This window comes from Trematomus bernacchii, unplaced genomic scaffold, assembly GCF_902827165.1.
Source record: "Trematomus bernacchii unplaced genomic scaffold, fTreBer1.1, whole genome shotgun sequence".
Lineage (NCBI taxonomy): Eukaryota > Metazoa > Chordata > Actinopteri > Perciformes > Nototheniidae > Trematomus > Trematomus bernacchii.
In genome coordinates, this window is record NW_022987803.1 from 9303788 (window position 1) to 9437663 (window position 133876).

A 133876-nucleotide genomic window follows, 5' to 3' on the forward strand; every position below is an offset into this window, starting at 1 on the left:
GAAGGACCAGAAGCAAAAGAGCTTGATCCAGGAGAGCTTAACCATCAGCTGGCTTGAACTGTGCAGCAGGTCTCCAACTACCATGTGTTGAAGTGATAATCTGTAATCTTTTCATTCTTATTTTGGCACAGCACGGTGCTAAATGATCACCTCTGCAGTGTTTTGCAGTGCTCTGCCCAGCAATCACTTCAGAGCAGTGTCACAGTTAATTTGACATCACTGGACTGACAGCAGCTGCCACAACCACAAGCATGGGCTCCTGCACTAAGAGACTTTAAATAACAGAGGGAGATTTATGAGGTGAGACATTTATGTCTACATAATGCAAAATCATCAAATGTGTACTTAATAGTCAGGTCAACAAATGCTTTTCATTAAGCCCATTCTCTGGTATCAGAAATGTTTAATTAATGGTGAAAGAATCTGTATAAATATCACTGGTGACCTTACGTTCTTGTACTTAGTTGATCAAATGGTATACCCTAAACCAAAAATGCACTTCTTTTTAAATATGTTTCCAGCGCTAATAGCATTTCCTACATCGGTGTTCTTCAGTGGATGAGAATTTTTGGTTAAAACAATGTTGGTGATACTAATGGATTGTCGCAATAACTGTAAAGGCAAGCTTTAACTTTGTCATTTGTCACTTCTATTTCAGTACGAAAGGGAAAACAGTTGGGAGTTGACAACATTTGTCTTTGTCAGCCCTTATGTGTGATTTTCAGGTGCCATGGTTCCAAAGGCCCATTTGTCCATCTATCCATTATTTGTAACATACACACATTGTTTTGAAGGCCAATTGCTCCACATTCTCCCTGCAGTAAACACATGGGAAATTATTATGCAAAATGACATCTTTGGAACTTTTTGTTGACGTTTTTCCCTACTACGGCAAAGGCAAGACCCCCCTACTTTGCATCTGATTGGCTTACCCTGATATTCTAACCCCAACCCTAACTAAACAATCTCATTCGTTGTGCCGTTGGGCCTAAACCTAACTGTCAAATCATCAAAGGCAACAAGTACAAGCCAATTGGGCTCATTTTGCATAGTTATTATTGGTCATGTGCTTCTGTTAATTATATGTTACTTGATTGTTTAAAGCTTGCTAATGAACAGAAACGATCACAATGTGATTCTGTCCCAAACTATCTCTTTGGATAATAAGTCATTTGGTAACTGAGCTGAACTCAACAACTTGAACAGACTGAACTTCCGAAGACCTAAGTCAGAATCTATGCTGAATGCCTTGGCAGTATTGAATACTGACAGCGACTTCAACTGCACAATAATACAACTGCAAAATAGACGACATCTTCAAAAAACCTACAGTACCAGTCCCAAGGGAAAAAAAGAAAACACTTCTCCATCACTCTTCAATCCCGTCTCATCCTTGAGCCCTTTTTATCCTCGAAAGGCACCACTTATTTTCAGTCAACATTTGGCACTGAGACACTCTTCCACTTATCAAATAGCGAATGATTTCCCTTGATTTTTTGTGTATGCTGATACACTTGGAGTTGCTGTTACTTTTACTCAAGCAGCTCGTGATTGTTCCTTTGTGTGTTTAGCTAGAGTAGTTCTTGATGCCCAGTTTTGCTATTTATTTCTCAACAAACCGCTTTAGCTGTAGCTGCTTCGAGAAAAACACCAAATTCATTACCGCCTGTGCACCCAAGGGTATTTTCTAGGAACAGAAACCCACTTATCAGCGTTAACAAGAGCAAATACAAAAGAAAAGTGAATATGACCTTTATTTATAATGAAATATTACATAGAGATGCTTGCGTTCTTGTTTTTATGCAAAACGTAGCTTGCAAACAGACAGTACATTTCCAGTAAAACATGATGGAACTAATGCACTACCTTGGGAACTCAGCAGTTGATCACAATGATCCTCTAAAGTCTATGTTTAGACACGAGAAACCCCTTAGGCTGAGGAGGTTTGTTTTGTTCAACAGGGAATACAGATAAACTACACCGTCCGTGATAAAAGAATGTCACACACACAGTATGGAGCCAGCATTGATAAAAGATCAAAACTGACTATTCAGCTTCTGAAGAAATGAAGCATGCTGACAACATTGGCAGTGTAATGTTATCAGAAAACAGAAATACAACGTTTCCTTTAATGTCATTGCCAGGTATTACGCTACAGCTCATGTATGAACATAGTCCTTTGATCCACCCAAGTGCATTCCTGTGTGACCGCCACAAAGTTTGCTATGGTACAAATGTGTTGGTAAAAAACACTCTTGTGGTACTTTGTTGACAATTCATGTAGACAGACTGAAACCCAAATCACCATGTAAAACTACTCATTGTGTTTCTGCTCTTTTCTCTGTCCGTGGTGTTCCAAAATATGCTGTAATTACTACTTACAGTAAAATAGGGTGTTTAACTAAAAGGAGCAGCACACTTTCACTACCGCAATGTGGATGTTTACTTTTATGCGGGTGTAATGTTCACAAAAATGTTAAGCCTGGTGTATACTGGGGTGTGGCTTAACTACATTGCTTAAATCAGAATGTTGCATTGGATGTATTTTGCCCTTTTTTTTATGTTAGTGTACAATGGACTAGAACTACAGTAACTGCCTTCACTAGCCTACAGGATATGCTTTGTTCCTTTCCATAGTATCTTTATCAGTTTGGTCAGCATAAACAAAACCTGCAGAGCATAATGATAGCCGATTCGAATTTGATCAGCCGATTAAAATGGCTGTTTTCAGTTGTTATCAGATTAGAGTTAATATCGCCCTACTCTACCTTCTAGTTGGCTCAGTAGGTCGTTATCGTCTATTAGTAAACTCAATTACCACAGGGAGGTTAAAAATTGTTGGGCAGCGAGCCAGCGACCCTTTGTGGCCGTAGTAATAATGATCGGAGCAAAGAACTTAGGTGACGTATAAAGTACGATAAGGTCCGAACTGAGGTTGAAAGGTGAACTTTCTTACATTTTCTGCTTGTAATGTTGTCACAGTAAAGGGTGTAAGGACTAGCATGACAGATACAAATAGACAAGATAGCGAAGTTACAAAATGACAGAGGCAGAAATAAATTGAAAAACAGGGAAATGTTTTTAGTAAAAAAGATCCAATAAAAACCCTTTTGTCTGTTTCTTCAGCATCAGTTTTAGGCTTCATTGTTGTCCGATATCTCACCATGATGGTGGTGGGTGAATAAAGTAGATCCTTAAATTGAATGACAGGTGAACTTGACAAATTGAATAGGAGGAAAAGGGCAGATCCAACAACACACTTCATATCGCAAAGAATAATGTAAATTATTTAAGCTTAGTGACCATAGGATTTTAAACGTGCAGCCGCTGTCACATCATACACCAATACAGTATGTAGGGTTATCACAGCACTCATACTTTTCTTGTTCTGTTTTCATTAGGGCACGGGGACTTCACTCCAAGGGCAACCGGGTGGAAAGGCAGTTCCATCGTTGTAATGAGGTAAAACATACAAAGCTTCTCTGACCCTATTCAGATGCCAAGGGCTTTATGGCTTTATGTGCCTATTTATGACCACTTCCTGGGTGCAGTTGAGAGGGGGGGTGGGCGAGAGCAGGGTGCCACTGTGGGTCTATCACTCTATTAACAAAGGGAGGACAAACGGCAGAGCAGCACATTCATCATCTCGCCAGCAGCCGGCCCTGTGGAAAAGACAATGCACATTGCTCTGAGCTCACATTTGCTTGTAGTGCCGCAGATGTGTGTGTCTGTGTATGTGTGTGTGTGTGTAGCTGATGGTGAGGTCCCTATGTAGTTGAGGTAAGTGATGGCGACGTCCCACAGATCCTCTTTAGACAGCTGGGAAAACTCTAATGAGCATGTGAACCTGCTGAGAAGTGTGTGTGTGTGTTTGCGTGGATGTGCGACAATGTGTGTTTGTGTGTTTACCTGAATGTGTGTACAATATACTTTAAAATCTGTAATTCTTTATCCCAAGACTCAATGAAAATAGAACGCTTTTAGAGCAATGCATCTCTCATGGTTTGAAAACACAGCTCCTCATATTCCCTAAATATAAATTCAAAATGAAATCAACTCTGTCTGAACCACAACACCAGCCGTCTCTCATGGCAACACAACAGTCCTGCCTGCTTCCTGCCAAGCAATAAAAAAAACTGATAAACATTATTCTATACGGCTGTTTATTGTTAACACAGATTGAATTTGTGTGTGTGTGTGTGAGTGTGTGTGTTGTGTGTGTGTGTGTGTGTGTGTGTGTGTGTGTGTGTGTGTGTGTGTGTGTGTGTGTGTGTGTGTGTGTGTGTGTGTGTGTGTGTGTGTGTGTGTGTGTGTGTGTGTGTGTGTGTGTGTGTGTGTGTGTGTGTGTGTGTGTGTGTGTGTGTGTGTGTGTGACTTTAGTTGTGTGTCATTCCTGACAGCCGCCCAGCAGGAGGGGAGCACACACTCCATCTTGTGACCTTCGCGGGTGCTAACGTCGTTGCCATGGCAGCACGGCTTGATGCTTTCTGACAGGTCTGATTTGCCCTTGACAGAAATGCAGCTGCAGGCCTCCCATCTCCCCCCCTGTCCTTGTCTCACATATACAGTTTATACAGTGTCATATTCAAACACACACACACACATATCCATATAGCAGCACACATGCAATGCAGTTAAATTACATTTTTACTGTATGAGCTCGTGGCGCGCCTCCCGACTGTGAGGCCCCCTGCTGGCCTGTTCAAGCTCAAGACTAAAGTGAGACGAAGCCGTTTGAAGAACAGAGACTTTACACTTTCACAGAGAGTGCAAGACACTACTCCATACTCCCCCCTTTGCTCCCTTTATTTGACTTCCCCTCGTGACTCTTTATCTTGGGCTGGTTCACAGGCTAAAGGTTCAATAAGGGTTGGATGGAATCACAGGATGGGGGCCGCCTGTTATGTGTAGTGAGTCATGAGGAGATATTTCACTATGTAATAGATGTAGTGAGATAACCTGATATATCTGATGATGGTGTAAGCATACACACACACACACACATTCACACACACACCACTTCCAGTATACTCCCTGCTCTTAATCTCTGTCTGGGCTGCATGGGGACCCTGAGTGCTCCTCCCTGACGTTGACAAAGCGCTATGGGTGTTTTTTGGCACTCGTCCTCCCCTAACCTCCCCCCTCAGCTACCTACTCAACACTTTATCAAAACCACAGGCACCAAAATGGCGAGGGATCCATCAACTTCCTACGCTGAGAGATGATGTCATCAACGAGGGACGCCTCCTGGGGGATTGTTGCTGATGGCCGACATGGATCAGAACCACAGAGAAGGTAAGTTGCCTGCAGTACTGCAGTGGAAAACTAGAGTAACACTGCATCAACAACACCCAGTGTGCAATATCATTTTTTTCAATAATAAAATAAAGTTGTTGCTTTAACTGGATGTGAAAGTAACGATTTATTTATCCTTCATGTTACCTGCCTGGTATTGTAATCTAAAAGCAAAAATGTGCATATAATCTTTATGCTGGAACTCACTTGTTTTCTTTTGTACGGTGAACTTCCTTTTTGAGAGTTTAAAGGTTTTCACAACCATTGAGATAAGACAAAAATAACCTTTAAAATAAACATTTGTCTCTTCTCTGGAACAGAAAAAAAACATATTTTCCAAGGATTACTGGAATTTACTGTGGCCACCTCAGGACAAAACAAATACAAATGGGACAGCACAAATATTAAATCTAGAACTACACTCAAAACACACATAACTAAACCACAGACAGGAAGGGAAATGTAGCACACTCCAAATCAAGAAAAAAGCAGGGGGACAAACTTTCCAAAGGCAGACAGAAATGTCCAGCAACAGGACTTTAAGGCATTAGCCCTTTATGGTCACACTTTCTACTGCAAAAAAAAGACATACCAAATAGACAAACAATTTCCAATAATTATGTGCTTAGATAGTGAAAATGTTAACTTTTGAGAAATTTGCTCAGCTGTAATTTTTTAGATACCAAACATCAGAATAATTGTGGGTTATGAGCAGTGATAGACAACTTGAAAAAAATTGCTAACAACATATCATTAAACAAAATAAGTACTTCTTGTTATTAGCCCAGCTGTTTTGCATTTCAAAGCAATGAACAAGCAGCCAAAAGTTTAACTTAGCCTTAAGTCTGACTAGCTAGCTAAGCTACGGCGTGCTATGTGTTGCAGTTTTAGCTCACCGACGTGAACAAACAACTACACAACTCTGAACACATAAACCTCGAAACACCAGGTTTATTATTGATTTTATGCCAGGGATTAGCTAGCAAGAAATAACTTGTAAATTTATAGCTACTGGAAGGCATTATCCGTAGCCTTGTGGAGGCTAGCTGTCCTGCTACACCTCATCTCTGGAACAAAGCTAACACATCCAATAGATTCAAAGAGAAGAAAACTTTATTTTCGTTCAGCTTCTTTTAAGACAACAAAAGAGCTACCCCCCTAAAATACCCTACACTATTTCTTACTGTAAGTAGTTACAACAGTGGCTCATATTAGTCATGTTAACTTACTGACACCATCAGCTAATTAGCTATGAAAATTGTGCTTTAGACTAGCTATTCTGGTCTTTTGTTTATGGATACTGCTAATTTTCTTTGTGAAGTTATATTAACTTCCTTAAGTTACCTACATTGCATAGCAGAACATGCACAGGAGTTTTGAACACTAACAATGGGTTAACACTGTACTTTTTAATAATTACAAGTTATTGATTACACCTGTGACCTTTGAAAAAAGTACTATCTTAAATATCGTATTTAGAGTTTTACCCTTTAAAACATCCTCAGTCTTGTTGTGTTTGTGTGCATTTTTCTTTAGTTGTATCAGCTTTGCTATGCTTTCTTGTTGTTTTTTTGGTGTGATTTTGCATGTGTATATCATTTGGTGTTTACATATTTTTCGTGTTACTAAATTCCAACTGTGAATCTCTTGGTATGTGCAGCTTTTCTTGGTTCTTTTGATGCTTCAGTATTGCATGGGTTTCTTTCCTTAAGGACCACCACAGAAAAAGTCATTTTATAGTCTTACATACTTTTTCAAGTGTTTCAGACCAACCCAGTCTCACGGCATTTCGTGTTATTAGTCACAAAATTAATTTAATCTATTGATTCGTGTTCACCAACACGATTTTCACATTTTTTTCGTGTCACACAGAACGATTTTAAATGCAATGTATTTCTATTGGTAGTATGTTTCGTGCCTGCAACACGTCTTTTTGTCCGGTCGGGTCTTGGAAGACCAGAAGCTGTGTGGTTCATAAAAACATGTTCTTACTCAATATCTTACCCTAAGCCTAACCCTATCCCTTTTATTTTAAATTGTATAATGTCTGAGTTTTTTTGCCATCAGTGAGGAAAAGAAATGGCTCAGAGCCTCAGAATACTGAAATCTGTATTTTATGTCATCTTTTTTTCCTTCTAATTTGTTATTATTTGGTGCAGGCACGAAACATACTACCAATATAAATACATTGCTTCTAAAATCGTTCTGTGTCAGAATACTTAAATCTGTATTTTTTTAAATGTGTTTTTCCTTCTAACTTGTTATTATTTACATTGCTTTTAAAATCGTTCTGTGTGACATGAAAAAAATGGCGAAATCGTGTTGGTGAACACGAATCAATAGATTAATTTTGTGACTATAACACGAAATGCCATGAGACTGTGTTGTTCAAACAGGGGCTCTTGTTAAGCTTCCATATCAGCTCAGCATGGTTTTCTCTTCATGTTCTTCATGTACCTTCAGTGAGTAGGGCCAACACTCAACACAGCCGCTACATCATGTACCCATGAACATTTCACCATTTTACGTTACCATCTTCCAAACAGACAGCCTGTGAAACTAGAAACAAGCAGTGGACCTCCACAGGACTTTAACATGTACATGATTAGTACATGACTATGTAGTCTGTGTTATTGTGTAATCTCTCACTATAGCTGCTGTAAATCCTATTTGAGGTAATGTACAACACTTTAAGGCTGCCTAAATCCTCTTGCCTGACACTCATCCTGAATTTGCATTTGGCTCTTTCTTTATTATTCCGGCTTTATCTGGTTTTCTTTTGGAAGTAATGCTGTCACCATGATTGAACTTGTTTAACCAGTTAATATCTCATTAGGTTTAAATAATGGGCAAAGATCCTCGTGCATGTGTGCTTTTGTCAAATAATTGTTTGTCCTTGTGTACCTATAGTCTGCACCTGTGTATATCATTTCACTTTCCCCTCTTTACAAGAGGAATTTGGATTCCCCCGCTCAATTCTTCAGCCCCTTAATTGACATAATTAGAGGATTACAGTGTAAAGCTGCTACTCTGTCACTCCTGGGCTGCAACCGGCGAGATGACAGTGCCGAGGCGGGATCCGCACACCGCCTTTCGGTTTGACACCAACATCCAGGAGGACAACAAAGATAAGAGCGGCTAGAGGGAAAGCCCTCATTCTGACAAGAGCAAATTAACCTGCTGTGCCCGACAGAGAACCGCCGCTATCTCCTCCCTATGCCCCATTCATACTCCTTCCTCCTTCGTTTCCTCCTCTCCCCTGGGCCTCTATAAGAAATGTTACTTTTTCCCCCTCCTGACTGTTTTGATTCATTACAAGAGACGCCATCCTGTCATCAGCTGTAATCGTGCATCCTTTGTCCCTGCTTATAATATAATCATCTGAAACCTCCCACACTTACTTAGTCCCATTTACCAAATGACACCTCTTATTCTTGCCTCCTTTAAAGATGAATTGAATTTCCATACGAGACCATACGAGACCACACTTTCCCGCTCGCGTTCTGTCCCTACCTGTCTCTCTCTCGCTCTCTCTCTCTCTCTTTATTGGCGTAGCAGCACAGTAGCCTCGGGCATCTCACCTGGTTGGGGTTGTTACTAATCCGGCAGTGGCTCAGTTAGTAGGGGCTTGGACTGTGAGCCGCAGGGTCGCCGGTTCAAGTCCCCGACCAGACCTAAATATGGAGTGTGGACTGCTACTTGGAGAGGTCCCAGTTCACCTCCTGCCCTGCTGTGGTGCCCTTGAGCAAGGCACCGGACACCCCCCCCCACTCCCATTGCTCCTAGTACTAGACTCCTGGTACTAGGATGGGTTAAATGCAGAGAACACATGTCACTGTGTGTGCTGTGTGCTCTGCATGTGTGACCATTAAAGAGGGCTTCATCCCTCCGATTCTATTCTATTCATATCCCGGCTAAATTTGTGAAATGCATCTTTATCAGGCCTTTGTTTACCGTAATACCCCTGCACCTCAGGTGTGGATTAAATCCTTCTATATTTGAAGTCATCTTCTACTGCCTGTGTGTGTGTGTGTGTGTGTGTGTGTGTGTGTGTGTGTGTTTGCCTATGTGACCAGGGAGGACCCGCAGTCTCGCGTCTAATTAAGAAACAGCAGATTGGTAAATAGAAAGGCCTTTTGGTCTGTGTGTCAACATGTTACGTGATCTCCCTTTACATCCTTTCTAAGCCACTGAACACCTTTACTTTGCCCCCCCCCCCTTCCCTGTGCTGAAGCTACAGGTTAGACTCAATCTCTCAACATGACCTCAACTGTCGATACAGAGTAAACCTGAGTGAGGCGTCGTTCATTTGTCTCTCCCACCCTCCGCCTCAGCAACGTCCGCCCTCCCTTTGTTGTCATTTTCTATAGCTAAAGCTCTCACTCAGCTCCTGCTAATCACACATGTACACATGAGCTGTGTGTGTGTGTGTGTGTGTGTGTGTGTGTGTGTGTGTGTGTGTGTGTGTGTGTGTGTGTGTGTGTGTGTGTGTGTGTGTGTGTGTGTGTGTGTGTGTGTGTGTGTGTGTGTGTGTGTGTGTGTGTGTAGACATATAGTTTACACAGCTACACGTAGTGTGGTGAGGGCGGACTCATGTACGCTGATCCCACACGTTAATTAGAGATTGATGAAAATCCACAGGTGAACTTGATTAGGCCTTGTTTAACTAAACAAGGCCTGTGTTTCTGAGTGTGTGTGTGTGTGTGTGTGTGTGTGTGTGTGTGTGTGTGTGTGTGTGTGTGTGTGTGTGTGTGTGTGTGTGTGTGCGTGTGCGCGTGTGCGTGTGTGTGTGCGTGTGTGTGTGTGTGTGCTGTTGAAATAGGGATGTTAAGGCTGGACAAGAAACAGTGAGCCCATCAGGCGGTGCCGACATCTCTCACAATCGGCCTCTTGTGAGCACATCAATCGCACCGTCAATCTAAAGGCAGTTTAACGCTGGCTTCCATTGCTGTTGCATGAATAATAATAATAGGCGGCATCTTTTATTTATATAGAAGGAGAATTACCGCTTTTCTGTTGTATGCCCTTGCCATCAAGTCATGTTGAAGTTCACTTCAATATCTGTCAGAAATGTCATCACTTCATAACTTTTTCCTATCAGACCTTCGTGCAAAATTGTCATAATTTATTATATCTGGTGAATTTTCAGATATTTCTAAAAATGTCTCAGTGACCTTCATCGGGGAAATTTAAAGCGGTCGATCCTTGAGTCTAAGTGTGCCAAAATATGGAGCCAAGAAATTCCATCAAGGTCTTAATGAGAAATCGTGCTCATGAAAATTGGGCGAAAAGTGAGGCCTTGAACTTTGACAATCAAATTCCAATCAGTTCATCGTTCAGAATCATTGAACGTTTGTGCCAAATTTGAAGAATATCCCTGCAGGCGTTGCTGAGCTTACAATAATTAGACTTTATATGTCCATATTTACCTGATCTACCACGCATAAGCCAGGAGGGGCATCATGTACAGTATAAAGATAATTGGAAACAGAATTCGAGGCTAGAGCTCATTCATTCCTATAAGAGTTTCTCAGTGACGCAGGTAGCCAAAATGTCTCAAAATGACCTGGATATTGTCTTGTTTAGGGCTCATTCACATGAACGGCCGCATGAAAATGACTGGTTTATCATTGGGCACTTTGCTCGCATTTAAAGGTGTATTGGTGAAAGAATAGACTCAAAGCTTAAAGTGGACCTATTATGCTATATTGGAAAAATATATTGTAGGGCCATACCTATACAAAACATGTCTGTGAAGTTTTTTGCTTAAAATACCAAACAGTTCATCCATTGTAGCCATGCCTCATACTGCTCATACCCCTCTTTTGCAGCCCTGTTAGAGCAACACACTCTCACTCCATAAACGTCCAGGAGCGACGCTTGGTCAGGGTCCCGAGGCGTGCAGTTGGGACGCTCCTAGGCTCCTTCAGCTTCATAAACAGACGCAAATAGCTTTCAACTGATTGCAATGTATGCAATTATAAAATGCAATAACGTGCTTTAACCAGTAGGTGTCCCTTTCTATCAGCTGTGCACCGTTATGGCGTAAATACAGCCTATCTACCAATTGGATCAAATATAAAAGTCAGCCGAATTAGTGTTGATGCTGCAAGGAGACGTATTGTGTGAAAAGAAATGTAAGATGTTGTTTAATTGCTTATATATTTAAGATCCACGTCAAGTTTTCAGTTTTGGCGGCAGTTCCTGTTTGTCTAGAAGTCTTGTCATCAGGGCTCTATAAATAGACAACTACGGCAGATATGTAATATTTAATGCAGCCGAAACGTGTATTACAATGCCGTTATGTGATGACTTTCAAAGAGAAAAGCAAGCACACTCGGAATAATGTATTATTTAATTTTTTTATACAGTCTATGGTTGCTACAGAGGATTGTGGGTAATGTAATGTATTCGGCCATCCAAAACTCATAGAAAACTACTTGTTTCTCAGAATTGAAGGGGAAAACGTGACAAAAGCATTGTACACTAAAACCTATCAATGTCGTTTAATTAACAAGGATAATCTGGTGTTTTTGAGTTGATGAGTAGTGGAGATATCACTGTCAAATCAATCGACAGTAAGGGGAATACTTACTTCCGGGTGTACAATTCTCCGTTATCCAATGGGAATGGACGCTCACATTGCCTTTAACAGCCTCCGACACAAACGAATGCCGTGCTTCCATGAGCGTCAAATCCCGCCGCAGATGGGAATGCATTGCAATCAGTTGAAAGCTATTTGCGTCTGTTTATGAAGCTGAAGGAGCCTAGGAGCGTCCCAACTGCACGCCTCGGGACCCTGACCAAGCGTCGCTCCTGGACGTTTATGGAGTGAGAGTGTGTTGGTTAGAGAAACGCGGATTTTGGGTCCTTAGCTTGAAAAAAAAAAAAAAAGAGGAGGCGGAGCTAATGCCTGATCAGAATTATAACGGAGATAAAGTTAAATTCTGCTGTGATAAAATGCCATCCTGTTCTAAACCACATCAAGGATTATTTCTGAAACAGTATGGAGCTCAAATGCCTTTTCTCTTGCGGGTTTATCACAAGGTGAGTTCCTTTTTTTATTTCCTGCTTTTTAAACACATGTGCTCTACAGTCCTGCATAATAAATATATGCAGGACGGGTCGGGTCGGTTTGCGGAACTAATTGGCAATATGTGCGGGTGGCGGGGCGGGTTCGGTATTGCACGTCGCGGGTGCGGGGCGGGAGCGGGTCTTGAAAATCAGACCCGTGCAGGACTCTGCTCTACAGTACAGGTTAGCTCTGAGTGTTAGCGAGGCTTGCTAATGTAAACAAAGACGAGATTACGTCCAAAACACGTGAGGCATTGTTTCTGATAGCAACTTTCTGTGGGTCCACTGTCCGAAATTACGTAATATCGGCAGCAAATGTGTATCCGCTCGTTGTACCCCCGTTTTTAAAAGATTTGGGTATGGAGGAAAAGAGAAAGGGTTTTATTTTCTGACGCTGCGTGAGTTCCCCCGACACACCGGGGACACATATTTATGTATAAAAGACATCAAAAAGTGCATTTTGCATGATAGGTCCCCTTTAAATGAACACTTGAGGGCGCGGTTGAGATGGAGTTTAGCATAGAGCTAGTCTGGACGTGATTTACTTTCAATCAAACATTACAGCAATAGTCGTTGCACACATGACTGGAGATATTTTCTAGTTCTATTATGAGTTCTTTAGAGTGCAAACCTTGCCTTGATTTGAGACCTGTTTGTAGCCAAGACTTGAGACTTGTTTTTGACTTTCAAGTAAAAATGTTGTCATCCCTCTGATTAAAACCTTGGGGATTAAGTTAGTTCTGTAACTGATGATCAAAATGTATTGAGTTATAATGCAACACATGCAGGTTCCCCTCCCTTCTTAGAGTACAGGGAAAATTAGTTCTTCTTTCTGCACATCTAATGTGTAGATATAGCTGTCTCTCATCTTTATTCTGCTACTCAATATCCCAGTGCCTGTCCACAATGATAAAACAACTGAATCCACCAGGTTTACTTCTTATTGGAACACATAGTGGACAATATTAGATGAATTAGAAAAAACAAATTGATGAGAAGCATATGAAGACACAATTAGTCACCAAAATGCTCTGATTGTTTGAGAGCTTTGCTGGCTTCCACATGTAACAATAAAAGTTGGTTTGTGGCCACTGGCGACTTGGCAAAAACAGGTTGTGTGTTTATCCACTCCTCTGTTTTTCTCTCAGTGTTGGTTCTCATCCAGTTCTGGTAACACACTGGGAATTGTAAAAAAAATGTCTAAGCAACCAAATGCTTCTTCACACGAGACGCACACGTCGTATACTTTACCGTGCTTAACAAGGGGGTGCTACTCTCCTTGACACAGCAACTTGAGGCTCGTAGTTTGGGAGCAGGCCTTCTATAGTTTGTCAGCAAGAAATCTGCCTCTCCTACAAAACCTGCCTCTCCCTTTTGTAATTTGGATTCTTATCCTTACTCTCCCTCATTGTACTTGCTTACTTCATCCAACTTTCTCTCTGTTCGCTCGACTCTTATTGACCCTGCAGTCCCAGATACCACAGCCTACTATTCGTGGTCTGAGTCATCCATTACAGTCCAGAACATCCAGTGCAGTCTGCTTTTTTTCGACCTACATCTATAATTGACTGGCATCTGTGAACCCAAACCGGAGTTAGATATGTATGAGTTTGTGTATATGCTTGTCACGTGTTTTTTTTACATTTATCCTTACATTCGCGGCCAGGAATAACTCTCATGACCTGGTTATGCTTACATGTGGAAGCTGCCATGACAAGTTAATATGTATCGTTGCAGCATGCTCTACATGGGCATCTAACGAGAGATGCTACAGATGGTCACTTTATCTGTCTGGAATCGTCCAATTTTCCTTTTCTTTGTCTGCTTTTATCTTGTCTCATTTGATCAGGCGCCCTTGTATCTTGCTGACTTTCAACCCCTGTGCTAAATGATCATCATTATTCCTCCATTGTCTCTCTTTCCCTGTGTCCTCCGTCTGTCTGCGCGAGTCATCCCAACAGAGCAACGGCGAAGGTTCAAAGTGGCACAGCGCACTGGAGGTCACAGCGTATAGTGTCAACAATGACAAATTGTCATGTTTGATGACGAAAATAAAGTCAAACAAAAGCACAAGGGAGGCACAGGAAGAGAAGGGACCAAAAAAGGCAGAATAAAATTAAAAGAGACAGGAAGAATGAACTAGAGAGAGTGGCTGACAGAAACAGGCAGATCGACATTATCAGGATGCATGCAGGGACTTGTTTTGTACCCGGGCAGAAGCTGGCACTGTTAGTGGGTCCGTCCTGCTAAGAGAATGAAATTATCTGTATCAGCCCACAGGCATCTGGTTGACATTGCGAAAAAGCTGCATGACCACTAGGGACCTGTCTTTACAGCGTTGGCCTCTTTTCCTGGATGTTTTCAATGCTAAGAACATGTTTTTGCGCATTCCCAGCAGTATGGGGGAGACATATTTTTAGTGTTCAATATGGCAGGTGCTCAAAGTTAAAAAACATTTTGGCTTGCCACAAACCACACCACTTAAAAACATGTTTACAGCAGTCTACACCAGCACAGTCAACTGCTGAATATATAGCCAAAACAAGCTGAATCCTGAAGTCATAAAAGCTAAGGTCTCAGGTGACTTACCATAGTGGTTTGATAATTATCAAATGATTGTTTGATTTATTTAGCTCAAATTGCAACCACTAAGGACAGTTCCTTGTTTTCCCTCAGCTGGCCAGTTAAGCAGCACAAAAATAATGCTTGACATGTTGATGGATGGTGATAATAAAAGGTTTGTGTAGGGCACTGCTGCATTCAAATGATCCCCAGTAGCCTACATACAGTAGCGTGCCATATGAATATATGTCTCATGGCTTTGCTTTGTCAGCATAGTTGCACAAAAGTGTTTATATGGGTAGCGGGATTCTGGTTGCACATTTCTGTTGACTTTAAAGGTCCCATGTCATGGCCATTTCTACTGATCATAATTCCATTGTTGAGGTCTACTAAAATAGATTTATACTGTGCAATTTTCCAAACTCACATTGGTTTCTCATACAGCATCTGTGTATAGTATGTGTATTCACCGGTATTCACTCTCTGTCCTAAACGGCTTGTTGGAGCTCCTGCCCCCCCCTCCCTGTGAGTCCATTGTGCTCTGATTGGTCGGGACGTTGAGAGGCTCGTTGCTGCGATCTGCTGCGAGGAGCGGACAGGCTTCCGCGTCGGCGATACAGCGAGAACAAGCGAAACTCATCCTGAGCACACACAAACACTCACAGCTGAAGTAAAAACAATAAGTGTGGCTTGATATTGAGTAAGAAAAAGGTTTATAACGCTGTGAGCATGGGTCTGCGGAGAGAATTTCTCCGCGATCCCAACATAGCAGCCCGAAAAACGTTTACCCATTTAAACAGTCGTGGTAGATACCTTGTTTTTTTTAAACATCATAAATACACAAACAACAATGAATACTTACAGGTTGTGTACCCGAATCTCCCGCTGGCCCAAACAAAGTAGGAACAGCATCGTTCTTCAGTGCCCTATGCTGTACATATCCGCCATGAATCGCTGAAAGGTTTGGGAAGCTTTGTTTCGTGAAATGCTGGCAGAGGGTGTGGCCTCTGGGTATCCCCACGTCAGAGTACCCAGGAAGAAAATGAGAAATCTCCAACGAGGCGTTTTGGGGCAGCATAGACTGTGTTAGAGTTTTACTCGCTACAGGGTGTACTTTGAGGGTTTTTGACTCTGCAGACCGTTTACATGCATAAAAACCTTCATAACACACAAGGGGAATAACCGGAAAAGCATGACATGGGACCTTTAAATAAAATGTGTATTTCTTCAAGGCAAGGCAAGGCAAGTTTATTTATATAGCACCTTTTCAACACAAGGCAATTCAAAGTGCTTTACAAAAATGAAAGACATTAAGAAAATGGCATTTAAAAACAGTCATTAAAAAGAAAAGATAAATTGATAAAAGTTACAGTGCAGTTTAAGATATGAATAGTTCAATTAAAAGCAGCGGCAAAAAGAAAGGTCTTCAGCCTGGATTTAAAAGTAGTAAGAGTTGCAGCGGACCTGCAGGTTTCTGGGAGTTTGTTCCAGATATTTGGAGCATAATAACTGAATGCTGCTTCTGCATGTTTAGTTCTGACTCTGGGGACAGAAAGCTGACCAGTCCCTGAAGACCTGAGAGTTCTGGATGGTTCATAATTTAGCAGGAGGTCAGAAATGTATTTTGGGCCTAAACCATTCAAAGCTTTATAAACCAGCAGCAGTATTTTGAAATATATTCTTTGACACACAGGAAGCCAGTGTAAAGACTTCAGAACAGGAATGATGTGATCCACTTTCTTAGTGTTAGTGAGGACTCGAGCAGCGGCGTTCTGAATCAGCTGCAGCTTTCTAATAGATGTTTTAGTGAGACCTGTAAAGACACCATTACAGTAGTCCAGTCTACTGAAGATAAAAGCATGGACAAGTTTGTCCAAATCCTGCTGTGACATTAGTCTTTTAATCCTAGATATGTTCTTTAGGTGATAGTAGGCTGATTTAGTAACTGTTTTAATGTGACTGTTGAAACTCAGGTCAGAGTCCATGACTACACCTAGATTTCTGGTTTTATCTGTTGTTTTGAACATTGCAGACTGAAGCTCAGCGCTAACTTTTATACGTTCTGCCTTGGCTCCAAAAACCATTACCTCAGTTTTATCTTGGTTTAATTGGAGAAAGTTCTGACACATCCATTAATTGATGTGTTCAATGCACTTACTCAGTGTTTGAATTGGAGCATAGTCTCCTGGTGAAATGGTTATGTAAATGTGTGTCATCTGCATAGCTATGGTAACTTATTTAGTTGTTTTATCTGAGCCACTGTTAGCGTAGATCAGTGACCACCGACTGGCGGCCCGCGGGCCACATCCGGCCCGCCAGACATTCTCATCCGGCCCGCACGACGGGGGTGACTGTGGCGGAGTGGTTAGTGCGTTCGCCCCCCACTCATAATTTTTTTTACAACCTCTCGTGAGTAATGTGCAGTACCGGAGTCCAACAGAGAGGCAGCAGCTGCGGGACAGTAGACTGCGTACTGCGTAGCCTTCCCTGCCTTGAAGAAAAAGTGATCCGTCATTGTGAAGAGTCTGCTTTATGCTCTCCGCAGCAGTAGCCCCGCTGCGACAGAGTCCAACAGAGAGGCAGGAGCTGCGGGACAGTAGCCTAGAAGTGATCCTTCATTAGCGTGAGGAGTCTGCTGAGCTTTATGCGCTCCGCAGTACCTGAGCGTGCTCCACTAGCACCCCCAACCCCCCCCGGTCAACAACTCCTTCTTTTCTGGGCTATATAAAAATCGCTGGCCCGCGAAAGTGTCTATTGGATACATTTTGGCCCTTGGACAAATGTAGTTGGTGATCCCTGGCATAGATGTTAAAGAGAAGAGCTTTGAGGTACCCCACATGTTATATTTGTCAACTCAGATGTGTATTTACCTATAGAAACAACGTTTTTTCTGTCCTTTACAGTAAGTAGGATTCAAACCAATTTAGAACTGTTGCCGAAAGTCCAACCCAGTTCTCTAGTCGGTCTCGTAATATGTTGTGGTCAACAGTGTCAAACGCACTGAGATCTAATAATACTAACACTGAAGTTCTGCCACTGTCTGTGTGTAAGTGGATGTCATTGAAGACCTTTACAAGAGCAGTCTCAGTGCACATGCTGCAGTTTTTGCGTGGCTGTCTTTAGTTGTAAGCCCAGTGGTGATCTGTTCATCTGTCATACTGATCATACAGTCAATAACTTTGTTGTTATTTACATCTGGTTAGCTAGCTATGCTAACGAATATAAGAAGCTTTTTCTCCAACCAGTGAGGTAAAGGCACATCTTTATATGATCATTATAGTTATAAAAAAATAAGAGAATAATGTAAACAGGTATAAAATAAAATAAATTGTTATTAATAAACAAGAATACAGTTTAAAAGGGGAGTGATTTGTAAAATATCCATAAAGAAAAAGAAATCTGCTTCCAGTTCTGTTTCATATGGGTGTTGAGAGATGTATCCATAGATCTCTTAATGTTGCTCTCAAAGTGCACCAGATTGATGCTTTTAACTTCAACATTTAAAAAAGATCTTCGCGGAGGAGCAGGCCCCCGGACCCCCCTAGAGGAGGTTGGGTCCCCCCCCCACTTACATCATCTTCACATGGATAGGAAACTAAATACATTTGCACACATCTTGTGTCCATATCTTTCTGTTTGGGTGGTCATGCCACAACTGTGCACGTGCATGCATGCGCGAGTCATGGTAAGATATCTGGATTAAGAGGTTGCTTTTTCTTTGCACACATGAAAGAAAGGCGAAATGAATGGGCTGTGATTTTAGTATTTTTAAGCAGAGGTCAATAATTTGTACGGCCCTCGGAGGATGTTGAAAAAATTGAAATGGCCCTTGAGAGGAAAAAGGTTCCCCACCCCTGATCTAGATTATTATTTTTTAAGAGCGGTTTAATGACTGCAGTTTTCAGGGCCTGTGGAAAAACACCTGAGTGAAGAGACTTGTTTACTATGTGAAGTAGATCTGAGGCCATGCAATGAAAAACATTTTTGAAAAATCCTGTTGGATTAATATCAAGGCAGCAGGAGGAGGAGGAGGATGTTGTATAATGTCCTCTAGGTCTTTATCATTAATCAGATGGAATAGTGTTATGGTGTTTGAATTAATTTTAGGTGGACACAGGGACAAAACATTTGCAGAGGCACTGACTGCTTGTCTGATTTTCTGAATGTTGTCAGTGAAGAAGGAGGCAAATTCATTGCAGGCCCTGGTGGATAGAAATTCAGAGGCTACTGACACTGGGGGGTTAGTTAGTCTGTCGACGGTAGCAAACAAGGCACGTGCGTTGTTTTTGTTTTTGGTAATGATGTCAGAGAAGAAAGACTGTCGGGCATTTTTCAATTCCAAATTATAAAAACCAAGTCTCTCTTTATAGATTTCAAAGTGAACCTGGAGATTTGTTTTTCGCCACCTACGTTCAGCTTTTCGACACTCTTTTTTTTCAGTTTTCACGGTCATGGCCTTTCTCCATGGAGATATTTTCTTGCCAGACACTTGTGTTTATACACTAGAATATTATGGAATTGATCAAAATTACATATTTATTCTCTAGCATAGTGCTTTTTATCAGTCTACTTAGTTTTTTGGATCAGTTACTAACTGTTTTTTCGATATCGGACATAGCAATGTCTTCCTTCTCTCCAATATAATGGGACTAAATGACAATCGGCTGGGAGCTTAAATCGCCAAAGAATGCATTTGTACAACTAGACAGCAATGTTTTTTTTAAAGAAGTTGTGGCCTGGTTACTTATGGCGCATTTCCACTACACGGTCGGCCTCGGCCACACTCGGTACGGCTCGGTACGGCTTGGCCGCGTTGGGCCTTAACAGGGCCGACTCACTTCATGCTGCGCTTCCATTACAGTTTAGGAACTGGGGTAGTTACTATAGTAACGCAGTGTAGGCGGAGCCGTGACGTCATCTTCAATGAGAAATCCAGAAACACAACACAGCCGTTAGCTGTGAGCACTCAGAGCTCACAGCTCCTTATATATGATCAGAAACTCGACAAAAGTTAAACAAGTACACACCACAGACTGCCTGTGTCATGGTGAATACAGTCGCTGCTTTATTTATGTCTGTATAGGCCGTTGTTGTGAGTGTGGACGGTCGGGGCATATACTGCGTTAGCTTAGCCAATCTCCATCTAGAAAAACACGAATTTTAAAAGGTTTTTCGCCTGCCGTCTGTCTGCAGACTTGACAAAGCATTAATTCATGGTTTTTACTAACCGGTATCAGTATGTTGTTACTTCGGCATCATTTTGAAACGTGTATTACAATTAAATCACGGTCAAATATGTCCATCTTGTTGTAGTTCTAGCCCTCTTGCCAGCGCTCCTCTCTCTAGTTTAGCATACTCAGCCCGACTCAGCCCTGTTTGTTGGCCCCGATAGAACCACAATTTTCTAGGGCCAGAAAAGAGGGGAAAAAGTGGCCCCGCGCCGTGCCGCGCCGGAACGAGGCCTAGTGGAAGCACAACCAAAAAAGGGGACGGCACGACACGGCACGCTTAAAGCGAGCTACGCGCTGCAATGGAAATGCGCCATTAAAGGTCCCATGTCATGCTTTTCCGGTTATTATGCATGTAAACGGTCTGCAAAGTCACAAACCCTTAAAGTACACCCTTTAGCGAGTAAAACTCTAACACAGAAAATACATGTCTGTGCTGCCCCAGAATGCCTTGTTGGAGATTTCTCTTTTTCTTCCTGGGTACAGTGACGTGCCCATACCCAAATGGACCAATGCGTGGAGCCGTTACGTTACGTCCGCGGAGCCGTTACGCAGACTTCCTCACACACACACACACACACTCAATCTTTTCTCAGCTGCAGCTCCGCCGATTTCTCCTCCCTGAGACGGTGGGACGCGGCGAGGCTGTGAGTCGGTGTGTGAGCACACACAAAAACTCCCAGCCAGGCTGAGGGTGTTCGGGCTGGGATGTAGTATCCTTGAAATAGTGGCTCTGGAGCAGCTTTCCTCGACATTGAGAAACACCCACAGTTTCTGCAGAGTGGTTATACATGATGACTCTGTCATTACTAATTTTTAGTATGTGTATTCACTCTATGTCCTAAACTTGTTGGAATTCCTGCCCCCCCCCCCCCTCCCTATGAGCCCAGTGGCCGTCTGCCCGAACACACACACACACCCTCAGCCTGGCTGAAGGGTTTGTGTGTGTGTTCGGGCTGGGTTTCGCTGTGTCTCGCTGTCTCGCAGACGGCCACTGGGCTCATAGGGAGGGGGGGGGCAGGAGTTCCAACAAGTTTAGGACATAGAGTGAATACACATACTATACAGAGATGCTGTATGAGAAACCAATGAGATTTTGGAAAATTGCACAATATAAATCTATTTTAGTATACCTCAACAATGGAATTATGATCAGTAGAAATGGCCATGACATGGGACCTTTAACATAATCCAAAGAACCTGTTGTGAGCAGTTTCATGTAGGCACTATTTTATTTCTACCTAACTAAACAATCCAGCCATTTTACCATGCAAAAGAAAGCTAGCTGAAACTCGTAGCGCACCTTGCAACACAGAGCTAGTTAATGGTCTGTTTAACCAAACAGTATGCCATTCGTGTTCACTTTTAGCTGTGTCACAAGCCACCTCCAATCCATACAAATATGTGTTTCCATCTGCACGGTGAATCAAACGGTAGGTGTAGTTTGGTAGAAAGAAAATAGTTCCTGTTGACAGCGCTGTTGAGTTCTTAAAATCTGTACAAGCTATGTGCCATGTACAGCAGTGACGTGCGGTGAGGTTCATGGCTGGTGAACCTCACCGCACGTCAAATCTGACTCTTTCAGAGTCAGATTTACAAATATTATATTTTGACCTTAATCGAAATATTCGGTTATTTTCAAAAGCTTTTTTAGTCTGATGCTTCAATTCATTTTAAACAGACCGTTCAACAAAAGGATACCCAAAATCTAAATATTGGATTGTTATTTCTTAGTAAGATCCCATTTTCATTACAAATGTGGTCTTACCTTGACTTGAAGATGAAGTCCATGCTATCCTTCTGGACAACAATCTCTATTACTTTTTTGTAAAAGTCCTCCTTATCTTCCTGTAGTTTCAAAAGTCTAGTTTGTTGTTTGCGTCTACCGTCTCTGCGTAGAATTACAGTAGCAACAAGAACCTGTGGGCTCACGTGCGCCCCCTTCAGTGCGGCAGAGGTTATGGCTGCCTCCCCTGGTGCTTTTTTCATTGCCGTTGTATGATAAGACCAGCAAGCCTAAATATCATATATACGTAAAATAAGTTATTTAGAGACTATGGATGGCGAGGATAAATGTAATAAAGGGATCTACAAACATTACATTGGTGACCTACAGTGAGATGGTAACAGGCATGCGCTTAGGGCCCGCTTTCCAGCCAGTTTCTGTGGGGTGACGCATTCTGAGGTGAGGCAGATCTCATCTGTGCCTCACCTCACCCCACAGTAACTGGCTTGAGCGCGCTCACAAAATAAGTGCCCGCACTAAATTAGTGCCCGTGCTCCAACAAGTTACTGTGGGCTTACGAGAGGCAGAGCACGTGCACGTCCCTGCCTCACTTCTCATCGCTCCCGTAGCGGAGCTCGGCAAATTTGCTGATTTTGACTATAAAAAGCGATTGGAATCATACAGAAATCACACTTACAACACAGATCAGTGGAGACATTTTATTATTATTACTATTTAGTTTTTCTTTAGTTGTTTTTCCGTTACATTGGAGTATGACAGGTGAGGCTCTGCCTCCCCTGACTGCACGTCGCTGATGTACAGTACAGTATATATATAATATCTCCAACACTCGCATCAACACATCTAAAATAACAAAACACATAATAATTCAGACGAAAACAAATGTATTGTTTCTCAATGTCGAGGAGGCTTGCTTGGTAGGACATGTACCTCCGAGTGAGTTCCTTAAGAAGTGAGGCAAGAATCCCTCCTAGCCTCGGAAAACGAAGAATGGAACAGGCTAGCAAGTGTGCAGGTGTGCGTCATATGAGAGGCCCCGCCTTACATTTTCCGCCAAAGATTTGGGAAATTGGTCTGTGCGCAAAGCATTGTGGGGATTTTAAGACCGCGGAGTCTACACATGTGCGGCCTCGAAATATCCCACAACGAAGTATGCCGGCCTCGGTAGAGTTCCAAGTATCCTGGACATTGGAACAGTCCTTCAGCAGCACTCGATGATGTAGTATCCTTGAAATAGTGGCTCTGGAGCAGCTTTCCTCGACATTGAGAAACACACACAGTTTCTGCAGAGTGGTTATACATGATGACTCTGTAATTACTAATTCTTCCTGCTGCATTAATCAGTTCCATTACTTCATGGACGTTGACCTTAGACATTTTTCTGTCCATCACCCTTTAGGTACAGTTTTTCTCCTATGGAAAGATTTCACATCTATAAGTCTAGTAATGGGAAATGTCTTGCTAATTAGGCATGCTATATGTTCCTGCTTTGAACTGACTGTAACATCTGTCAGAAACAAGGACCTGTGATGTCACATATTAGCATGGTCAGGATGTTTCCGTAATCAGTTGTCTTGCTATATATAGCGATGACCCAATTTCCTTTAGCAACCTTATTGATTGCTGCTGGAAATTGGGTTCATCTTAGACATTGCCTTTTGTTCCTTGAGGTACTTGTTATCCGGTCAGTGTGATTTACACGTTTTTTTATCTAGAAACTGTAACTCATTGCAGTTAGCAAGTTCTTTGGCAATCCAATTACTATATTCTTTTCAGTCGCGGAGCGTTTCTTTCCAAGCCCGGATCTTGGCTGTACAAGTAAGGAAATCTGTGCATGCAGAGAGTGCTAAAACCTGAGTGTGGTGATGAAGGCCATTGGAAAAGGGATAAGTGATTCAGCAGGCAGATCAATAGAGAAAGATCCATGCCTCCCAGCCGGCTCAATCAGACCCCCTGGGGGCAGAGAGAAACATTAGGAGACGGAAAGATGGACAGAGAGAGTATTTTTTTGTAGAATGTGAGAATGCTTTCTTGTAAGACCTGATTAGAACGGCAGAGAGAGAAAAAGTGGATCTTTTGTCTTGGTTCTTTGGCATTTCATTCCCAACCGCCATGCCAATAAAGCTCATTGTGCCGAAATGAATTATGATAAATTGAACTGAGCTTGAAGATAATTGGGAAATAGACATTAAGTGCATTCTATTTACCACCATTTGATTCTGAATTTCATTTCCCCCAGCTATTTCCAAATCAGATGTTTGACTCGTTGGAGCAATGACACCGTGCCCTTGACACGGTGCTGAACTTTAATGCCGGCATGCACTCAGCCTGGTCCTAATGCCAAAAATTACTCCATTTCCTCCACAGGATGATTCACTTTCCACAGCAGCTCATCCTCCAGCCGTTTGATGTGTGATTGATTGGAGTAGGAGCCGGTGCAGCGCTGGTTAGGAAGCCTTATCACACCGCTGCATTGATGTTAACATCTCTGCTGCTGGTGTGGATTTCACAATTGACCTCTGCTGAGACGTGTAAGTCAACCCAGCAGCTCTCCATTGTCCTTGTATGACCGTCACACTCATGCCCCCCCACCCCCCCAAGACAGTTCAGTTCAGCCCTGACAAGCCAGCACCTCACCTCCCATCCGCCAGCACTCTGAGATGTTTTCCTTACTTGAATAATGTATCAATTGCTACAGAAATGGCAATGTTTGCATTTCTCTCAGCCTCCCTTCACTTCCTCTCTCTGGATGGTTCTCCCTTTTTTTCAGTCTGAAAATAGAGTGCAGAAGAAGGCTGTTGCTATGGTGATACATCCACTGGCGTTGCCCGGGACATTTTTAGCCACGCGATGCGCGGGGGGATTTAGCTCGCCTGTAACTTTCTGTAATTTCCATTCTAATTATATCACTCCTGCCTGCCACCACATGGGGTAAAACAGCAGAGCACGGCCGGGCGAGGATCTCAGCCGCTGCTCTCAGCCGTTGCTCTCTCCGCTGCCCTCGCACCACATTATGCGATGCTATCGTATAATGTCACCGCTCAAAGATAGAGAAAAGACAGGGACAGGGAGAGGGGAAAGTGAATTTGTGCGTGAAGGCTGGTTGCACCGGTATGTGAATGAGAAACTGAGCCGAGGAGAGAAGCGGCAGAGCAGAGTGATGCTGCTGCTGAACTGTACATGACAGAAAGGCTGGTTTTACAATGTGATTTAAGACAGAACTCTGTTACCACTCAGTGAACAAATCAAATGAGAGACAAGCTGAGATTAGTTTGGAGCGTAGTAGATGTTCGCTAGAGTTGGCATTGAAGACCAGTAGGGGGTCTCAGCTATCACTAATCACCAGGCGTATTAACTGTGCACATTATATCACATCTTTCTAACACAGTAGATGAGTGCACAAATGAGAATACATTTGAAAGTGTTATTTTTCAAGAATAAATCTTATTGTATTGACACTATACAAGCATTTGTTTTAACCAATAAGAACAGATGCTTCAAAAACTTTAACCCCCTAACCCTAACCTAACCCTAACCCTAACCCTATTTAATTAAATTCAGATGTATTCTCATGACACTTTACAATAGTAAAACACAGTTTTACTGAAGGTAGAGAAAAAGCATTATGGTTTTAATACTGTGAAGCTGTGCAATATTATTTGAAAAGGCACGATAACTATTGTGTACCCTGTACACATAATATAGGCTAAATTCAAATCGATTAACTAATCATTCTTTATCTGTTATCAGGGCTATACAATATATTTTATCAGCATCAACTTTGAGAAACATGCATGTGCGATTGTCACATTGCAGGATGTGCAACAGCAATTTTAATGTTACAACGTTTTTGATGCTTAATAAAAAAAACTTGGACAATTCGCTTTTTCACATTAATATCTAGAAGACAAATGTTGGTGATAGATCAGAATTTAGTCCAATTCATAGGTTATTTGGTAGACAGTACACAAAGTTGATTTCTATTCAGCGAACCTAGATCAATTCATCAAACAATAAAAGAAGACCTCTAGTTACTGTACCAACCCCAACCTGAAAATGAAGAGGAACGGTAGAAAAGTTATATGCAAATATTGCTGCCTAAATACTTGTAACTTTCATATCACAATATACAGTATATTAAAGAAAAACTATTGCACTGTCACTTTTTTCCATTACTTGTGACACTGACTGACTTGAGATAAAGAAACATCTGTATATGTATTGTTTGACCAGATATACCAAAACCCATCTTGTACCTTTTGGGTGAGACGCAACTGAATCTTAAACCAATCAGTCTGCTTCTAACAAAACTCCTTCAGATTATCTAACAGCTTTCGAAACCTTGTCTCCCTACACTTTTCCAACGTCAAAATTGGCAAAAGATTGCTTCCAGCAGTGTTCAAACTTTCTGAGACCGACAATTATATATTTACACCCATTTCGCACAGTGATTGGCCAGCTGTGTGGAGAAACTGCAGCTCAACCTTTCTCTTTCATTTTTCACAGAATCTATTTTGTCAAATATTGTGAGTGCAAACAAGTGCAACATCACACATTTCTTCAAGGACAGATTTGACGAAAGTGTACCATTATCTTCGGCAGTTTTTCCTAGACACAACAGGGACTCTGGTATTTTTGCCATCAGGGCAAAAGTAGTGGTAACAACCAAAGAAAAACTAGATTCTGTGACCACCTTGGGACACCATTTGTCTGAGCATATGTCATCATACCACGAAACACCACGGTGAAAAAGACTCCGTGGATCAGCACAAGGACGTATTTTCCGAAAGTGAGAGATTATTCCCCAAAAGAAAGTGTTGCCTTTAAATAATTAATGGACATCAAAGGCCTCCCTCATTGAACCTCATGAATAAACCAAAGCTTCGGTCAAGCTTGGTGTTCCACAGCTCGAGTTCACAACAGCGAAAAAACCTGGGGAAAATATTTGAAGTTATTAAAATAAAAGAGAAGTAGAAAGAGGGTGGGGAATAAGAGGAGCGGAATAAATAGGACATCTGAGAACTCAGCAGTTCTCATTGAAGTAGACAGATCAAGAAGCTGTTTAAGAGTCCAGAAAAGTTAAATGAAGCATGTTTTGATGTTTAAATGTAGAGAAGAAAAACGTCCTTATCATTCTGTCTGTCTAAAGAAGAGTGTATCTAGGGTAAGGAAGGAAGGGCCTGACTGATGTAGCTGTTGACCGCACAGCATCGTGTGTTTCCTAGCGTCATTTTATGCTCCATTAGGGCTACTGATGTTCATTAGAGATGACTGCCCTTCAGCAGATGTGACATTACAAACTAATTACAAGTTTCACCAGCCGACGCTCCCAACCTTCACTCGCTATCGTGGTGCATTGAAAGAGAAAGTGGCCGAGGATATCAACTAGGATTATCTTGCATGGGTAGATGTATTGTTTTGGAAGTTTACTAAGCACTCTAGAAAAGTGCTTGTGTTTAGACGTTCAACAAGTGCTGAGTGCAGGAAACACTTCAGTTAAGCAACCATAAGTCATGCTGCGTATTGTCTTCTCACATATCATCCAGCAGGTAAAAGGTCCTATTTTTAATTATTCATTATCACTTGCAGTAGGGCTGTAGGTTTTCATGGAAGAGTTCCTGCTCTTCCTCTCCCAACGATCCATTATCCAATTTCCTGCATTATCTCAATCCCTGTCCTGGATACTCATTTACACACTTGGGAGGAAAAAACATTATTGGAAACTTAACTACTTGTTTGTTCTTGTCTTATTTGTTTGGTTCGTATCGAAAATGTGGCAATATTTTGCCTTTACTTGGTAGTCTTAAAATTAGATATGACAGGAAATAAGGGAAAGATGGGAATAATGTGAATAAGAGTAATTTATTTAAAAGGTTTAAATGGAGAATGGAGTTTGTTGAACAGCAAGTGCATGGATGTATGGGTGACAACCAAAATAAAGTGATGCATTGGACCCCTTTTATAGCGTGGTAAACTAAATTAACAGCCACCCTCCTATGTCAGCTGATTTGTTACTGAAGTTGGCCACAAAAGATGTGTGGCTAGATGCAGACTGGGGACGATGCAGGTCAGTGCCTTGACCCCAAGCATGCCAGGGCATCCCCTTACTCAATTTTCTGTCCCTATAACCACTTTGTTTACAAGGGAAATGTCTTATGGTGGCACTAGAGGAAAAGTCAGTGTATGATTCATCCTCTGGGAACCATGAATATCTATTAAAAGTTACAGTAAATCCACCATTTTTAGAGATGTCACTGAAAAAGTTAACCTTTTATCTTCTGGAGGCACTAAAGGAAAATGCAGGATATAACCCAAATTCATTAGAATCCATCCTCTGGGGACCATGAAAGTTTACTATCAATGAATCCATCTAGTTGATTATATTGTTCTTTCAAGGGGTGCTTTAACACCTGTCCAGTTCATGGGGTCTTCACCAAAGGAATATCATTATACATTGTTTCATTTAACATGAAGTTCATTTGACTTCATTTGATTTGGTGCCATTGTCCCATTTTGACAGTGTGGGACTTGCTTCCTAACTACAACATACCACGAGTAGCTTCCTGCTTCCACTGTACAGTCTTATTTCAGCTATTTTTAGCTGTAGTCACAATTTCTGACATGGAAAACTGTTGTTCCAGAAAGCATGTTGCTTTCATTAGTTGTCAACACCAGTCTTATGCCTCATTTCCACTGCATGTTTCAGCTGGACTTCAATTACTTTAGCTACCTTTTCTCTTATTCATTTTCCAAAAGGAAGGATACAGTATAACGCAAATTCCTTAGCATCCATCCTCTGGGGACCATGGAAGTTTAATATCAATTCATCTATCCAGTTGATTTTTTTTTGAGGAACACATGTCCAGTTCATGTGGTCCTGACAAAGGTAATAGAATGATACATTGTTGCATTTAACATGCAGTTATACAGACAGATTACATGATTATTGGACAGTTTTGGCGATTTCATCATCAGAAGAATGACAGAAGTTTATTCAGCACTTCAATGCATCTGACATATTTAATTTCTTTGGAGTTACAAAAAGCTGACAAGGACATAACTAATTATAAACATTATTAGTGTTATCAGACTGCAAATGGACCACGTGTTATGAATATTGACTAACACTTAGAAACAGTAATGATCTGGGCTTATCACTTTGGGATCGCTGACACACACTGTTTAATGGATTAAATAAACTGAGTGCACAGACCATAATAGGTTGTATAGATAGATATAGATAGAGATATTTTTTTATCTGAGTCCACGTTCAGCAGAAGGATATAGTTTAGACTTTTGAAATCATTCTAAAATCACATACTACTCTCGTCAAATCCTGTGGTTGGTGTGTTTGCTTTCGCACTACAAGCAAACCGCACCAGAACTTTCCCAGCTATCACAGTTTGGGTTGCTCTGAAACAGGGTTTGATTGAAAGCTTTTACACCAGTCCAACCTGACTAGAGTTTGTTTTCACTGAACTAACAGGTAAGGAGTACACTAAGTTCAACAGCCATGCCTCTCAAGCATAGAAAGAAAAAGACAGAATAACATGTTTATACCAAATTCTGGCTGTGTCCAATCTTTTTCTTTGTCCAAAAGACGATTTTGTATTTTCAGATGCACACATGCTGCATCACTTTCGCTCTAATGATATGCTGTAACCACACTCTACATGCCATTTCCTACAAAAAGGGAAAACGTTCCTGTTTGGGTCAGCGTTTCATGAATCCTCCTCCCTCTGTCTCGCTCTCTGTTGTTAGCCCTGTACACATTCGCTGCGTCTGACCCACTTTTTCCAGCCAGTACAAAAGATGGTTAACATGTGTCAGCTCGTGCAAACAAGTTCCCTCTCCCTTTAAATACCCCTCTATTCATTTGTAGCATGAATGACCTTTTAGCATGTTGTTATTTTGCTGTTGGCAACGTCTCATTTTGAATTGGCCTCTGACAAACACGCAATTTTAATTCAATTAGTTAGCCTACTTCTGTATAGTAGCCACTTTAGTGTTTTATTTCACAACTTCAGCAGAAAGCCAAAGTTGATTTTATTCTTTGATTTTCTCTATTTGTGTCTTTGGCAAAAAGCCTCATGTCTCTCTCCGAGTTAACATTAGAGGTGCTAAAAATAACAAGCCAGGTCTTATTATAAGTGGCTAAAATTATTACTAGTATATCAGTACAGTGATGCATTTAGCTTGTTTTATCAGCAGAGAAAATGTTTAGAATTTCACACCTATGATCTAAATAGTCTTCTCCATATATAGCATGGTGGATAAGCATGTTTAGCACTGATGATCATCCTCACTTGGCCTCTTGCAGTGTGAAAGGGGATATTGCATATACAAATGTCCTTTGTAAGAGGCTGCACACACTAGCAAATATAGAACACTGCAGTATTTGGATTTAGCACACGAGTGAAATCAATAGGATTCTGGACCCCCTACCCCCTCTCTCTCCTAGTCTTTGTGTGTGCGTGCGTGTGTGTGTGTGTGTGTGTGTGTGTGTGTGTGTGTGTGTGTGTGTGTGTGTGTGTGTGTGTGTGTGTGTGTGTGTGTGTGTGTGTGTGTGTGTGTGTGTGTGTGTGTGTGTGTGTGTGTGTGAGAGAGAGAGAGAGGAGACACACACACTCTTTCTCTCTCTCCATCCTTCTCAATCCCCTCTTCACCCCCCCCCCCCCCCCCTGATTGGAAGCAAAGCAGGCAGGCTCAGTTCCACGGGAGGGCCTCTCCACAGCAGATAATGGTCCATTCCACTCATTTTGGCTTCCTTTTATTTGTTCACATCAACATCAAAGCCTGTCCATTTCCTCCGTCGGGGAGCAGGGCTTTAAGTCTTTGACTGATCTGCCTCGTTCACTCGCTGCGCTGCCCTGGTGATGTCCATCCCTCAACGCTTGAGCAGCAAACACACACATACAAAAGCGTTCACATAAACATGCATGTTGGTACACACGCAAAACACGCAGGGGACCAGGAGCTGCATACACAGAACATGTAGAGAAAGCCTCTCATTAAAAACTCCTATCTGTCTTAAGAGTTGTTTTGACTCATAATGTTTCTTTATTGACTTCATTCGATTTGGTACCATTGTCCTATTTTGACAGTGTGGGACTTGCTTCTTAACCACAAAATACCATAAGTAGCTTCCACTGTACTGTATAGTCTTATATCAGCTATTTTTAGCTATAGTCACAATTTCTGACAGATGTGCAGATGGAAAACTGTTGTTCCGGAAAGCATGTCGCTTTCATTAGTTGTCGACACCAGTCTTATGCCTCATTTCCACTGCATGTTTCAGTTGGACTTAAATAACTTTTGCTACCTTTTCTCTAATTAATTTTCCACAGCAGATAGTACCCCCTCAGTGTAGTAAGTTGGTAGTGAAACTGCTGTAACATCATCTTTAATGACACACTCAGTGATTACTTTTATTGGCAACCACACACAATTTGGGCAGGTTTGGAGCCAAAGACCAAAGTATGGGGCTGCTCCTAAGTGAGCAGCAACAGTTCCTGGTGGTAAGATTAGAAAGTTGTTGAAGAAGAGAAGAAAGTCTTTGGAGAAGTCGGGTTGCAATTTAATCTGGCTTTGTAAATATAAGAGCAACACAACACAGCACTGTAAGTGGTCTCGTCATGACATAGAGCCTATTGGGTTCTAATCGTTGGAGAGCAAACGGGCTCTCAGAAGGTCCGCAAGTTGAAACATTTCTAACAAACAATAGCCCCAGCACGGAACTCGAACAGAACATTCTTTGTGGAAAAGTGGGAACACTTTGTCAATTGTACTGCAAGTCTAGTGTACAGTATAGCGTAGTTTAACAGGCTTCCATTCTATGGCCCGCCATTGACGGTAGCTTAGCTATTTAAATCTCTTCTCCCTGATTAGTGGTCTTCAAACGTTTTAAGTCCACCTTCTAGTATTGGCTCTGCTCACTTGGTGGTATAAAAAAAGGTATTATCAAAAAAAAGTGTCAGGTACTATTCACATTTTTGCTAGTAGAGTTGAGAAGACCCATGCCGAAAGATGCAGTGGAAATGCGGCATTAGCATTGTAAAGTAGCAAAGTGGACTATTCCCATAGGATAGGATCCCATAGTTCTAACAGTCCCTTTCATCTTTCAGCTGCAGCTCGAAACTCTCAATGAATCATCAATGCAAAAGGTAAAGAACAGCGTCAGAAAGTATTGAGTTCTTTAATAAGAAGTCAGAAGTAAAAGCTTTTGTACATAAGAACCTCAGGGGAGAAGTAAACTACAACTCTAAAAATGCTTTTCAACTAAAAACATCCAATCACAACTTTAGTTAGGTGCCAAGCTAGCGGTATGTACGATCTGCAGCTTAAATCCTTTCACTTTTAAATTTTGGGTCATGGTGCAGTGTTTTGTACTCAACCGCTTTGACAAAGCGTTCTGATTCGCACCGTTGAGTGTCTTCTTCTCCATGGCAACGGTGGCAAAGGCTCAAGGGTATTGTGTTTAAAAGACCTTTCCGCTATGCTAAAGTGACATCACAAAACGGATTTCCTTTAAACAAAGTTGAAATAATTCAAACCGGCACCCATAAACCTATAGGATTGTTGAAATGTCGGAGTCTGGGAAGTATATTCCCGATAGAAACTTTTTTATTGGAATGCAAAAAAGGGTAAATATTCCTGTGAACAGCAGCCCCTGTCCTAAATACTATTCATCTCATATCTATAAGGAACACAGTATCTGTCACTGTAATAAACAAATTGGAATAAGAAATCCAACCTCTTATAACCTCTTGAGTTTTAAGCAAATGTCTCGACTAGGGGTATTTTATCATGAAACAAGTGAATTTCCTGGAGACTGTCAGCATAGCAAAATAATTTGACTTGAATTACAAAGTAAGCCTGATAAGCATTAAAACCAGATAAAAACATGAGCTCCGCTTATCATCGTTGTCCGTGTAGTTGTTCAGTTCGCCTCCAGAAAGTGCCGTCCAAGGGCTTAATACTGCGGCCCGTTCTTAAAGTGCAACTCAGTGCACGTCCCCTTTACGCACACACTCACACGTTACTCATATGGATGCAGGAGGCACAGTGGCACGAGATCAATTACTGATCAGACGTTGAAAGCTCCTTCTTCTGGCTTTCTTTAGAAGTCAACCTCTCCAGTTCGCTCTTAATTGGCCCCTAATCTCTTCTTCTCTGTATTCTCTTTCTTCCTCTCTCTTCCACTGGCTTTATTCTGTCTGTCTGAATATCTGTCCTCTCTCCGTCTTCCTTTCTCTCTTTTGGCCTGTTTCTCTTTGCCCCTCGTCTGACCACCCCCATTTCTTCCAACGCGTCTCTTGACACTCCTCCTAATTACAAAACAGACAGGGGCCATTAGCGTGGACCTCCAGCTGACGCCTGTCCCTTTATCCATTCAACCCCTCCCCTCTGTCGCTATCTCTCCATCTCTGCCCTCCTTCTTCCTCTGTTGTTGGTCAAAAGTCGCTTTGTGTGGGACCCGTTAGGCGAACAAAGGCAGCGGTGCTCAGAAAGGTCACAGGGATGTACGGCCCCTGGGCTCTGCCGCCGGGGTCAGGCCTGTCTCAATGGGGATGCACTTAACGCTCACATAGCGAAACGCATTACAGCATTTTGAAAGAAATGCGTGTTGTCTTCGCTCTGCTAAATCAGGATAAACCACTCAATAGAAAAAAGAGCTTTTGTTATTGTCCAGTAAACTTCATTGGTTAAAAAAAACCTTCTGATTTAGCGTGCATTTATTCTTAATTAAAGTGAATTTATTTTATTTCAGTCAGTCATTTGTGTGTATGCAGGTGTGGGACATTCCAAATGTTCAAAAAGTGAGCACTCCAAGAATGGACAACAGTTTGGCAGGGTAAAATAAAACATTGTCAACATATTATTTTGTGCCACAAGAAGCAGAGTGTTTTAACAGTACAGTAGTTTGAATATATTTTTTGTTTACCTTTATCAGACCTCTCAGGCACCCACAACCAGCGTCTGATCGGATAAGACTAATTCAAAATGTAATTATGATCCTTACATTTATTATAGCGCTTTTTCAAAGACTCTCAAAGCGCTCCTTACAAATACACATTACACATATTATCATACATACATGTAATGGTCATGTACTGTGGACAATACCCACAGGAGCAAATTCAGGTGAAGTGTCTTGCCCAAGGACACAACGGCTTTACAGACGCAGCAGCGGCGGGTTTCGCCCCCTTGATCTGATAATCAATGCACAGCGCACTGTGCCACACCGCCCATCTTCACACCTCGAAGTCATCAAGGCGCTTTACAAGTACACATTGATATCATACATGTACTGTGGACAATACCCACAGGAGCAAATTCGGGTGAAGTGTCTTGCCCAAGGACACAATGGCCTGACGCAGTGGCGGGTTTCGAACTGGAGTTCCCTCAACTGTCTTCTCACTGCAGCAACTACACAAATGTGTATGCACCTATCATTATTGATAGCCAGTCTGAGCCAGAAGACAAAATGGAGCAAACTGCAGAGGAAAGGTATTAATTGTTACTATTACCACTTAATTTTTCTATTCTATACTGTAAATCTTATTACTAGCTTCATCATTTAATATTACAATACATCAGTGTGTCTTTCCCAGCACACAATACCTGACTGTGGAGGCATTGTTGCAGAACTCTCTGCAAAAATAACAAATACATCTTGCAGCAGGTTCAATATTAATAGAGCCAATGTATGGGATGGAGCAATCCACGCCTTCGAAGGTGCCTCATCCGACCCCTCTCATGAGATGTCAGTAAAAGGGGACCTATCATGCAAAATGCACTTTTGTACGTCTTTTATACATGAATATGTGTCCCCGGTGTTCCAGGGAACTCACCAAGTGTCGTTTGCTCCTGCTGCTTTAATTCAATGCAATCCCTCCCCGTCGAGGCAAGCACTGTAATTCTCTCCGGTTAGTCCACCAGCAGATGACAAACACCCACCTCTCCGCCTCTTCCAAGGAATGAGGGGATCGTGCGGCAGAGTTTCAGTTAGGTTTTCTTTCGCCGGTCAAGATGTCCGTTAAAGTTTAAATCTTCCGGACAAAATTAGAAAAGTGCCGGTCAAATGTCTTCTTTGTTATTTATTGAGCTTTAAAACAAATGAATAACGACTATATATAATAATAGGCTATAATAAAACACGGAGGACGGAGATCTATTTTTCTCCCCCTCGTCTGACTTGATCAGAGCGGCTCCCCTCTCCTGCAGGGGGGCGTGGTCAGCTGCAGCTCACAGAATCAGCCCCCTGCAAAAACAGGGCTGGAGAACAGCAAATAGAGCGAAATGAGGCATGGCTAAAATGCATGATCTGTTTGGTATTTTGAAAACAGAAACGTATAAATATACCTTATATGGGTATGGCCCTACAATATATCATTTAAATATAGCATGATAGGTCCACTTTAAGTTCACTGATGATGAGGGACAAACTGAGGATGGAGTGGACACTGGTGGTCCCAAGCGTGAGTTCCTGACCCTCCTTATGGAAGGCCTGAGAATGCGAAGAAAACATCATGTCATAGCAACTGTTTGTGCCCCATGGCGGTGTGACTTTCCCAGCCGCTCACTGTCTCAAAATCTGATTCTAAATGTATAATTTTCTCAATAAAGATAGAACTAATACACAATTATTAATGTATAATATAAGCTGTTTTGTGTATTTAATCATGCATTGGTCTACAATTTAATGATGGCTTCTACATATTTCACATAAACAGACAATGAAAACATGTGTCCTTCATGCTGATAACTAGTGTATGCATCTGCCAATTAGTATTCTAAAGTGAGTACACAGAGTAGTGTGTTGAATCCTTATTTCTTGCATTTGAAACAGATACAATAAAAAAAAGTGAACTTACTGTTCTGTTCAACTTCTGCCAAAAACTGTAAATGTTTGCCACAGGAGCCACAGAACACTTGAACTGTCCCCAGATGTTGGCCACAGAAAGGACAAAACATGGCAGCCTGAAAAGACATACATTGATGTAGTAAATCCATTTAATCAAGTCAATCAAAAACACATAGTCTAAATAGTGGTTAGCTAAATAAATAGAAAGATACATCATGTTTACCGTTGAATCTGTGTGTTTTGTCTCTCTCCTTGAATGTCTTCACTATATTTGTTCTTGAGCATGTTTAATGCACACTACTATCCTGTCATTACTTTGTCCCTCTTCACATTTTATCACTTCTCCACCGACCATAGTTACATATAGTATTGCTAAAGCTCTGTATAGTTGCAACATCTATACACAAATGCATACATATAAACAAACTGCTAAGAATGTCTCTCTCTCTCTCTCTTCAAATGTTTCCGCGGTACTCACTATGGCCCGTGTTATTTACCTGCACTCCATTTGTCATCTCTTTTAACAATGTTCTTCGCTCACTTTATCTTCTCTTCACGTGAAGCTCTCCTCTCCTCAGCTGGTGTAGTAGTTACTGTAGGGACGTGAACGCTAGCTGCGTAAATATGACGCTCTTTGTATAACAACAAAACAAAACTTACCTTCTTATATCGACTTTGTCCACTTCAATCAACTTTCTTTCCTCCAGCTTCAATTTCCATCACTCTCGTTCGTTCTCTCTATGTATGGTCAGACATCAATCTGTTCCACGTAACGCGCCCCCTAGAGGCCTGGAGCACTGTGTGTTTTTGGGTTTGTATGTGTTTTGGGGTTTGTATGTGTTTTTGACTTTGCAGCGTTTTTCTGTTGCGTTTGTTTTTGGGGTGTGTGTGTTGTATTTAGTTTGCATCATTTCTGTAAATGCAGCGTTTTTTTGTTGTATTTGTTTTCAGGGTTTGTTTTCTTTTAATTATTTGCAGCTGTTTCCTGCTTATGTATGCGTTTTTGGCAAGCGGCAAACTCTGGGGCAGAGCCGGGACACCAATAAGGAAGTGCCACAAACTGCAGTTCATCTATTGGCCGATAGGCGATGACTGCAGAAAGGAGGAATTTCCATAGACCCCCATGTTAAAATGCCCAACTTTACAGCAGAAATAAACATGTTTATACCTCTGGATGCAATACAAATTATTCAGGATATAGTTAGATTCCACCTTAATGATTATTAATTGTTGAGTGAATTGTTTTATAACATGACCCTTTTATTTATATTAGGTCTTAAAGTTTTTGCATAAATTAGGGCGTGGTCACTTTGATGGACAGGTACGTGCCTCACTGTCAGCTAACAGCAACTTGTCCACTCTGCTAGGCTACAACGTTAGCTAGTTGTAGTTACTGTACTTGACCCTTTAGCCGTGTTCGTGGTGATTGTGCCTTTTAGGGAATATTGTTACAATTACCAGACAATTAAAATGTCGTGCTGTGCGCTTGAATGTACTAACAGAACTTCCAAGAAGTCTACTCTCAGCTTTTTTCGTTGAGTAAAATGATAATATTATACATGTTAGCAGGTGTTTGTGTGCTTGTTAGCTTAGCTTGTTATATAGGTTATTAGCCAGCTAAGGACGTAACCCTTTATACATATATATATATATATATATATATATATATATATATATATATATATATATATATATATATATATATATATATATATACAGTTTAGTTTATGATTCAGCCTTGGGTAAGACTTTTATAGTCTATGGCTATGATGCCCATAATGCTAAACGGGAGCAGATGTTAAAAGGGGACCCAATTATCCCAGTGGTGGCTGCCGGAGTCCGCCGGCCGGAGCTAACAGAGCCGCAGGGAGCTAGCTAGCCCCCTGCGGCTCCGTTAGCTCCGGCGTCCTGGCGGCGGCGTCCGGCGTTCTAACTGGAGATCAAGGAATGCAGCGAAACGCGGACTTGGTTCGCCTGCAGCCCGCTGTAGTATTTGCTAAAGAAATGATGTTGAACAAAGCTTATTAAGTGAGCATGAGCATGTGAGCATGTTAGCCTAGCTTGGTAGCTTAAGCTAGATCGGGAGCTTGGAGCCCCGCCTTGTGCTTCAGCAGCAGGTCCCGCCTCGGCTCCGCCTCTTTGCCCTTATTTGGATCAGGCTGGAGCAGGCGGGAGTTAGACTCTGACGTCACTGTCGAGTCGTTAGTGGCCGACTCCGCCTACTAAGTGCTTCTCTGCAACTCTGCAGAATCCTATGGGTGACGTCACAGACCCTACGTCCATTTATATATACAGTCTATGGTTTTTGGCCGTTGTTCCACGTTTGCACCTTGTAAATTTGGCATACTTTAAATTCCTCTTGTAGACTTATAACAGTTGCAGAGAAAAACTAATGAGGCAGTGCAATTTTGAAATATTCTAAACACAGAAAAAGTCATCAAAGAGATGTAATTGTCCTATTATTTGTCCAGGACTGCATTTATAAAGTTCCCACATAGAACGCGTTTCAATTGTTTCAGAACTCTGTCTTCAACCAAATACAATAAAACTCTAGAGATCTTTCAATGCATCACAGCAGCTGCAACCCCTTTTTTGGACTATGCCTTAATTCTACCTCAACTACACATCTGTGAAGTTTTGTGAATCCCAATCAGGCCATCAGTCTTCCCAAAAAAATGTTATGAGTTGTATTAAATTGAGTGTATTTTTAATTGAGTGGCTTAAAAAGACATAAAAAAAAAATAAACAACCACTGCATTCGATTCCAACGCTCTAACCCACTTACTGAAACATCTCCAATCCCCAAGAGACAATCATCCCATCCCATTCACCCACATGACAATAAATGGTGGTTCAACAGGTTGATAAAATATGATAATTATACAATCATCCCCAAAAAATTAAAGCCCTAATGGAGTGTTGGCATCTATTACAGTGGCTTCTGTATCTGACACCACTCAATTATAACTGCACGTTTCCAAATTCCTTGAAATTTTGACTTTCAGTGGTACACGCTTTCTCTGGTGCCTAACAGAGCGAGTGTTTCTATGAAACTGTACAGCGTGTAGGAAGTGGAGCTGTTCAAAGTGCCTGCATTCATTGTCCTTCCTCTAGTGAATGGCTCTCTGTGTTTTGCCCTGTGAGTGATATTTGTGTTAGGCTGTACGCCTCGTAGCGGAGCTCTGGAGGACCAAGAAAATTGAATCCCATTAGTGTTCTATTCAGCCTGTGTCTCTCAGTGTGTGTACAGCGCGTTCTGAGCCGGGGAGATTCGCCCCTCTGTGCCGTGTCTTGTACTCCGTGCATGAGTAGCATGTCAAACTAGCCAGCTCTGTTGCATTGCTGTTAATTGTGTCCGTGGCACAGAGGCAGCCTTGACCCGGTCTGTTGCGGGAGTCGTATCCCCGTCTCCTGTTGCCGATCGCTGGCCATTACAGCAATCACATGTTAGATTTAAACCCCCGCCTGATGTTTAATGGCTTTATAAAAGGAGATGAAAGTGGATCTGAATGGCTGGAAAGAGAGAGAGAATGAGTGATAGAGGAAAAGAACAAGAGGATAAAAAAGAGGGAGAGGGAGTTCTGTGATTTTCCTCCCATGATGCCTTGTCGTTAAAGGAGAAATTGTCATGAGCCGGCAATGAAAATGAACTATTACTTTCTGCAGGGAAGAGATTTTTGTGTACAAAAAAAAAGGGGAGCAAATACATTAAAAATATTGGCATGGGTCACATCAGGAGCTAAACCAAGATTGACCCCCCCCCCTACACAACACACCAACACACAAACACACACACACACACACACACACACACACACACACACACACACACACACACACACACACACACACACACACACACACACACACACACACACACACACACACATAGACAAACACAGGCATACACAATCTCAATCCCAGCCCCACTCCACTTTACTTGGCTCTGAACGGCAGATGGAAGGCTTCATTACTGCTGTAGCTCTGGGAATGACACACACATACACACATACACACACACACCGGGAGATGCTGCTAAAAATACCTAAAATAAAACTGCTGGTCGTGCCCTCTCCGCTGCATTCCCACCATTAAACATACCTGTGGATGGTGATAAAAAAAAGCTGTGACTCATAAAATGTAGAGCATAATTCTCCTCTGAATACACACACACACACACACACGCACACACACACACACACACACACACACAGAGACACACCCTCACACACACACACACACACACACACACACACACACACACACACACACACACACACACACACACACACACACACACACACACTCACACACACGTAACTCTTGCAAGACAGCCATCAAGCCATGTCTCTGCAAAACCATAAGCTCGTTGGTTTTGTTTATTGTTTGTCTCCCGGCACTGGGAGGCCTTTTTACACACACACCAGCAGCACACACACATTTGCAGGCGCTCCAAATTGTTCGATTAAGTGGGTCATCCTCTCCTACAGTCTCTTGAAAGAGAAAAGAGCTTTTTTGTAGCGTTTCTAGCCGAGAGGCAATCGCACCCTTCCATGGTTTTGGCTGCACCTTTTAAGAGTATTTATGGAAATGACAGTACAGCACTCTGGAGGGCTGCACACTGCTCGGTTGCTTAATGTGTGTGAGTGTGTGTGAGTGTGTGTTTGTTGTATGTGTATCCACGTGTGTGTATGCACAAGGAAGGATTTAAAAGCTCAGTTGTGTGAATATCAGCCGGCGTCTGTGGTCGTGCACGACTAATGATGTGTATGTCCAAGTCTAAGGTCTGTGGTTGTTTATTTTTCTGTGTCACTGGAACTGGACTGGGACGCAACACTGCCGCACATTTGACGTGAGGGTTTTTCCAAATTAAAATCAGATTTAAAGGAACCTTTTTGTAATTTGTGCATCGGTGTTGTTATATCATAATTATTTTGTGAGCCCTAGTTGGCTTTTGTGTAAAGTTTTTACTAGTGCTGTCAATCAATTAATCGCATAAAACAATGATCTAAAATACATTTGATAAAACAAATGCACGTGTGGTGTTGTACTTAAATGAAAGACAAACTGGGAATTAAAATCATAGGGTCTCTAACTTTATCATAATATGATTTCTGAATTGTTGGTCAAACTCAGTCATTTGATTCATTTGCGTTATTTTCTTTTTTTGCGTTATCGTTAACAGCCATAGTTTTTACACAAATGTTTCGCTTTTTCCTATAGCTTCTTCAATTTGTATTGTTAGTTGCATTGTGAACCAAACTTGCCCTTCAAAGAGTCATTATTCTGACTCAAAAGTACCCTTTATTTGGTGATTTTCTTCTTCTACATACGCAAAAACTTGCTAAAACATCGTTCCCAGGAAATGTTATTATAGTTATATTATCACCAATTCATGCACCTTTTGCATTTTGAGAATATCTTTTATTGAAGGCAGACAGAAACTCATTTACGCTTTTAGTTTTTTTACAATTTACATACAATTTCTAAACGTTGACGGCTCCTTCAATATTTTTACATGATCACTTACTATTTAAATACTGCTGCTTATTTTGTACCATTGTGTACTTATTTGCTGATGTGTGCTGGCCTTTTGCTGCTGTAACCCCGTAAATGTCCTCATTGCGAGACGCATAAAAGATTTCTGATTTTCTAATAACAAATATCTTACAGCATATCGACTTTGGCTGTCTGAGAGAAACACATTGAGAGAAGAGATGAAAGAGTTAAATTGTCAATCTCTCCCTCTAACCGACCATCCCTCCGTCTGTGTCTCTTTGGACAGCTCCGCGGCGGTCCACTCACATCAGACTCCCTCTCATTGAGTATTTGGACTCATTCGCCTCCAACAGCCACAGCTGCACAGGAAACGTTGATGCTGTGCGAAATAAACAGGCTTCAAATGAAATGAGGGTTGATGATGGATGGTATATTTCTCGTGTTTGGCCAGTGGTGGAGAAATAACTGTTTATGGAGGTATCATCTGGAAGGATAAATGCTGGGCCAAATGACAATTAAATAAAAGCATGAATTTCAAAACTTCAGATGAAGGCACAACGTCATTAGTTCACAATGGGACTGGGCTCGAGAATAAAAAACTTGATGTAATTACAATGTAATGTAGTTTAAATAGCCTTATACGTGTCACAAAAGCACGTGTTACTACATTTTCAGGGTGATTTTGACATTCATTACATTCTTATCAGTGGCATTTAATATCATCATAATTACTTTATTGTTTTTTTCTTGCCTTGTGAGCTTTTGTGCAAAGTTGGTACACGGGAATTTTTTGGATTCTTTCCCTTAGCTCCTTCATGTTTTTTTCTTAGTGAATTTTGAGCCAATAGGGTCCTTCGTTGAGTCATCATACACAGCTAACCTTTTTCTTCTAAGAGTGTTCTACATACGCACAAACTATTTTATCATAGTTATATTATCAGAGTTTCATTAACCTTTTGTCATTTTGAAAACAATCTATCCTAATCCATCACCTGCAACGATGACAGAACAGATCAATTTCATCTTGGCCAGTTTATCAAAAGTGGACACCAGTACAGGTGGTAAAGTGACAGAGATGTATTGTCTCTCCGAGAAGACTGATGCATATTTTAGGTGTTCATGCCCTTGTCTGCTCTATAGGTGCCAACTAATCTACTATTAGATTGTTGTTGTCACACTGCATCATCAACAGTCTGAAACAGTTTCATTGCTATTTATTTTCTAATCCACTTTGTGTCGAATTTCCAAAGTTGGCTCCAGAAGGTAATGCATGAGGCTTAAAGGAACAGTTCCCCCTAACTGAATAATTAAAAAAAAGGGTTAGTTAGGGTTAAGGTTAGGCCTAGATGCTAAACGTTGGGGATATCAGGGTTAGGATTAGGGTTAGGGTTAGGTTCTACTTTCCAATATAATGGAAGTAGATGGCACTTGGCTTGTGGTGCTCAAACTGCAAAATATATACATTAAAACATCTCAACGGCAATAACAGAAATCATGACCTGGTTACTGAAGATAACAAACATAACTTGTTTTAACCAGTTTAGTCTGAACTACTTTATTTCAACCAAACACCTGCTCATGGTTCACGGATAGTTCAGTAGAGAGAAAATAGTCCCACAAATGGTCCACAGATTATTTTAAGTAACTGGTTCATGATTTCTAAAAACAGATATTGCAGTTAAGTTTTTCAAATTTCATTTTTGGCGCTTTAAAGCACCGCAAGTTCCAATTAGTGCCATTGCCATTATATTTGAGAGAAGGCAGAGTTTACGGCTAGTATCTCCAACACTCTGCAACACACACCAAGATAACCTTAATTGATCAATGGAACTACTTTCAAGAGAAACTATTCGATTTTTGAGTGAACTGTCCCTTTAACTGTCCCGTGTTTAGTTATTGGCCAGTTAAAGTGCTACAATTCAACATACAATAGGCCTATAGTGGCTTGGACATAAAGTAAGTGACCTTTAAATATTAAGCTACTCTATGACATGATCTCACTTTATTTAAACATTTTTAATGTGAAAATTAGGTTCAAAAGTTGTTAAAGTAAGTACTTATATTGCACCGTGTCTGTTTGTTAAGGATAGCAACTGTTAAACCCTGGTGGGTGACTTCATTGTCTACAAGGAACTAATGTAGGTGGTCACAATGTAGGTGGTTTCATCCTTAAAACTGTAAGAGAATATGTATTTTTGAAGTTTTTACCCCAGAAAATCGAACGTGACTTTAATGTATATCATGGCATCTGAGTAGAGTTGTGTGTTTACGTGTGTGTACCTTTGCTGCATATGTGCACTCTAGCAGCAAGGTTGACATGAAGCTGTGAAGGAGTGTGAAGGGCAAAGCACCTCAGGAGGAATGACACAACACATGCGCACACACACACATATACAGTACACACAAATACACCTCCTCTCCTTTCCTTTCTTCTCTCTATTCGATGACTCATCCCACCCAGGGACAGCGAGTGAGGGAGGAGGAAGACAGAGGAGAGTGTGAGGGACGAAAAAGCTGCTTTACAGATTCACAGAGGAGACATATGGCTTTAAGCATTTTCTTATTGACCTTTTTATTTCAATGCTATGCTAATCCGATTGGGGGCAAAGTTATTTGCAGTCGTTTATTCCCGGCAAACACTCGATATGATCCTCCCCAGTCCCATGTGAAGTCTCGTCGATGATTCCCTCGCCCGTTTCTTTTGGTTTCAAAACGCTTTTCCTTTTTTGCATCACGGTGGAACAACAGCAATCCTCTTTAGCAGCTCAGCAACACGCTGAGCTTTGCTCCAGCCTGCTCCGCTGTACTCATCTGATGGTATCTGTTAGAGAGAGATCCCAAACTGCCACGCGCTGGTATCACTGTGCATCACAGACTGTTAGACCCAATTCTTAACTCTCTCCAAATCCCACGGTCTCTAATGTCTTTATCTTATGGTGTGAGGGTATTTGAGGAGGGGAGATCGACTCCTGAGGAGCCAGGGATGTTGTCACAAGATGTGATTATACTGCACTGAAGGAGGTACACATACTGCGCTGGCTGTATTGCTGAGGATGTGTCTGGATTGCTGACTACTGCAAAGCCCAGGGATAGTTGAGTGGTCAGGTCCCATGTGCCTGTAGAGCAACATCCAGCAGATGCCCTGACTGCACCATTATTCTCCCCTTACTCAACTTTTTAAAGGAACTAGGGTTGCTCAATTATTCAATATATCATGTGATAAAAGAAACTTGAAAGCAGATTATCAGCCACATAGTGTTGCATTGGCAGACGGTTGGAAACCAGCATGCGGTCCATTTACGCTTGTCATCCCGTCTATCTCTACCATCAAATCTGCCCACTGGGGGTTGAATTATGGCCACCTTTTGGTTAAAACTGCCATTTTGGATCCTGAAAATGTCAGGAAGGGATTCAGCATCTTCAATAATCCTCAAAATCACTCCAATATTGATCAAATCGGCCAAGCAATTTAACCATTGTACTTATAGGGCATAATGCTAACCCAACAATTCCGGGTTCACAATGCTGGCAAGTAGACTAAAAGGTTAAACATAAAAAAAATGTAATACAATATACACCTTACCATTACGTTCCTTGCCTTAGAAATACAATGATAATTTATTCAGTACGGCGTTAAATTAGCCTGAAACAATATCCAAAATGGACCTCAATTTGAACTGTGAAATACTCATTCAGGGTAAAAGCCTTTCCTAAATGGATCAGAGTTTCCGCTTTTGGTCATTTTTACTGCTCTCACTTTGCCCCGCAGCGGGATTCGTGGTGCTGCTAGATTGCCTCAGATAATGCAACGCTCTCAGGCGTAGCACAGGTGTGTGTGTGTGTGTGTGTGTGTGTGTGTGTGTGTGTGTGTGTGTGTGTGTGTGTGTGTGTGTGTGTGTGTGTGTGTGTGTGTGTGTGTGTGTGTGTGTGTGTGTGTGTGTGTGTGTGTGTGTGTGTGTGTGTGTGTGTGTGTGTGTGTTGGCCTGCCTGGCTGCCTCTGAGGGAAACGTTTCTGCCCAGAGATCCAAACTGATCCCCCAAAAAGTCCAACAGCAAGCCCTGACAAGCCCTCACAGCATGCTGCCAAACAAACCCTCCGGAGGGTCTGCTGTGATTATTGGACCCCAATACAAATCATACGCTGCATCCTCTCTGAAAATGTAAAAGCCATTTGCAGTGATTTCTTATATTATGTTCAGGAAATGGGTGTTAATTGGTAAAAGACCCAATGGAGTTACACGGTTTTCAGCTCAATAGTGACCATTAGTTGCATAAGCATATGTCTTTTTACACTACATACATTTGCCTGAGGACTAGCAGACTTTTCCTGACTCACTGCTCTTCTACTCTTAAATAGCCCTCGTCACTGCATCTTCAGATAGAAATAACACAATTAAGTTTCAGGCTTCAGCTGCTTTCTCATAATCAGCGGTTAAACGGCTCTGCACTGACATTGTCGTTGTATTCCTATGAATAGGGCAGTGCCACCAGACTAGGCGCTACCACAAACTGTCGCAGAGTTGCGCTCGAAGTTCAAATATTTTTGTTTTGACCTTGTTTACTGCTGACCTTTCGACACGCAGCCAATCAGAAGACAGCTGTATGAAGCAGCACAAGTTAGCAAGTTAGAAACAACATTTAATAAGCCGTTTTTACTCTGCGCCCAAGCTAGCGGTGAGCAAAGAGCGAAACGTGTATTATGTGAAGGCAGCTTTACATTGTTGAAACAAAGAAGCTTCATTTGGTGTTTCGGTATTGGCTTTTTAAGTTTTAGGGTTGTCAGTTTGCCATATTTGTCACAAACGTCTACTTGGACACATGCATTAAAGCAGGGGTGTCCAAACTTTTTTCACCAAGGGCGACATACAGGAAAATATACGAAGGGCTGGGCCACTCACTAGAGGTTAGGTATATTGCCTCATAAGTTAAGATATTTGTTAGCAAAATCCACATTTTGCTTGATACATGAATATTAAGAAAGTGTTTGCAAATCCCTTAAAACAGAAGCCTCAGATTGCATATATTAAGAAAAGGAAGCTTTTTTATAAATTCAGATATATATTTTTTACTTTAATTGACTGAATGTATTGAAAATTGGGCATACAGTATTATCACATGAATACTGTGTAATATATTTCTACATATATATTTGAGAGGTACAATATAAGACAAGCACACGTTTCATGTGTGGGCCATATTCCATTATACTTTTTTAATTTTCTGCGGGCCGATTCAAAATGGACCACGAGCCGCAGTTGGCCCCCAGCCGTAGTTTGGACACCCCTGCATTAAATAATTGGGTATTGGTGGCTCAAGTTCACATCTGTTCCATTATTGTGAACCCTATATGGAAGGGAATATACAAATTCATGTTTTTGTTAAATGTACTTCACCCTTACAAACACTCACATCCACTGAAATAACTTAATTACTCCATGACGCCATTGTAAATGTTGGTGTAGCTGGATCTTTTATTACAGAGCTCCATCTAAATTATTAAAAATGTAATCCCTGCTTATATCGGTCAGGGAGGCGGGAAAAAAAGTTCCTCTGTGATTGTAGAATTATAAATTCCTGGCAGGACAAGACAGCCAGTGGCTTGGAGTGAGCGTACAGAGAGCTCCAGCCCAGCCAGCTGCTGAGATCTGCCATCCCCAGAAACAGAGACCTTGGCAGGGGACGTTGTTGAGACACACTGGGTCCTCTCCTCCAGCCTGGAGCCGTGTGAGTCCTGCTCAGTGGAGGAGAGAAGCGAGCCCAACAGGAGGCTTCGCTCTTCAGGCCCTGAGCGAGTTTGAGTGTGTTCTTGTCGTTGTGAATTAACTTTTAGTGTCAGTTTGTCTCTGCCGTGTTGCGCTTATGTGTGCGAGCGCAACTCCAGCTGCAGCGAGATTTATAATGTTGCACGCATGTGTGAGTGTGAACGTGGATACTGTCACCCACTGGGCCTCACACACATTCCAAAATAAACGGCTCCCATCGAGGATTACTATCGATCCGCGTGGAGCACTCAGCTGCATTCGGAAGGAGAGACTATACAACTTCCCCTCTCTCTCTCCTGAGTCTTCTGAGAAATGTTATGTGTCTGCCTGTCTGCAGAAAAAGTGTAAGGGATGATCTAAAAACATAGTCCACTAAAGTGTTACAATGACAAACCCCTGCGAGCTGTCTTTCATACATATGAGACAAAGAGAGTATGTGTGTATGTGTGTGTGTGAGGAAGAGAGGGAATGGTAAAAGGAGACAGGAAGACGCTAACACCCGGCTCTCACTTATTTTCCCTCTCTGAAGTAAGTGAAAATCTTTTTTGCTTGTCAGACTTGAGGGAGATCCGGGGTGAGAAAAAAAGAGACAGTGAGATGCCGGAGAAACGCACATGGAGGATAGGAAATAAAGAGGCTGTTTGATTGACAGCCAATACGCCTGCCTGTTTCCTGTCACACACATGATTGCTGACCCACCCCTCTGCCCGGCTGAGGCCTCCGGGTAGACAGGCCAAGATGGCAGCCCCATTTAAAGAATGAAGGATCATGAATGGGTGGACGCCTCCCAGGCCGCTCACTTTCTCTGAGCTGTATGCGTGTCTGCGTCAGAGTACTTACAGTAAGTGCATATTACATGTGAATGTGAATGTTAGATTCAGCATTTTACCCAGTTTCACCCTGTTACCATTAGCGTTAATCTCTAACTGTTAATCCCACCAGAATGACCACTGCAATTTGTTTGTTTAAGCATGTGTTGTCCAGCTGGATCCTGGTAACATAACCAACAAATAAAACTGTGGTCATGTAAGTGTTATTTGAATGCAGGGGAAAAGCTATTTGTCATACAAACCCCATGACTGATAGAGTTAATATTGTTCAGAAAATACATTACGTGCTTTTCCATCCATCTGTTTTTATCTGCATTTTCTATATGCGAATAAAAAAACCTGCGTGGAAAACCCAGAAGTTCAGTCAAACTTTTAAGCTTTCCTAAGGTGAAATATTTTTTATATTGATAAAAGCAAAACACAATGGAAGCAGTTTAAGTGATCAAAATGATTAAACACATCAAGCATGTGACTCGAACGTCCAATGACGCTTCAGCTCAACTAAAGAGAGTGAAAACATATATGAACAGTCTCCTCAACGCTCCATACATCTCTGATGTTCCGCACTTATAATATATGAATGCATGGAACAAACAGAAATGTCATGTTTCAATACAGTTTTTTAGCATTGCTTTTCAATATTTTATTTGACTGGTGCTCTTTTAGGTACGTATTCTTGTTGTGCTGTCTTCTTCCAAAATAGAGTGGTGCAGGAATGAGTTCCAAATCCCGTTAAAGAGTCAGCATTTACTGCTGCTGGTTCCCTCGTCTTGAAGTCAATGGTTATTTTAACTTGTTTTGATTGGATGTCTGAAATAAAGTCTGAGGTTAACACAAGCATAAAATAATTGTACGTTTTGTTCTACGACATAATATACGTCAGTAAATACCCCACTACTTGAAAGTGTTATGCTTCTATGTGTCATAGGACAGCAGTTGCTAAATGAGACAACTAAACTTCATCCCGCCAAACACGAGTCTGCATTTAGCTTAGCGGTGGTGAAATGAAGTCATTTACTTCTGGTGATTGCATTCACGCTTCAAAAATCATAGAGTGGTGTTAATATGTGGAGATTATCCTGATTAACAAAATGTGTGATATCATAAACATTTGCCAAATATCTTGTTTTCTGCAATATTCCAAAATCCACATTGCTTTTGTCAGGGGAGCACTTTGCTATGCTAACTTCCTAGCCCCATTAACAATAAGTCATCACTGCACAGCTCTAGGATCTAATGGTTTTCCAACTAGGTATCAAATGTTCCTGGTCACACCTCAGCTAAAAACTCTGCACATTAATGTGAAACCATAGGATGGCGTTCATTCTAACCTTGCGTAACATTTCCCAAATATTAGCCAAAATCGTTTGGTTAAAATCAGGCAAGTTCAGGTTCATGTCCAAACTCATGTCAGAGTCCTGATGAAATGCTATAATTTTTGTCAGACATCTGGATGTGTCTGAATGTGTTCTTGGTCTGGTCTGGTTTAAATACACTTTAACACATGTGGCCACTTCCCTAAAGCTTTAAAAAAGTTGATACAAAGTCGTTTTTAGGGCCTTTCTAAAACAAATCTGCCCGACAACCCATTGTGTTTGTCAACTAGTACGACGGCCCCACCTAACTAATGTACTTACTGTAAGTTGCACTATTTAATGTCTTGGATTTCCATACTGCTTTACTTGTGTGATTTTCATTTTAATACATATTTAATGAGCATTGTTGGAGGGAGCCATGATTTTCATTGCCAACGACTGCTTCACTGAAACTGTTGTGCATATGATAATGAGTTCCCAATCAAAATGTGTGCATGATGGCATTAACAAGAACATTACCATACTTTTTAATAGCAGACGTACATGCAACGACCCATGATCAGATTTTGTTATTAAGATAACTAAGATACAGATTGCATGTTTATACCAGATGTAAATGGGTATCGCTCATTCTGTTCGCCTGGATTTGATTCCCAACTCTTCACTCGAACAAACCCAGACAAATTTGCAACATCTTGGAAAACTTTACCTTGATTCTCTGCAGATAAACAGCTAAGCCAATTCCATTGTACTTTTGTACCGTAAAGAGCATCACATATATCGGGGCTTAATCTTACCTTGCTACCTGGACACTTCCTTGCTTGCTAACCCCGTTTTTCTGTTGTCTTTCATCTCTCCTCTCCTATCATATCTTGTCATATCTTCCTCTCCTCTCCTCTTCTTGGCAGTTTTTTGGGGCTCAGAGATAAGATCTCTTTGGGAGTCATCTTAAAGATCCCCACTGTCACTTCAGCTTAATGCAGCCCTCTAGGCTCTCAGTGCAAACACACACACACACACACACACACACACACACACACACACACACACACACACACACACACACACACACACACACACACACACACACACACACACACACACACACACACACACACACACACACACACACACACACACACACACACACACACACAGCCCCAGATGTGTCCCATGCTCAGGTCTGTTTCCCCCAGAACAGAGAAACAGACCAAACTAAACGAACAGAAAGGTGGGGAAAGGCCTCCCACTAATAATAGGGGCAGGGAGAGGCAGACTGGATTCGAGGACTCGTAAACACACTTCTTTCTCCCAACAATTCTCTTTGATCTTTATCAAACAAAACACTTTCCTTGGTGTATTTTATGCTTCCATCTCTCAACTTGAACATGCTGCAATGCACTTTTCCCACTTCGATTTCCCCACCCATAAATAAAATGAGAGCACATTTGGATTTCCTGACTGTGGGCTTTCAGTAGGCCGATCACTGCCACGTCTGTCAGATCCATTAATTCAGAAGTGTGCGAGCAAGTTCTGGTTAACCGTTTCTTGGGGCAACATGTTTACATCTTGAAACACTTCATTTGCATATCTAATTAAATGTGGTTTATTTTTAGCAACGTGCCGGGATTCTAGACAGGCATTACTTGTATTTTTGAAGGGTTTAAATGGATTACCAGAGCTCATTTTTCACCCCAAACAGCACCCAGCAAAACTTCCCTCTGCAAAGCCATGCAGTGCTACTCTGGGTGTTTAACTAAGAATGAGTTCAAGCTTCCCTGTTAAGGGTTCCCACTTCCTGTGTTTGCAGAAAAATAAATAAAAATCATGTCCTTCAGTTTCTGGATCCCATGGTCCATAATGATCTGATCTCTGTCTCCCATAGGCGGGCCGTTGCTATAGCAACCTGATGACGCTTGGAGGGAGAAAAGAGAGGGAGGTGCAGGGAGATGAGGAAGAAGGTAGCTGCACCAAAGATCAGGTACGTTTGAGAAGATGACTCACTCGATTCAAAATACAAGAGCTGTATGCCATTGCTCACATTTGCAGTCTTATTTTTTTCACACATAAATGCTTAATGTTTGGAAACATTTTTGAAAGTGGAAGAGGAGGGACAATATGTGTGTGTATGAGTGGAGGGACCTGAGATGGATTTGCACACACAATATAAAGGAAGAGGTTTGACTAGGCCCTGACATACGCAGACAACGTGAAAATAGTGCTTTATTATCTGAACAAATCAGGTCTTACAGGCGTGATCATATGCAGAGGGCATGTCCCCTCCATCCTCCGTCCTGTAATGGCTCCTGCACCCTTGCAGGGCTCTCTGTCTCAGCTACTGCCCTGCTGTTGCCATAGCGACCACTCTGGTATAGACTCAAAACAACTTACTGATGAAAACCTACATTTTACCTTTTGGATGTTAACTGCTCTAAATGAGCCGTAGATGGGGTTGAACAGCAGTTATCCATGGCACTGCTCATTTATCTATCTGTTTCTGCAGATGGCCTGCAAATATGTGCCTGTATGCATTTTGCTAATTATGTTTGTGGTGTCTGGAAAGTTATATGCTTCTGATGTTTATTTTTCCTGCACTGACACAACAATTATTACACATAAGGCCAACGCTTTTTGTGTGATTTTATTCATTTATTCTCTTAATTGCCTATATTGTATTGTATGATGTTGGTGTGTTTTTGTGTGTGTGTGTGTGTGTGTGTGTGTATACTCCAAAACAGACTTTGTTGAAGACAAGTCTCTTCTTCAAATATTTTGTAGTCTATTATTTCTAAATATGAAATGAACAGGCCCTTTTTTTCAATTCAATTCAATTCTAAATTGTATAGCCATGTTAACAGTATTGTGTAATGTATTTATTCTAATTATAATATATGTAAAGCTTTTTGGTAAAATAAGATTATAGGAAAAAAATCAAAGATGCAAAATAAGCCAAAAAAATGTGTGCATCGTGTTGTCAAAACTATAGACGATCTTTGTTTATACCTTCCGTACACAATGGCATTCTTTCAGTGAACGTGACCGGCGCTAGGACCCGGGGCGGGCTCCGGGGGAAGTCCTCTCTCTGCTGCTGGCGGGGCAAGGCAGAGCACAGAAACACACACATCCCCGCACACAAGCATACACAAACACGCATTCACACACACTCTGCGAGCTCTTCTCCGACAGAGGGGAGAGAGGGGATAAACAGAGGGAGAGACTATAGGAACGCAGCGGCTCGTGTGTGTGTGCGCGTGTGTGTTTGTGTGTGAAGGTACGCTCGCTCGGTGGTAGAAACGACTGGCGGGGCGGATATGGAGGGGCTCGGGAGAAACGCTGGGAACTGACCGAGAACCGAGACGAAAAATAGGGAAAGAAAGAAGAGAGAAAAGAGGACGGACGGACGGACAGTACGGAAAGAAGGAAGGAAGGACGGAAGGAGAGGAGGAGAGAAGTCTGACAGAGGAGAGGAAGACTGTGAAGAAGGGGCTCGTCTGGCTGTTCTGGAACACAGAAAGATCCTAAGGTGACTTTATGGGTCTTTCTTGGCTGTATCGTATGCAGGGTCTGGAGAAGGTGTGTGTGCGGGGTGTTGACATGTGCTGCTTGGCTCTGCACTTAAAGGGGAGCGTGGAGGTGTGTGTCTGTGTGAGGGGTGGGCAAAAATGTGTGTGGCTAAGTGTCTGTTTAGCCTAAATATACATTTGTGAGAGTTTTTCGGGTTGTTTTTCCACCAGCTATAAAGGGGACCAAAGTGTGTAAGCGAGCCGAGCTGACCGCTGGGAACTGGAGTGAAGGGATCTAAAGGAGTAGATACTTTTTAAGGAACACACTGATCCCATTCCAGCACACACTTCTTAGGTAGGCTACTTGAAGTTAAGTCCCATTTTTCCTCCACTGTGTGTGTGTGAGCAGAGTTTTCTGACACACAGTTTCTGGTTGGAGGTTGCTTCAGCAGCACAGAGTGGATTTTCTGTGTTCCTGGTTGACACTGAATGAGGCTTGATACGTAGTAGCAGCTTCTTGTGTGTGTGATATATGTGTGTAAGGGTGCGCGTGCATGTGTGCCATATACGGCAAACAGGTTGAGGGGAGGCAGATCTGATCAGACGCACAGCAACAGAGGAGAGAGCGTGGCACAGGCTGAGCAGCAGCACATTGGATTACACACAGACGACTACACACACACACACACACACACACACACACACACACACACACACACACTCACACACACAAACTCTGTGGCCAGCATAACAGCTGGGAGAAATGTGTGTGTCAGTGCCTGAGAGCCTTTCACTTAATGCATGCGGCGGCCTTTGCACGTGCAGGACTGTTTGCTTCTATATTATCTTTTGCTCCTGTGTGTGTGTGTGTGTGTGTGTGTCTAAAAAATGTGTGTGTAGCCATCTGAGGCTGTGTAAATATGTATGTATGTGCAGGAAAATGTTCTGTCGTCTCTTCAGACAGACGGCGTGTGTGTCTACCTCTGCCCTCCCCCCTTTCCTCTCCCCTTCCTCCTGGTCTGGAGATGAAGAAGGGTTAATAAAGGGGGGAGGCTGTAGGGAGGAAGAGCGATCAGATGACGGAGAATAAGGCAGATGAGGAGATTAATCCAGTAGCGAGGGATGAAACCGATACGGAAGAGAGGAAGATGGAGGTTTTTAGGACAGGAAGGAGGAGGAGAGATGGGAGGAAAGTGGAGGAGACGGGGGGCTGACATGCTCTCTCCAGGAGCGCTCAGAGTGCTGCTCATTCATAATTCACCTCCATGCCAAACGTTCATTCACATATTGACCCCCCATGGCTGCACTCAATGGAGTTCTCGCCCCTCCACCTCTCCCTGTCTCTCAATGGACACCCCTGTGGTGTGGCGTTCAGTTAGCCCGCTTCTTTTTCACTTTGGAGACAGTTGTGATTCTCCGAAGACCCCGCTCTGTTTTTGTCCGGCCCTTTTAGACGCCACTTCTTATCCCAGCTTTGAGGCTCTGATGTGAGATTGAATTGTGTAAATTGAATATTGAATTCAGACTCCACCCTGGACACAGATAATTGGTATGGATGGCTCAGTGGGTTAGTGCGCTCAGAACAACTGTTGTTAGTCGGATTCCCTGAACACAACCCAAACAGTCCATAATGGATCTATAATTCATGTGTGAATGCATTGAACAGTCTGTGTTTTGAATAAAAGCACAGACGCCAGCGCATGATTTATTCAGCGTAAATACTCTAAAGCGGCTCTTTTTAAATTGTTCTGATTGTATTAGCCGTGCCTGGAGCTACACGATGACCCACTGCTGTGCTTTGGTCAGCTGTGGCCCCAGGAGCCATATGGCAGAAAATGCACAGTCAGGAAAAAAAACCTCCAGGCTTCATGTAGTTCTAAGAAGTAAACACTACAGAAGTGCACCTTATCGGCAAAAGAGATACAAATATCTTGACTTTTTTTCCTTTTATAGGCAAACACCTACGCTTTGTCCTTTATGGATTGTTTACTCACTGAAAAGAGGACAAAGAGTTTTGACATTGTATCTTGGCATGTCACTGCTAAAAGCTTCATCGTGTTGTTCATTTTGTATATATGGTCAAATAGTTCAATAAGTTGTTTACCAAAGCTGCAGCAATGTCAAGATGCATCCACTGATGTCATTCATAGTACCTCATGGTGCTGCCGATAATGTTGCCATGGGTTTATTTCCCATGTTGAAGGCCACTAAATATAGATAACTCATTTGAAAGTCTTGTCTAACTTTTCATTTTTTCCCTCCATCACATTTCTAATTGGTATTACAGTTAGTGCTGCTGGTAGCTGTGACAAATATAGCAATTTGTTTGGACTTATTTAGACTATCTACTTTTATTTTTTTAAGTAGTGTACAAAACGGCACAGGGGATGACCGTTTGTTTTACATCTAACCATATCCACTACTGGGGATTTGGTAACTGGTCAATGCTACCAATTGCTACAAGGAAAAACAATAATATAACCTCTTCCTGTTTAGCTTGAGCAATGGTTGGCGCACTTCCTTCGTACCGTAAATCAAGCCTTAATTTTCCCGAGATATCGTACATTATGTCCGACAGAATTGCGAAGATAGGTCATGTCTTAAAGAAAAACGCTAATGGTGTCATTACTCTACAGCGCTGAACATTTACTTCATAATGATAAGTTAAATAAAGACTACAAAGCTCTGATAGGTGGACCGAACAACAACAGACCTTTTTGAATTTATGAACCAATCAGGAGGTCCGGAACCAGTCTACCAATAATAGTGATTCAGCAATAAACATGCTATCTGGTTAGCTCGTTAGCGGTAGTTTGCGCATGGTTACCCCATGTGACCCTTACTTTGTAGGTCATGCTTTGTAAGTCAGGGGTTTAGGAGATGCAACAACTGCTGCAATTGAACCAATGCCGTTGCGGTTCTATGCATCTTACCCACTAAGGTCGCATTCACACCTAATAGTCCGCTTCACTGGTGCGCACCAGACGACAGTTTGTTACATTGTTTAATTTTTCAGATGGTTCGGTTTGCGTTCACAGGCAAAATTCAAACGGACTATAAACTTTAAACACAAGTCATGTGCTCGGAAATGCTGTTCAACAATTGGTCAGACATTAAGGGGTAAGAACGTAAATCCCGGCAATTTCTGCCGGAGCCTCCGCCATGGAGCATCGGCAGGTTATTTTCATGCTGTTGTTAATCTGGAGAGCATATCAACAGATTCTAGCAACGGCGCATATGATTATATAATCAGACAACGTGCGATACAAAACATTATAACACATATAATGAGAGACGTTCTGCAGTAAGGAGGGGGTTTCACCGACGGCAGGTGGCTCTGACTTTTATGTATAGTTTTTAGTTTGATAGTTGTTTTTACTTTACACGACACTGTTCAACACTTCATTCTGCTTCACTCTTTCGCTAACGATTCTGAAGACACCCGCGTTCTTGTGACACGTAAATACTACGCTTCCTATGTTTTGGTGCGGACTGCGTTCACACCAGCGATGAACCGCTCCAGAGTTCACAAGCAAGCGGTCCGAGACCACCTCTTTTAGGCAGACGAGAGTCCGGTTGTTTAGTTCACTTCAGAGGTCTCGGACTGCGTTCACACCGACCCAAACTAACCGCACCAAGCGGCTAAACGCACCAGGGTTTGATTCAACCGGACTATAAAAGGCTGGTGTGAATGCGACCTAAGACTCCAGGAGGCTTTTTTTTATTTGTGACATTTCTTTTAACAGCTAATGCATCTCAACCAAATTATCCCGAATCAAATTGTTTTAACTATGGCTCTAAAATGTGCAATATGTAACGCCTTCGTGAGCTGCATTAAGGGACCATCAACGCCCTAACATACCCATTTGCTCACTTTTTAAATTAAGTGTGACCTGTGTTGACTTTCTAAACATTTACAGTAAGCTGAACTGACATTTGAAGAATAGGCAACACCAATAGACTATGATGTCTTTAGGGTTAGGGTTACTTACTAGCTGTAACAGAGAGTGACTTTTGGACCCACTTTGTTTCACTATAAAACAGATCATGCTGTTTTATACATTTTGTGCCACTTTCTGTTTCGTTTCCCAAAGTTAGACAAGTGGATTACTGAGTTTGCAGTAGTTAATTATTTATTTTCCATCTTTTCTTAGATGACCTTTGCCTTTCATGTGCTGGTTCATATGTTAAAACAACCGAAGAATTAAAAGCGAGGTTTTAAATAGCAGTGAAAACACAGCCAGCCTGAGTGGCCAAAATGGCTTAGAAGAATAATGCTCTTCTGAATCCCCCAGGTTATAATTGTCTTCAATAGGCCTCCTGCTGATTCAGAATGGATTCATTGTCCACAGTGATGGGCACCTCAGCTCAATTAGCCTCTCTGTACTGATTCATGCTGAGCTATTGCTGCGCGCATTCTCACACGTGCACACAAATACACATACAGAGTAGCAATATGGAAAGACGTCAGCCTGTGTAAAAATAGACTTCATAAACGGAGGGGAAAAGGGTTTTTTATTTACAAGGAGTGATGTCATGTTTGGTTTAGGTCCATAGCTGACGAATGGGAGGGCAGCTGTGTTGAGTATTAGCCTTTTTTTTTTTTTACTTTGGCGTGGCTATCTGTACATTTCAAAGGAGTTCAAGGAGTTGCTGTTTCTGCGCGTCTCCGTCTTTGTGTGTTGTCTTCAGCGGTGGAGGCATGCACACGGTGACGCCGCTCTGGTTGCCGAGCAACACAGGAACGTGGGTGGAAGGATTTCCTGTCCTTAGGAAGCTTTGTTTATAAGTAGAGGGGTGGAGAGAGGCTGTATGTATATGCATGTGTGTGTGTGTAGATTTCAGTGCAGTGTGCTTGAGTGCTTGTGTGTTTTTAATGCACTCCTCGCCTCAAGTAAAAGTGCGAGCGGAAAGTCACTTAACACACACACTGTGTATACACTGTACACACACGGAGAAAAGGCAAAAAAAAGGCCCTTTCTAGTCTGTTGAGTTTGATTTGTGTTGCATAACTCCTCTGTTTGCAGCGCTCCGTCTCCTCCTCTTCTCCCCAAACACTCTCGCCATGTCACCGCCTCCCGCTAATGATGTCATCAGCATGCCTCATTTTATGTCTCCTCTCACACATGAGATTGCAATTATGTGTTCTTGCCCCGCATGCTATCACACACAAAAAAAGAACACACAAAGCATGCCCGTCCTGCAGCCGTTGGACCCCTTGATTACGTAATTGACATTGAGCGAATGGGGTGACGTCAGCTTGGCTCTCTCTGACTCTGCTGTCTTTCTGGCTAGCTACAGTGATGTCATACAGTGGATGCAGCCATACACTGTGTGTGTGTGTGGAGACAAAAAGGACCTCAGGATCTATCTGATTTATATAATGTGTTTGCTCCTCCCCCTTCTTTCTTTCCCTTAAAGTGGAAAGACTTCACAGCAGATATTTATTGTGCTGTTTGTGTTTTTTTTTTAGCAACATGAGACATTTTAAAGATTCACAGAGACATTGTTGCAGCCTGTTGCGGCCCCCCGAGAGAGGGTTATATTTGAAACGAATATCCCACCGTCGCGCAATTGGAAACTCCATCGCCCTTCTGCCCTCCGTCTGCGAATGTCTGACCTTTGTTGATTCTCAATCCCGATGCTCGCCAACAATCGCAGGCAGTGAATGAAAGAAGAACGAGATGATTCTGGGTCGTCTCCACAGATACTGTACGTGCCAGTTCTTATTTTAGCAAGAGAAAACACAGCGTCATGGAGAATGAGGAATGATTTGCTGGTTTGCCTTCTTCGGCTCTCAACAGAAAATATCTGTTTTTAGCACGCAGTTTGAGCGAAGCACTGAGGAAGAGTGCTCTATTTGCATCTTGGGTTGAATAGGCCGCCTGTTGTGTTCTCCAAGTGTTGTGGCTGAACATCAGCTACCTAATGTTGGGTGGGAGCTTTTAACACACTCAAAGACGTACAAACACTCTTTGTCTCTCTGCCAGCCCTTTTTTCTTCCCATCTCTAACCTCAAACCCCAAACTGTAAGGAAATCACACCAAACAGTGACTAAGCAGTTTATGAATGGAGCAACACACAAACAAATCATATAAACACACATTACACACACTATATGCGTATTCCTTCGAATAAACTGATTAGCATTAGCTCGTCCGCTTACACCAAACCACAAACGGTCCTCGGTACATTCCAGTAACCACACAGGATGATTTGATACCACTGCACAACAAACACACACATGCATAAATAATAACAAAAAACAAACCACACATACGACAACAACGCAAATAAATCATAGTTGCTGTACAGAAGTACACTCGGTACAGTGCAGATCTCAGCCAGGTGTGTTTCAGCTGCACTGTCAAAGTAAAAATAATTTCATTTTAATTGTCCCCCCAGGCTCACTTTCTCTTAAAATGGCTGCGAAGATAACATAAAGGGGAGTTATTCATTTCTTGTCATGCCTAACTTTATTGGATAATAACATATTGGGTATGGAAACCATCTACAATATTCTGGTTTGAAAGGAGATAAAATGTTCAATGAATGTCAATTTCAGGCTCTTTACCGGCCCTTTTTTAAGAGGAGCCGTCAGTGACAGTTTGAAACAGTCTATACATTTATTTTTATTTTCTGGGCAATATTGGAAAAATCAAGCATTGCAATATTACTGATCAGATACCCAGTTATTGATATTACCATGTTATTGTAGAGTTGCCTACTGGTGCTTTTACAATGGCTAAGTGGGTAAAAGTATTGTGTTTCGCAAATAACACAACAGCTAGATGTAATGTAATGAGGCCTTTAATACCCGGAAAAGACAGCTATGTAATATTATCAATAAAGAGTGGTGCAGGAATGAGTCCTAAAACCCAGAAACATTTGGTTCCCTCGTATTGAAGTCAACCGTGTTTTAAACCTGTTTTTGTTTAAATGGCTGAAATAAGATCTGTGGTTAACACAAGGATTTTCACGCTGTGTCATACGACAGCAATGCGACAGTGATGTAGATTGTTTATAGACCAACGTTAGCTTTTACATCTGGCAAATGCATTAATGCAAAAAAAAAAGTCTAAAAGTGGTGTTAACATGTGGAAATTATCCTGCTGAAAAAAGCTTGTAAGTATCATAAATGTGGGATGGAATATTCTTAAACCTTTGGAAAAATCCCATTGCTTTTTGTCGAGCGACTCCTTGTGATGCTAGCCGGGTTGGCTAACAAAAATGCACTGTGCCACTCTATAATATCAATATATTTGCCAGCCCTATAGACAGACAAATACACTCACACATGCAAACACACAGTCGAACACATCACCCCTCCCCCCCAAAAAAAACCTTGCCTGGCAGCGATAACAAAGTCCGAGCTTGACTTCAACAAGTAGGAGTTGGACGTAGATCAACTGCAGTAATTCTATACAAATGCACACAAACACATGCACAAGCCCCTGCACCCCACCCCACCCCCCAGGAGTCCTAGGGCCTTAGTCAGCCTCTGTGTGTCCATGCGTGGGCCTGTTCCCTGGCAGTGCGAGGGGAAAAAATACCTTCCCATATGATGTAAACACCAAAGTCCTGGTGTGTGTGTGTGTGTGTGTGTGTGCGTGCATGTGCTCGTAAGCTTGTGTGTGCAAGTGTGTTTTAGTGTGTGTGTGTGAGTGGCATTCTCCGAGATAGGATTCGCTCTCTGTGACAGTTTACCAAATGATTCCACAACACTGTGCAGTTTCTTTTTAAAGATAAGTTTCTCTGCCATCGCTGCTTTGTTCCACGGCACACAGTGGAAAGAGACGGCAAAGATGGAGGAGGCACAGGGGCTGACATGTGACATCAATAAGTAAAGGAGGCAGTAAGGTAAAAACGGAGGCCACTGTTTTTAACTCGATTTGTAAAAATGTATTTTATTGATTTTATGATGGTTTTTAGTGCGCACAGCACTTTGTTGCGAGTAATGCCGAAACAGGGAACTTCATTATTTTTACTGTTTTATAGGAAATACAGTTATTGTGGAGGAAGACAGTGTGTGTGTGCAGGTACTGTGTATTCTCACAGACAACAGTAGAAGTAAACCAATAGACCAGGGAAACTACGCTTGTATATAAAAGCAACTTATTACAGCTATGATTTGAGCATATTGACGGCTGCAAAAGTGAACTAACGAAACACTTCTAATAATAACAGATCTGTTGCCATTGGATCTCGGCAAATCTGTGTTTTTGCCAACCTGGGTGTCAGAGTCAACCACTGGTGCGACCAAATCTTTTTTTGGCATTAACACATTCTAATTCCTCTCATATCGGAGAAACACTTCCAGAGCCTGGTTGTCATTAGGGCTTTGCAGCACTAGCAAGCTGAGGTGGACAAAACTCAGTAAAGTTCGATAAGGAAAGGTAGGATCGGATTTGGACCAGCTTTAATTTGCCCATTAAAATATGCCTGGATCAGACTTGATACCAATCCTCAAGATCGACTTGAAACGTCCCCAGTTTTCACAGGATGAGTGCTACTTGTTGAGGCTAATTGTCCTCAGAAAAACACTCAAAATGAAACTGCTACCAAGTAGCAAATCTTAGGCAGGGATATAATCCAGGGCGGTTTATTGTCTTAAGTTTTGACAACACAATACAATACAAAGAACAATGGCTTTTTTTACGTCTCCCTTTTCCCCTGGCTTGCCCCGTTATAAAAACAAATGCCTTTCCTCCACCTGTCTACCATTAAATACCATTTCACCTTCTGTCTGAAACTGCCTTCAACATTAAAGCAACAAAACAATAAAAAGAAAACCTTAAATAATGATCAAGTTACTAAATACAAAGTCAGAGAATAAATGTTTGTCCATTAAATAATACAAATCTCTAGCAGGACTCCCCATGACTATATAAATTGGTATATTGTCCCCTCCAGCAGACAATAAACTGCTGCAAGTTCTGCATTTTTATTTCTTACCAAACCCAAAGACTTAATTACTTTTGGCAAATGATTAAAAAGAGTGCAGTATGGTGGTGTCAGGGCGCAAATCAGTCTCAGGCGGAATTTACAACTTAGCATGGATTTGGAATAAAAGCACGCCTGCTGTGTAAAACGCGCAGGGGGCTGCGTTGGTGTGTTTTTTAATGCACCACTGAGAAATCAGCTGGAGTTAAAGATGAATGCATGTAAAGGTTTATCAGATCCCAGCACAGCGGTTTGTAGTACTCACAGATATGATTTAACAACTGTGGAAAGTCGTCATGGCAGCAATTATTTTATCTTTAGTTGCAGAAATTGGAAGGTGAACCATAGAAAGCCTCGCGATACAAAGTCAACCACCAGGATTTTGTGCTTCCATGCGTCGGCTTGGCCACCGCAGGGCCTTGCTGGATGACGTTACGTTGCACCAAAGGTTGAGTCTAGTTAAACTTTATAGCTCAAACCCCCTGCGTTAGCCCCCTGCTGAGGTGAAAAACTGGCTTTATTTAAATAAATGTCAGTCTGAACGCAGCCTTGGACAAGTGCTCTTTTACCAAAAAACGATTGTGATTCAGCTTTCGCAGAACCCCCAATTTTCTTCCCAGCTCACTGTTTGTGCTTTTGAACACCACCGTACTCTGTGGGATGGAGGTAGGGAGGACAGGAGCCTTGTTCCTGTGATAACCTATAAAGAATTTAGCACACAGATGCGCTGCGCTGACTGCAGTCCTGAGGAAACACACTTTAGTAAGTTGCATTCAATGTCACTTTCCTGTTACTGTATTAATGTTGTCCGCAGGGGTGTGCTGTACAGGGTTACAGTAGAGCAAGGGGTATGGTAAGCCTCAAGGGACAAAATAATACACAGTTAACGACATTACCGGTTGCAACCAAACTGAACTTGCTTAAAAGTGAGAATGTGGCCTAAAACACTGACTATATGTTGATGTTTTTAGATGCAACTGACCATGCTAACCTCCTAAGTGCGGAGTGCTAACAATAGCTGAAGATGGATTGCGGTCTATAATGATACCAGCACATTCAAACACATTTCTGTGCTAACGTTAAGAGCCGGGTGCGAAATAATCATGGTCTGTCACCGCATCCATCATAACCACATTCAGATCTGGTCAGGGGTTCACACGGGAGATCACCCTGGGAACTATATGTGCCCTGTGTTTGTTGCTAGGCAACTTTGTCACAATACCCCTGTGACCTTCCGACCCTGCCAAGTGTGGTGTTACTGTCCCCGTCTCGCACCCGTGTGCGTGTGTGTTATCTGAGACGATGGCGCGACTTGCCGCATAGCAACTGAGAACAGCTGTGATTTCACTGTGGTTTGGACCTGTGTGTGTGTGTGTGTGTGTGTGTGGCTGTGCAGTTTTGTTTGTGTGCGTTTAGGTCTGCGTGAAGCCGCCTTCACTGTTCATCTATGCACACACCCACAACAACATAATATGGCACGCTGTCAGTTCCACAGCGTGATAGCAGCATTGACTCAATCAGCCAAAATGCAACTCCCCCTACACACACACACACACACACACACACACACACACACACACACACACACACACACACACACACTTGCCTGTTGTCAAATCGCAGCAGAAAATAGAGAGCAGAGGGAGCGACTGAAGCAGTCATTTCCCTGAAGATCCATTCATGTAAAATACTGTTATTCAAACCTCCCTCCCCCTTATTCAATAGTCTTATTCATCTCTCTCTTGACTGCAAAAACCAAACACGCCTTGTCTTCTGCCTCCCCGCAAGAGCCTTTGTGCCTGCGCTCGTGTGTGTGTGTGTGTGTATGTGTGTGTATGTATGTATGTGTGTGTTTTCTCCTCTCCTCTCCATTAGAGGAATGTCCTTGGCCTGTCCGACCTGCATGCTCCCCACTGAGCCCTCCGTCAAACACCTGGGGCGGGCTCTCCTGCGCAGCTCCAGCCAATCAGCAGCTTGAGCAGTTAATGACATCAGTTAGCGGAGGATCTTTTAGGACCGGCCCCTCGAGGTGATTCGTCGGAGGGAGAGTGCTCTTATTGTTATGATGATTAAGTGTTATATGAAGGGCTATCAGAGGAGAGCCCCTTAATGAAAGTGGAGCACAGAGAGCAGAGGCGGTGGCGGCGGCAGAGCTGTGGAGAGCTTCACAGGGAGGCAGTCAGAAATTGAGTAGATTGGAACAGGAGAGAAGGGGAAAAATAAGGAGAGTATAAGGTGGGAGAAGACAGCGATGGTGAGAGCAAGCAAGAGCGCGGGGCTGAATATTCAGCAGCTGTGTCCAGACTTGCTGACTCTGGGTGTTCATGCTCTGAATGTGCCATGAGAGGTAGACAGCGTGCGCATGAAACCGCTGTAAAAGAGCAATAAAGGGGGAGAAGAGGAGACGGGGAGAACAAGTGCATGTGTGCGTAAATGCCTACAAATGTGTGTGGTTTTCTCTGCTGTTTTCATGCGTGCATCTGGGCAGGAATGCATGTGTGTGTCACTGGAGTTTCCCTTGCTGTTTGGTAAAAGAGTGGAACGCCCTGCCTCAGAGGAAAATTCCTTCCTTCGCTTTTGTAAATCATCAGGCTGGGATCTCGGACACATTCTGTTATCCTGTTGTCATTTGCCTTTTCGGTTGTGTCCACTTTCCCTCAGCTTTTCTTCAGTTTGATTACATTTCCCAGAATTCCTCTTGATGCCCCAGCCCAGCTCCCCCCCCCCACCTGAGACTGGCTTTAACTTGTTGATTTTTAGCAGCTGCTGAAACACGTCTGTTATGAGAGTTATAGTAGGATTTATTTCCCCGGAAAAAGTTAGTTGCTCCCTTTCAACACAGCATGTCTCGCGATTGCATTGCATTATGGTCTACCATGAGTGCTGTCAGTGGCAAAGTATGTGAATATGTCTTCTACGTGATGTGTCGCTCCGAGTGTCAATGCGTGTCGTATTGCTCTTTGATCTTACAAAGCAGAGCCCCAAACCTTCGCTAAACGACAAAATGGGACCAGACTCCCTCCAGGTTTTTATGTATTTAAAGTTGGAATTTTTCATTTGAGTAGCTTCCAGCACACTTTAAACTATTTCATTAGTACGCGTTCCACTGGAGAGCTGAAGTGTCTGATCTTGTTTCCTAGGCTTTTCCATCCTGACAAGAACATAATTATGGAGGAAACCGTGGAGAACTTGGTTTTATTTCCCTGTCTAGTTGATGGTTTGTCTCAGTGCTATGGCTCACTTTTTCTTGGAGACTGAAATCAACTTTTTGGCTAAAGGGCTGATGAACTGGAAAAAATGAACCTGCGAGTATTCCTTGTACGCAGCCTCACTAAAGCTATGACTCGTACAGTACATAAGTAATATACATTTTACATGTAGTTCGTTACCGTGCTTATTTTCTGTGCCATTTTGTGTATAGAATAAACTATGTTTTCATCTCAAACCTTGCTTGAACAAACAGTGGATTAAGTGAGTAGCAGAACTGAGGTATAGTTTTGAAGTTTGAGAGAAGCAACAACAGGAATAAATGTTGTTATTAATAGAGTTCACTTAAAGAGGAGATGCACACTTAATCCTTTTTTGCGCTATCCACATCAGCACATAGATAATGTGGTGATTCTTCCAACAATACGAACATTGTGTGCACAAGATGAGCTTGCTTCGGCCTGATTTGAAAGTTCAGCTCAGCCCAAATCTCATAAATGTGCTTCTAGGGACTGTTTCAGTTCCAATAGACTCACTAGTGAGCAGTGTTCAGTCAGTGTCCCCATGTCCCCTGACTCTTCACATCTCCTATAGTCCCTCACTCCTCTGTTTAGATATTCTGGGAGGGAGGGTTCTAGCAGAATGTGAGGCTGTAGTTGCCCTTTAAGGCTGTCTGCACATTATAAGCGACCTGATCTGCACTGACTCAGTACTTAGAGTTCAGCCAAAGCTGACTCATCATAAATTCTGAACAAGAACTACAGCTGCAACAATTAGTACATCCACAGAAAATGAATCCCACACTATTTCTGGAATCTTTTAATCTTAATTGAAAATATTATTTCTTGCAAATAAGAAAATAAATGCCTTTGTCAGTCTCTCAAATCCTGCCTTTTCTCATTTTTGTTATTATATTGAACTGAATACCTTTGGGTTTTATGCTGATATAACAAGACGTTAAGAATTCACCTTGGACCTTGCCTACCACAAACCCCCTATGGTTACGCAGAACTGTTTTTGGTCTGACAAACAACCTTTTTTTCTCTCTGGATATCATAATGCTTATGCTTCTGTCAATCAGCTGTAATGAGATTGTCTTTGACAGATCAGCAACGCCTAGGGTTAAAAGTCTCTCTAGAAGACATTCAGTTTCATCCTCATTCTTGAACATAGACCAATGCGTTGATGCCTAGAAAACTTTGGCAAAAATTCAAGAGACATCCTGCAAAAAAGTCTATCTTGGCCTAATTTCTTGCACATCATCTTGCCTCTCCTTACATTGGTGAAGACATTTCTGAAAGCGCACAATCCCGATGGATACGTTCACAGTCTGAACTATCTACAGTTCTTCAGTTTACCTCATATTTGATGTTGTGACTTAAGGATTACAGCCAATACAATTCGGTTCATCTCCCTATTGAGGTACCACTGGGAAGTTTTGGCATCTGATGAGGTGCCAATTCATGGTTCTACTTCTCCTACATGGTATTTCCTCGTCTCAGCAGTAACATCGTCTTTGTGTAGGCGTTTTGCTTGTGTGTAGGGTTAATCTTAGAGTGGGTGTGTCTTTGAGTAAGTCTGCTGCCAACAGATGGACCCTTCTTAGTTTATCCAACAAACACTACTATCACTGGAATGTATTTAGCACCGGGCAGATGGAAACTTCAGACTTTTCTCCAGAGTGGAAGTCAGGAATCAAGATGTAAGATGAACTGCAATGTAGTAAAGCAGAGAAATCTACAAGAACTGTTCCATTGGAGCTTGTGTTATGCTCGCATAAAAGGCTGAACAAGTGGCAGATAAAGCATCAGTTGCCTTCCACTTTACTATGGAAGCTTCACCACATATGTTGCACTGACAGAGAAGATGCCAGCCCCCTCCCCCCTTTCCCCTCTTTTCTTCTCCCACACATCACCCCTGGCTAAAGGAATGTAGCGGAAAACGAGGGACTCGAGATAGAAGATCAGAGGCCTTAATACGAAACAGATTGTGTGTTGTTCTCCTTGTTTCCCATCTCCTGTGTTCTCCGCATCAGGAGTGAAGCGGCCTTTGATGAATATCTACAAAGAGATTTGAGCCTCATAAAGAGCGGCAATTTAGCCAGGTATGTTATCTTAAGCCTGGTAATTTGGGAATTCAATTCTCTCCTAGGGGGAGCCTGTGGTGTTTATCAGTTAGTCTAGCAGGAGGACCATGGATTGGAATATAAAGACTTTCAGGGCCATCTTATCAATGAGTGACCATCTCTTAAGACTGGGGTTATCATATCTCTTACCCTACTTCTTGGTGCTGTATGGTATGTGTGCTGTAACCATGGATCAGGCTCCGTCTTTCCCCTGAGTTACGCGTCTAATCACGCCACCATCATACCTCATCCCTAATTCTGTTGGCAGGTCCTGTCAAACAGCATACGCTGGAAAGCTGGGTGACTTTGAAATGCTGCTAATGACCCTAGGATATAACTACCCTCTGTGTTTTACTCCCACTCACTCTTCCTTTCTTGTCCACTCCTGTCATATACACTCGCGGTCATCCTCTTTCTTGTTCAAGAACTCTCTGGATCTGCTAATAAGAAATTGCAACGCATCAGACCATTTTTTCTGTGCTTCATTAAAGGTTAATATATGGACGTGTTTCTGTCCAAATGTCATTGACTTCATCTGGGCAGCCCCACGGATTAAAAATCTCTTCTTCAAAGGACCAAGACGCAGCAACATGACAAACAAAAGTCTTAGGAGGAAAAACACACAAGCAAAAAAACAATCAAAGCAACGTAGCCGAGAGACCACTTTATAAGCGATCCAATAGGCAACACTTCAGCGTCAAAGCAGCAGGCTCATTGCCAAACTTATTTAAATCTCGACTAAACAAAGCAAAGACAGCTCCTTATTGAGTCTGCCACAAGAACCTTCATTAACCACGTAAACTCACTGAGAAGGCTTTCGGCTTTAAATAATTTTGCAACCGTTTCCACGTACAGGGAGCAGAGTACATAAAAGTAGCGGGGCTATAAAAGCAATAATTCTGTCTCAGCAAAATGAAAAAACCATGACTTGTGTGTAAAGAACCTGATTGGCCAAACCTTTTTATACATCAGAGCCCACTTACTACTTTGCAAAAGCTTTTCCTACTTACCAGGCAGACATTTTTTTTCCATTCATCTTCAACGGCAACAAAATGAAATTGCAAAGATTTGAAACTTGCTTAAGATAGGCAATCCATCACAGTGAGTGTTTCTTTTTTCCAAAGTGGCTTTATCTTCTATAGTCGTTTTAGTGGGGTTCACACATCTTCTAGTGACTGTTCAAGTCGACTCCCAAACATTCAGAAAACTACAGAAAATACAATCAAATTGTCCGGGTGTGAAACCTTGTAATCAAAATATTTCCGGTTCAATTTCGACAGTTACTTTTGTTTGAATGTCCGCTCCCCCTTCTCTTTCTGTGCTGTCATTTTTAGGGCAATTATTGTATGTGTCAAGTTCAGAGTCTACAGTCACGCTTGTGGCTCTGTGAGGCTGTAGTTTGGATCAGTGGTCCGTTGAGCTAAGCGCTAATGCCAGCATGCTAACATGTGTACAGAGAAGATGTGAAAGGTTAGCTGGTACAAAGTTAAACAAGTCTAGTTTTGAATGCTCACTTGAAATATCAACCTATTGATGCCTAACAAATTGTTCTACTAGCAATAATACTTTTAATAAAATCTTAGATAAAAATTTGAAATATTAACACAATACTTTTTTTAAGCTTAAATTGAACACTTAAAAAAAAATATAATTAGTGATATTAAAATAAAAACATCTCTTCAAGAACAGATATGACTATGAATCTAAACCCAGTATTTGATACCTGTTTTTTTGTGGTACTTAATGTATGCCTAACTTTTAATTTGACAAAGTATTGCAATGTTGATACCCAGCACCACACAAACATTGAGGAAAGAGTTTGGCTTCTTCTTATAAAAAATAAAAAATAAAGTTACCGTACCTAACTTTAATTAGTGAATTTGCATGCACCGTTGATCTTTGGGGACTGTGCAAATATTCAGATAAAAAATAAGACGGATATCCTTTGAAAGTTGTCCGTAGTAAATAAATTCTGCATGCAAATTATTATTTAATTGGATAAGACATGCATATTAACTTCCCAACAAGGTGCTGAAATATGTGAAGAGAAGCATTTGATACTCCCATACTAGTGTGACTCCTCATATCACATCTTTCTCCTTTTTTGGCCCGTTTGTGAGTTTCCAAATTTGGGGTTGTCAGCATTTGGGACACGTTTGAGTTGACATAAGGTATCTTGTGCAGTGTTAAAAACAGCTTGTGGGAGGGTGGAGTGAAGGATGTTTGCAGAGTTGTATCATCAGCAGAAGCGGTGTAAGTGTCGTCAGCAAAGGCAGGCCGGATAGGTGTGTGTAGGTTCCTGACAAACTGCTGCCTCTCTCCCTTTGTCCTTCTGCTTTCACTTTTTCAAATTCCACTTTCTCCACTCAACCACAACACATTCTTTGTGCTCCAATCGCCTTTCTTTGCCAAGGGCGATCTAATAACTCTTCAAGCTTTTTAGAGCGGTGCAGTGTTGAGGTATTTTGTAGGCCGACCTGGAAGTTGGCATCGCAAGGGGTCCCATGTCAAAAAGCAATGCATTTTTTGTTATAATATTGCAGAAATTAAGCTCTGTGGCAAACAAACATTTTGAATACTTACACAGCAGGATAGTCTCCATATATTGACAACACTTTTATGATTTTTGAAACTTAAATGGAACCCCTTGAAGTAAAAAAGCTAACGATAGGCTATGAACAAACTACATCATGGTGGCTTGACTTGACACCATTCGCTAAGCTAAAGGCGGTCTCACTTAGCCACTTAACCGCCGTTTCTGACACATAAAAGCTTCAGACAATCATGAGTGGTATATATTTACTGATGTAGTGTGAGTTGTTGAACGTAACGTGAAAGTCTTGTGACCTTGGGTTAACCACAAAATGTATTTCAGGCACCATCCGAAAAAATCCCCAAGACAAGCAAACCGAAAATGCTAACATTCTAACTCATTCCAAGGGTTTTAGGACTCATTCCAGCACCACTCCCAGTCTCCCACCCATCTGAACCAAACAACCGGCAGTGCAGTTTATCAACGACAAACTTCTCTCACTTTTCCTCATTTGCTTATTGATTCCAATCTACCGTTTCAGCCAAATTTGCACAAGGCTCAAAGCGCAGGGCGAGTTGGAGAAGCCAGAGAGGGCGGACCTTTGGAACCGGACAGGCTCTTGCAGCGGTTGTTGCCATGGTTTTTTGTTGTTGGGACAAACTGTCGGCCAGTGGCTGAGAGCCTGAGCTGCTGTTTGTTAAAGATAAGTGGGAAAGCCAGAGGGGGGAAAGAGAAAGAGGCAGACACAGAGAGGGAGCGCTGCTTAATTTGTTCCCCTTTTTGACTGCAGGACATCCAGCTGAAAAACTCTCACCACCTCAAAGCTTTACCCCCCCCCCCGCTCTCCCCCCTCTAGTGTGGGGATCCCGATAGATCACGCTCCCCTCTTTAAGTATTTCACCGAGCCTTTCTCCCTGACGTTTGTCTGACCCACACCCCTCCCTGCCCGCTATCAAAGCTCTGTTGGCTGTGCACTGGGCAGCTTTGATATGCTATAGTGTTTCTGGCAGTCTCCTTGTCTCTCTTTCTTTTACTCACTCTCACTCTCTCTCTCCTTTCCCACAATATTGTAAAAGAGCACAGAGCGCCAACAGGGACCTGCTCACTGTCAAAGAGAAAAGACAGGGAGGCCTTAGAGGGAGTGAGGGAGGCGAAGGTTGCAACAGGGAGAGAGCGAGTATTACCTTTGTATCTTGTTGGCATCTAGGTTTGTTTAGGCTTAGCTTTAACCTTTGTAAGTAGAATAACAAATATTAAACAACAGGTTTGTACTTCTGGCTTTTTCACAGCTTGTCTTGCAACTACATCAAGTGCTGGTGGTCCACATTTAGGACTACTTATTTGTGGACCTAATTGGACAATTGTTATGCTGTGGAACATGAATGTTTTAACAGGAAGACTCAAACTACTAAAATAGACCATACCAAACAGCAATAGCTGATCATTCCACAAGATTTGTTAAAGAGTACTTATACTTCAGAAAAATGGCCATCTCATTTTCTCAATATCTAAGGTTGTGTCTTTTCTTATTAGTCAAAAACCCAAAATACATTTAGTTTAATATGATATCAAACCAAAAAAGCCGAAAGTCTCCATACCGCATTTGATGCCATTATTGAATACACAAATTAACTAATTATTCGATTTAGAAAATATTTGGTGATTATCTTTCTTATCATCAACTATGCTGTTGGTCAACTTGTTGAGTACATTATGTGAATCGTTTTTAGGTTTTTGGTAATATTACTTTTTCAGAGTGAAATAACACGTTTTCTGTTAAAATATGAAACTAGAGCCATGAAGGTTAGCCTAGCTTGGCATTAATACTAGAAAAAGGAGGACAGCTAGCCTGGCTATTGGACACTATTAAAGCTCATGTATGTTGGGGAAATATTTTCCCAGGCCCATAACTTTGACCCAGTTTATCAGTTCATACTGTCCTGACTGAGCACAGGCACCTGTAGCCTTGGCTGTGCTCTCAGTGTTTTGTCTCCCTGTTCCTGCCTGTTGGCGTCAGCTGATAGAGGTGTTATGATTCTATCTTGTTATGCACAATGTTGATTATTCTCTCAGAACTAGCTAAATACATGAGTCTGGGGTAGAGTTCTTCAGAATTGACGTGGCAACTCTACCGTGAAGTCAGAACCTCTGACTCTTTGACTTGTTTTGTGAATTCTCCGGCCGAAGCTCCAAATAAACCCATCAGTGTTTGACATCAAAGCTCCAGCTCTCCCCGTGTCTCCTTTGAGTTGGTGACTCCTCCTGCATTGCTACACAGAAGTTTCCCCCACAATGTATATAAACAGTCACGCCAATACGATTGTCTTTGGTGTACAGTGGAATGATGTGGAAAAAGGATGTAACATTTCTGATATATTTGGAATACAAGATACAATTTAGCTAATGCTACGCTAATCTTATACCCACCCTCCTCCAGCTCTACTCCAAAATAAAATAATTTACTCTTTCCCAAAGTATCTCAATATTTAGAAATCAGCTCGTAGGTTCACATAAGGAGACTCCCCGCTCTGTTGGTCTTGTTGAACTGCAAATAAACAGCCCATAATAATAAAGTGGTTCCACAGAGTTCTGCTTCTTCTTCTAACAAATGATCTCTGGCGCAGTACACCCTGCTGCTTGCAGGAGCACATTAACTAGACAACAGCCGGGAGTTTCAGTTGGGCCTTTTGGCTACATTTGTCATTTAAAGCGGCAACAGCAATGATCAGTGCTCGGTACAATGAGAGGTCTGGGACTTGCATGTGTTGCACATTAATTGTTCTTTGCTGAAGGAGAGACAAACGACTCAATAATAGATTTGTTAGCCTCTTAGTTTATCAGATGGGTATTTTAGCAGTTTAGAATACCTTAATCTTGCATTAGTAGGGGTAATGTTATTTTCTTTTCTATTTTGTGATTCAGTCTTTATTGGTTTACCCCCCCCCCCCCCCCCCCCCCCCCCCCATTGTTATTCAGTATTCAGAAATTCCATAAGAAATATCTACTTACTGAAATATTGTATTGACAATTCATAACACATTTACTTCTATTCTCTAAGGTAATCAAAAATGCATTAGAAAATGTACATACATTTACATAGCAACATGGCGGGAAATGACAAATTTATAATTGGATCTTTTATAGTTTCGATCATTTTGCCTCTTTTTGTGTTTATTTCCCCACTCTTTGATACACATAGAGGAGAATGAAAAATAACCAACGTAGGTAACGGTACAGCCCCATTTTAACATATTGATTAAATACAATGAAAAAAAGTGTTGAAATCGGCATGAGGAAAGCTAGTAACATTAGCTGTTAGCAGACAGATATAGCGGCGCTAAAAGCTAACGTTTACCTAGGTTGCATTGAGCTAAACTAAAATGCGTCGACACATCTGTATCTACCACACATTAGCATTGGGTGGAGGAAAATGATAATGTTATCATGAACTATTAAATGTTATCTTGACAAATGTTGTTTTTGGTAAGAATTGAGAGTTGAATTAAAAAACCTACAGTTGTTCACAGCGATACAAAATAGATATTAGGAAAGGAATTATGATCTGTTTAACAGCAAGCTCTAAGCAGCTTATAATACATCATTAAAACTACTGATGCCAAGATTTATTGTTAATCAGTTAAAATATTTAAATCAAAGTCAAATATTTTACTTCCTAATCATTTGTAAAAAGTTATTTTAGGCAAAAGAAACATTTTAGATTAAAGTAAACGGAAAACATTACTAACAGACTTCAGTACACTTCAGGGACAGTTGGGAAAAAATGTAGTCTTTAGCTGAAGGGCCCAATTTTGTACATCTGGCCTGTTTGAATACACAAGTTAAACAGGCCCTATAATGATTTGGGGATGTTCCCTTTCCTGTAGTGTGGTGTATAGGTTTTTGTGCATGTAAATGGTCTCCAAAGGCTAACATCCCAAAGTTCCCTCCAGCACTGGTGAGAAAAATAAAGAGCTTCTTGAACATTGAAGCATGTAAACATGTCACAGTAGAGACACACAATACAATTATTCAACCTGAAAATGAGCATAATATGTCCTCTTTAACAAGACAGCTGGTGTTAATGTTTCTTTCTAACACAAACAACACATGTTGTACGCCACACCGGTAGAACACACTGACCTGACCTAAATCGAATGACTGAGAAAATAAAAGGCTCGCTGAATGAGCATTGGAGCGAGCTAGTAACTGAGCGAGCGTGCACAAACGTGTCATTGCATGTGGTGTGTCACCGCCATTATCATGGAAGTCTAGAGCCTTGAGCCTGGGCTTTTTTTTTTAAGCTTGACCTAACCATCCGAGTCAGTCCACCGCACACACACATACACACTATCCCTGTACTCTACCACCTCCAGGCTAGCACACAAACAAGTCACCTTCAAGCGTCCGTATCCTAACATCAGCCTGTGTGTCTGCACGTGTGTGTGTGTGTACGTCTGATTGTTCGCCATCCTCAAAGAGCGAGGATGAGCGTGACTTCATGATCGCTTGCTGCTGATGTATTATACCAAACTTACTCTGTGTTTGCCTGATGCAAATGTCTGTTTGCTTTCTTGGTTAGCCTACTTTGGAGGCTGTGTTTGTGTGTGTGTGTATGCGTGTCATCTTGAATTATTCACTGGCAATATTTGATTTCCTTGCACCATACTTTACACATGTTTTCCCAGAGCTTTTGCCTCTTAGTTACTGTGTGCACATCCGTTTTTCTTTAGTAAAACAGTGCAGCGCTGTGCTTACAGCAGGAGCAGCGGCCCCATTGATGCGTTTTGTGCAATCATTTTTCAATTTGAAAGTTCTGGGACTCAGCTCCCCTAAATATATTGTACACTATATGCTTATTATCTGCTTAGTTGCTTGCCAATAGACACAGAGGCAATGTTTAATCCTCTAGCAGAACAGGCTCTGTACTGTAACTTATAATGTTTAGGGCGCAAAGCAATGACCTTGACCCATTTTAACATAAGCCCTAGTAATTGTGTTTTTTTTTATACACTATACATGACAGCTATGGCTCATTTTGTACTTCGGACAATTTGTAACATTTTAATAAAACAATTGGTATTTAACAAACCGTGTTTAATATGCTAAAAAATTGTAGGATTACTCAAATCAATAACAAAACGTCACATCACAGAGAATAATGTGTTTCGCCTCCATTAGCTAACGTTCCTACGGATAGATCGGAATGACAAGATAGATCTTTCTCAGAAACAAAAAAAATGCCGTGGGAGACAACCCTGCCCCTGATAAAGCTCCTTATCAAACAGTGAGGAAATATGATCATACATTTGGATTTATAATAGCAGGCAGTGATGGGTGAGGACGAGCCGATTATACAGCTGACATTGACATCACACATATTTACAGCCTTGTACATATTTCCTTTTTTTTGTGATAGACCCTGATTTGTTTTTTACTAAAGTGTGTCTTAAGTTACAAAAAAACTGAAACTGTATATTTTTCTATTAATATGAACAATACAAATTAAGAAAATGTACTTGTTTTGTCTGAACAGTAAGACAAAATAGCCAAAAACGACAATATTGTATTTCCTAACATAGCATTTAACCACTTTATATGAAAAAAGTCAAATTACAACTTTAAATATTTGTGACGGTTTACACAGACTTCATGACATTGAAATACATTTTTTTGGCTGGTTCTTCGAATAAGTTTGGAGTCTTTAGCCTTAAAAGAGTGGCCTGGATTTTTACATGTTGTGCCCCTGTCCATAATTCCTAGCAACTGAACTTATTTTTGCTATAAAAGAGAAAGAAAATGTCTGACTGTTTTTGTCAGATCAACAGTCCAATCTTTTCAATTTACAATGATGTCAAATATAGTTGAGCAAATATTAGCTTTTCAAGTATAACCAGCCCAGTGGTGAATGACCCTCCTCTGCACCGACTCAAATCAACCTTGGGAAGGAAAAGCAAAGAAACCCTGTGCTTCTCTGTTTGTCTGCATGTTCATAAGTGTGTGCATGTGTGTGACAGTGTGAGCTGGGAGCAGCAGCCAGGGCCGGGGGGTTATGAGCAGTCCTCTGGGACACCCTGACCCCCGACCTCTATCCCATAACTCTTTGCCACTGCGGATGATATAAAAAGGAAGACACATCCAGACCTCATAGGATGTGATTGGCTCTGCTTCCTTAAAGCCCCCTGGAATCCTGACATTTGTCGTTAGGGAAAAGCAGGACATACAGAAGGGGGTGGGGGGTGGGGGGGGGGGGGGGGGTGTAGACGATTTCCCGGGCTGAAAATGGAGAACATCACAAGGCCTCATGCAGCTGGTGTTGACATATAGCAGAAGTTATTATTTCCCCGTCTATCAGAGAGTTCTCATTTTCTCCTTCCCTCTGTTGGTCTTCCTCTCCCTTTCCATCCATCCCGCGAATGTGTAGGAGGGATAAAGGTCGTCCTTTTGTCATCAAAACTCCAGATTAGTTTTGCCTCGGTGCATCTGACTCTGTGCTTTATCACTGTGGCCAGAGGAGCCACAAGGTTCAGCTCACCCCTCTGCAAAGTAATAACTCCTACCAGCTACTATTGCATTCTTCGCCCGCTATCTCCTACACTACTATTACTACTCCATTCTGGGGTAGGGGGGGATTATTTTCATGGCACCGGCTTTATTGGGCTGTATATGGAAGACTGACAGGAAAGCGACGAGTGGGAGGATGAGACACGCAACGTATGTCACGAGTCGCGATCAAACTGACAAAGTTGTAATAGTCGTTTGAGTCCGCCGAGGCCCAGAGCCGAACATAAACGCATCGCTGACAGCGTGTCACGGGCATATCTGGGTTTTATTTTAATATTTCTGCATTGATGTGGTTTTTGGCGGTGATGACTTGGGGATTTCTCTGGAAAATCAGTTTGACTAACATTATAGCAGGCACCAGACAGTTCAATTTAAGTATTGACATTTTTTTTTCTGGCTCCGGCAAACACAAAGCGACCCCAAGTCAGACAGAAAAAGCCACCGACGGGGAATAAAGATTCTGAGGATTACGTAAATGTGGCATGTGATTTAGACACGTATCTGCGAGAGCATGAATGCAATGTAAGATGATTACGCTGTTAATTAGAGCACATGAATTAGCCTACAACATATCCGCCCTCAGAGGGGTTTGCTAACCTTCTCTCCTCTGTGTAAACACCAGTGGCCCCCGCTTTCACTGGTAAAGCCTTTGGAGGGTTTCCAGCTGACCAGAGGTCAACAGGGTTACCTGGAAGTCGATGATATTCTGTAACATTAACTCATTTTCTGGGTTAAGTGTCATCCAATTTACTAATCTTTCAAACCAAAAAACAATCCAATAACGCATCCCAGTTCATTGACATGTCAATGATTGCCAAAAGACAGTAATTTCTGTCTCCCATTTATGTTTCTTACTGGTTCATTTAGTGATAATGTATTTCTATAATTGTAAAAAAACAGAGCTCATTCTTGACCTTGGAAATGGTAGTTTCATATAATGTTCAAAATGTTAGGTTCATTTCTAGCATTTTCTAGACTAATTTATTTAATTCCTTGTTAAGAGATTAATACCACTCTTATGTCTATACGATAAAGATTAAGCTAGTAGACAGTTAGCTCTGCTTAGCATAGAGACTTGAAACGGGGAAACAGCCTTGCTGTCTTATCCCAGCACCAATATGCTCATTCATTATTTATACTATATTTTGTTTACTTAACTTGTACTTAACAAAAGGTAAAAAAATGGAAAGTTGTGCTTTCGTAGGGTTGTTGTAGCAGACTATTTCTTGGACAGGTGCAGTCACTCCCTGCTTGTGAGGTTGCTAGGCAACCAGTGGAGACTATAGTAAGCCAACTGGCTGCTTGTGGTGGCTTGAGACACACACACACACACACACACACACACACACACACACACACACACACACACACACACACACACACACACACACACACACACACACACACACACACACACACACACACACACACACACACACACACACACACACACACACACACACACACACACACACACACACACACACACACACACACACACACACACACACACACACACACACACACACACACACACACACACACACACACACACACACACACACACACACACACACACACACACACACACACACACACACACACACACACAGAGAGAGAGAGAAACAACAGAGTGTAAGGTTAGAAAAAAAAGTCACCGTCACCATCATTCCTGATGAGGTGGTAGGTACCACAAAAGAAGAAGTTACAAACGCATAGGGAAGTGCACCGTGGTATCGATCATCTCATCTTACTCTGAAAGAAAGCGACTACCGTATTTCCCAAAACGTTGAAATTGTCCTTTAACATCTAAGCCAACATTATGTGCTATGGATAGATCATAATTGGTTAAGACCATGTGATTATGGTAGAAAGGTCTGGAAAAAAATTAATAAGTCTTTTGAGTCAGAATTGTTTGGTGGAAGTCAAACAAAATGTATAAAAAAAAAAGGCCTAACACAGGTTCCCAGAGCCCAAGCATACTTCCTTAAATTGATTGATTGACAGTATAATAATACAACAATATAAAACAGCGCAAATTGAAACGTTGAAGCATATTTGTTGTAGGTTATCATTTTCCGCTGTCAGTTATAATAATGTCTCTGAGTAGAGGATATTTTTACTTGCGGAGTCTGAGGAAGTTTAAGTGTTCAACACAGTTGCCACGGTAATTTCCAGCCTTTGTTACCTGTCAGAGAAACCTATATTCATGGAAGGCATAATAACAGAAACAATCTGACGTTAGTGTACCACCTACCTCGACACCAGGGTTTTCCGAGTTAGAGAAATTGCTCTCTAGTAAAGGTCAGGAGTGTTATAATGTATAACTTGCTTTATGATTCAGTGACTCAGTATATACTGTATTAGCCAGGAGTTATGTCAATAACTGACAGTTAAATTAAATCAATTACAATGCAATAAAATGTCAGCAATATTCATTGTCAGTTTTCAATTTGAACTGATGGGATTATAATTATCCTTCTGTAATGATAACTCCTTTCAAGTTAAAATAACAGCTGCATTTAAAAATGAAATACATAACAGGGAGCTTTTAAAATCCTTGGTTTAAGAAAATGAAATACATAATTAATAATAACAATTTAATTAATTAAAAATGTTAACTGAATTTCAATATTAAATACTCAAACTTTTTTTTATAAATAATCTCAAAACATTGTAAACATTTGACAGATTTTCTCCTTTTCTTTTTCTTTCACTTTTATAAATACCATTCCTCCACTTTCTCTTATTTACTGAGAGCAGTAAGTTTGTCCTGTGAGGATTTTAAATCTATTACTTGAATGAAGTTAGTCTGTCCATACCTAATTTAAATTTCCATTTTCACTGTCTACTTGTCCCATTTTAGAGCGCCAAATGAAAAAAAATATCCTTTGTTTTTTTTCATTTCACTCATCTCATCTCTCCCCTCCTGTATGTATCTTGCCTGATTTGCTTATCGAAAGCATTGATTTGATTGGCTGAGATGATTTTCTACGAATCCATTGGTCTCTGGGAAAGTAAAAAACGTTGGCTATAGGTCAGGGTCTAGATAAGATCTGGTCTGGACTTAGATCCCAGTACGCCTATTAGTGACCTCATCTCAGCGTGTTAAAGAATAGCGTTTCAAACCGAGAAAGCAATTTACTCTAATTGAGTGTTGTCTTTTTATGCCTGTGTTATCAGGGTGCAGAGAGCAAACAGAGCCGGCATGGTGCCCGGGTCACAGAGGGAGCGAGAGCAACACCGTGCAGATTCCAGCTGCTTTAAATCGCATTGGTATGCACAGGCACTACGATGGGAGAATGTACTTATAGACAGAGAGTGTACTTACAGTCCGATGCAAACACATACTGAAACACCGGGAAAAATACACTTAGCCAAATGTGGACATGCCAAACAGAGAGGAAAACAAATCAAAACAAAGCATGCAAACACAAAAGAGATCCAGGGAATGAAGAAGACAGAGAGAATAGCACAGTCCCATCTGTCAAACAAATGTGAGTATGCTTCTCACACACACACACACACACACACACACACGCACACACACGCACACATGCACACACGCACACATGCACACATACGCACACATACGCACACATACACACACACACGCACACACTCAAACACATGCACACACACGCAGCAGGCATCATTTAGTCTGAACTTGAGCGATATCTGCCTTTGTCCTTTAGCAGTTGGCCCTGAGGGGCCGCTGTAGAAGTTGCATGAAAGTTTGTTTAGGGCTGAGCAAGTGTGTTAAGCTTTATGAGTGCCCATGGGAGACATGCTGGCACACACACACACACATACACACATACACACATGAATCTACTTGCACCACACTCCGGCACGAGGCTTGGGCGGCAGTTCGCGCTGGCCCCAACCAACAGTGAGGAGTTTGTTGTCATAGCAACAGTAAAATGAGATGACTTTACTGTCAGCCGTAATGTTTCATGGCCCCCTTGCCGCTATGGCAACATAACAAGGAGGAGGAAGAGGAGATGGAGAGAAAGAGAGCATCTCTGCATTCCAGCGGACTCCTACCAGGAACAATGTCACTGCGATGCCCTTACTTCCTGCCTGAGAGAAACACACACACATACACACACGGCGTGACAAGCCTGTCAAACACACGCATGAATACGCTCATACAAAGACACACACACCTTGAAAAGCCTGTCAAACACCCTCGCCCATCCCTTTGATTATGCGCTCACTATTTTCAGCTATCGTCGCCGGGGCAATTTGAATTCATTACGCTCAATGTCAATATTGGTGCAACAACGGCATACCTCAGACAGGTACAGCTTGTTGAATGAGCGCGCCTGCTGTCAGAAAGTGTGAGGAGTAGAAAGGGAGGAAGTGGAGGGGGGGGGGATCAAAGACACGCTGCTGAGCGTTTCCCATCGCGGCGGAGAGAGTCGGATGGAGCAGCAGCACAGCAGCTATATATCACATTTCTATATTTAGCCCAGTCCTTCTCCAGCCTATCAGGCACTGTTAGGCAGAGTTATCGGCTGTGGTAGGGAAAAAGTGAAAAGACGGGGGAGGATAGGTAGACACAGAGAAGAGAGACATAACCAGAGTTGTTTTGCTCTGTTGCCATGGTGACACTTCGAGCGGAGATGCTGCGAACTGACAGTTGTCACGGCACAGCGGGTTGCCAGGGGTGACATCTGTCAGTCAATCGCGTAGAGTGAGGGGACAGATCGGCCGATGATCACCTTGGATTAGAGGAAGATCGCACAACACGGCAGTGTGTGTGTGTGTGTGTGTGTGTGTGTGTGTGTGTGTGTGTGTGTGTGTGTGTGTGTGTGTGTGTGTGTGTGTGTGTGTGTGTGTGTGTGTGTGTGTGTGTGTGTGTGTGTGTGTGTGTGTGTGTGTGTGTGTGTGTGTGTGTGTGTGTGTGTGTGTGTGTGTGTGTGTGTGTGTGTGTGTGTGTGTGTGTGTGTGTGTGTGTGTGTGTGTGTGTGTGTGTGTGTGTGTGTGTGTGTGTGTGTGTGTGTGTGTGTGTGTGTGTGTGTGTGTGTGTGTGTGTGTGTGTTGTGTGTGTGTGTGTGTGTGTGTGTGTGTGTGTGTGTGTGTGTGTGTGTGTGTGTGTGTGTGTGTGTGTGTGTGTTCCTTCATGCTTTTACACTTGAAACCTTTTTGTACCCCTGTCAGGACCTTTTTGTCCGAATTTGTGTGCATGCAAATTTAGGATATTCTTTCTGCGTGTCGGCGTGGTACATCCTATCGAGGGTGTGTATTTGTGTCCAGATTCTTAAACGTGTGCACACAGGGCGAGGGTCCTTCTTCCCACAGCTGTCCCTGCTGCTAGAGGACAATCAAAGTTCTTGCTGTGAGCCTTCTGAGCGTGGTGTGTGTTACTCGGACCCTGTCCCCGTCAATAACCGCTCTTCCTCTGCTAACGAGAACACCATTGCTCTTATCTTGGGAGAATATTGATGATTAGGAATTTAAAAGTTGTTCTTTCCTTTTTTTCTGGCAGATGTCTTAATTGTGAGGATGTGGTCATGGACAGGTTAAAGTTTATTCAGCACGCCTACCTTGGATATTTTCCTGTTATAGAGATGTCAAAGCGCTATTAGACCTTTACCAGGGTTCACATGTTATGACTGCAACCTTCGTGTAATGTCAATACGTTCCTGGTACGCTTGTAATTAGAGGGTAGTCGTACAAGGCAAGGTTTCCTCAACCAATGAAGCACTAAATGTGCCGTTCCAGCCGGAACTGGGTATAGAGCCCCAGAGAAAAACGATGATGTATAGTTTTCCCCTCAGATCTGCCTAATTGGGAATGTGGTCAAAATCTTGTTGCGTGTCTCCACCATTTGGCCTTTAAGAAAAAGTCTTTATGTGAGAAAGCTAAATGAATTTCACAAGCTGACCTTGTTTCTTTTTTCCTCTTTTTCTCTTTCCCTCTGTCCTACCCTTTTTCCTCTCTCCAGGAGTGAGCCTTGGGCTGGATGGGACCCACCATGCCCCCCAGTAAGAAGGCCCAAAGCCCCAGTAGTGGCGCCAGTGCCTCGCAGGGTATGAGCCCGCCATACCGACAAGGGGACGCCGCCACGGCAGCATCCGAGGCCGAGGCAGCCGACCTCTCGCTGTCCCTGTCCGCCTCCTTCTCCAAGGCTGAGGACGAGGAGCTCACCAGCCTCTCCTGGCTCCACGAGAGCACCGACCTCCTCAACAGCTTCAGCCACTCGGGGCTTCGTAGCGTCTCCCCCCTGCAGGACCCCGACGGTCAGCACTCGCGCTCGCCCTCCTCCTCGTCTCCTTCCCTGGAAGACGCTTTGCTCGGCGACGCACATTCGGCGTACGACTTGGCGGCGGGAGCCAACAGAAAACCGCCGTACTCCTTCAGCTGCCTGATCTTCATGGCCATCGAGGACGCGCCAAACAAGCGGCTGCCGGTGAAGGATATCTACGGCTGGATCCTGGAGCACTTCCCTTACTTTGCAAGCGCCCCCACAGGCTGGAAGAACTCAGTGCGCCACAATCTGTCGCTCAACAAGTGCTTCAAGAAGGTGGACAAAGACCGGAGCCAGGTAAACACATCTGCAGTTGTGTGGAGAAATGTTGGATAATTTCCGCTCAAATGTAGGCTTTCACATGATACGCAACTTGTTCTTTTGTCACTGCAAGGTTGGGCGCAGAGCCTTGTTGTGAAAACAGTTGGTAAATGTTTGTTTCTATTGTTACGTACATAGTTTGTGATGCTTTAAACATCTGTCAAAAGGTCAGAGGACATTGAGGTCAAGGTTCAAATGATAAGGTTCAAGGTTCTTTATTGTCAAACTAACATACTAACAAGTAATTATGTCGTTGAAAATCTTAGGTCACAGGCTTCTCCAACAATGCAACACAATAATACAGATAAGCAGACAATATTAAAACAATATTAAAATATGCTTTATTAAAAGTAATACAAAAAGAAAAATAGTTTTAAAAAAAGTGAGGAAAAAAACCCGCCGTACCGATAAGGGTTGGCATTAGTGTTGGGTCACGGCAATGGCAGCGCAGAGCCGTTTTATGCTGATCAAGTGAAGTCGCCTTTAGGTATGGGTATTAACTTGTACTTTTTGATTACCAAACAAAGTACTCGAGGTCCTAAAATGTATACATCGAAAATATGATCCCGTAGAAGATTTGAGAAAATAGATGGTAACAATTTCTATCTTTGTCTACACAAGGTGTGTATCTTTTATTTACACAGCAAAATAAATCAAGAAACAACCATTGGAAAATGTTTCTCTCAACACTTATGTAACCTGTTTCTGTGTTAGTGTGAAGGTAAAACAAAATGGAAAAGGCACGTATTGCTTGTGTTTAACCACGAATAATGGTCAATTATGTTCTGAAAGTCCTGTACAATTGCTTTTTTTAAATATATTTTCTGACCTTATCAGAAAAAATTGCCAATTTGCAAAAGCTTTTGTATGACAGCCTTATACAAGAATCGATTGATTATTAAAGCTTGTTTGGTTAAATTGATAATGCGTTTGTAGCAACAGCAAAACAAGCTGTTGTTTCGGGATCAAGGGTTGATCCCGAAACAGCCACGGTGACATAATAACCGTCTTAAAAACATAGAAATAAAACCTGTGACCTAAATGCGTCCCCTTAAGGTAAAGGGCAGAATTAATGCTCCTCATTTTTACATCTTATCTGCTGGAGTCGATGTTAATTTTGTGATTCAGTCACACTTGAATTCCAAAATGTTCTTTGCCAAATGTGCATCATAATTTCTGAGCGCTTGGCCAAAGATTGTCAAAGCAGTTCTGTATTGTGTAAACATTTCAAAAGATAGCGAGTACAGGACTGAGCAGCAGCTAAGCTAACGCTAACTGAGCAGCAAATGTAGAACACTTCTCACTAAACAAGGCCACTTTTGATGTGAAATTATTTAATTATTACCCAGTTCCAAGTATCCAGGTAATTAAGTTATTACAGTATATGAGCTATTTGATCTGTCTTCTAAATGGACTCTTTGAAGATGACTTCCAAGTAAAATATGAAATTAAATACCGATAGCATATTTGTCAGTGGCACAATTAGGCCATCTTGGAACAAAGGATGTAATCAACAACATGATTCTAAAATCTTAGGTATTAAAGGTCCCCTATTATACTGTTTTTCATCAATATATTACAGGTCTCAGATATATACAAAACATGTTTCTGAAGTGTTTGGCTCGAAATACCAAACAGATCATTGCAGCATCTAGGGCTGTGCGATTATGGCAAAAATCATAATCACGATTATTTTTGGTCAATAATTGATATCACGATTATTAAAAACGATTATCCATTTACTTTGAAAACATCCATATATTGAAAAAAAAAAAGTGAACAGTATGTTTTTAACAGTTGATTACCCTGAACTTTAAGTATAATTCAACAGAAAAAAAAAAAAATTAAATTTTTTTTTTTTTTTTAATAAAAATAATAATCGTTTTATTTCGATTACATTGTTTTCGTAATCGTTGCAAGCCAAAATCGTAATCGAGGTTAAAAAAAAAAAACGATTAATTGCACAGCCCTAGCAGCATCCCATAATCCCCTCTGTTTCAGCCCTGTTTCAAAAGTGCTGATTCTCTGTCTGTTACTTTAGATGAAAATAAGGAGCCACTCCCCACGCCCCTCTCAGAGATATTTGGTTAAAAAGAACACAATGGTGCTCGAGGAGGAGATTCAGGTGATAAATTGGGCGGGGGTTACCTTGGTTGGTTATTGGCTAATGGTTAGACAAGCCAATAAATCGTTATGACATCATAAAGTGGCCAAAATCTGAAACATTCAGAATCTCTTTCACAGAGGGGACATATTTTTATGTATAAAAGACATGAAAAAGTGGATTTTGCATAATAGGTGATCTTTTTAAAGAGTTGCTTTTTAGGGTTTTCCCTTACCTGTACTGTGTCATATACGTTTTTGTGCATGTAAATGGTCTGCAAAGGCTAAAATCCCCAGCCGGCCAGCTACTGTAACCAATCAGAGCAGACTGGGCCCTGGTTTCAGACAGAGGGTGAAAAGAGGTGCTGCAGCACAGGCAGTATGAGAAAAATAAAGAGCTTTTTGAACATTAAAGCATCTTAACACGTCACAGTAGAGGCACAGAATACAACTATGAATCTGAAATTAGCATAAAATTCCCTTTTAATTTCATTAAATGTAATCAAAACATCAATATAAATTATGTCTGATTTAAATATGCCTAATATTGATTCATTTGTTATTTAATTGTTATTGTGTAGGGTTTTTTTTTGTATTGTGAAAGGTCATTTTTGATAGTCCGTCCTCAAATATAGAACATTTCAAACATTGCCCCAATTCAAACCAAAGCAGGGATATTTTTGAAAAATTGCTTTTCATTATCATATTTTCAACATTATTGAAATATGCTTCAGCCATATGGTAAATACCTCCCATTAGTCACTCTATCATGTGTGCTTATAAGTTGTTTCACAGCCAGACAGTTATCAGCGGTTTGCAGGCATATCCAACTTGAAGTCAAACATATTCTGTATTTTGTCTACAGCTGTACCAGATTCGGCCTTATCAATAGTTGATGATCTCTGCTTTCATAGTTCTCTTTCACTCAGACGTTGTGCGCTCCCCCAGTGGGAACAGCGTTTCGCTTTTGATTTAAGTCTTGATACAGTCTTTTATACCGGCTCCCCTATCCAGATTTGCCCTCCATTAAATACTCCCGGTAAACGGGGAATGAATCTCTCACTCAATTAGTGCAAAATTAATACTGGAGGATTTAATAACACAGATGCCAGCAGACTTTAGATTTCCTCTTGCCCGGGGGTGTTGGGGGTTTGTGGGGGGGGGGGGGGGGGGACACAAACAGCGAGGATCAATGCTGGCTTTGCGAGTTTAGCTGATTGAGATTATACCGGAGGATATGAGAGCTCTTTATGCTTTCCTTGACCAGCGTGTGAACCGTGTGTGTGTGTGTGTGTGTGTGTGTGTGTGTGTGTGTGTGTGTGTGTGTGTGTGTGTGTGTGTGTGTGTGTGTGTGTGTGTGTGTGTGTGTGTGTGTGTGTGTGTGTGTGTGTGTGTGTGTGTGTGTGTGTGTGTGTGTGTGTGTGTGTGTGTGTGTGTGTGTGTGTGTGTGTGTGTGTGTGTGTGTCAAAATAGTTGTGTGAACACACCCTCACGCTATGCTGTCATCTGGCCCTTGACTACAACGCTGCAGAGTTTCTCTTGTATACATATCGCCATAGTAACTAGGTTGCAGTTGACATAAAAGTATGCTGTTGCTGTAGCAACGGGAAAACTGATTTGGCTTTACTGACTTAGGTGTGTGTGTGTGCAAGTGTATATGAGCTTTAGATGGGCACTGAGGTGCTGAGTGGGGGAGAATTAGTGCATGTCCTCATTCTGTGTTATATGCATTTATGTACGTGTGTGTGTGTGTGTGTGCAGCAGCTTGTGTAGAGGTGATTTTGGCAAGGACAGCCTGTCTTGTCTTCCTGTCGCTGCACACCGTTTAAGACAGCACGCTAATTAACCCTTCAAACCTATTCCCCTTTTTCTCTCTTGCACACACACACACACGCACACACACACACACACACACTCTCAAGCATGCATGAATGCTCAAAAAGGACTCACACACACATGCACGGTGTGGAAATGAGGGCACATCTCTGCAGACTCCTACTCTACCTGCCAAGCGCCGTGCTTTATCTGAAGCTGCAATTACAGAATCTCTGTAATTTCAGTCAGACTCTGCCATTCAAAGCTTTTTACTTAGAATATCATGTGCATGCTTCTTCTTCTCCACCCAACCCCCCCCCGGCTCTGGCTTTTTCCTTTACCTGTTTGTGTCTATTTGATTTGAGCGTGCAATTACGGCGTCTGAGATTTTTTTTTTTTAATGTTGGATTATGCGTAGCTCAAGTTATCGTAGTGAGTGATAGATATACACACATAGAAAGAGGTGGAAGCAGGGAGACGGTAAACGCACCAAATCATATTTCCATCAATTTACAGAGGTGGAGATTAATATGACAGTGGCCTATTTGTTCCAGTCACTGTATTTCTGGGTCATATCCAGGCAGATGACAAGATGGGGGACTAGTTTAGAATAGGCTCACTGCTCAGTTCATGTGAGTGTGTGTGTGAGTGTGTGTGTGTGTGTGAGGGCAAAGTTGCGGGAGAGAGCGTGAGAGAGTGTGCGTTCCACGGTTGCCATGGCTTTGTTTACTAACAGGATTCTTCCCCTGTGCAGAATGACATGCCTTTAATGACAAGTGTTGTTGCCCTCAGACTTCTGGATCAGTGCTGAAGATCAGTGTCGTAACCACACACACACACACACACACACACACACACACACACACACACACACACACACACACACACACACACACACACACACACACACACACACACACACACACACACACACACACACATACACACACACTCGCGCAGTGATATATTTCTCAAAGCCTCTTATGAAATCAGAGGAGAGACAACAGGCGGTTTTGTAATCTAAGACTCGCTATGAAGTCTCTCGGTGCTACACTTAAGTGTGTCACCTCTAACTTAACCTTGCCCCGCTCACATGAGAGGCGCCCTTGATACTTTTTCGCGTTTTAACTCGCAGTGTTATGAACTGTAGCGTCTAGAGTGAGCTTTGATTTGTCTTTGCCTCAGGTGTTGTTGTTTTTTAACGCTCATTCATCAGCAGGTCGCTGCAGCTGATGTATCTGCAAAAATGAATATCATTTACTGTGTTTGCTCAAAATACACATGGTACATCTTAAGGTTAACTTTTTGGTTTGTTTTGAGTTGTAGAATGCATGCGGAAGAATACTTGCATACAATTAACAAAGACTCTAATGACAGGATCACAAAAAATAAATATTAATGAATGAGAAATTAGGCAAATGCTTGTGGGCTTTTCCGCCAGGGGTCGCTGTATACCTAAAACCGCCAACGGGTCAAATGTACCCGCTATTAGAATGCATTGATATTCAAGGTACAATGTTCTTTTATTTGTCATACTAGAACACAGGGTTATCAATGAGTTTTGATCGCACATTGATGAAACTTATACCAATAGAATCTGTGGAATCTCAGCTTTCATATGATATCTAGTGTGCAGATAGCATGAAGTATAACATTTCGCTAAAAGTGTCTCTCTATCTCTCTCTCTCTATCTCTATCTATCTATCTATCTATCTATCTATCTATCTATCTATCTATCTATCTATATATCTATCTATCTATCTATCTATCTATCTACATAACACACTTTCAGGAAAAGTCACTGACAAAACAAAGTTACATACAATCAAGAAACAGCTGGGGGTAAAATGTACCCGTTGGCGGTTCGAGTGTTAAAATAAATCTTTGTCAGCCATTTTCCATAAATCAAAACTGTTTCAATTAAAACTTGCATCTAGGGCAGGCATGAAATTAAATATCATAATATTTTTGCTGTGATCGTGTTCACAAAATGTTTACACAATGAGATTTTTATAAATAATCATTATTAGTGTGGACATAATGGGTGTCGACAGTCTAGTCAGTTCAGAAAATGACATCCTTTCACTGTTATGCGGTCTTTCAAAAAAGAGAAAGAAAACACATTATCTTAGTATTTTACATATTACAATTTGCTAAATCTAAGACGATATCCAGTTGTATAACATTATGCTGAAATAATATTGTTATATTCGCTCAACCCACCATTTTTTAGGGATGAAATTAATAAAAACGTAAGAGATATCCAGCTATAATGCTGCAGCACTTTGGTTAGCTAGAAGCTACCATTTTTTGTAGGCACACTTTTTTTAAGCTGCATTAATCAATATTTTGACAATAAAAAAAGTAATTTACTATTTGCAATATGAAAGGGAACACCCATGGGGACAAAATCACAGAGAGTCCACCTGATCTGGCATTTCTATCAAACTTTTTAGCACCTTTCAGCTTGTTGTTTTGGTTCAGTTTTAACATTTTCAGCTGCAGCAGGGAAGTTTAGTTTAGAGAAAGAGCTATGATTAACCCAGAATACGCTACCTGCCGTGCTCCAAACTGCAAACAGAGAATGATTTGGAACATTTAGAAGCTAAAATGCCTTATTTCCCTTTTGGAGGAGGTGGGAACCAAAACGGAGATAAAAGGAAAAACTAAATAAATGCTAATGTTGCATTGTGTGCTGGATTGGTACAGCCAATCGTTTGCTTACATGTTTGCCATATCAAATGTATGAAGAGTTTATATGTCAGACCTGTGTTCTTGTTCTGCCTTTTTAAGTAGCCAGAAAATCAGTTAATACTGTTTTTGGAAGCTATCAATATTTACTGCCAGTTAGATTTACGATCTTCAACTATTGTCATTTAAATCATGAGACGACAATATTTGTTGTCAAATACCATTTGTTCAGTGTAGCCAAAGGGAAACTATTTAAAAATCTATAAGACTGGTTGTTTCGACAGAAGTGTTTCATGGACGTGTAAACTATGCCACCATGACACGCTCGGGAGGCTCAGAAACCCAGAGGAGTTGACTGAAATTAATTGCTAAGTGACAGCTTATCGTAGATGCTTTGGGAGTTAAATACATTGGATTTGGTCCAGTTTGTGCCTCTCATGTAATCAGTGTTTTTACATTTGAGACTTTTACATTTCTGATTATATTCCAGTTTTGGATTGAAGTTTATTTGACAAACATTGTGAGATCGGAACCGGACTAAATGTTTTTGAGTGTCTTGGGAATTGTTACATACCGTCAGTGTTGGCAAATTACCCGAAACATTTTTGGAAGTTTGCCTTGTGCTTTACTTTGAGGAAGACCTATATGTGTGACTGGATGGTCAAATCCAATGTAAAAGACGGTAATGTATAAATACATACAGGAGAAGCACAAACTAGGGCAAATATAGCTTAAATTAGAACCACCTGGGTTTTGGTACATTGTGGAAGGAAAGTCGATCCGTAACACCTGTAGGAGAAATGTCCACACATAACCCGCCCCGTTTTTCTATAAATATATAATTTTGTCCAACCATCGTGTAACTTTCCCACTCAACTTTCCCGTTCTCTCTTTGTTGTCAAATGGCCTTCGACGAGAACAGAAATGGCCTGTATTAAGCAACTTTATCAGAAGAAATATCCCGCCCCCCCTTATTCTTCTTCTTCAAATAGATCTCTCAGAACATTTGCTGTAATTCTCATCTCTCTCACGCTTAATTTCCCAACAGACCTCATATTGTTTTTGTTCAAATGTACTGAATATCCTAATTGGTGTTCAGACATGTATCTGGTCCACGCCATGTTATTAATCCTCTGTTTATCTGTTTCTGTTCCGTAAGTAAAGATGGATCCCAGTATCACAGTGGGTTAATATGGATTAAACACAACCCAGGTTTGATGCTTTTACTCCGACTGTGGATGTCCATCATAGAAATTATAGGCAGCTGTAATACTTTAGATTGGTAGGGTAGGTTAAGTTATATTGCACATGATGAAATGCACTGGACAACAAAGCCTCTTACGCTGATGCCTGGCGTGTTCCTCTGCACAGAGAGTGGCAGCTCCGAGCGCTCTGTGCATCATACATCTTTTTTAATCTCATTTCAGTGCGGAGTGGAAAACAAAATTTACTTTCTCCTCTCGTAATGGCCAATATGAACCGTTTAAATGGGTCTCTACAGTATATGGATGCCAGTGCTGATTATGATGAAACTATTTTAAGCTGTAGTTTTGCTGGTGGGAGGTAAAGCGGTTGATTGAGGAGATGTGTTTTCATATTATCATCAAATAGGACAAAACCAACAATGAATCTATCTCTCGATACTGACTTTCATATTATGTCTATGGCACTGAGCCTGAAGCCCATTAGTTCCAGGTGGAAAATACAAAGTAACATTTTACAAAAAGTGTTGTTGCTAGCAAACATTTGGGACTTTGTTTGGATCTATTTTCAGCTGTGGATTAATACAGCTTTGGTGCTTATTGATTATATACAGCACAATAGCAGTGTTTGTGGGATTGACAAAACTAGACTACAATACTGTGGTCATTGTAATAAAGCAACACACCAATCTGTGCAACAGTGTGGCTTATTGATAGCACAGCAAAATAGGAAAAGCAGGCTTTAGGCTCACAAGCAAAACCTGTAAGTAGCATTCATTTTTAAAGTTTTACTCAAGAACAATATGGATTCTTTAAAGGAGTTCAACATGTTGGGAAATGTGCTTATTAGTTTTTTTGCTGAGAGGTGGATGATAATGCCATTGTTACCATTACAAATAAAAATGAACAACTGCTGTTACACAGTTAGCATTGCCTAGCCTAAAGCCTGGAATCTCCGGAAAGCTGCTAGCAAGACTCTTAAATGTGTAAACACTAATTCAGTTCAGTAATGTGTTTTGTTTTTGTTGTCTTAATATTAATTTAAAAACCCAAAAGTCTAGTTATTGTTTTTGTATGCATTAAAAAAATATATATAATGTGTTAATTGATAAGCTTTAGTTTACCCCGTTTCAATCTTTATGCTAAGTTAAGCTAACTAGCATTAGCTTCATACTGTATGTAGCGTACAGTAGTATCAATCTTCTCATATAACTCGGCAAGAAAGTGTATTTTCAAAAATGGCAAACCAGTCCTTCAGCTCATTAAACTATACAATAAAGTATTTGCTAAATTCACAAAATATAGTTAGTGATAATATGAACATTTTATTAGTTTAAGTACAGCTTTTTTATATATTTCTGTGAATTGTGTTTTCTGAAATGAACCGACCTTACACATTTCAAGAAATGAAATACATTTTGATGTGTGGTAAATGTATATGTGAGAAGATAATGGTGCAGATAGGAATGCAGTAGCAGTAGTGTAGTGTTACTAGCGGGGTCAGTGGCAGCAGGACTTTTTAATATCTCCCATTTCCATTGGAGACCAGCCCCCACAGCTTATATAACACAGGAAACAGATGTTGGCAACACACACTCACTCTCTCTCTCTCTCCACCTCTCCCCCTCCGCCTTTGTCTCCTCTTTCTTCCCCTTTTGTCTTTTACTCACACTATGACGTGTCCAGGGCAGTATGTGTTTTCTCCATCATGAAAATATCTGTGCATTTGCTCAGGATTGTGCAGTTTTATAACACCAACTCGTTTCAGAATGTGCTGCTTTCTTGATCGCAACTACTACTTACTTGTGTAGTGACACAGATGCATATAATTACGTTGAGTTTAAGTTTAATATCGCTTAAAATTATGATTTGAAGATTAATGCTGTACTGGTTTCACACTGTGAGATATTTCTTGAAGTAGGGGTTTCGACTTGTGGATTATTTGTTGTGTAATCCTGCTCTTTATCTGCAAATGGTAGAGAGATGTGACTATTTTCCAGCATGCACAAAAAAACCTATCATCCAGAAAATAGTGCTCGTAGCTGAGGAGTGAAAGCAGCTGGGATCAGAGGATGGAGGGAGGAAATAAACACAGTTTCAGGTCAAAGTGAAAACCAGGGTCCTCTATCACCTGCTGCAAGATACAAGAATAAAAAAACTGTGTATCAAAGTTGAACCCCTCCGAAAACTTGAAACCAATCTCTGACCTGAAATACTTTTCGTGATAATCGATTTCGAGACATGCTGCCTTTTCCCAACTTTGCGAATTTGCGAGAAAATGAAATTTCCCCTCCTCTCGTTTCCAAGCCCAGATGATGCCTGTTGCCAAGGCGACCACTATAACCCAGGTGACAGACCCTTCCTGTGAGCCGTACCCTATGATTGGCCTATCGACATGAGGGGGGTCTACACATCTCGCTTTATGATTGGCTGTCTGGTTGGGAGGAATGGGCCCCGGCAGACAGAGATTTTGCAGAAAGCATTGATTTAATCTGGCTGGCATGCTGCCACACACACACACACACACACACACACACATATATAAATATATATACACAAACGGCTGTCGGGCTGGAGGTGTGAGGGGAAATTTGGCCCAGTGGGGGTCACCTCTGTGGGAGCGAGTGTATGTGTGTGTAATATCATGCTCTCCAGGAGAGGCGTTGCTGGCAGTAATAGAAGCACTCCCAGGAGCACACCACGCTGGGTAATATCACACTCCCTAGGGAACTTGCCATACACACACTCACCCCTCTTCACACACACATACACACCAGGCAAAACACGGCACATATGGCCCGTGTTCAACACCGCTCACATACTAATGCAAAGATCTCAGCGGGGGGGAAACAAATCAACAGTGCGCACACATGCCATTAGCTCCTCGCGTTCTTACAAGGTCACATGGTGTAGTAAGAGGGAGCACAGGTCTGACTGATTCACTGGACATCCTGGGATCAGGGGACACGCCGAGAGACACTGACCACAGAGGCTCTGCATGCCATTAGAGAAAGGACAGTGTGTATTGTCCTATAGTATGTAGAGGAATGTATTAAACAAAAAATAAATAATATTAATATTTCTTTAGTGAAGAAAACATTTCTTATTTGGAAATTAAAGTTTAAATGTCCAAAAATGATTCAGAGGAGAATTTATTTTATATCAAGAATAAAGTCAGAATGTGCTGAGTAAAGTCAAACTTTCATTTCTGCCAGACGTAAGAAGAAAAGAGTCAAAGAAAGGAACTTTTCCTTTGCTTTTTATATTTTGAAAATAAAGTCTGAAAGTTTGAGAATTCAAAAAAGTTCGAGATAGCAGAAAGATATATTTTTTTTTAATTAAATTCTAAATGTCAAAAATGTAACTTGACATTTAAAGATTAAAATCAAGTGTTTTGAGGATTATCAAAACACTAGTGTTTGTAAATACTAAAGTTCAAAATGTGTATTTTACATTTTATTTTTGACACGCACGTTTTTTTGTCCTTTGCAGTTAAACTGTCAGTTTTGTACTTTGTTTAATAAACAATATTTCAGGTTCTTTCGATTTAGAAGAACAGGTTGTGAGCACTTCCTGTCAAAAGTTGAATACAATACTTTAATAGAAGTCATTGTAACACATTAGTGCAGTTTACCTGGGGGTCGTGGCCTGTTATCGTATCAAATTGAGGACTTACAATTGGACATTTCTAAACAAAACGTTTCACTATTAGCCCTGCTTACAAGAATAAAAGCAAATGTGTTTAATCTCTTCTGACTAAAAAATGTATTTAAGCTTACATCTCTGACATTTGTTTTTCTGGGGTCTTTGGGGCTGCAGTATAGAAACTAATTAATGCAAACACCTTCTGAAACATTAGCCTCTATTTGAAGCTGCTTCTTTCTCAAGTTGTTATCGTCAAAACACATTTGATATAATGTTACAGAGGCTTTTTCTTATGTTCCTTCAGGGTGCAAACATTCCTTTCATCCCTGTTTAGACATCCGAGATGTATAGATTGTTGTTTATGGTGTGTTTAACTCGCTGCTGGGCATATTAAAGATTTCACACATTATGAACTTGAAAAATGTAAATAATAACAACATTAATAGAAAAAGATAAGGTCTGAGAAAATGTAAGGTTTGTTTTAAAATAGGTGAAATACATCTCTGATTGGTTGTCTCTCCTCAAACATGTGATCACTTGAAAGTTGCTCCTAAATAATGTTGATATGAATAAACTTGAATTGTCACAAGATGATTAACATGATATTGAGGGAAAGCCTAAAAAACAACATCTGCTAATGTTTATTTTCTTTAAATATTGTTCTAATTTGGCAAATTTTTTCATGATTTACTAAAGAATTTACCAGAGAAACAGTAACATTTCTTCACAGAAATGGTGTCCCCCAATAGTCTAATGTAGGAGCTATGCTTTGAAGTGGTTCCAAAGAAAACAGCTTACGATGAGGTCAGTGAATTATCCTGACTAAAACCCTTTCACACTTGTTAACAAGCGACCTCATGTGTTTTAGGAATTACTCATCCACATTCACACAGGACAACATAACACGACCTATGCAATTATTAATAGAAGCACTAGGGGTGTCACAAGAAGCAATACTTTTGGTACGTAGTCGATCCATGGAACTCACACTATTTTTCCCCTGATTATGCTCTCTGAACATTATATCAGTGTTGAAAACGGCAGTAGGTGAGCTGTTGGCTGTTATCAGCCGCTAATTTAAAAATGTTCCTGTTGAATAAAATTTGAATGGAAAACTGTAGAGTTTCACTGGTATTGGTAACAATTACATAATTTCTATCCCTAATCCTGTGCAAATAGGGCTTAACAATATTAATTATGAGCTTTTAAAATGTGGCAAAAACATCTAAAAACTCTTAGGGCTTAGTAAACTGAAATGAGCTGCATGGCAAGACACTACTAGAGATAAGTGAGTGTTTTTTATAATTTTGGTGACTGATCCTCTGATGTGGATAGCATTAAAGGTGTGTATCTGGCACATCTGACGTTTCCCTCTTCAAATATTTCTTGCAGTATTTGTGGAAATCAGAAGCCTGCCATCATGACACCTCCCCACCCTGTAGCCTGTACCCGTATCATATCACAGAGCACTACAAAGTGAGCTGAACATGAGCCAATTTCATTTTATATTTAATTCCCCCCCCCCCCCCTGCAATTCTCAGCGTCTGCCGTACACAAACTCCAGATTTCGCCACGTTCAGATGACAAGGCAGATGAAAGTGCAGTGAGAGATGGAGACAGGGGATGTATTTTCATCCAGATCCCTCCCTCCGCTGTAATCTATAGGCTGGTTTCACTCAGATTGCGAGCCGACAGCTTCATTAGGTGAGGGGGAAAGCTGCTTTGATCTAAAAATACGCATCATCATCGCCTCTGGAGTGAAAAAAAGTTAAAGAGTTTCCCTGTGTCTTAACCAGAAAAAAGCCTCCAGATTTATTTTCCGAGGAGAGGCAGAGGATTGGAAAATATTGAGCACGGTGGCATTGAGGATGTGTTCATTTTCATTCCTCCGAGTGTTATGTTCCTTTGGGAATATGGGAATAACTGCTGTGTGTGTACAGGTGGTTTGGTAAATAAGGCTCCGGACTTTGAGCTTGTGTTTGGGCTTTGGACTTGTTGGCTGACATCCGTGTGCCGCGCTGTGTTTGTGTTTGTGCTTTGAGGGGCCCACCGGCACTTCCAATAACGTCTCTCTCATCTCTCTCTTTCTTTCAGAGCATAGGCAAAGGCTCTCTGTGGTCCATAGATCCCGAGTACAGACACAACCTGATCCAGGCGCTGAAGAAGACGCCGTATCATCCTTACTCACCCGGCCTGGCCACCCCCTCCACCTCCCCACCCACCCTGCCTCAGACATTTCACCACAGGTAAGACAGATAAGCTGATTGGCTAATGAATTATTATGAAATATCTCTCTCCTCGTGAGTTTTGATTGGGTTAATTTGCGATATTTATAGAGTTTTGGAACTAAATGCAATGGGAGTTTTTCATTGGGTTTTGGAATATTGCAGAAGTGGCAAACGCACGTGTACGATTACTTTTCATTTTTTGTTCAGTTTGATAATCTCATTCAGAAAACCATTGACTTTGAGATGATGAAACCCAGAGGTGCTAAAATGCTAACTCATTCTAAGTTTATGAGTCATAAACTCATAAGGCACATTCAATTACGATGATGAAAAAGAAAACTGTATCAACTTTTTTCTTTTCTTTTTCTTTTATGCCATGCACAGGCATGTCGACTTAATCCACCACTGGAAAAAAAATATTTGTTTGACTTTAGAATCATAATGCCCTAATATAAATGAATTAGTAGGTCAAATATACAATTGAAATCAACTATAATAATTGATAAAGCTACAATTAACGTAAATAGAAGGGCACTCTAGTAAAGTACGATTACGTGAATGACTGCCCTGCCCTATTCAAAGTTTAAAGAAGTGAAAAATAAGTGTATCTGCCTGGGATTAAGTAATTTGCTCCCACATGTTATGGTTTCTTCCATGGCCCATGCAACTCCTTCTTCTAACTTGCATAAATATCGAGCCAGTACTTTTTCCATAATCCTGCTGACATACAGAGGATCAAATGGAACCCAAACGGAACCTTTGAAAAGAAACAGAATAAATGTCATCACCCTGGTGGCTCGCCAATTTCCTGTAAAGTTTGAAAGTTTTTCTAAGATTGTATCTTTCTTTTTGGCATATTTTGGCACAGCAGCAAAGAGTTCAATAATGTAGTTAGTAGAAAAGTTCAGACAGCTATATATGGGTCTTTTTATGCATGTTTCTGTCCAGCATCATGCTCTATGGCGCCCAATGGTTCACTGTTTCCATTCTATTCTCTCGTCTAGTATTTTTCACGTTGCCTGGCCCCAATCCATCTTATTCATGGCCTCCTCTAACTCCATCTCAACCATCCCCTCTTTATTTCTGTCACAGTACGCCACTGCAGCTGTGCTAGTATAACATTTTATGATGTGTTTTTAATTGTTTTAGGTCCCCTTATAGCAACTACAGACACTGCTAAATTTGTTATGCTTTCTTTTACTGACAGCAGGAGTTTTTTTTACTCATGGGCGACATTTTTGTTTTGAGGAAACCGTTTAACAAACAGGGAGCTTTATATGGTCTATTAGGGGGGGTTGTTATGCCAGTGATCAATCCCACAAACATAGACCCACTTGTGAACAGGTCGCAGGTTGAAAAAAGGGATTTATGACTTTTTGAATTAAATAGAATGTAGTGAATCCGATTTGGATTATCGAGTCAAGCCTCTAAGAAAAAAGTAAAATAAGTTATAAGAATTGAAAGAATAAATATCCCATTATTCATTGACTCAATCAATCTCGATCAAAAGACTTAAACAAATGTAATAATCAGATATAAATTATTTTAAGTGTTAAAGGTCCCATGTCATGCTTTTCTGGTTATTACCCGTCCCCTTGTGTGTTATGTAGCTTTTTATGCATGTAAACGGTCTGCAGAGTCACAAACCCTCAAAATACACCCTGTAGCGAGTAAAACTCTAACACAGAAAATACCTGTCTATGCTGCCCCAGAACGCCTCGTTGGAGATTTCTCTTTTTCCATAGTGACGTATTTGGGTATAGTGACGTAACGTAACCAAATGAACCAATCCGCGGAGCCGTTACGTTACGTCCGCGGAGCCGTTTCGTCACACACACACTCGGCGGGACGTTGCGAGGCTCGCTGCTGCGAGGAGTGGGACACTGTGAGCTGGCTCACTGGTGTGGGGTCGGCGAGACAGCGAGACACCACGGAACTCAGCCTGAGCACACACACAAACTCCCAGCCAGGCTGCGGGTGTGTGTGTGTTTTGGGCTGGGTTTCGCTGTGTCTCGCTGTCTCGCAGACGGCCACTGGGCTCACAGGGAGGGGAGGGGGGGGCAGGAGCTCCAACAAGCCGTTTAGGACAGAGAGTGAATACACATACTATACAGAGATGCTGTATGAGAAACCAATGTGAGTTTGGAAAATTGCGCAATGTAAATCTATTCTAGTATACCTCAACAATGGAATTATGATCAGTAGAAATGGCCATGACATGGGACCTTTAAACTTTTTTTTTTAACTATGGTTATTTGTTATAAATGGTATAGTTGTGCTTATTTGGTTTTAATTCTTTATTTGTGTTTTTTTTATTTAAATGCTCGGAGAACAGTTTTTTTTTACTTTACTTCCTTTTAACTTTTTTTTTGCTTTTATTGTGTGTCAATACATTATAGCTATTTATTTAATATAAGTGGATCTGCAGAATCAAATCACTTCACGTCAGGCCTTTCTGAATCATCATTTAATCAAATGGAGAGAGCAGTGCTAAAATCCAGTCACATATATCATATTAGATTAAATATTTTTGAGATTTCAATAGTTTTTTCTGACAAAACAAGCAGCTATTCATCACTATTTAATCATATATTTTCCCTGATTTATTTGCTTTAAAAGACTGAACGACGGATAAATAAACATTCTATGCATAAATCAAGAATATAAAAATAATCGGTGTTTGCAGCTGTACTGCATAGAGAACATAAAACACGCACTCCTCCACCTCTCTCCTTCTCTCTCCACCCACCTGCCCCAGGCATTATACATCTGACCCGCCCCATCCTTTCCTTAAATCTTTTTGCACGCTGTTTTCATGCAGCTACACTTCCATCCCTCCTCCTATCTCCTTCCCCCTCAGGCTCTTCACAGGTAAAAAACGCTGCTTGCCTTTTCCTCTCTCCGCATGTTCACTAGTTCCCTCCCTCGCCCTCTCCCCGGCATATCCTGTCCATCCCTCCTTTCCTCCGGCTCCTCGCACTCCTCCGTTCCGCTGCTCTCACTCTCTTGTCTCCCTTTCTTTTAATGTCCCACACACACCCTCCCGCTCATCCTCAGGCATACATTACAGCTGGTGGGGAACCCGGCGCTCCGTCTTCTTTATTTATCCCTGCTGTGATTTATCCCTTCTCTCCCTCCGCTCTTTTCACTCTATCTGCACCACTTTATCATTCAATTAAATCCTCCTTTGTCTACATCCACTTCACTCTCACGCCCCGCACACCTCTCCGCAGCATCAGCATCCACCTGTGTTGTTTCCCTCTCCTGACCTCTCCTCCAGCCTCCACCCTCTCCCTTCGCTAACTTCTCAGTTTCCAGCTCCCCTGCCCATCCCCGTGGATATGTCAGCAAGAGGTACTATTAGTTGTCTTTTTTCCCTTTCTTCCGCTTTCTCTCTTTTCTCTCTCTCCGCATACCCGACCACCTCCTCCCCCCCCACCACCACCACCACCACCCCGCTCCCCAGTTGATCCGGGCAGGTTGGATTGCAGAGCCAGCGGACTGTGTAAGACAGAATAATTGGTTCACCATAAAATGTAAAAGTGTCATTTTGAACAATGAGGTATGGGGAAGTGGAACAAATTGGAGGCCGGATTCGGAACATGAGGAGGAAGGGGGGGCGGGGGGTGTGGAGTGAGGAGAGGTTGGGAGTATGGAGGGGGAGAGAGGGGAGCTTGTTCATTTGCATTGTGACACAGTGGGGAATGAGAGAGCAAGTGAGGAGAGTCCATTTCTTGGATAGAGGCTCCTTGTGATGCAGCACCTGAGCGATCAATTAATCTGACAAATATATTCCTGATTAATCGAGTGGTGCAATGAAGACGGATTTGGTGGGCCGATGCGAAGTAGGCCTTGCAAGGGTTTCCTTCAACAAGAAACTATGGGATTGAGTTGAAGCGTAAATGCGATTGCTAGAATTATAGAGCTAACATAATGCTTTAAACGAACTACGTCAACAGCCACTTGTTAGCAACCGCCGATTTTAAGTCACGTACACGCTTCCGACGTTTAACAGTGAGTATTTACAGACATATTTTATGGAGTACAACAAAATGTAAAAAATCTCATAAACATGAATTAACCTGAGACCTTATTTTGAGAATCCAACTAACATTTCTTACAAAAAACATTGATTTGGAGACAAGGGGGCCATCAAGTGATAAAATGCTAACTCATTTCCCGGGTTTAAGACTTGTTCCCGGACCACTCAATTGTTTGGTCTGTAAAATGCCATAAAACAAGGGGACATTTACATCAGTTTCACTAGCCTAAGGTAACATCTCATGCTGTTAGCAATGGGTTTTTTAAGTCAGGGAGAAGTTCCTGGCATTTATCAGTGAATATTTACAGACGTTTTTCTTTTTGGCGAAACGTGAAGATCTTGTGTTAACCACTGACCTTATTTTGATAATCCAATGAACAACTATTTAAAAAATACATTGACTGTGTGCTACAATGCTAACTCATTCCTGGGATGAGGACTAATTCCTGCACCACTCTATCTCTTTAAAATACCATAAAAAAAGGCCACCATATACATCCGTTTTGCTAATCAAAGGTCATATACCCACCATTTTCTTCTCCGACAAAAGTCCCACTACAATTGGAGTAATCATTTGACTGAATCAAATGTAACTAAATATTTACTTTGAAGGCTTCTAAATGTCACCTATTATTGAATAACAGGCAGCTTTCAAGTCTCTGCAGGCCTCATATCATCCTTAAATGAATGGAAACCAGCGGCTGCCTGGAAAGTCAAATGGAAATCAATCTAGGAATTTATGGCGTGCTGTTGAAATTGGCCAACAGCGACTTAAAGCAGGCGCACAGCATGTACAGTATGCACAATTTGTTGCTAATGGGCTAAAACATGAACACCACTTGTATGCTCCTTTAACCTCTCCATCGTCAGTAAAGCTGCTGGATCCACAGCGCCGGGTCCCAAACATATTAAACACGTCGGGCTGTATTAGGAAAACGTGTGTAAGAGTAGGCCCCAGACATCTGTAATCATTCCATTTGATGTAATGGCACAACAATGAAAAAGTTATTTATTCATCATAAGAACGACAAGCATGAAGAAGTGGTCGTTGGAAATCAAAATCTTAAGGCTGCCTCAAACCAGGCTGATTAAATATGTATAAAAATGATAATTTAAACACATAAATATAAAAAAGTGCAAGTTAAATAAGGGATAAGATATAAAACAATGCAATAAAATTAGACAGGAACTGCAAATTAATAAAATTTAATGAAAACAGAAATATAGTCAATTAATTTGCACATGTCTATATATAAAGTATATTCAGAGGTATTAAACAATAACTAAATAAAAGGTACAGCAGCTTATATAATGCTATCTTTGGTTTGTACGGCGTTCAAATACCGCACTTAATATAAATAATTTACAGTATTTTCTTACTTTAAAGCCACTTAAAGTAATACATTAAAGGGGAAATCAAGGTTTTATGGGCTAGGGATAATGAATATTACTCTTTAAAGTTATATTTAATAACTCGCAACAATAGGGGCAATGTCGACAACTGCTTATGCACTTTTGTTGACTTGAGACAACAAAGAAGTGCGTATTGCCTGGAGCCCGGAGATCACAGCTGTGGAAAATGCGCATGCAAAGTAGGGATTTGACCAAAAAATAACATCAACGATAGATATAATGAAGACAGGATGAAGGCCATGGGATACGACTGAACACTTTGAAAAGAAAAGCTATGGGGTCTTCTTTTTTTTTTTAAATCATTAACAAACTTCACTTTTAACTTGATCCCATATACTGTTCAGTGTGCCATACATTAAAATAGACAATTCAGTTAACATTCATACTCATGGTAAATCATTTAACAACCACAATGTTCAAATATTTAACGTAACAATTTACTTTAAAAGGTCATCACATAAAACTTTGAGGTAAAAACGAATTATTTGTATAAAATTAGGCATGTATTATTGAGTCTTACAGTTTGAATTTTAAGTAAAGTAGGGTATAAATGTAACAAATCACTAAATCAAATGTACTGTCTATGAAAGATAAAAAATGTTAACTCTTTATTTATTGTTATATGTACTTTGCTCCAAAAACTAAACTTGTTTCTTTAAAAGTAATGCGAAACAAAGAAACACGCCTCATTATATACCTTCAATACAAAAGCATTTTCTTTCTTTACTGTCTGTGGAAGATGAACCGTTTCCCTTTTTTACGTATCTTTGACCGCAGAAGGTACAATCAGTCTATCACAATATCTCTGAAGAGCTCTCACTCTGAAGAATATTATGTTATGAAGTGTAATGACGGTGTGGTTGCACCGTGTCAAGGACCGTCTCAAGCAGTTCTACGCTCTGAGAGAGAGAGAGAGAGAGAGAGAGAGAAAGAGAGAGAGAGACTATATATACTACAATACTCTTCGTCGTCGCTCACATCTCTTGCTTTTTCATGGACCATAATAACTCACAGGTCCATCTCGTGTGTGTGGTTATTGTATCCTATGCATGCATTTACAAATGGGTGTAGTGGATGACACATGCAAGGCTGTTTGTGTGGAAGGGAGGAAGAGAGCATGCTGGGTAGGAGGTCAGCTCCATGGTGCATTCCTTCACACCCCATCAGCATCTGGATGAGAAGGAGGCTGGGGGGGGGAGGAGGGGATGGATGGAAGGAGGGAAGGGTGTCTCAAGGGGGTTGGGAAGGAGCTTTCTCCCCCCCCCCCTCTGTTTCTTTATTTCTTTCTCTCACCCCCCTCATTGGAGAAATAAAATAAAAAAAGACGTTATGGGTGGATGAGGGGGGGGGTTGCAGAACGAGCCACGAGTTTAGCCCCTCGCCCACTACATTAAATGCACAGGGTTGCCTTGGGAACGGGAACGCCGCCATGGCAACACATGTAGTGTAAGGCAGGTGCTGTCGCGCCGTGGAGCCATTTGTCGGGTGAGAGGAAAAGGGGGGGGTAGACGGCGCAAGTAGGAAGAGTGAGAAAAGGGAGAGGGGGGGGGTGGGGTGGTAGGGAAAACAGACAGGCTGTTAGCGCAGGAAAAATATGTTATCGCCGTGGCAACCCAATGTGGCAACTCTCCATGGCAACAGCAGGTGGCTCAGGGCTGAAATTTGCGTTCGCTGCTTTTTGCGTATTGCCATGTCTGTGTGTGCGTGTAGAGTTAGTGCGTGAGTCTGAGTGTGAGAGTGTGTGTGTGTGTGTGAGTGAGTGACAGAGTGTGTGTGTCCATCTCTCCCCTTGCATCTGGTGAGGTGAGAGCCACATCACAAGTGCAGACGTCCAAATCCTCTCATTCAGCAGCTTAGCCCAACATAAAACAGGACTCGCATTACAAAGGGAACTCTCCTGATGAGTGGGAACGAGTGGGCTGCTTTTTCTTTTTTTCTCAGAGTTCACAGCGTCCCCAGGTGTTCCCTCTCCTGTTTGTCTGCTTTGCACGTGTTTGTGTGTGTGTACATACGACCAAGAGTTGTCAGACACACGATGATTTGAGAACAGCCTGTGAGAAAAAGAGAGGAGCAGTCAGACGTGTTGTCTAATGTGGAGCTAAAGACCACTCAACCTGGAAAAGCTCTTACACCCCCCCCATTTCTCTCTTCCTCCTTTCCTCTATCCCTCCATCTTCCTCCTTTTAAAATAATGGATCCACCAGCAGAACTGTATCCATTGTCTTCTCGCGTGTGTGTGCGCTCGTATGAGTGAAGATGCCTCCGTGAGAAATGCCATCATTACCTCCCTCATTAGTGGTGCAATGATCACCTAAAGTGAGTGCGTGTTCCTCGGCGCGTGTGTCTGTCTTAAACTCGCGACACGAGTGTTAAATGTGTGTGCGTTTTACAAGAGTTTTTTTTTCCTTCTGTGTTCATGTGTGTGAATGGACTAGTGGCAGGCGGTGGGGGTTTGTCATGAGAAATTACCCCCATGGACTACAGCGGCGAGGCTGTAATTCTCCGAGGTAATCACAGGGAATAATGGCAACAGTGGGACACCCGGGAATCTAATCACTATAATCAGAAGCACTGGCTTATGGGCTCAAATTCCTGCCTTGCTATCTGCCTCGTGATGAAGCCCGCCGGGCTGCTTTGACTGCTGCAACATGATCAAATGGTTGACCAGTTTTATCTTTTTCTCTCCCCTCCCTGCCCTCCTTATCCCTTCTTCTTCTTTTCTAGTCCTCCATTGTGGTCGGGAAGTCCCCTCTTCAGAAAGAACGGAGGAGTTCTCCTACAAGGTACGGTTTCACCTCAAGTCTTGTACTCTACATATGTGTGTGTGTGATCACCCGCCTCTTCTGTTTTCTTTCTTTCTCTCTCCGTCTGTCTCACCCTCTTCCTCCCTCCCTTCCCTTCCACTCTCTACGGATATGCCAACTCCAATCATCTCAATTCCAAATCCCTCTTTTTAGAAGCGCACCTTGAGAATACCGAGTGCTGAGTTCTGACACTTGGCTCGGCGCCAGAGGAGGAGAGCTTTTTTTTCGACTGAGGCGTGTTTGAAAGTTAAAAAGGAGTGATGGAGACACAGCAAGTGAGGGAAAGAAAAGAAAGGGGGAGAAAACTCTGATTCAAATCAGGCAATCCCCTTGCCTCCTTTCCTCATTCAACACTTTTACTCCTGAACGCCTCCTTCTCCCTGTATTTCCCATTATTCCTCTCCTCCCCCACCCCCCCTGCCTCCTCCCTGGTGGCTGGACGGCAGTTTAAATGGACATTCAATCCCAATCAGGGAGCACTCCAGGAGCTCACTGGGCTGCCGAGTTCTAAATGGAGGGGGAAATGGATACATTAGGCGTCTGCGGCGCGCCCTCCATCGCCGCTGATAATGGAGTAGTAATGGTCAAGGAGCCGAGGATAGTGAGGAGTGTCTGGAAACCTGGACTCCCTCTAGACTATGTGAGAGTGATGCGTCTGAGCGGGACAGAGAGAAAGATAGACGGAGGGAGAGCACGGGGAAAACTTTTTTAAACGTGTTTTTGAAAGGGTGCGGAATGGCCGGGCGTGACATTCATAGGCAGCGAGGGGAAAGAAAGAAAGAAAGAAAGTTGTGTCAGACAGCCAGAGGCAAAGACAAGGAAAAAGATGAGGGAGGGGGGGGGCTGTCAGGAAGAGTTCGGGGCTGTTAGTGCCTCCGTTATTACTTCCATCTCCCGTTCCCAGAGCTCTCAGAGCCGGGGTGGGTGAGATGTGCCTCTCCCTGTGGCCTGGCAGCTGTGTCCTTAATCCTTACCATCCGCCCAGAGTTCATCATTCAGGAGCTCTAAATTATACAGGATCTCTCCCAAGTGTTTCTCTTTTATTTAAGTACCTGCTGTAATTTAAAAGAGAAGCCCTATGCGTTCATTTAGAAACTTTATTAACCTGTCAACTGCAGAGGTGGGCTGTTTCCAAGTTAATAGAAACATCTTTCTAAATGTTTGATTGCAGCATATCAGCACAGCACAACCGCTTTGAGTTCCTGCTTCTCTTGAGTCACATTTGAAAATGATACTCCTTTTAAAACTAACAGAACAGGAAAGTCTGAATATTTTACTCGGACTGCAGACAAGGTTGGGCTGTTGTGCTTTTTTATTTTGTAGCTAGATAGCAGTAGTTAATGTATTGTTAATGTATTGTTAATACAAATCAGACCTTATAACAACAAAGGTTTTTAACGGGCAGTATTGAGAAATACATTTTAAGGTACTTACTAGAGTATTTCATTATATGCTCCTTTATGCATTTTACCCATCATCTATTCTACTACACTGTTATGAATTGATCTTGTAAGGATCATATTACTATACAATGCCTCAACGAGAGCAAGACAGAGGTCATCTTTTTTGGACCCCAACCTCCAGCCTCTCCGGTTGATATTCTGGGCTCTCTCAATAAAAACATCCTCCCCTCTGTCATGAACCTTGGAGTGACCTTCACTAGCACTTTTAAATTCGACAAGCAGGTCAGCACCGTAGTCAAATCCTGCTTTTTTAAAATAAGACTATTGGTCAAAACCAAGTCGTATTCATCTTTTAAAGACTTAGAAAGGGTTATTAATGCCTTTGTGACCTCGAGACTGGACTATTGTAACGCTCTGTATGTGGGTATGGACCAGGCCTCAATTAGACGCCTGCAGCTAGTCCAAAACGCAGCTGCACGTCTTCTGACTGGCCACAAAAAGCGTGACCACATCACCCCAATTCTGGCCTCACCACACTGGCTTCCAATTCGGTTCCGAATTGATTTTAAAATCCTTTTATTTGTTTTCAAAGCCCTAAATGGGCTGGCTCCGGCCTATATAGCCGAACTCCTCCATCGCTACACCCCAGCCAGAGCCTTAAGGTCGGCTGACCAGCTGCTGCTGATAGTGCCCAAGACCAGGCTCAAAACCCGAGGACACCGAGCCTTCGCAGCAGCTGGCCCCAGGCTCTGGAATAGTCTGCCCCTCCATGTGAGGAGGCCCAGACCCTAGGGGTTTTTAAATCTACACTTAAAACACACTTCTTCTCCCTGGCCTTTTAGTCAGAGCGGAGCATGACACCTGACTATTCCCTGTGTTTTTGTTTTTTATATTTCTGTTGTAAATTATTGTCTTTTATTTTGATTGTAGTAAAGTGTTTTTATTACATGTACAGCACTTTGGCTCGACCAAAAATCGCTTTTAAATGTGCTATATAAATAAAACTTGATTTGATTTGATTTGATACAATCCATTTTTCTACAAAAAGTCAAACTTCCCACAAGTTTTAAAATGTTACCTAGCTACAGTAGAATACTGCTTGGATGTTAATGCATCAGTAACAACAATCCAGTATTATACCTATGGCACAATTCATTTCACAATCAATCAAAGTTTTATCGCATTATGGATTAGTGCAAAATGCAGTTTGCACACTACACTGAAATAACTATTACATTGACTTTAATTAAATGTCAACATATTCCACTTGCTTGTATTAGGTTAGTTGAAAGCAAAATATGAAGTTGAACCTTATATTGTTTTATTTAAACTTAATAGTATTGCTTTCAACGGACCTAATACAAGTATGTGGAATCTGTTGGCATAATACAGTTAATTAAAGTTAACGTTTCGGTTCAGGCAAAATATGTGAAAATATTTGAATCACGTATTGAGGTGCTTTCGGCCCACAGTTTCGGCCTACAAACGATCCTCTTAGAAAATTAACTTTTTATCAATCACTTTTTAAATGATAATGTCAATTATGTTTCAAATAGATGATTCCCTATATTATGCAAATCATATCGCAAATATAGTCAATATCAATAAAAATAATCACAGTTAGTCATTTTCCCAAGCCGTGCAACCCCCATTTAAACCATAAAATGTAGGAAAGTACAGAGTCTAAATGAACTGAAATACCTACAAGAACCTTATATCTGTATTCAAGTACAGTGCTACAGTTACTGGCAGATGAAAACACATCGTGACGAGAAAACTCAACTTCACGGGTAAAATCATTCTCTTTTAGATTTTCCAGGCACATTTGAGATTTCAGAGGAGCCCAAATCAACTCAGCTCAAACAGGAGGTCAAAGATTTGATTTTTTTAAATAAGTTTAGGGAATAGACTCAGAAATCATATGAAAGTGTTCCATAAATACTGGAAAATGGCATCAATAGAAAAAAAGAAGTTAACCAGTTGTGATGTAGTAGCAGGTTTCCTGCTGGCAGTGGTGGTCAGTAACTACGTACATTTAAATAACATTTTCAGCTACTGAGCATATTAATTTCCTGTTTCTTTATACGTCTAGTCCACTTTAATTTACACTACTAAGATTTAGAATAATGATACAAAATATAATCAACAACTAGTGTTTCTCTGTTTGCAAAACACTTCACTCTGGTCAATGCAACATGAAGTGAGGAAAAGAGACATCAGCGTATATATATCTTTTTAGCTAAATCTAAACGGAGCAGATTAGAGGCGGGGATTCGTTGTAGATCCCTGACAGATTGAAAAAGAAATCATACTCGGATTCAGTCCATTTTGGCTTCATGTGCCACTGAGCAACTTCATTTGAATGAACGAGGCCCCCCCTCCAATTAGTCCCTATATACAATACATCCATAGTGCAGCCTTATATGACCCATGTTTGTAATCCTGTTAAAAAGGTTTATTACCTTAGCTTAATTAAGTGTTGCTTAATTAAGTGTTGATTTTATTAATCAACACTTGATTCCATTCCCATAAATCATTGCACATGTCAGTCAGCCTGCCTCTTAGACACTCAGCTGGAGTGTCAAAATTGATGAGCCAGTTAGCCCTCCAGCTAATCTGCAGCCAGTCAGTCGGTCACCATAAGTATGCATCCTGCCCTCAGACTGTACTCTGTTCAACACGGCAGATAAACAGGTGGGTGGGGGGGATGAGGGGGGTGTTTCACTGAGAGAGAGGCCACTTGTGTCTCTCTGCTGGGAGTGACCTTTGAACTTTTGGACCGAGTGTGTTTGTGTGCCTGTCTGCTCCGCTCCTCTGCCGGCCTGAGAGGAGACTGCAGCCTGCAGGGCCATGTGGAACTCATTTAACAGGAGAGCCGAGAGGAGGGGGGGTTCTGAGGAAAACAGGCAGACGAAGACGTAGGAAGCAGACAGAAAGGCAGAGCAGCTGACCAGACATGGGAAAACAACCTAGAGGATATTTTCTCTCCAGGAAACAAAAAGACGGAGAACCGGACAGACACCGCTCCTCTTCTGTATTTAAATTCCCTTCCCTAAGTGCGCCCCGCTTTCCCGCTTTCAGAGCCGAATGTTGTTGTTCTTCCTTGCTTTCAGCTTGTAAAATGTATAGCTCAATCTCAGTGAGTGAGGACGGTCTTTGGCAGCGCTGCCATGCTACCCCCCCACGCCCCCCACATTTAGTTTGTCACCTCATCTCCTTAGCATATGTCCCGGGCTTTTCACCTGCGGGGCCCGGCGTGCATGGCTCAGTGGGAAAGATGAGTCACCACTGTACATGGGATGGAAGCGAGATGGATGGAGGAAGGGGAGGAAATCAACAGGAGGGGACGGAATTAGAAAGACAAAGAGAAGGGCTTTGCTGAGAAAAATCCAACGTGAGGAGGTGGAGATATAAAACACGCACATAAGAGGAGAGTTGCTTGCGCTAGGTGTGTGTGTCTATCTAGGGTAAACAGTGGCGGTCAGGAGTGTGTCGCTGAGCTATGAGAGGCCATGTCAAACAGAGCTCGGTATTTCCTTTCCCCCTTTTCTTTTCTCTCTGCTTCTCTCTATCACTTTCTCTGCTGATGCATGATCTACTACTCTGTGGCATGTGGAAGGGGAGCCGTTGCTATGGCAACCCAAAGCCTGACTGGAGCGAGGTGGGGAAGGAGGGGCGGGAGGCAAATCAACCCGGGGAGACCTAATGCACTGCCCACACACATACACACACACACGGCCATGCAGCGAGTTATCAAGATTACAAAAGAGACTCTGTGCAGGGACCTACTTATAAGGTTATGGAGAGCAGAGCTGGAGATATCAGGGGCCGGGCCGCACTAACTGGAGTCAATAAGATTACTGTGGACACAGCCGGCCAGGGGAAAGGCTACAGCAACACACCGACTATAACAAACGACAAACACAACCGTCATAACTCATCTGCTCCGTTGAAAGAAATACACGTTGTGGGAGTGTTTTCCGGGGGACCTCGCCGGGACAACTTGTATGTTTTAATGAGCTTGCGGTTCCTGGGGTGAATTACATGTATCCTCGTATCATCAATCATGAATAGAGTGGTGCAGGAATGACTTCCCTCATCTCAAAGTGAATGTTTTTTTTCAACAGGTTTTTGGTTTATATACCTGTAAAAAATGTCCGTGGGTAATATACAGTAGGCATTTTTTTTAAGATGAAATATGTCAGTAAACAGACTTTTTTCTTAATCTCTGAAGCTTCTATGTGTCACAAAAAGGTGGTTGCAAACAAGTGACTAAATAAGACTACTAAATATCATCATGTCAAACGTTAGCCGCCGTTAGCTTAGCAGTGTTGCAAAGTTATGCGACTGATGTATATTGTTTATAGCCAAACGTTCACTTTTTACTTCCGGCATTTACGTTTCAACTGTTATAAAAATATTTTAATATGCGGCGATTATCCTTCTGGACAAATGTGTCAATATCATCAACTTGTGTTTGCCACATATCTTATTTTATGCTATATTCCAAAATCCAAGGGAAAAATCCCCTTGGTTTTTGTCAAAGGAGCCCTTGCGATGCCAACTTCCGGGGCCACCTAAAAAATACATCATCACTGCACCACTTTTTTTACTGAGATTTATAAAACTAGAATTCAAGCTACAGTTTATTCAGCTATAGTTAAATATTGCTTCTGCTGCAGAATAAGCAAACAGCAGGTCGTCATGTGCAAAATGCAAACTGACCCCCGAGATGAAAATGACAGCTGTTTTACTGAGCTGCATGGGATGGCGGTGGTGGTGATTCGTCGACCCTGAGTAATGAGAGCTTTTGGCTCAGATGAACACACGCACTCTCCTTTTCACCTCTCTTCTCCTCTGCAACACAGACAATAAAGATATAGATATAGATTTACAGCTGTTGCAGAGTTGAAAGCATCCACATAGATCTCCCTTCTGGAGCTTAACAGTCCATTCAGTATTTTTTTAAATGGTCAGGGAGTAGGAAACCATAATCATGACTTTGACCTTGATGGAAAATATAAAGCTGAATAAGAAAAAGCTATTATCTGATGGTGCTTAAAAGGGTTATTCTTTTTTTAATACTGAGACAGTTCTGAACCAGAAAGATGTTCCACTGTCATCAGAAATCCCCCTGGACACAATGGAAGGTTAAATTAATTCCATGTCAAGTTGATTTTAAATCTTTATGGCATCACAAGTTGAATTCTTAAAATGTTCTTTATTCACACTGGTCTACTCACAATCCTTATTCATTATGAAATAGTGAAAACATACAAATGTTAAAAAAAATGTATGACATTTTGGAAAATAAGTGTATTCACTAGCTTGCTGAGAGTTTGATGAGAAGATTGACACCACTCATGCCATGACTGTAAAGCACATATGAGGCTTCAGCTAGCAGCCTGTTAGCTTAGCTTAGCATAAAGATGGGAGTCTGTGGAAACTATCCTGGCTTTGTCCAAATATATCAAAATTATGTATCCAGGCACACTAAGAGCTTACTAATAAACACATTATATCTTGTTTGTTTAATCTGTGAAAAAGGTGTAGAAGTGACACATACCACCTTTTCCTGTCTTATGCTAAGCTAAGCTAACTGGCTGCTACCTCTAGCTTGTTGTTTAGCATACACACACAAGAGTGGTATCTATCTTCTCGCCATAGCCAGTAAGTCGATCTATTCCTTAGGTGCAGATGTATTAAAAATCCAAACTGAAATGTCACTACAGTATGCAGAATACATTGACAGGGACTACAGCTGTAAATCCTGCGTCTACCAGCTGTCAGATTGGATTAGGAGTGTTGCTGCACTGCGATCCTCAGGTCTCCCCACAGATTTTCAAATGGCTTCAAGTCCAGGCTTTGGGTGGGGATACTCGAGGACATTCAGGGATTTGTTCCAAAGCCAGTCCATTATCCTGGATGTGTGCTTCGGGGTGTTGTGTTGCTGGAAGGCAAATCCCAGTTCGCTGCATTTTTCTTCGAGGGCCTGTCTGTACTCGGCTGTGTTTTATATGATGGAGCCAAAGTCGTGCTATGCAGCGTAGTGACACCAGGTGATAAGCAGTATGTGTTTTTTCCCGGTTGAAATCTCAGACCCGAGGACTCAATTTCTGTCTCATTAGATCAGAGAAAGCACTATTTGGTAAACTCCAGGTGGGTTGCCATATGCTTGTTCATTCAGCAGAGTGAAATGGCTCTTAGATGGAGTACTGGAGAGTTGTCCTTCTGGTAGATTCTCCAGTTTCCTTGACAATTTGTTACCAAGGCCATTGGACCATTTATTCTCCTTTTTGCTCCCTGACCAAGGCCCTTTCTGCCTGGTAAGTGTTGACCAGATGGACAATTTCTGGAAACGTCTTAATGATGGAGCCCACTGTGCTCCTGGGAAATGTTTCTGTCACAAATCTATGTCTCAACGAAGCAGTCCGGGCATTACTTTTTTCTGTCATTCTTAGTAAGCTGTCGGACTGATTTATACAGATGCATTTCTAATTCATATCTTGTTCACCTTCAAGTCAGAGTGTCATTGATAGAGGTAAAAGGAAATGGTGTACCTAATTAGGGCTAAAACAATTATTTGACTGGAAATTAATAGCCGGCAAGAATTGTAATAATTGATTGCCCCCATTTCTCTGGCCTCTCAATGTTATTAAACTAAACATTTTGGGGTTTTGATTGATGATTTTGGGCTCCTTAGACTTTACTTTGTTCTGACAATCTTAATCTCAGGTTTAATTTAGGTTAACAATTCTTAAACATATTGTCCTCATTGATTGCAATGTTGTGTTAGAAGTAAGTTTCCTTGTTTTTTGCCTATTCAAATCACATCGTATTGAAATAGAGAAAATAATAAACAGGTTAAAAGTGGAAAGAATCTTACTCAAATACTACTAATAAAAGGTATACATTTTGAATTTGGAGTATGGCTCACTAAAAAAATGTCATTGTATGAGTTTTATCCAAGTTTCAAAGACAAATGTGTAATTTCTTGCACATTTTCAAAGGTGCGGTATTGCCCTTTAACTTCTCGCTGCCTGCTGCTCAGTCCACAGCCTCAGACAGGCCGGATTCAGCCGAGCCCAGCGGTCGTTCGTAATTGAATGATTCGCAGCGGCCTTAACTCATTTATGACGCTTTCCCGCTCAATTTAACCTTGCCTTGCTCATCAATATTGCCCTGTTGGCCTCCTCAGACAGCCAGTGAAGTCTCATTGAGCTGCTCCCGGGGTCTAGTCTAGGTCCGATCGGGTCTTGAAGAATCTTTCCTTCCTACTTTGAAACTGATGTTTGTGTTGCATGTGATTTGTGGTTTGTATCTGTGTGTATAACTTCTAACAAGTGCTTTTTTCTCTCTCTTTTAGTTCCCCGTGGTGTGATCCAAAATGGCGCCCGTATCCGTAGCCAGGCACTCTTCCCTGTGATAAGACCCCTACCTGTAAGCCCTGTGGGGAGCAGAACCTCAGCCATAAGGTGGGTTTACTTTTCTCCTGTTTACTGTATTATCAGAGGCCGAAAAAGTACTCAGATCCTCTACTTGATTAAACATACTGCAGCACCTCCTTTCACCCTCTGTCTGAAACCAGAGCCCAGCAGTCTGCTTGGTTAGCTAGCCGGCTGTGTTGTGATTTGTCAAACGCTTAGAGCTGTCCCGCCCCTTAGCCTACCACTTAAAGTGCTTTCGAGTGCTAACCATTAGAAGCAAAGGTGTTACGTAGTGATGTCCTTATGTTACGGAAGTAAACAAAGGAGTCAAATGGAGGCTTCTCAGGCAGGGGGGGGGGGGAAGTGTGTGGGTGAGAAACTCCCTCTGGGAGGATTTACAATATACAACTACACAAACCTATATAACACACTACAGGAGAAAAGTATAATAGGGCCCCTTTAAAGTGTTCTGTCAAATACAGACACACCCACAAGCTCACACACAGTAGCTCTCAAATAAACACAAATATGCACGCGTACACAAAACAGACCTTGCACCAAAAACTTTCCACTGATAGTTTACATAATTACATCTTTATTATGTCCAAAAGTCAGAGGCATTCACATGCTCCTGGCTGTTCCAGACAATTCATCCAGGTGTGTTTATATAACGGTCTCACACATACACACAAAAACACACACAAACAGGTTTATTAGAGGGAGAGGACTCATGATTCAAAGAACATCCGGAGCATGCTTGGACATGCACATTCATCATAGCAGCACAAGAGTGTGATGGCCTGCACCGCACAATGAATTAAACATAGCCAAAGTCTCACTAAAGGTATGCAGTGAATATTTGATCACTGTAAGGGGTGCATGTTTTTCTTATAAGATATTAATATGCTAACTCTTATTCTGAGGGTGGGGGGAAATGTCCAGGGGTACAGGGCAGGCTGCAGAAGCTCCTTTTAGATGTATCGCTTGTCAGAGAACACCCCTGTCCTTTAACTCCGTACAGAGAAAAGTGTCTCCTGACTAAAAGAGCAACAACATGTGTTGCACTGTAATGCGGCGGCTGATGCAAAGCGCATAGCGGTTAAACGGCTGCAGAATCCTCATCCTCACTTCAAAAGCTTCTTTATGTGCTCAGCATGTTTCAGCACCTCAGGGAGCGTGCTCAAAATGCACAGTGTCATGAGGAAAATGCATAGGTGGCAATCTGAGAATGAGTCATTTCACCAAAAAGAAAAAAAAGGGAAGGCTGACTCTCTTTTTCGTAGGTTTGAATCTGACCTGAGAAATATGCACATTAGGCCCTAGGGGGCTATTTGAGTTTGATAGATTATCACATGGATTCTTTTTGCTTTGCAGCCAAATGCAGAGCCTCGGTGGAGTGGGGGGGTGCAGCGGGCCACCTGGCTGGCAGTAACACTTTCTCCTGTCCTTGCCTCATACAGATCATCCCTGGGAGATTATCTAAGCCGAGGACAGGACAGCCCGTCCCGCTACTCCCCGCCGCTCTGCAGCGAGGACCTCCAGGACGACCACACTTACAGCACCGCCAAATCCCCCAGCAGGCTTTGCTCCCCTTCCTCCGGGATGGACGACGACGACGACGACATCATCGCAGTGGAGATCCAATCGGACGTCAAACCCGAGCCCCGGGAGATCCCGCTAGATTCTCACATCACCTCCGCCGCCGCCGCTGCTAACTACATTTCCCAGCAGTCCCTGCGCGGACAGAGACGTAGCTCGGGGCCGGGCGCTGGGACTCTGGCAGGGAGCAGTTTGTGGACCAAAAACCGAGCGAGGGGCATTAGCGACACGCTGCCCCTGAAGAAGCGGCGCGCGGCGGCGGTGGAGAAGCCGCCGGAGAGCGACGACGAGGAGATGAAGGAGGCGGCAGGGTCACTGCTCCACCTGGCGGGGGTCCGAGCCTGCCTCAACAACATCACAAACCGCACCGCCAAGGGCCAGAAGGAGCAGAAAGAGGCCCTGAGAAACTAACACACACGTAGTCACGCAAAACGGACGCCACACACACACACACACACACACACACACACACACACACACACACACACACACATGAACACACATACACAAATAGGTCAACAGGTAACTACAGCATTAGTCTCTACGGACAAGTCTCATCTCCCTCTTTCTATCTGCAGGGCATTAGGTGAATCCTACTTATTTGTGGCAATATCAAAAATCTATGTTTTCCTACATGTTCAGCAACACTAACATCGATGGGTATTTCTCATGTGTCTCTGTTGTTTTCGTTGTTTAAAAAGGGGATGAAAGCCATAAAAAAAACCACAACAACGCATGTTTTGTCACTAATTTGGACGACGCGACAAAACCAAATCACATTGAGGAGCGCGCAGTGCACGAACACAAAGGATGGCTGTTTGTCTTACCTGTTTGTTTCTATGTGAATCTGTAGCAATTTCGCAGTGATGCCAGCAAAAAAAGACGACGGCAGCGGAGCCTTTTTCAAAATCGAGACTTGGCGCTCTTCCCCGGGACGCTCGCTCGCATCACTTCTCCGACATCCACGAGCACAAATGTGAGACTGTGCCAAAGATAAAGCGACCAGGTTGCTTCATGTAGCCGATTACGACAGCTGACAAAAAATGAAAAAATATAAAGAAGGCATAGCGGTAAAGAAGAGCTAAGGGAGGACGACCTAAAGCGTCAAAAATAATTGTAAAACCCAATGTGATATATATTCATGCACTTAAGATTATTTAACACCACTTATAATAGAAGCATCATGGGGTTTATTTCAAGAGCACTCATAGTATTTAAGAATAGATATTTTAAAATGAAAAAAAAATGGTCATGTTTATCACCATAGAGATGGATAGTGTGCCGGGTCTGAGGCAATATCTCCTTCATTTTGTTGTTGTTGTTGCATAATGTAAAACGTCCCTGAATCTTCCCCAGTACTTCTGTCCATAGACGTAGACACTTGGTATAGATATGGTAGCTACCAGTTAGCTACAACCACCTTCCTATTCATTTGACAATGTCAAAGAAACTATATACATGAACTGTGGGTTTTTAGATTTCTGTTTGTGTCTGTTTACCCTCACTCTTCCCTCATAAAGATATAAGCAATTTGTCCCACGCGGGCAACTCTGTAAAAAGGTTAGAAAATATTTTATTTTTTTCCTTTCTTAATTGAAGCAATTTGACCTGCAGGACTTTCTCAGTTATATTGCATGGGTGCTTGTAAATAAGATAAAAAGCAAATCTTTTTTATTCAAAGATCATGTAAGATAAACAATGTATTTAGCATGAAGCATGACTTATTTTCATATAAACCTTGATCCTAGAGGAAAGAAAAAAAGTTTTGCCGCCAATTCTTATACCCGTGATTATAATGGATTTATTTTCTTTGTTTTTTTGTTTAGTTTGAATCTTTTTGGGTTCTATTTTTCCTCTGAGCGGGCTTTCAAAGACACGTCTTCAGGGAGGAGCGGGGGGGATCACTCTGCACCTCTCGGGCTTCGGGTTCAGGCTCTGTAGGCCAGCTGGATCACCTCTTAGGGGTGGGCTTCCGTCTTCTTCTGCCTGTACAGTGATTTTTAGGTGTTCAATGTTAACCCCAGTGTTATTTCAGAACACATCTGTAGAGTGTGTGAGTTTGTTTGTGTGCCCAGGAACACACACCCTTTAACATTGTGCCTGCCTGCCTGCCTGCCCTCAGTACCTCTGTCGTCATGTCCCCCCCGACATGTCAGAACGTTTCACGTCTTTATTTATAACAGTATTGTTTACTTTTTCTCTCCTGTGTGTAAATGTACATGTGTCCTTATTTTCCCATCGGCATAGTCAGTGTAAATGTTTGGATCGGACGGGCATGGGAAACTTTGAAAGAACCTCATATCTCCAAACGTAGGTGTTGAAAAGAAAGAGGAATGTAGGAGATGGCATCGTTTTTTTTAATTTACAAACAGTATTGTACCCTTTGATTAAAGGACTCACTTGTGGATGTCAAGCTTGTATACATATCTATCTCAAGAGCTCTGTCTGGAGGTGTTTATTTAAATATATGTTGCCAATCTACAAGACAATATCATGGAAATCCACAAGGGTCAGTTGGGGGCTTTGACATTTTTGCATCAGAAGTGATATAAATACCACACTGCCATAGAGTGGTGCGGTGATGACGTATTTCTGTAGGCCGACCGGGAAGTCATAGCAAGGGCTCCCTCGACAAAAAACAATAGGATGTTTCCATTGGATTGTGGAATATTGCAGAAAATAAGATCTTTGGCAAACACACATTTATGAAATGTATAATTTTTGTTGAGCAGTATTATCTCTACAAATTAACACCCCTTTGATGATTTTTAGAGCGTAAATTAAGTAAAATGCCAACGTTATGCTATAAAGAAAACTACATCACGCTCGCATGACTTTACTTCACTACCGCTAAGCTAACGGCGGCTAACGTTCGACCTGATGACGATTTGTAGTTTTTTGTTTTAAAGAAATCGCAATTTTTACGACACCAGTCGGGTTTTTTCTGACTTATTTTATGTCGTAAAACACAACCTGAACATCTCTTAAGCTTGTGTTTACCACAGATCTTATTTTAGGCATCCAAAAACACGTTCAAAAAGACGTTGACTTCCAGACGAGGGAATCAAAAATGCGAACTCAATCCTGGGTTTAAGGACTCATTCCTGCACCACTCTATTATTCCGCAAACAGTAATGCATAAAGTATTAAATCCCCTCCACTTGCAGCTTTTCAGGATAAAATCAGGCTGGGTTTGGTTGTAGCAGCAGTCACAAGTTTTATTTTGTTTTCTTTGTCGAGTGATAGTCAGCGAGCCAAGCAGGCAAACAAATGCATGTCCCATCCTCCGGTACAGTCTTTTGCCACCTGTAGCATGCATCACTGGCTTCGCATTTTGTATGGTATCCATGCCGACATATTAAAAAAAGGCTAAAAGGAGACACTGTCTTGTTGTGTGTTCTGATATCTGTCATTGAGTGCTCCCGCGGCCCAGGTCAAGCACTCTGCTGTATTTGTGGCAACAATCCACTGTTGTGGTGACTAATAACGTGTTCAGCTGGCAAGAGGCATGTCGAGGGGGAACAAAATCCACCTTTTTTCCCTCTGACTCACTCGGTGACATGCAGGAGGGATGAACTCCTGACCTTTGAGTCTTGCAAAAACACACAAATATACTATTAAAGCAAAGGAAATATACTTCACTGCCTAAAAAGCCCCTTAAAACAAGTGTTAGTTTCAAACCTGCCAAACATACAAATGAAACGCTCTTAAAATATACAGTTGCCATTTTTCTTTCGTTATGCGCGTTTTCATGTTCTGTTTTGTTTTTCTCTCTCTGACAAAATTATCTACAATACTGCCATTTTTTTTTTAGTGACTGTCTGAGTATTGGAAAGCCATAGGTTAGAGATGTCAAAATGCAAAACTGTTATTGATCTGTGAGATGTGATGCAGAGTGCTCCCGGGTGTAGTTGTTTTTTTTTGTTTTTTGTTCAGTTAATGTTCAATTCTCTCCTTATTGTGCAATCATATTGCCAAAGAATGATTTCAAGACCTATTTCATCACTACATGTAAATATCAACGTTGTCCAATACCGTGGCAAAAAATATATAAATGTTGTTTTATTTTGTTTTCCATTTTCTGAAAAACTGCAATGATGTTTATGTGATGTATTGTCTTCCAGTTGGTTGCAATAATAAAAAATACAAGTTGCAGAAGATTAGTTTGGCTATTCATTTAAAAAAGACACGGATTAAACCATAATCAGATAAATAAAACCCATGTCGACTACTGTGACGCATTTAAAGGAATACTTTACCAACAAAATGACCATATGTATATGAATGACTTACCTTAAAAACATAAAAAACGTTTTCTCGCAAACCTTCGCTATGAACAAGCAATTTCATTAAAATCTTATTAAGATTTTAGCTGTGTTTATGTATGGGCCATATACATCAAGGGAACTTCCTACTTCCTACTTGGCCATAAAGCTGTTTCTGAATCTGATTGCATGGACATGTAGTGCGCCTTTCTAAGCTTGAGACTTTATCATTAGAAATGTTATTGTAAGGGTTTATTGGGATTGCATATGTTGGGAGCGTATGGCTGAATAATCCAGATGTATACTGCACGAGTTGTGTGAGAATCTATGAAAGGGATTATTCATATAGTTTTTCTGTTGTTAAGTGTCCTTCATTTATTTTAATTCATCACACATTTTGAGTCGTTTTTCTTCGTAAGTGGAAGCATGCGAGAAGAATAAAGTTTCCTTCAATAATTCAAGGTGAGTTATTGAAGTGCAAACGTTCATTTCATGCGTGTAGTTTTCTTTAATCACTGCAGCACTGGTAGTCACTTCATGTGGGCAAACAAGCAGCAATTTAACCGTTTTCCTCTCAAAGTTCAGAGTTAAATATAGTCAAGGATTACAAGAGAGCATATCACTCTTTCTAACCCCCTCCCTCCCTTTCACCACTCCAACATGCAACACACAATAAACCCCATTTACTGGCTTTGTGAGACTGGAGACTCTTTAATTTGCTCTCAAGACTGACCCCAATCATTAACCTCACATATTCCCATCAACAAGGGTCTTATCATAACCATGCCTCTTCCGCCAGTTAATTATTCATTTACTTCCTCTAATCATTGAAGTTCAATACTTCTGATTAAAGTCAAACTCCGCTTCCCCCCCCCCCCCCTTAAGGGAAAGGTGTAAAAGAGTTAAGTGTACCAAAGAGTTCCTCAATGTCTTATCAGCCTGAGTGGTGCCATTTTAAGGGCTGTGTGGCAGTGGAAGCCCATTCATAATTGAAGCCGAGACAGGCTTAATCTGGAGCCAGTGCCTCCCTGTGCAGTGCGCTCCCACCACCAACACAACTGGAGCTAGCAGCTCCTCTGTTGCTATGCAACTACTGCAAAGAAAGAGGGGGGAGAAAAGTGTGCATTCTGTAGATCTTTAGAGGGCATCACACCACTCAGTTACCAAGAGTGAGACTCAAAGAAAGGTATGGCGACATAAAGCTGCTTTATGTCTGATCACATGTCACAGTTTGAGAAAAACACTCTTTTCCCCAAAGATTTATTTTACAAGTGAATCCAAAAGCATATTGTCATCAGTGCGAGAGACCTTTAATTTCCCTTCAGTGAAATACATTTAAATCAGTTGTGTGACATTCAATCTTGGAGCAGGAAGTGCTGAGTGGATGGATGCACACAGAGCGCTGCTCCCCCCTGGTCTATAGCATCCATATCCACAGAATGACCAGTGAGGCAAGTTTCCATGGAGACAGAAGTGGAGGTAACGTTCTCTTGTCAGCTCTCATTTACTGCAAAGCTTTATTGTTTTGGGGTATGCTCCCCTGCTAGTCAGCACATGTGTGTTTTTGATTAAAACACAAAGAAGCTGTACACATGGCTTATCCCAAACATCACTTCCATCCTCCCTTTTATTGAATTCAAATAGTTGCATGCTACACAAAGTGAATGGATTGTGTGTGAGTGTGTGTCTTGTGTGTGTGTCATGGAATCAGAAGACGAGCTTGTTTTCTTGGAGTTCTGCAACGTGGTGTGATCACGCTCTTGTGGCTACAAGATGTTACTACAAGAGAAGAGCTCTAGAAAAGAAACAGAAACAAAGGATTTACATATTCCCACTTCGAAGCACTGCTGTAGGCTACTACTGAGATCTCATTTCAAATCTAACAAACTTAATTGTATAAAAAATAGAATTTATTTTATGGACTAATCCATTTTAAGTGGATCGCAGTATAGTAAAAAGTATACAATATTCCAATATAGTGGAGTGTAAAAATGTGTACCTTTAAAGAGGTTTTCAGGTTTTATCATTCATTATGAATAATAGGCTTCAAAAGGGTTAACATTTGAAAAATGTTTTCTTAAAGGTTTTCACTATGAATTAGTAAGCACAAAAATATTGATTAATTTGTAACTTAATGTAAAACAAAAAAAAGAAGGCAATAAGGTAAGAGATAGGGTAAGATTAACCTTTAATAAATTAGCTAACATCCCTTTTTCCCTATCAATATTATATCATCTACAAATTACAATGATCCAGTGCCTGGCCTGCTGGCCTGGCGATTTTTTGTTGTTGTAATGTATTGTGAACGCGGCGTCGCTTACGTCTCTCTTACGTCGAGGCGTGCAGGAAACTAAACCCACCTACCCTGAACATGGGTCGACTGAAGAGTCTCGTCATGCCTGCCTACAAGCAGTAGCGCTGAGCAAAGTGACTAGAAGGCAACCACACACTTATAAAAAAAAAACACTTTATAAAGTCAGGCAACACTAACCAGGCTTCGTGTGATTCTGTTTATTTGTACCTTACTTTGACCATCCGTTCGCTGTTATTGATCATTGTGGAGAGCAGGCAGACGTTTTGTTTTGTATTATAGCAGCTATCGGATGGAATCAATACATGGGCTGCACAGGTTGTCATGTCCGACTATCACAAGTAGAATCATAATGAAAAATACGCCGGTAAAATGTGCCTGTAGAACACGGCTTAGCAAGTAGTCAGTTTAGCTTCGGTTGCTATGCTAACATCACCCATGTTATACCAGAGAAACTTTCATAACAGCGTTGTGATGCCAAACAGCGTCAATTCAGACTGACACACATTCACTTAAGGGGAACTGGGGATATGTATCAGCTGCTTGTGTGACAGTCAGACAGTGAATACTTTAGAGCCGTGTGAGCTAACCCGGAGCTAACGGGAGAATAAACTCCCGTGGAAGAGCAGGCAGCACTGCAGCGGTCGGTAAATGCCGCTGAAACACATTAATAAACAATGAACCACGGCACTCTGGAGAAAAGTATAAGGTATCAGTGTCATTCAAGCTCGGGAGGGTGTGTGTATTGGCGCGTTTCCACTACAGCGCGGAGCACGGTTTAAGAGGGCTGTGACGTCAGCGGCCCGTTTTTGGTTGCGTTTCCACTTGGCCTAGTACCGGCCGGCGGGTCCTAATTCACAGTTTTTCTGGCCTCATAAAATCGTGGGTCTAGGGCCAGAGACAACGAGGCTGAGTCGGGCTGAGTATGCTAAACTAAAGAGAGAATCGCTGGCAAGGGGGCTACAACTACAACAAGATGGACATATTTGACCGTGATTTAATTGTAATACACGTTTCAAAATGATGCCGAAGTAACAACATACTGATACCGGTTAGTAAAAACCATGAATTAATGCTTTGACAAGTCTGCAGACAGACGGCAGGCGAAAAACCTTTTAAAATGCCTGTTTTCTAAATGGAGATTGGCTAAGCTAACGCAGTATATGCTCCGACCGTCCACACTCACAACAACGGCCTATACAGACATAAATAAAGCAGCGACTGTATTCGCCATGACACAGGCAGTCTGTGGTTTGTACTTGTTTAACTTTTGTCTAGTTTCTGAACATATATGAGGAGCTGTGAGCTCTGAGTGCTAACAGCTAACGGCTGTGTTGTTTTTCTGGGGTTCTCATTGAAGATGACGTCACGGCTCCGCCTACACTGCGTTACTATAGATACTACCCCAGTTCCTAAACTGTAATGGAAATGTGCCATAAAGTGAGCCAGTCCTAACGAGGCCTAGCCATACCGAGCGAGGCCGAGCGAGGCCGTGTAGTGGAAATGCGCCATTATTGTCCCAGTCCGGCCCTGGACTAAAGCTAACTATCTAAACACTCTGCAGGTCTCCCTTGAAAAAGAGATCGTTGATCTCAATGGGATTTTCACCTGGTTAAATAAAGGCTACAAACAAACTCAGAGTCCTTTACCTCACTGAGCCTCTCAGCCTCCACCATTGTTGTAGAAACATCTTCTTATATCCGTTAGAGCCGCTAGCACCAGATGCTAATAACAACACCCTCTCTCTCTCTCCCTCGCTCGCTCCCACGCTCACTCGCACTTTGGCTGTGAGCTGCGGGTGCCTGATAAGCCAACATCCCCCACTTTCATCACTTACAGCGCCCATCGTACAGGGCAAATGAAAAGTGTAACCGGGGTGAAAAGGGTGTTACATTTACTTAATTATGAATGTTGTTACATCTAGGCCGAAAATTAGGATGCGCACCAACGGTCAAAAATGTTTTTTCCGCTCCCAGAGCTACAACCGGCCCTGCACATATATATACACATACACACACTACGGTGGCCCTGAAGTGCAAGACACCACAGCATTTCAGAAAACACCACAGCATTTCACAAAACACAACAGCATTTCAGAAAACACCACAGCATTTCAGAAAACACAACAGCATTTCACAAAACACAACAGCATTTCAGAAAACACCACAGCATTTCAGAAAACACAACAGCATTTCACAAAACACAACAGCATTTCAGAAAACACCACAGCATTTCAGAAAACACAACAGCATTTCACAAAACACCACAGCTATTCAGAAAACGCTGCAGCATTTCAGAAAACGCCGCAGCATTTCACAAAACACAACAGCATTTCACAAAACACAACAGCATTTCAGAAAACACCACAGCATTTCAGAAAACACCACAGCATTTCACATTGGACGGAAAGGGTATTCCTTTAGGGAGAACACTTCTTGTTTGTGATTGGACAGAGCCAGCCAGAGAAGCACTGCTGTGATTGGTTGTTTTTGCTGCCAGTCAAGAAATTACGATTCGTGATTGGTCACCACCTGACAGCGCAACATGTCCCAACACATCAACCGTTAGCTGTTAGCACACACTCGGAGCTCACAGCTCCTCATATCTGTTCAGAAACTGGACAAAAGTTAAACAAGTACAAAGCACAGACTGTCTATGTCATGGCGAATACAGTCGCTGCTTTATTTATGTCTGTATGACGCTGTTGTGAGTGTGGACGGAGCAGCTACAGGTTAGTTTAGCCTGATCGATCCGCCCCCTCTCCAGCACGTCTTGTTTGAATGACAGGAGTAAACACTGACAGCCGCGGTGAAACTCGAGCGATTAGAGCGATGCGAAAACACCATGAATTAATGCTTTATTAATTCATGGGTTTTAAGGGGCTTATCTCCATGTAAATAAAATACTATGGTAGACTACCCAATATTCGCATCGCTCTAATCGCTCGAGTTTCCAACTACAACAAAATGAACATATTTGACCGTGATTTAAAGGGCCCATGTCATGGCCATTTCCACTGATCATAATTACATTGTTGAGGTATACTAAAATAGATTTATACTGTGCAATTTTCCAAACTCACATTGGTTTCGCATACAGCATCTCTGTCAAGCATGTGTATTCAGCAGTATTCACTCTCTCCACTAAACGACTCGTTGGAGCTCTTGCCCCCCCCTCCCTGTGAGCCTAGTGTGCTCCGATTGGTCAGCTCGGCCACTCTGTTCTGATTAGTCAACCACCAGAGAGGCTCCGCCCGCTTTTTTCGGGGAACATCAGTGTAATAATGGCGTCGGTACAGCTGATATTTTATACGCTAACTAACCGAACTGAACCTACAACTGTTGTTATAGAAGAGTGTGACGGCCCCAGGGCCTTTGTGCAGGTGTGTTGCAGGTAGAGATGTCCCGATCCGATCACGTGATCGGGGATCGGAGCCGATCACGTGATTTTCAAAAGATCGGAATCGGGGGGAAAAAATCGGGGATCGGAATTTTTTTTTTTTTTTTTTTTAATAATTTTTTTTTCTTATTTTATTTAATGTTACAAAACAACAATGACCATGTTCACGTCTTAAAGTCATCCTGAGGCCTTAGTTTTGGTTTAAAATTACACAACATCATGTATGTGTTGCTTCTTTTGGGCTTGTTTTCATAGACCTGGTTGCTTATTTCTCTCAAATCTGGCAACAGAGTGGGCAGGGCGCAGTGTCTAATAGTAGCAGTAAGCTAACGAGAGGCTACGTTCAGCTGGTGACTCGGGACAGAGAAAATGTCAGGAGTTTGGAAGTATTATAAAATTGAAAGCGAAGGCAGTGTAACAGCCAGATGCAATGTTTGCAAGGCGGAGGTTCCGCGTGGTGGAAAGAACAGAGCTACGTTCAACACGACCAATCTAATACGCCACCTGAGAAACAAACACCACAACAACACAACGAGTACACAGCGGCCATTTAGGTAACGGCACTGAAACAACCAACACTTTCAGAGACTTTTAAAAGGAAAGAGAAACTGCCCCAGAACAGTGAAAAGGCCAAAAAAATAACAGCCAAGATAGCTGAATTCATCGCGTTGGATGACCAGCCGTTATCTGTGGTGGAGAACGTGGGGTTTAAGGGACAACTTGAATGCTTTTTTTTTTTTTTCTCTTAATGCATTGCATAAAGATCGGATCGGGAAAAATCGGTATCGGCAGATTGTCAAAATCAAATGATCGGAATCGGATCGGGAGCAAAAAAAGGTGATCGGGACATCCCTAGTTGCAGGTCTTACGGTGGGGTGGAGCTGAAGAGGGTAATCAGCGCGATCACGGACACCTCCGTAGCCGGTGCTATTAATCCCAGCGGCCCGGCGATTCTCTCCCCGACCACCTATCTCTGCATTTACCACAATAAATGTGCCGTGGTTTTGTAAACTCGTGTATGTCTCCTTGCCTTTCCGTTGTGGCCTACGAGCCGGTCATAACAAAGAGTAAGTTATTTTTACCTGTAATAAACTACTACTGTTTGATGAGAAATCAAATCATGGTTTGCTATATATGAATGATATGTTATAGGAGCAAATAATTCAGGGAAGAAAGGATAGGCCTACTAAGTATTTCCATTAAACTTTATTTTTAGAAATGTACAAAATGAACATAAATATACATATATACACGGTATATCATCCATTCCTCCCCGCATCTTGCCTGCGCGCAGCCGAGGCCTTTTAGCACGAGGCCTTTTAGCACGAGGCCTCAGTAGTAGTAGAAGTCCCGTCCCCGTCATGTGTTGTCCGCCAGGATCTGGTTGGACGAAATCAAATGCAAATCACAAAATATTAGAGAAACTTAGTTGTTTTAGATTCGTTAGTAGTAGTTGTGGTAGGAGTGTGGATCTATCTAATGAACAGCTTGCCTGCTAATATGCTAACCTAGCTTTGTTTACCTTGGTAGCTAACACGATATGAACGTTAGCTTGGAGGAACGGCAACTATAATGCAGTGTAATAAAACTACTATGAACAAAAGCTAGTGGTTCATATTAGGCTAGCAATAACGTGTTTATAATTGCAATCGTATACGGGTATTCTGCTACGTTCGGTCATACAATGTAACTTGCATGAATACATTGTTTTGCGCTAGCATACAGCTAGCCTCGTTAGCTATACATGCAGTATATGTACTGTCACAATGTACGGTAAATCACCCGGAGTATACTGTATGAGTATTCCGTGTGTGTGACTGCAGACATTCTCCTGCCATGACAAACATGTAAGGCCATCTGCTGACATTGTAGTTGATATATTTAAACGCTAGCAACGTAGCATAACAAAAATGTTTTTCCGACCAAACCTAGGTCTAGCTCCGTGGGTTAGATCGGTAGCATACACGCTACGCCAGCTATAATGTAATTACGTTTCGCGACTGACCGCACGGCAAATCACCCGGAGTATACTGTCAATAGGTATTTTGTGTGTGAATGCAGACATTCTCCTGCTATGAGATACATGTATGCAAGGCCATCTGCTGATATTAGAGTTGATATATGGAAACGCTAGCAACTTAGTTAGCACAGTTAGCACTGTGTCAGTGGCTTAGCAGTCCAACACAGTTTACACATTTAAACAGTCTTGTTTGATAAATACACAAATAACAATGCAAACTTACAGGTTGTGTACCCGAATCTTCCCCTGCTCCAAACGGTCCAAACAAGCTGTGCATATCCGGCCTCAAACTGGGCAATGTTTTGTAAGCTTTCGTCTGTGAAATGCCGGTTCTTCGAACCTCTGAAGGAACAGTGTTAAAAAGAAATTTCAACCACTGACTTCGTCGTGGTTCTTCCGTCGGTAGGACAAACAGCTCAGATTTCTCCTCACATTTCAGGAAACAGGTGTCCTTGGCAGTGGCATGACTGGATGATTGTGAACTGAACCAGAGCTTCCAACAGTAAATGTTAGGCTGGCAGAGGGTGCGGCCAGCGCCGCTGGGTGTGACCATAGCTCTTCGGGATTGGTCCATTTCGTTCCGGGTACCGCATGACATCAGGCCGTACCCGGAACTAAATGGAAGACTCAAATGGGCAGTGACGTATCTCCAACGAGGCGTTTTGGGGAGGTATTTTCTGTGTTAGAGTTTTACTCGCTACAGGGTGTACTTTGAGGGTTTTGACTCTGCACACCGTTTACTAGTGATGGGAATTATGGCTCTTTGAAGGGAGCCGGATCTTATGGCTCCGTTCCTTTCAAAGAGCCGTTCAAAAGAGCCGTTCAAAAGAGCCGTTTTTTTAAAAAGGGGGCGGGGTTACTAGGTTTATCTGCGAAATAATCACCAGGATAATGATTGACTGCATTGCCAGACCTAATGTCAATAATCTGCATTGTAAACATGACACAAGGTGGCGCCATATCCATGTCATTCATGTCAGTGAATGTACTTTGAATTTACCCTCTGCATGTGTTAAGTAAATAAAGTTGCCTTGCCTTGAATGAAATTCACGCAACTCTTAATATTAGTAGTGTGTTTTTAAGTGGCGATGGAGATTATTTGTTGACCCTGCTTTAAAGGATATTTTGCCTTTACAAATGGTGCGCTTTATCACTGCCTGGGTTTTGGTTGAAGTGCATCCAAATGCTGCTGCGTTTTCGCGTTTGGCTAATTTTACATCCGAAAAACACGTCGTCTATCTGTCCAGTACCACTTGTTATGACTTCTCTCTCTCGCGTATTCCGTTAAGACCCACCCCACCTAACTCCTCGTGCTGAAACCTACAAATCAGAGTAGGGGGGGGTCTTCACAGAATACGTTTGGGGAACAAAATCAAGCTTTTTAAAAGGCGAGTGAATTTTGGCAGGCAGTGAGTGCGGACCAACTTTGATTGAACGATAAGAAGAACGGCTCTCACCAAGTACGACTCGGTTCCCCTCGTTCGTACCAAAGAGCCGTTCAAAAGAATCGGCTCGTTCGCGACCGACACATCACTACCGTTTACATGCAGAAAAACCTTCATAACACACAAGGGGACGGGTAATAACCGGAAAAGCATGACATGGGAGCTTTAATTGTAATACACGTTTCAAAGTGATGCCGAAGTAACTACATACTGATACCGGTTAGTAAAAACCATGAATTAATGCTTTGACAAGTCTGCAGACAAGACGGCAGGCGAAAAGCTTTTAAAATGCGTGTTTTCTGAATGGAATCGGATCCATCAGTCTAAACTAACCTGTAGCTGCTCCGTCCAAACTCACAACAGCGTCATACAGACATAAATAAAGCAGCGACTGTATTCGCCATGACATAGACAGTCTGTGGTTTGTACATGTTTAACTTTTGTCCAGTTTCTGAACAGATATGAGGAGCTGTGAGCTCTGAGTGTGTGCTAACAGCTAATGGATGATGTGTTGGGACATATTGGGCTGTCGGGTGCTGACCAATCACAAAGCGTCATTTCTTGACTGGCAGCAAAAACAACCAATCACAGCAGTGCTTCTCTGGCTGGCTCTGTCCAATCAAAAACAATAAGTGTTCTCCCTAAAGGAATACCCTTTCCGTCCAATGTGAAATGCTGTGGTGTTTTCTGAAATGCTGTTGTGTTTTGTGAAATGCTGTGGTGTTTTCTGAAATGCTGTTGTGTTTTCTGAAATGCTGTAGTGTTTTCTGAAATGCTGTTGTGTTTTCTGAAATGCTGTGGTGTTTTCTGAAATGCTGTGGTGTTTTCTGAAATGCTGTTGTGTTTTCTGAAATGCTGTGGTGTTTTCTGAAATGCTGTGGCGTTTTCTGAAATGCTGTGGTGTTTTCTGAAATGCTGTGGTGTTTTCTGAAATGCTGTGGTGTCTTGCACTTCAGGGCCACCGTAACACACACACACACACACACACACACACACACACACACACACACACACACACACACACACACACACACACACACACACACACACAAACATATATACACCCGCGTTTCCGCCAGGGGGGCGTCTTGCAGTCATTTGACAAAAAAAATTATAATTCGAGAGAAGATCGAGGGTTTTTATTGCTTGAAATTACGAAAAGGAAAAAGGACAAGGACATCCCTCTGTTGGAGGGGCAAAGGAGTCTTGTGGGATTATTTTCGGCTAGTGGAGCACGCGCGTGTGCTGCGAGCGCTGGAGCCTCGCAGCGGCGAAACTGAGGCTTCGTGGTAAACTGTGGTAACATGAAGAGCCGTTTGGGAGGCGAAACAGCCGGCGCTTTAACGGTACGTCCACACAGCAGCGTTAAAAAAATCTTGGTGGTGGGCGTATCTGAAGCTTGGGGATTTTTTGCGAGCAACGCGACCAACAACCAATCACATGAATCTCCCGCCCCCGACATACAAAGCAAAAAAGCCCGAAGTAAACTGGATATAAACTCCCCAAACAGGCGAAAACCTACCACTGTCTCTGCCACCTCCCTCCATGCCTGGCTCCTCCGGTTTGTATCCCGGTAGGTAAATAGTGACTGGTCATAAAGCACCGGGTGATTCCCTACCGCTTAATTAATTTCTCCTCCATTTTTTGGAATATGAGGAAATGACCTGCGGTATGTCTCTCCCAGCATACACACGGTTTGATTGGCTAGCGCTTGTACTGTCAGATTTGCATAAACGGGATTTGATTGGCTGACGCTTCCACCTCAGCTTCAAAAGTTGAACATTGCTCAACTTTTGAAGCCTGAGATGCCTGGAAATCTCCGCTTTGCTTCCCACAATGCAGTTCGGGGAAAAGTGAGGCAAAGTGACGTCACCCCATTCAAAGTGAATGGGCAGAAGCGTTGGAAGAATTTTGTAACGCTGCTGTGTGGACGGGCCGGTACGAGAGCCGAGCCAAATGATCCGGCTCACTAACGTAAAGAGATAGTATCGATTAGGGACGGCTCAATTCAAAATCCCCCCGCTCTCTGGGTGGACGCCCTGTCAGCCCTGGGGCCTCATTTATAACGCCTTGCGTAGGATTGGCGTGAGAAGGTTGCTTACGTAGTACAAAGCAAAAAAATAGGTACAGAAATGTTCCGACATTTTCCGATTCACAAAACATTGCGTACCGGCGAGGGAAGTGCGTACCGGCACTTCCTACGCCTGTTTCCCTTTATAAATCACAATCGACTCGAAATGCGGCGCAGCTTTTGCAGGCTTCACGTAACGCCCATATTTGCCTATAAATAGTCAAAGAAACGCCCATTCATTCATTCATTTTGACTGACTGCATGAAGAAGATCGCAGGAAATTACGACCGAACAGCTAAAAAAGACATCTCACACCGTGTCAGATTTAGGTTATTTTGGGGAGGTCGAGATAAATCATGTTTGGTGGATGCAGTTTGAACCAGAGTAGCAGCATGGAGGTCAGATCGTCACCAAAATAAATAAATAAGTGGTCCGAAAAAAAATTAATGACAAAAAAAATACACATAACCTTCCTCAGGCAGTGTGTTTGTACCGGGGACAGGAGACACCCCCTTGATGAGAAACTCTAAGAAATGATCGGGGAATCCCTCCGGAGTGGAGTCATGATGACTGGATCTGAATTATTTTGTTGTATTTGGTGGTTTGTGTTCCAGCTGTCGATCAGCAACTATATATCCATAATCCACCAGTTAAAGGAAATACAACTAATGTGTTGTGTTATATTAGCTGTACAATTTACCACATATGGTGTTCTTAGTTTCCATACCTCCTGTGTTTTACGAGCGACTTATCAAGTCTTGGCAAACGGCATAAAACACGATTAAACGTGATAGTATATAAAACCATGCTCGTATCTACAACCTATAGAAATGCAAAACGGCGTCAGTTTAGACGTTATTCTGTCCTCCTGCTTTCCGCATCATTTATGAGAAAACATTTCATAACATTAACACAACATATTCGAGGTGGTCTTAAATAACATATCCGTATTTATTTATTTCTCCAAGTTATGTTTTTGTGTGCACTGAGGAGTCTCAAACAGGCGTTTGTTTAATCATTTTAAGATTGGCTTTAATCAATGTTTGAAAATGAATTCTTCATATGATAAATGAGAGGTAACATTTTATTTATTTCCACATATTTCTCTCCATTCTTCCTTCTGCCAACGGTGTCGCAGTTTCTCGTCTCTCCCGTTGTTGTGCTTAGTGCGTACGCATGGGTTAGAGTTTGCGTGGAGGACTGCACATTTTCCCGTCAAGTTAGTAAACTGCAGTTCATCTATTGGCCGATAGGGGATGACTGCAGAAAGGAGCAATTTCCATAGACCCCCATGTTAAAATGCCCAACTTTACAGCAGAAATAAACATGTTTCTACCCCTGGATTAGGGCTGCAACAAACGACTAATTTGATAATCGATTAATCTATCGATTAATGAAACGATGAATCGACTATTCGGACTATTATGCCTTGCACAATTTCTCAAACGCTCTTATTTAGCCATCAACTTTTAGATTTAGCTTGAGGTTGTTTTAGGCATGTGGAAACTAACAATGAAGACAATAAAGATTAATACTTGATTCAAAAATACATATATTATTCAATTAACTTAACAAATTGTGAACAAAATTATCATTGCTTTTTATTTAAATGAAATAAATAACATTTCACATCAAAAGAAACAACAATGTTTTAACAAATCGTATTAAATAATGTGATAACAGAATTGTGAACAGAATAGCTGAAACTTTAACTAAATAAATAACTCAGTTACCTCTAATCATTAACCCATGTTTGTATAATTTGTAAACTCCGTGTGTTGCTGACGTGGAAAAGTTATTCGTGGATGGGGCTAGAAAGAAAGACAGTTGAACCCGGTGCATTTCTCCATCTGAATGTGGTGCACTTTTGCTAAATGTTTAGACAAATTGCTCGTGTTACAGCCCTTACATGCTAAACTCTTATTGCACTATAGAGAGGCGAAGTCCCGCCCATCTACTTCCGACCCATGGGACCTTATTTCGGAAAAATTATGCATTGAAGTCAATGGGGAGAGAAAGATTATCTTTCGATCCCGTTTGAATTGTGCCACGAATTACACATATGATGTTTGTCAATCTTAAATAATAATTTCACCTCTTTTAATACTTTTCGCCTCATTCTGAAAGAAAGAAGTGAAATGTGCCAACATGACGGCCGTCTTGGTGTGTGGTGCGAGACGGGAGATATAGGTCATTGAGCGGTTCACACAAAAAAAAGTGTTACTTCACAGTTTTACGACACATTTTTATTTTTTTGACTTGTAAAATTATCTTTTAAATTGACAAACATCATATGTGTAATTCGTGGCACAATTCAAACGGGATCGAAAGATAATCTTTCTCTCCCCATTGACTTCAATGCATAACTTTTCCGAAATAAGGTCCCATGGAGCTCAACCGGAAGGGGAGGGACTTCGCCTCTCTATTGGCAACGAGCATTGTCCACCTCAAGACGGGTAACATTTAACCACACCTCGGAGCTCTCTCCGCCATCCCCGCTGTGTGTGTGTTGCATGCATGTAGCCAGTGGCGACTGGTCATTAGGGGCAGGTGGGGCACAGCCCCACCTAGTGTCAGCAGAAAGTATTACAAATAATGATTACAAAAATGCAAAAAAAAAAATAATATATATATATAAAATATATTTTAAGATCATGTTTAATCATCTGATTCGTCTGTACATTGCTGTTTTAGTCTGTGTTCTTCTAATTAGTGTGTCTACAGTCACAGTGTGTGCCTATTGAGCTGTTTAGAGCCATGTGGGACAAAACCTGATGATGCCCCTTCCTCTCGCTGTGAAGTGAACGGTGACTGTAAAAACTACACTGCGCATGCTCAGAGTATTTTTCTATGTAATGTGTGTGGCAAAAAAATAATGACCAGAGGGGCACGGAGCTACCATCCCCACCATACGTCATCTCAAATCATTCAGAGCTGATTGGCTGTAAGTACGTGTGCCGCGAAAAGTGTGGTGCTTGAAGAGGAGACGAGAGAGCTGCAGTGGCGCGTCCTAAAACCAGGAAGTAAGCACAAAAAAGCAATGAGATTTCTCCATAGCATTTTAGAAAATAGCTCGAAATAAGATCTGTGGGAAACGTACCTGTTAAATAAATGCACGTTTTGATCAGCCGGATAACATCCACATGTCTACCCTACTTTTATAATTTTTTTATCATAAATCTATCGATTAGATTTATGATAGACTTTTGAAACTACAAGAAGATAAGGAGGACTTTTACAAAAAAGTAATAGAAATGTTTGTCCAGAAGGATAGGCAAATGGACTTCATCTTCAAGTCAAGGTAAGACCGCAATTTTATTGAAAATGGGATCTTACTAAGAGAGAACAATTCAATATTTAAATG

General features: G+C 41.8%; 1 protein-coding gene across 1 annotated transcript; it reads left to right on the top strand.

Moving 5' to 3' along the window:
• Positions 1 to 52309: 52309 nt before the first annotated feature.
• LOC117498412 (forkhead box protein N3-like) lies at positions 52310 to 119161 on the top strand. The gene is made up of 6 exons (XM_034150498.1): positions 52310 to 52703; positions 82006 to 82605; positions 96180 to 96331; positions 104493 to 104551; positions 113342 to 113450; positions 114863 to 119161. The coding sequence occupies exons 2-6, from the start codon at positions 82024 to 82026 to the stop codon at positions 115410 to 115412; spliced, it is 1452 nt and encodes a 483-aa protein (XP_034006389.1). The 5' UTR covers positions 52310 to 52703; positions 82006 to 82023; the 3' UTR covers positions 115413 to 119161.
• The last annotated feature ends 14715 nt before the right edge of the window (positions 119162 to 133876 follow it).

Coding starts and splice junctions, on each gene's coding strand:
- LOC117498412 (XM_034150498.1), top strand. CDS start 82,024: ATGGGACCCACCATGCCCCCCAGTAAGAAGGCCCAAAGCCCCAGTAGT. Junction 96,332..104,492: donor CCTCAGACATTTCACCACAG/GTAAGACAGATA, acceptor CTTCTTTTCTAG/TCCTCCATTGTGGTCGGGAA. Junction 113,451..114,862: donor AGCAGAACCTCAGCCATAAG/GTGGGTTTACTT, acceptor TGCCTCATACAG/ATCATCCCTGGGAGATTATC.